A 131,054-nucleotide genomic window follows, 5' to 3' on the forward strand; every position below is an offset into this window, starting at 1 on the left:
CTCTGTGGTCGTTCTGCTGGAGCACAGCCTGCCTGCCCATCAGGATTTGTAGGAAAACCGCAGCCCCCGGCCTCACCACCTCCTAGTGGGACTTGTCCAGAGGACTCAGGGGCTCCCAGACCACCACGGGTCCTGCCTGGGTGAAGGGAGGCCACAAAGGGAAGCCTTTTGAGGATGGAAAACATAGACAGTGACTCAGAAATGCAGCAGATCAGCGTCCCGAGTCGGGAGCCTACGCTATGGCTCTGAGGCCCTCTGGTTAAGGCACCAGGTGTGCCCAGCCAGTGGCTCTGCACCAGCCGTGACCTTGACACTCCCCCACTGGACCACTTGGCCTTGACTGAAGACCTTTTGGCTTGTCATGACTTGGGGAAGGGCGGTGCTTTTAGCATCCCATGGGTGGAGGCTGGGGAGATTGCTAACCATCCTACAGTGTCTCTGCCACCCCCCAGCAGACAATTAGCCCACCCCAAATGTCCATAGGGCCCTGGCTGAGAAACCCAGCCTTAGCCTGGCCTTGAGATGAAATCAAAATGATGGGGCTAAATGCTCTCTTTGAAAGGAGGATGCACCTGTCTGCCCAGCCTGCAGGTGGGAGGCATGCTGGACCCAGCCCTGGCTCCCAGTCTCTGGCACTTAGGAGACCCTCTCTGAATCCCAGTCTCCTAAATTTCTATGCTGCGAAAAGGTACATATCCCCTCGGAGGGGAAATATATGGGAGAAGCAACATCTCGGTATTCACAGCAGTTTTCCTCCCCTGAACTGAGACAGCGCTCTCCTGGACAGCGTTCCTTCATGTTCCTATAATACCACGCAAGAAGGACTGCTCGTCTCACTTTCCAGATAGACGTATTTTCCAGAGAGCTGTTCCTGACAGCTACTTAGGGAGGGAACTGGGTCAGAATCGGTAAGTCCTGAATCCCTTTTTTTTTTATTTTTACAAAATGAAAACAGCTCTTTTTCTCTGATTATTAAAATAATACCTGCACCTTGTTCCCTAAAAAATTCAAACAGCACAAAAAAACATAAGGAGAAGAAAAATAAAAAATTACCCAAATCCTGTTCACCAAGAGAGAAACATACGCAGATACCTTGGTGCTTGTCTTCGCAGCCCTTCCTCCGCGCGTAAGCACACACGTACACTGTGTGCACACAGGGCCTCTCGACCCGAGCGCCTTCAACTGGATTCTGGGCTGGATCACTCCCTGCTGTGGGGGGTCCTGTGCTTTGTGAGATGCTGAGCAGTGTCCCTGGCTTCCACCCACTAGAGGCTATGGCATCTCATCATGACTGAGCTGTGACAACTAAAAATGTCCCCAGACATTGCCCTCTCCCCACGAGGTGGAGGCAAAGCTGCCCCTAGCTGAGAACTATGGAGATAAATGGTATCCTGTATCCATGTTCTATCTGTATCCACCCTAGTGTTTGGAGAGAGAGAAGGGTGAAGCTTATGACTTTTGCGTCCTTTGGTTTTCGGCGTCAGAGTCGGGCATCAACGCCCAGTACTGGAATTTACAAGGTAAGAGCTCTAGGAAGTCAGCTGACTTCTCTGAGCCTCAGTTTCTGGTCCACGGACGGGGACGGTGATGGCACGTCGGTGCCAGGAATGAGCCCAGGGGGCCCATCCGGAGACCAAGCCCACTGGGTCCCGCGTAGGCTCTGTGCTTCCAGCGGCAGGGACCCCAGGGCGGGAAGGAGGCTGGCCTCCTCCCAGGCAGGAGAGGCAGGCTGCAGGGTGCTTCATGCCAGGCACCGAGGCGAGAGCAGCAGTCGGGGGACTGGCGCAGACGGGGGCGGCGTGAGGTTCTGTACGTGGGCTTTGTTTCTTAATTCAGTTCTTTTGGGAAGCAGATCAGCACACGTCTGCTTCAATCTAGTATGCTAGGTTTTTTTCTTTTTGTGTAAACTTTGGTTTCTCTTGAGCTTCAGATATTAAAAAAAAAAAAAAAGACAAATGTAACAGATCAGTGGAGGTTTTAAGCAAATTGGTTTAGTCCATTGCCGGGGGAACTGAGGTGGATGAGTCATAATCCTGGGTGTGTCGGATTTTTACCAAGAAGCGTGTGGTTTCAACACTGGTGAAAAAGAAGAGGCGGGCAGCCTCATGTTGGACAGGGGAGTCTGGCCCCTGGGCCCACTGACCCACTGGGGGCCAAGTCCACACATAGAAGGGACCCTCCCTTCACCTACCCGCTGGGGTCTTGGCTTATGTTTCCTCATCCATCGGATGATGCTCAGAGACAGACCTGATTCTGTCCCACCCCTCCTTAGAGCACCAGCGCACCCCCTCGCTCTCAGGACGATAAGCAAAGTTCTTTCCAGGCCGCACAAGCCCTGAGCTCTGAGCCCTGCCCGCTCCTCCTCGGCGTCGCCCCCAGCTCTCCTGGCCTCCCTTGGGCCCCGCCTGCCCCCGGGGTTCTCTTCTGCAGGCCCTTTGCACCTGCTGTTCCATCCCTCTGCCCGGCCGCGCCTCCCCACCCTCAGCTCTCAGCCCCGCAGCCCCTCCTCAGGGGTGCACCAGCTTGGCTTGGACTTCTGGGATCATCCAGTTCCTGTCTGTCCCCCCGTTCAGCCACCAGCATCGGGGGTGGGGCCCCATCGAGCTCTGTTCACTATGGTACAGCCAGTGTTTCACACCATGTCCGGGATGGGCAATAGACAAATAGTCCATAGACAAATGGTCCATAAAGTTGGAGGGAGGGAAGGAGGGAAGAGGACCCTCCCGTCTTTGAAACAGCGGTTTATTTTTTAACCTTCAACCTCCCACTCACCCAAAGTCAAGTGGTGCGTAGGTATGAGCTCTCTCTGCCCTCTCCCCTCTGCCTCCCATGGGCCCAGGTGAGCATCTCCCATTAGTGGACTGGGGAGCCGAATCCATTAAACCACCTGCGATGGCCTGTGGCCCGTGCCAGGCAGTGCGGGGGAGAAGCCATGACTCAGCGCTTCCCCAGCCCAGGTGACCAAGAGCCCCGCTCCAGCCCTCCCAGGGAGCCGTCCTCGCCAGTAATGGAGAAATTATGTGAGGCGTAATTTATAGTAAAAATCAAATGAACATTAATTCTGGTGAGTCACCCACGCAGAAAGGGCACCCGGCGGCTGTGGACGTGGGCTGCGGCTGAGGACGGCCACACGTTTAATCAAAGTGGGGGAGGGCCTCGCTGCCGTCGTGGTCCCTGAAGTTTGGGGCGGTGGGGTGCGTACTGGCTTTCAGGCCCCCTCTGTGACCGCAGTCACACGTCCACACCAGCTCCCAAGATGGGAGGGCACTTGGCCAATCACCCATCCAGCTCCCTTATGTTACAGAGGAGGACTTAAGACCAGAGGGGGACATCAGACTCAACGGATGTCTGGCCCCCAAAGCGCCCCTCCCCCAAGCTCGCCCATCGCTGCCCACGTCCGTCCGGGGGTGGGGGGAGGCCCTCTGCGCCCCCCTCAGCAGCCAGGATGTGAGCCCCTCGGGGTTCCTGCACCCCGCTCTCCTCCCCTCCTCTCCAACTGCCACCTGTTCCCTGGCCCAGTGTTGTCACCTCCAAGGGGTGACTCCAACAGCCTCCTCCACTACTTGTGTCCCCACTTCCATGCTGGCAAAATGCAAACAGATTGTCACTTGTCTGAAACACTTCTATGGCGCTTCCTTGCCCCCGCAGTGAAGTCCAAGCTGGGGGCAGGAGTTGCGGGTGTTCTGCAGAGTCAAGGCCTTCCCACTCGCTGCCCCTTCCCCCGTGAGCACACTTCCCTTCTACCTAGTCTCCTGGCTACTTCCTTCTCGTTCCATGTACACGCTGCCTCCTCCAAGAAGCCCTCCTTGCTTCTGGCCAAGACCCTGCTATTCACATGGCCAGAGTCTGTCTCAGGCATGAGCTCTGTGCTCCGAGAGGACAGGACTGTGTCCATCTTGTCCTCCCCTGTGTCCCTGGGGCCCACTGCAGGGCCTGGCCTGCAGTAGGTGCCCACAGGTCTTTCCAGACAGTCTGCAGGGAGGGATGGGGAGTGACAGCCCAGGGAGCTGGTGGAGGCGCTGGGGTGCCTCTGCTCTTCCTCTTCTTCCCCCAGCCTCTCCAGGGCTCTTTCTGGAAGGGAGCTGGCCCTCGCTCCCAGCCACTTGCCCTCCACAGATCTCTGATGGCCCCATCCCACCCCACCGGCCCTGGGCCACATCCTTCCTCCCAGCCCTGGGCTTGGACCACAGGCCCAGACATCGCACTTAGATGTGAAGGATCAGGCCACAGATGGGTCCTGTTCACAGGTAGGTGCGAGTGTCTGGAACATGGCTCATCCTCTTTTTTGAGACCACGTCTTCCCCAGATTCCAGGAACATCCTGACTTTTGAGAAAGTGCAGCACATCGGGGAGGGTGGGGGAGACGTCTAGGGGCAGACAGGGCCTCCCTGGGTCTCCTGCCAACGGTGTGCTCTGAGTTTTCTTCGCCTTGTGGAAACCATGGCCAGCAGCCGGGTAGGCTGGGCCCAACAGCGCCTCGGGGCCGGGGGAAGGCTGGCCAGGTACGAGCCGGCCAGGGAGACTCTAGAATGAGAGGTCCCAGCCCGTGAAGGCCAGGCCTTTCCCCTAGGGTGCCCCTAGGGTGTCCTTGGTGTGCACATTGGGAACATGTGGTGGCTTCCAGGGTGTGAAAACCAGCCACCCCTGCCTTATGCCTCAAACTCAGACCAAATGCCCACCCCCTCACCTGCCCAAGCCCATCTTTGGTCCCAAGGCCCCTGGTGCCTCCTGTACACTGACTTCCTCATTCCTGCCCAGACACCCCTCGTCAGGGACTGTTCTTCACCTCTTCTTTCTGGATGTCGGCTATGCACCTACTGGGTGCCAGCGCACTAGGGCTTGGGAGAACCAATGGGCAGGGCAGAGCCCCACCAGGCAGCCTACGTCCTGGCAGAAGAGGAACCCCGAGCCCTGTAAATATGCAAATGTGACGGGGAGACGGGGCATCGGAGGCCGCGAGCAGCGGGGGCCAGCGTTCTCTCTGCTTTGCTGAGCTCCGCCTAGCCAGGCCCGCTGCCTTTGTTTTTGTTTCTCACGGGGCTGGGCCCCAGCTGCTTACATATGCGTACACCTATGTTTTCAATAAACTTATTACTTTGCAAGTTTTAGATTTACAGAGCAGTTTCAGGCAGCAGCTTGTGTGCCCAGCACCCGGTTCTCCCATGGTCACACTGCATGCAATTTGTCACAACTAATGAGCCAACATTGATGCATTATTATATTTCTAATTTTTTATTGACGTATAGTTGATATACAGTGTGTTAGTTTCAGGTGTACAGACAGTGATTCAGTTATACATATGCATATACACATATTTATTCTTTTTCAGATTCTTTTCCCCGTTAGGCTATTACAAGATACTGAACACATTTCTCTGTGCTGTGCAACAGGTCCTTGTTTACCTGTTTGACATGGTGTGTATCTGTCAATACCAGACTCCTGATTTATATCCGCCCCCCTTCCGCTTTGGTAACCGTAAGATTTTTTTCTTTGTCTGTGAGGCTTTTTCTGTTTTTAAGTTCATTGGTCTCATTTTTTCAGATGCCACATGTAGGCATCATATGGTATTTGCCTTTCTCTGTCTCATTTACTTCACTTAGCATGATCATCCTAGGTCCACCCATGCCGCTGCAGGTATAGGGTATTATTTCATTCTATTCTGTGGCTGAGTAATATTTCATTGTATATATGCACCACATCTCATTCTTTTTGTCCTCATATCATATTTATTTTTCTTAACTGAAGTATAGTCAATTTACAATGTTGTGTTAGTTTCTAGTGTACAACATAGTGATTCGCTTGTATATATAAGTACGTGTATATATGTATATATATATTCCTTTTCATATTCTTTTTCGTTATAGGCTATTATAAGGTATTGAATATACTTCCCTGTGCTATACAGTAGGAACTTATTATCTATTTTATATACAGTAGTGTGTATCTGCAAATCTTGAAGTCCCAGTTTATCCCTTCCCACTCCCTTTCCCCCAGGAAACCGTAAGTGTGTTTTCTATGTCTGTGAGTCTGTTTCTGTTTTGTAAATAAGTTCATTTGTCTTTAGATTCCACATATAAGTGATACCATACGGTCTTTTTCTTTCTCTTTCTGGCTGATTTCACTTAGCATGACGATCTCCAGGTCTACCCATGTCTCTTCTTTTAATGGCCGAGTAGTATTCCATTGTATAAAGACACCACAGCTGCTTTATCCAGTCCTCTGTTCGCGGGCATTTAGGTTTTTTCTATGTTTTGACTATTGTGTATAGTGCTGCTGTGAACACTGGGTTGCATGTCTTTTTGAACTACAGTTTCCTCTGGATATATGCCCAGGAGTGGGATTCCTGGATCATATGGTAGCTCTATTTTTAGTTTTTTGAGGAATCTCCAACACTGTTTTCCATGACGGCTGCGCCAAACAGTGTAGGAGGGCTCCCTTTTCTCCATACCCTCTCCAGCATTTATCGTTTGTGGACTTTTTAATGGTGACCCTTCTGACCAGCGTGAAGTGGTGCTTCATTGTCGTTTTGATTTGCATCCCTCTGATAATTAGCGATACTGAGCATTCTTCCCTGTACCTACTGGTGCTATTTGTACGTCTTCATTGGAGAAATGTTTGTTTAGGTCTTCTGCCCATTTTTTGATTGGGTTGTTTGTTTTTTTGTTACTGAGTTGTATGAGATGCTTGTATGTTCTGGAAATTAAGCCCTTGTCAGTTGCTTCGTTTGCAAATATTTACTCCCATTCTGTAAGTTGTCTTTTTGTTTTGTTTATAGTTTCCTTTGCTGTGCAAATGCTTATCAGTGTAATTAGGTCCCATTTGTTTGTTTTTGCTTTTGTTTCTATTGCCTCAGTATCAGGGAATGTTCTGCCTCTGTTCTCTTCTAGAAGGTTTATGGAATCTTGTTTTATATTTAATTCTTTGAGCCGTTTTGAGTTTACTTTTGTGTATATTGTGAAGGAATATACCATGTCTTTATCCAGTGGTCTGTCGATGGACACTCAGGCTGCTTCCACATCTTGGCTGTGAATAGCGCTGCTGTGAACACTGGAGTACATGCATCTTTTCTAACTAGAGTTTTCGTCTTTTCTGGATTTATGCCCAGGAATGGGACTACTTGATCACATATAACTCTATTTTTAGTTTTTTAAGGAACCATACTATTCTCCATGATACCTTATTATTAAGTGAATTCCACCCATTATTCTGGTCTCACTAGTTTTTATCTGATGCCCCTTTTCTGTTGCAGAATCCCATCCTGGACACCATGTGACACTTAGCTGCTCCCTCTCCTTCGTCCCTCTGGGCCTTGACAGTTTCTCACATATTCTGTTTCCCATGACCGTTGTAAGGAATGCTGGTATTTTGTCTGGGTCATGGGTTTGGGGGAAGCCCACAGATATGAAGGCCTTCTCATCACATCTTTTCAGGTCCACACTCATAACATGGCTCCGTCACTGCCGGTGAACCTGGTCCTCTGCTGTGACGTTCACTCTCCCTCTTGTCTACACTGGGCTCTGGAAGCAGGTGGCCACAGGCTGCCCAGACGTCAGGGCTGGGAGTCATGGCCCCCCCATGAATGGGATCTACATGAATTCTTCCAAGTTACCGACACTGGTGTGGTTTCATGGCTATTGTACACACTGGGTTGGGACCCAGCGCTACTTGGCTCATCAGACCATCCCAGTCTGGGGCTCTGGGGCTCTTTCAGTGGCTCCCGTCCTTTGCCCCTGGTTTGTCTTGGGGGCACTTCTTGACTTTCTGTTGCTGCTCCACCCTCCGGACCCCCCCTGCAGCCCCTGTCCCAGCCCAGGAATAAGCTCTTTCACAAGGAGCCTGTTTCCTTTTATTGGAAAATGGTATTAGAAACCAAACTCAGTGTAGGGCGGTGCTTCCTGCTACTGGGCATCGTTGCTTCTCCGCCTTCTTTCCTGGACGGAGCTAGGAAACCTATGCGTGTACGTTAGCCCGTGAAGACACGCTGGCCACGCGGACACGTGGCCTGGTAGATACATTAGTCTGTGTAGATGCACTACCCATGTAGATACACCACCCATGTAGACATGCTGCTCTGGAACCATTTCTTCATCCATCCATCAGTCTCTATATGAAGCAACCTCTTGAGGGCTGGGCACCAGGCCACCCCCAGCCTGCTGAGCATCCGCCGCCCCCATACCTCCTGCCCGTGCCCAGAGTGTCCCATGAATTGTCAAGAAGTTGCTCTGCATTTGTGATAGATGTTTCAATTATTGAAGTGTCTGAATCTTTTTGTTCTGTCCACCCATTTGTCTGTCCGTCCACCCACCCACCCATCCATCCTCCCATCCATCCGTCCATCCTCCCATCCATCCATCCAGCAATCACTTGAATGCCCATTCTGCTCTTCATGCACAAGAAAGACAGGCCCTGCTCCTTGGGGTTCAGTGCAGTAGGAAGATGGGCATTAAGAAAACAAGCACATGGTTCCATGCTGTGATAAATACCATGAAGGAAGAGAGCAAATTGTGACGAGAGAAAGGGCAGTGGGGGCCTGACTTGGTCTGGGGTGGAGGAAGCAGGTGTCAGGGGACCCCCAAAGTATCAACCGTGAGTTAGAAGCAAACTGGGAAGGGCGGATGAGCCCAAATGCACACACACATGCTTCTAGGGTTTGCACAAGTGGAGCAGAGAAAGCTCTACAGGGAATGAACAGAGAGAAAGATGGCCACCTACTCGTTCTACGGATTTATTAGGCACCTACTGTGTGCCCCGCATGGAGACAGAAGCTGGAGAACACAGCACTCTGCACAGCGGGCAGCAAACAAGCATCCAGCACAGGGACCTGGATGAGGGGCCTGTGATGCCTGGTGAGGGCTGGATGTTGAGGGGCTTCCTAAAGGTGGGGAGGGCTGGCCAGGCCAAGTGGGCCACCAGGGTGACGATGAGAAGGCCCCCAGAAGGGGAGGAGCAGGCCCAGGTGCAGGCTGCAGACAGCTGCGGGCCGAAGAGCGGCGGGGGCCTCTGGGCAGCGGCAGACGCTTGAGGCCAAAGTTGAGGTGGGCTGTACTCCAGGCGATGGGAGACACTGTGGCCTGGAGCAGCGGAGCGACAGGCCGAGCTGGGCGGCCTTTCCCTGTCCCACGTCCTGCCCTGACACAGCCTGTGGGCGCAGCGCTTCTCAGAGCCTTCAGGAAAGCCTCCACCCAACCCTCTGAATCAAGCACAACAGGATTGGGGGGGGCCCTCCGGAAGGGTCCTTCATTGTCACTTCCCACAGGGCTGTGCCTAACGCCCCCTCCCAGCCCCACCCCCCACAGAGGCCGAGGGTGGCCCCAGGCCAACATGGATGTCAGGGTGCTGGCACCCCTCTCTGCACCCTAGCATCTTCCAGGACCATAAACCAAAGAGCCTCCCTCCGCCGTCCTTCCCGCCCCATTCAAGCACGCGCCTGCTCTCCCAGCCCAAAGGCAGCGTCGGCCACTGAGGGAGCAGCCTCTGGACATGGGCCGGTGGGGTCTTGGCGCAGGCTCGGGGCACGTGGGGAGGAACTCGGTCCCAGCTCTGCCGCGGCCTCACGCATGAGGTGGGCCTGACATTCCAGCTTCCGAAGGCTTCTCTGAAAGGATGTCGCTGCCCTGACCTGTGTGCAGGTCAGCCCCCCCAGTTCTCGTCGAAGGCTGCAGATCAGAAAGGCGCTGGCAGCTCACCCCTAAGCAAAGCAGAAGGCGAGGCCTCCGTGGTCACAGGCATCACTAGGGCTGTCGCCGGTGCTCTGGCCATGTCCTGCCTCGTGACAGGCCTCCACAACAGAGCCACATGACTGACCCTGGGGAGTCCAGGCTGGCGGGACTGGGGCCCTTCTGCCTTGGCACTGTTGCTGCGGCCTAAAGGAGAGAGAGAACATCAACGAACCAGCCAGAGCTAGGAGAGGAGTCTGGTGCGGCCAGGGTGGGAGGGGTGCCAAGGACTCGGGCGGCTCTGACCCCCAGGGAGACCCCAGGCCCAGGCAGCCAGGCCCGGGGAGGGGGCGCAGGTCCGCGCCCACCTCCACCAAGGCCGCGGCCCTCGCTGGGCTTGTCACTACGCAGCAGCACAAGGTGTTCGCTCTACAGCTGCTCCACTGTTCATTTTTTACTTTTTATTTTTATTTTTCAAACAGATGGTCTGGAGTATCCTGCTTATCAACTGACATGGCCTGGCAGTAAGCTGGTACAGTAAATCCTTTTGTCTCGGGTGGTGATGGGCGGTGGGCGGCCACCATGAATTAATCAGACCATCTTAAAGAAGCCCAGCGGTGAATTGGAGGTAAGCTGTGACCAGGTATTTCTAAGAGGCTCCTTGCTGGGCCTTTATTCAAAGCTGGACGTGACTCAACTCTGACATTTGCAGATAACGCAATATCGAAACCCTTCAGAACGGCTGGGCTCTGGTGAAGGGCTGAACTCAGTCCTTGCCTCCCAAGACTTTGCTCTCAAATCTCTATTTGCTTAGCAAATCTTTCCCTCAGAAAGCAGGTTTAGGCTCCCATCAAGAAGAGGCTGAAGCACTGAGATTTCAAAGCAAGGAGGTGGCATTAATGAGGCTTGATGGCACCACAAAAAGTAGTGCCAGAGCTTCAGAGGGGACGCAGCAGCTGAAGGCTCCAAGGGCACTTGGAAGCAGAAAGGCTTGAGGTAGGGAGAAGGAGAAAAGGGGGAAAGGGTTAACAGGATAAACACCCCCCACACACATACAAGACACCCCAAGGTCACGCTCGGATGGTTCTTCAACCTGGTGTCCCTCTTCCAATGGCCAAGACATCCATCAGTGCAACTCAGATCGGTGGGCAATCTTTAGGCTGTTGTCTATTGTCAATTTAAGAGGAGCAGTCATGGATGTGAAAATGTGGCCCCTCTTCGGATGAAGGAGAGCAGGTTGTTAACGAAATGGGGTGGGTCGGGAGCTCCAAGGCCTTCTTCTGCGATGTGAGACAGGTCACCGGCCCAGAGCTGACTCCCTCAGGTCCCTCAGCCGGGCCAGGGCAGGGCGCAGGAAGCAGGCTTAGAGGGGACTTCTGTGAAGCCTTCCCATTGGCAGAGGAGGGGGCCCGAGCGGCGGCGCCCCCGCAGACCCCGCGGAGCTGGGAGGGGGTGGGGAGCCTCGCCGTGGCCGGGATGACAGGGCTGGTGGGGAGCCGTGCACTGTCTCTGTACCCGCCACACGGACAAGGAGCCCACATGGGTGATGTCACTCACCTGTAACCACGTGGCCAAGTCCAAGAGCAGGTCCAAGAGCTGTCCAGGCGGAGGGCCGTGGGAACCCTCGCCCCAGGGATTCTCCTGAGAAAGGGGCACCACCAGCGTCGTTACAACAGCTGCGCCACCTAGTGGCGAGGGGCTGGGGCACTTTGTGCCATGGCTCGAGCCCCAGGGAATGTCAATCACCCAAAAAAAGAGGCCGGGAGGGGCTCCAGTGGGCACCTGGGGGTGTCCAGGAGACCCCTTCACGGTAGACCCGCAGTGAGCGCCGGGCGCCCACCCAGCCCGCCCGGCTGAGCCCCAGGGCCAGCTGCTTCTGCTGGGGGTTGAGTGGCTGGAGAGGTGGCTCTGGGCAGTGACCTCTCCCAAGGATCACTCTCCTCACTGGCCAAAAACCCCAGAAAACCCAGAACACCCTGTCAAGAGGATGGAGATGAGCGGCCCCTCCAGAAGGGCCAGTGGGAGGGAGGGTACTGCCGAGGTCAGGCCACCACGCACCCAGCGTCTGCCCACAGCTTGCTGTCCCCCCAGTTGGACACCCCACCACAACTGCTGCTTCGCCCTGGGCCTCGCAGGCTTAGGGCCAGAAGGAAGCAGCTCTGAGGACGGGCTGAGCCCCAAAGGGATGAGGAAGGGTCCAGAAGAACTGGGGACCCTCTTCTACACCATCAAGAATAAGGCCTCAGAGGGAAATCCTACCCTAGACAGGCCGCCTCAAGAGGCAGACCCCAGCCACTGCAGCCACGACGGCACGTCAGTCACCTCTGACCCCTGTGATGCACTCATTAGCAGTGCTGCCTACCTCCCAAATCATCTCATCCTCTCCACCCACTGGGATCCAGCCAGGCCTCGCCTGAACCCATTGGGCCCTCCACTGCTCCTTCCTGCCTCCAACAATCTCTCCTCCACTGCAGCAGAGAGACTAGAAGACAGGGTTCAGGCACGGCTCAGACACCGCACCGCTTCTGGCACCCCCTCCCCATCACTCCCTGCAGCCAGGCTGGCCTCCCGCTGTCCGACAGGCCTCAGTAGGCTCTTCCCACGGCAGGCTCCTGACTCAGCCCAAGCACCAGCTTGGACCCCTCCCTGGGGCCCCCACCCCCATCCACAGGCAGCACTCAAAGGCCGTGGTTTGGAAGGTCGGCTCTGGAGCTTGACCCACCACCTGAGTTCAAATCTGGGCTCCACCACTTTCCAGCTGTGTGGCCTTGGGCAAATTGTTTGACCTCTCTGTGCCTCCGTTTCCCTGTGAGGTTACTGTATAGATTGAGTGAATTCATGTATTCACCTAGTATCTGGGATAGGGCAGGTACCACGAGACAGATCATGTAAAGAAGGAGCAAACACATCTGGAAGAGGGCTTCTCTGTGCCAAGATGGAGTCTGGGGCCCATGGGAGAAGACTCAGTTCTTCAAAAGAGGAGGGAGTTCATGCAGGTGGCCCTGAAGGCCCAGCCACGGTCATGGCTCCTTCCCAGGGGCCGGACAAGCAACAGAGAAGTCCGAGCTGCAGAGGATGAGGAGGAGATTCTGCATAGGAACAGGAATTAACTCAAGGGCTGCTTGCTGCCAGTCAAGGGTCTCAAGGGCCCCTAGAGAATCCCCACCACAGACCCGCCTCCCCTCCCCTCTTTGTGCCGAGGGGACACGCCCAGGTCTCGGACCTGCCCTGGCCTCCTTGGAGCCTTCCTAAGCCCCATCCAGGAACGGCTGAGAGGCCCAGAGAGGCAGATGCTGGTGTTACCGCGGTCATGGCCCTAACCCTGCTGCGTTTCTGTTCAGGCCACTGAGCGGCTGCAGGGGGAAAACTGGGCCACCCCGCTGGCCCCGGCCAAGGCCTTGGTGAAGGCTGGCTGCCCCTTCCTGGTCCAGGAGCCCAGGTCTCCCGGACCAATGTCACAGCAAAGTCAAGGAGGCCCGGCCAGCAGCTCAGAGGCTAAGTCCGATGGCCCTCGCTCCCTCTGAGATAAGAATAGCTGCACTTGAGTGCCGGGACAGCTAGTGCCAGGCCCTGCCCGGGGGTGAGGGGCAGGCCAGGTGACAGCGCGGTGGCGGGTCTGCGGCTCGCCAGCAGCGGGCGGCCGCCTCTCGGCTTCCGGGGACTGGCGGGCCCAGACACCTGGAGGTTCCTTCCCATGGGCCAGGAGAAGCCAAATCTCCAAAGCTTTTGCTAAAATCTGCTCACACCTAAACGTTGGCCGCTATCATAAGTCAGAACTAAAAAATAAAATCAAACGCCGCCCGTGTCTGGGTGGGATCAGCCCCAGCACCTTCCAACGCCACACGCAAGGGTGCGTCCACAAGGTGAGTTTTTGTGTTAACCACAGCAGCGGTGCTGAGGGGCCTAACCTCCAGGAGCCTGTCCCTTCCAGGGAGGGGAGGACCCGCCCGGCAGATAAGCGGCCGCCCCAGGGGCACGGGAAGGACAGCGGGGTGCCGAGGCTGGCCGGCAGTTCTGTTCTGCACCAAACCCCAGGGCCTGAGCCACAGGCTGCATCCCCACCCTGTCCCTCTGGGCTGGGAGCTCGGCCCTGCTGACCTCCAACTCCAGACCTGCCCTTGGCGTGGCCCCAGCCCCGGGCACCTGCTCAGAGCCCTCACCTGCCCTCCTGGCCGCCCTCCGCACCTCCAGCTCACTCAGGCGGCCCACCCCCTCCCCGTGCCTCCTCACTGGGCTTCACGCACTGGGCTTCTTCCCAGACGCTAATCCTGCCCAGCGCTCCTGACCATCCTAGCCCTCCAAATCCCCCTGCCCCTCGATCCTGCGCCAACTCAGCTTCTACTCGTCCTGTGACATTTAAAAATATCTGTCCAGCCTTGGCATATAGAACCCAATACCCCCAGCTGTTTAAATACCACTGCCTCGCGCGGCCCGCACATGCCTCCACTTCCAGTAAAAGCGTAAGCTGACCCAGCACACAGGGCCCGCTGAAGCCTCTGCTCCATCCCGCCACTCTGAATTTGGCTCCTTCATCAAGTGTCCTGTCAGCGCAGGCCCCCACCCTGCAAGGTGAAGACAGGCGTGGGCTCAGGGCCTCTGAGCGGCAGGGCAAGGCGCGGGTCGTCTGTGTGCCCGGGACACGGGAGCACATGTCCGGAGCATGGTGTGGTGTCTGCCACAGCTGTCCCTCTGCTCTCCCGTCTCTGACCCCAATGGGCCCCACGGACCTGCTCTTAATATAGCACCGAGAGGCCCGGCAGCTGGCTGCGGCAACATCTTTCCACATGAACGGTGACAACTGACATCACACTGACTTGGGTCCTGGATGTTCCAAATGTGCATTCTCCTAGGAAGACCATAGCTGAGGTCTGCCTGGTCACTACAAACGCATCCACTTTGCTTTGGGAATGGGGGAAATCGCCAATGATCAATGCGGGAGACTTTAAAAGGGGGCCCGAATGATGAATGGTGGCTTGAAGAGACTCCTGGGGCTCACCAAGTAAGGGGCTACTCCCCCAGTGAGGGTCCCCTGGGTCTGTGCGGTGACTAAATGCTTCGTGGGTAAGAGGAAGGGAGAGCAGGGACCATGACTCTGACTTGCTCTCCCCGGGGCGGGGGATGAGGGCAGCTTCAACAGATCCCAAAAAACTCAGAAAAAGTGGGGGTAAAATGATATGATTTTGGGGATTTAGATGCTTCAAAGGACACCCAGAGAAAAGGTGGGGATGACAGAGGGAAACAGTGCAGGGGCTGATGTGCTGGGGCCCTCGGCCTCATCTCACCTCCACGTGCTTGGAAATTTCCCTAACAACAAGTTTAAAAATATACACATGGGAAATAATATTCAGCGGAAATTTGCTGAGGGTCTAGTGTGTGCTAGAACTCTTCTGGGCACTTGTCAGTTTACACAAAAACAAGAGACAAGAGCAGAGCCCGGCGGCCGGCTGTAGTGGCGTGGCCGGAAATCCATCCCCTTTGGCCATGGCACGGCAGGTCCAAGCCCCACACGCCCTGGATTTGTGTTAAATGTCCCATTCCACTGACCCCTGGAGATAGTCTGAACACATACCTTTAAAATGTAGAATTTAAAATTACTACAAGGAGCCCTGTAACTCCCCAGCCAACCCAAGAAAGCACAGAGCCAATAACCTCACCGCCCAGAACACCCCGCTCCCCTCCTGGCCCACCTTCTCCGCCAGAGGTGAAAAAGACACCCCTGGGCTTCATCCTGCGCTCGTCGTGAACCTCAGTGTAGCTGCTCGTGTACATCATGGCTCAGTTCTGCCTGCTTCTGAACTTTCGGAAAAGTGTATCCTACCGCCTGTCTGAATACATACTTTTAGGCACAGGCTCTTTTCTGGAACTTTCTAGCAACCAATCAAGGACAGAGAGCATGATGGAAGAAAAGACCCACTCCCCCAGCGAATCCCTGGAAAAGCCCCGCATGAGGAAAGGCTGCAGCGGGAGCGGGAGGCGCGCCCGCCAGAAGTGAGTGGCCTGGGCTCGGCCTCCGCTGTGGGGGACACGGCCCTGGCTGAGGCCAAGGGCACGGAGGGTGGGCAGGGAGCATCGCTGATAAGCCTGTTTCTTGGCTGCGTCTGCACACAGAAACATGTGAAGTGATGGCAAATGTCATGGTAAAGGCAGATCAAGACAACTACATCTGTTGATTTATTATTAGAAGGCAAATAGCAGGGAAAGAAAATACGCCCCAAGTAATTCAGGCCTGTTGGACACCCTAGGCCGCAGCCGGCTGGAGCCGGAGGCCTTGCGGCCACACCTCAGCTAGGAGTGCCTCGCCAGACACTGCGGTCAGAGTCTGACTGGTCCCCTCCGATGGAAAAGAATCAAAGGGAGGAGGACGGGGCTCTGCACATAAAGGGGAACCTGTCGCAGCATCCCCCGGGGCCCACGCGAGCATCTCCCCCGCGGGTGCCGAGACGGGGCCCCTCACCATCCGCTGCGGAGGAGGGGCAGCTGGACCAGGTCAAGGTGATGCCCAAGGCAATTCCAAGGGGCCGCGCTGTCTGTTTTAAGAGCTACATCTATTTTCTTGTGTATTTAAAACTCCATAGCTGACAGGGGAGGTCCAGCTCGGGGGCAGAGCGCGTGCCTAGCACGCCCAAGGCCCTGGGTTGGATCCCCAGCACCTTCAGTAAATAAAAAATGATAATAAAAATAAATAAATAATCCTAAGCCCCCCCAAAAGCCTCCACAAACATACATAAAAAATACTTAGCTGAGAGCCAAGTGATCCGGGATAATCTTCCTTTAAAACCAAATTCATTTACGTGAAGAAAACAAGTCAATTCAAAGAGAACCATTAAGTGGCTGTGTGCGGGAGCGTGGCAGAACCGTGAGGGCAGCGCAGGAGCACCTCAAGTCTGAACAGATAAGCTCCGTGTTTCTAAGAGCCAGTAACTTTTTTCCCCCTAATTTCTGTACCTTTTGGCTCAGGGAAGTTTTGACTTTATTCTCTGCGTAAAACAGGCCCTTCTGCACCCTAGGCCACCCACCCCCAGCCCGGCCCACGTCCTCCCTGCTCCCTAAGGCCCTGTGTTTCCAGGCGCTTCGAAGGCTCTGCAGGCCCAGGGCCCCCGCAGCTGCTGCTGAAGAACGCCCCCAAACATCGGGGCTGCTGGGCTCAGCTCTCTGGTCAGGAACCCCCGGGGAGGTCTCAGGAAAGCTCCCGCCTTCTCTCCTGACTTGGCTCTTTTCCTGGAGTTTCCGTGATGCTTCAGAAAGAAGCGCAGCGGCGCAAGCGGCCCTCTCCAGGCGGGTGGCTCACCCGCCGTCACAGGTGCCCCACCGGAGACCCTGCCCTCATCACACGGGAGTCCACTCTAAAAGTCCTTGGACATGGGGAGCTACTCTCTTTTAAACATACTAAAAATAATAATTATATTAATGTTAATTGCATTATCTCATTTACTTACATATTTCTAGTGTCATATTACTACTAACAGTATTATTTTTATTATTATGGAAAAGCCAAGGTGCCCAGACAGCCAGTTTGCCAGCAAAGTCCTGGTTTACCTGCCATCCCAGCATCCCCTCCAGTTAGCACTGCCTTCCACACTCACAATGTCCCGGCTGGATGACAAATTCTGCGGTAATTCTCGTCACACATCATGACTACCTCGTCTGCGCCTGCAGAGTAGGGCGGGGAGCAGGGGAGGACAGGGACTGCGATTTCCAAGGCTGGACGGCATTCCTTCAATTGCAGCCATTCCCAACTTAAACCGCCCAGACCTGGGGTTGGAACAACAGGAGGTCTGCCACCCAGCTTCAAAACGGTCAAATGATAAGGGAGCGCCGAGCTCTCGGATGGGCACCTGCAGCAGCAGCTTCAATGGTGCTGTTTCTACAAGAGCTCGGTTACCTTCATGAAGAACCCAAAAAAAGGCTCTTCGGTTCACACTCAGCCTCTTCTCAGATCTTTCAGTGGTTTTCCCACCACCTGTCTTCACGACAGAGCTCTGAAACGCACTTCACTGAAGTTTACCTTCTATTCTTGACCGGTTGGAGACAAGGATGATGAAGCCAAGGTCACGGCCCCACAGACCCAGCCCCCAAGCTCTCTGCTCCCAGCCTGAGGAGGTCTGGGTGCTGGCAGGGCTCCCGCTCTTGGCCAGAGGAACAGGGTGGTGTAGCAGGTGGGGGACACTCACGTACTGCTGATGAAGACAAACTGGTGGCCTTGTATCGAAAGGGCAGCAGAGCCAAAGCCCCTTGTGTACCTGTGACCCATCTGACATCGACCTGTGAGGAACCCCTGCACACAGGTGCACAGAGGCACGTGCCTGGACAGGGGCCAAGCGGGGGAGTGACTGTCAGTGGTCTTCTGTTCACACCACAGGCGACAGGTGGCAATTCAGAGGAGCCCAGCAGAGCACATGTGAACCGGCACAGAAGGGTCTCCAAGATACGCAGCCGAGTGAAAAACCACTAACTACTTGTGTTTTTCAAAGAAACATTTTTCTGTGGAAACTGGCCAGCAGGTGAGGTCGGTAGCCGCGGGGGAGGTGAAGATGCAGACAGGCTGGTGGCGGGTCGTGAAAGCAGACCTCGGCCTTAAGCTCTAGCCAGTGCTTTTAACTTCTGATGTAATGTAGCTACTTCCTTGATTCCACATGTAGTTCTACATTGCATTTTTTAAAGTAATGGCAGGACAAGCTGATGGTGTGTCCTTGGTCTCATGGAGCAGACACCTTGAGAAAGAGGCTTTCTCTTTCTTGTACCTAATTCCCATATTTTGGGGAAGAACTTTAAGTAGTAAATGCTGCTTCTGGAGTCAGCTGGATTTTTGAATAACTGGCAGAAAAAGCGAGTGTCACCAAATTATCTTAGCTTCCCCCTTGCCTGAGCCTGTCCTGGCCACCGGGTGGCTCTGCCAGGCCTGGCTGTGCGGGGCAAGGTATGGTTCTATTTCCAGCTCCCCAGACACTCCTGGCCAGCTTTCGCTCTGCTCTTTCTTTAATAAGGAGCCGCAGAATGTCAGTTCTAAAGTGATCAAGAAAAGAATGTGAAGCTGTGAGCTGCCCATTTGGATGCTGACAAAAAATAGATCTGACATCCAGGAGGTGATATCTGAGCCGTTGGCTCAAGTTCTGTCCCTCCACAAAGATTGTCCACTTGGTGGAATGAAAAAGGCACTGATCTGGGACCACAAAAAATTCAGTCTCAGAGACGGTTTGAGCCACTGACTAGCAAGCCCAACCCCTCCTCTGAGCCTCAGTTTCCTCCTCGTACAGTGAAGGAGCCAAGACTCCATCTCCCAAATCCCTTCCAGCTCTGGGATGACCAATCCACAAGGACGTGGGTTAGAAACTCAACTCGGTGTCCCTCCCTTGGACCTTCCTTACTGCTAGACCTTTTCTGCTTCCCCTGCAGCCCCCCAGTGACCTCTAGACCCATAACCTCTTTCTGCCAGTCGATTCTTCCTCATGCATGGTCCAAAGGCACTTCCACCCCAGCCCTGAGGTGCAGGGCAGGACTCATGGTCACCTCTCATTCTGCTCACCGCATCGGAACTCAAAGTCTCCTGCCCCCCGCCCTCCTCGAGCCCAGTGAAAGGCACTGACTTCATCCAGTCCTGCCTGGCTCTCGCCCACCACCAGCCAAGGCCCCACATCCACGGTGTCACCGGGCCTTGTTAGTCAGTCTCCTCAGTAACACTCAAAGCCACTCTCACCACCACCAGTTTTATGTATTTCTAGAACCAACCACTTCCCTAGACCCAGCCACCACTGTCTCCATTCCCTTCAAATTCCACCCCCCTACCCTGCGGCCAGAGAGAATTTTGAAGTGGACAACTTGATGATGGAACCGAGTGCCCATGAGGACAGGGCTCCCAGTGTCCCAGACACAATACAGGCTACATTTGGTCAAGGCCCTCCGTGGCGGCCCCTCCAGACTCATCTCGCCCGGTTCTGCTGGCCCTCTGCTGCTGGCATCACCCCATTCTGCCACAGGGCCTGTGAACACACTATTCCTGCGCCTGGAACGGTGCCGCTGTCCTCCCCCGCCCCCGGCGCCACAAGCTCATCCTTCAGTTCACAGCTCAAGTGTGCACATATCACTTTCTCAGGAAAGTATTCCCTGACATGCCCCAACCCAGGGCAGCTTCCTTCGCAGTATACTCTGGAAAAAAAAAACCTTTCTTTTCCAATGCTCTTAGCTCAGATTGTAATGAGAACCTCCTTCATGTGATGATTCATTATTTCCAGATTCCCCTACTGAATGCTCTGAGTGGAGAGACACAGTCTGATTTAGCTCATCTTCACATTCCTGGTGCCTGGCACAATGTATGGCCCATAGCAGGGATCAGCACACTTCTCGAGATCTAACCATGGCTTCTAAGACCACCAAGAGACATCAAAAGGCCACTAAGAGATAAAACCCAACTTGACCAGCCTCTCCAACTTTCCGTTAGGTTCTTTCTGCCCACTTGGGCTCCTCCCAATCCTCCCCATCACTCTCCTGCTCCTTGGCCTTTACCACCGTCACCATCAATGACCACCACCACCACCATCACCATCAATGACCACCGCCAACTACCACCACCACCACCACCACCAGCATCAATGGCCACCACCACCACCATCACCATCAATGACCATTGCCAACTACCACCACCACCACCACCAATGGCCACCACCAGCACCACCGTCACCATCAATGACCACCACCACCATCAATGACCACCACCACCATCAATGACCACCGCCAACTACCACCACCACCACCATCAATGGCCACCACCAGCACCACCGTCACCATCAATGACCACCACCACCACCATCACCACCACCATCAATGACCACTGCCAACTACCACCACCACCACCAATGGCCACCACCAGCACCACTGTCACCATCAATGACCACCACCACCACCATCACCATCAATGACCACCGCCAAGTACCACCACCACCACCACCACCATCAATGGCCACCACCAGCACCACCGTCACCATCAATGACCACTACCACCACCATCACCACCACCATCACCATCAATGACCACTGCCAACTACCACCACCGCCACCATCACCACCACCATCAATGACCACCGACATCAGTGGAGCTACCAGTTTAATAGCTCAGTACCAGTTTGTTTGTGTCCAACCATTGCTAGGCACTTCCTGTTCCTTTCCTCATTTGATCACCTCCACAAGCCTGGAAGGCAGTTTTAAGCCCCAGAAGGGCTTTATTTTGCAATTGCAGAGGCAGGAGACCAGACAGGTAATGCCACTGGTTAGCTATGAAGCAGAAGGAAGCAAAGACGCATATCCAGGCCCACTGGGCCCGTAACTGGCTTTTCCCCTCTCATCCCAGCCTTTTCGTGAGTTCCTCTCACAGGATATCATCTTGTTTCCTTTTAAAACCCACCAAAGTACTGTCAGAGAAGAGACAGTAAGAGAAAATCCCTTTGAAGAAAAGAAATGCAGTGCAGGTCCCCACATGCATCCGTCTCACTGAGAAAAGGAGCACAGACTCCCATCCCTCACACTCCAGAGAACACGCGGGCGGCGCATGAGGAACGAGGAGGAAGCCAGAACAGGACAAAAGGAGGAATAAAACACCAGCCTGACTAAGCCATAAGGCCACCTAGAAGAGCGCCAAAGGATAAACAGACAATTATTTTAAAATAAAAGAAGCCCAGAATTACCAACTATCACAAGACTGGGACATCCAAAAGGACACGAGCTAGAAGTTTCCGATTTGGGGATTTCAGACGATGCTAAAGCTTCCAGATGGGTGTGGAGTAACAGCCTGGGCTGCCGAACAGCTTCACACGCGAAGTCAAGCTGTTTAAAAAATTAAATAAAAATCAAATTTTAAGAAACCCTTTTAAAATCCTCTAAAACCTTAAAACAAAAATTCCAAATTACTATCTATTGTCATTGAAAGAGAAATGATGCTGAAATACTAAAAAGCAGGGAGCTTTTACAGCCTCCATATCAAGACAGGTCCCTTCCTGAAATAAATTTAACCTGATGAAAACCCCACGGCATCATCTTTATTTTTCCCATTTCACTGCGAATTGGCATTTGGCAACCACTGACTTAGCTCAGCCCTCTCCCTTGGGCAGGACTTCCACAGCCTCCACTTAGTCCTCCCACAGCCTCCACTGAGTGTCTGCCTGCCCAGGCTACCAGCTGTCTCATAAACCAACCAATTCCAAAGGTGGCAGAATATGATTTAAAAAAAAAACCCACAAAAATCAATACCATTCAGATAAACACATAATAAACAGCCTGAAAATGCAACAAAAAAGGAAGGCCCATCCCCAACTGCAACCAATGTATCAAATACTTGGGAAACATATGATATATATTCACATACCAAACTCCATATATTATATATCTGAATTATATAAAGAAAACTAAATCCTTAATGGGACAAATAGAAACACCAATAAATGGAGAGTGCATGCTTCTTGATCAAGGCTAAACACAGGGGGAAAAAAATTTAAAAAGACAGTATTTCACAACTTAATTTGTAGATTGGATGCAGTTCCACTCTAGGCATCACCAAGGTCATTACAGAACTTGATGAGAATGATTCTTAAATTGTATAGAAAAATAAATGGGCAAAACTATCAGAGAGTTTTGAGATGATATGCAGTTAAGAAGGCTCTGGCGCCAGCAGATCTTAGAACAGAGTATGAAACCATGATCGTTAAAGCTGGAAACCAACCAGAACGCTGAGGAGGACGCCACCACTTAACAGAAAGAGCAGGAATGAACCAGCCATCAGCTGAAACCGCACATGACCCACACTGCGCCACACCAGGCTGAGGACAGACAGATGTTTTTCAAAACCTTCTTGTCTCAGTTGTGAATGGGAAGTTTTACAGGTTTTTCAAACTAATTAAGCAACATCAGAAAATTGCAAAGTGACAAAGATGGCACTTCTTTGACAATCTGAAAAAACCTTTCTAATTCCTGTGTATTTTTCTAGAGTCATCCCCAGTCCTACCACCTCACTCCTGGGCTGCTCAGAGCCCAGAGCACAATTTGGAATTCATCAGTTTCATCTTGTTCTCTAATTGTGAAGGGAGAGTGGGGTGAGGGAGGTGCTGGGAGCGGGCGTGCGAGAATCTTCTGGGCTCCTTGGTCAGGAGCCCCAGCCCCCCTGCCCAGCAGCCAGCAGGCCCCACGCAGATGTCTTGACGGTCTGGCTCCCTAACTCCGTGGCTTGTTCTCGACGGCAGTTACGACCGAGGTCCTCACTTGCCACAAAGCCAATCAGACCACAATGATCTGGAAACACAAGTCTCCTCTCACTCTTCCTCCTTCCCTCGCAGGTAAAGAGCTGGGAGGGAGGTAACAGCTGTTTTAGAAATTTCTAGACCCTCAAAGGGAAAAACTCCCAATTTAAAATGATTTCTAGTAAAAAAAAAAAAAAAACACAAAAAACGGATGGAGGTGAGAGGGTCCTAGAGTCATCACTAGCCAAGAATGAGCTTTCATTTCTGACTTGCGAAGACCTGTCCTTTTATTCTCATAGTTGCATGACAATTTCTTTGTCCTGGGCGGTTCGTGTCTGCCCCTGAGCCCTAGTAGGCTCTGCGTTATCCTGGCCCTGGTGGTGACCTGTTCATCATCTGACCCAACATCTCAGGAACCTCATGCATGAGGAAAGAAGGGAGGAGGCCGCCTCTGGACACAGGAAGCAGAGGTGGCCATGGAACTGCTGACTGTGAGCTGTCTCAGAGCATCCCCCACCCCTGCCTGGCTGACGGGTCCCACAGCCTCGGGGAGGGGTGGGCACAGACCCTCACACCTGTGTGGGCAGGAGGGACCATCCCCGCCTGCCTTCTGGAAAAACAAAGCTGAGTGCAAATAACAAACAAATACCTTAGAATCCTCTAAATGCAAAGCAATGCTACAGTGAATGTGGCTGATTCCCCCAGTTATGAGGATGGACTGATTACGGAGCCCAGAGTCATTTGCCTGAAGATAATTGCCTCAATTCTCCACTTCACTTTGCACACATAGAAATAGTCCCAATCTACCAGAGCCTCAGTGACTAGACACGTAAAATTGGTCTAATCATATCTTGAAGAGCTGGAGCTGAAAGGATTTCTATGAACACGAGTCTGAACCATGACACCAGTCAGACTCTCCCTCCAGGCCCGCTGCTACCCTGCTCCCCCACCAAGTCTGAAGGGGTGAGTCAGCCCCTCAGCAGACAAGATCAAAACAACTTGGAGGCCCTCTGTCAGTGCTGGAGGTGGGAGGACAAGGTGGGACGGCCAGGATTGCTGGCCGAGAGGGAAAGCACGAGCCGGAGGACTGTCCCGAGGGCTGAGTCGTCCTCCGCAATCAGCCGTGTTCTCGCCCATGGCCCAGCGTACAGGAGGGGCTGCTGCGCCTGGCACAGGGCGCATCTGAGACCAGGATCACCTAGGCTGTGGGCAGCTTTGGACACTGACGTCCCCATGGGCCATGGAAAGCAAGAGACAGGCTCAGTGTAAGCTGGGCAGGCTACAGAACCCAGTCCCCATTTCTCCAGGGCAAAGCTAGGCAGATACCAGGGTCCAGACTGTAGACCAGGGACCACATGAAAGCTGAGAGTTGGGGTCAAAGCGAGAAAGGGAGGCATCATGCCCGAGGAGGACCTGTATGCCCACACTCACGCTTTGCCTGAGGGAGGGGCCTTCCAGGTGCTTCCTGTTGGATCGGGAGCCTAGAGATGCTCCTCCCATGACAGAGTAGGTAGGTAGGCAGGCAGGCAGATGTTGGGGTGCTGGGAGAACCTCAACAGAGCACAGAGCCAAGGGAAAGGAAGGGCCGCTCCTGAGAAGACGGCCCCGAGCAGCTCTGTGTGCAGGAACAGGGTCACTTCTGATCCAATCTCCCTTTAGAAATGAAGGGCAAAATGGTGCGTGGTGAGCCCCACAATGGCCTGGACAGAATCCAGCCATGCCAAAAAGATGATTATTTCCCCCTTTTGGTTGCTGCTGGCTCCAGACGGCAGACCCCCCAAATCAGAATCAGGAGCTCATGAGTGTCACCGTCCATACTGGTCAGAGCCAATCGAAACCAGCACAGTCTTAATAACAGTGCTGCGGCGGCCCAGAGCAATGAGCCAAATGTTTTTCTTTGTACCCAAACCTCTTCAGGGGTGGGCGGGAGGGGCGATGCCAATTTCTCAGTGGGGTTGAGCCTTTCTGGCTGATTGTCATAGTCAGAGGTAGGGTACACTTCAAACTCCCTGAATTCATTTTTACCCAAAGGAAAGTTTGAAAAGCTCTCCATCTCCAAAAATAGTCCCATCCAACAATTGTCCAAAAAAATATTTTCAAGAATGATTGTACCCACTTGCCTCGTGGAGCAGAATCTATCTTTTATCTTGTGTCTCATTTCAGAAAATGTGTTGGTGTCTCGGGGACCCAGACAATGGCCTGGCAAACTTTTTGAGAACTCGTGTGACTCATCTCATCTCTGTCTCCTCCCGAGGGACTAGAACAGGGCTTTGCACACAGTAGGCACACGGAAATAGGTGGATTGAAAGCAACCCTCTAATGGGCTATAAACAAATAAAAGAAAATCTCAAAGTCAGACTAGGTAAAAACCCCAAATTGGTAAAGACGTAGTAGAGCTGTCAGTGTTAGCAGATGACATGATGATATATGTAGAAAATCCTAAAGATGCCACCAGGAAACTACAAGAGCTCATCAGTGAATTCAGTAAAGTTGCAGGATACAGAATTAGTACATGGAAATCTGTTGCATTTCTGTACAGAAACAACAAAATATCAGAAAGAATATAAGAAGCATCAGAAATTAAGGAAGCAATTCCATTTACCATCACATCAAAAAGAATAAAATACCTAGGAATAAACCTACCTAAGGAGGCAAAGGACCTGTACTCCGAAAACTGTAAGACACTGATGAAACAAATTGAAGATGACACAGATGGAAAGATACTCTGTGTTCTTGGATTGGAAGAATCAGTATTGCTAAAATGGCCATACTACCCAAGGCAATCTACAGATTCAATGCAATCCCTATCAAACTACCAATGGCATTTTTCACAGAACTGGGACAAAAAAAATTAAAAATTTGTATGGAAACACAAAAGAATAGCCAACACAATTCTGAGAAAGAAGAATGGAGCTGGAGGAATCAGGCTCCCTGACTTCAGACTATACTACAAAGCTACATTAGTCAAAACAGTAAGGTACTGGCATAAAAACAAACATACAGATCAATGGAACAGGAGAGAAAGTCCAGAAATAAACCCGCCCACTTATGATCAGACTAGGTAAAAACCCACCTCTTCCAGAAAAACCACCAGATGAATGCCCTCTGATTGTAACCACTGTCAGGCAGCTTCCATCCCCAGGCTATCTACCTGGGTAAGATTTAGTGTGTGGCACCTTTTGGTAACCCCTGTTTTAATACTGGGGAGCATCTCACATTGATGTGCATGTTGTTGGGTGGAAGCAGGAGTTGGCCACCTCTCAATCCCCTCCATCTTCCCACGATGCCTGGAAGAGAGTCTTGGTTACAGAAGTGAGTCAACACACCATTGCTAGATATCCAATTTCATTTTTAATGTCCAAGACAGCTCAGGGAGGGGAGCAAAGAGGCCCAATATAGTTAATAGACAGATTTGACTAATTCTGTTGCTTCAGCCAGTGAGTTGTGGAGCAAAGAGCTGCGGAGCCCTACCCTGGTTACGAGAACCTCCAGCCACTGGTTCCATCACATACACATATATGCTCATGTCCTGAAACTGCCCCCCAGACATTCCTTTCTGCCACTGGGCCACTTGCACTTTCAAACGCTTCTAAAATAGAAGTAGCATTGGAAGACCATGTCCATCAATAGAGACCCAGCCCCTCTCCCAAGGCCTCCAGATACCTTCACTGTCTCAGAATCTGACTTGAAAAGAACTTGGTGAGCACAGAGTTCCAACTCTAATGGGCTCAGGAGTCCCATGGAAGACATCTCCAATAGGTGGTCATCTGTCCTTTGATTTGACACTGCTTCTGACCAAGAGCCAATCACCTCCTGAAAGCCATTCCATTTCAGAGCCCTAATTGTTAGACTATTCTTCCTTGGGCTGAGCTGAAATCTACCTGTTGTAACTGCCACCCATAGGTTCTAATTTTGCCCTCTCGAGCCACATAAAATACATCTTAATGCCTCTTCCACGGGGCAATCCTTCAAAGGGCTGAAGACAGCAGTCTTCACCATTCATCTAAATAAGAACTTTATTGTGTGACACTCAGACAAACTGGGAGCTGTGCTTTCTTGTCCAACTGGTTTAGGAGCCTCCCTCCAGTGGGGTGCCGCAGGTGCTATACGTCCACACATTATTTACCGCAGACAGAGCCCCTTGTTCCTTCACCCGGTAACAACCCCAGGTTGTCCATCACGCACTTGCTCCTCTTTGAAATTCACTCTGCAGCAAGCACTTTTAAAGTCATGCACGTAATGCATTTTAAAGAGCATTTTCTGCACAGAGCCATTTGCTCGGCCTCGGCACTAAGTGTGAGATGGAACAGTATTTCAGGGCAGTCCTCCGGCTCTTGGAGCCGTGTCGAATGTACACCAGGATGTATTTGTAACTATACATGACTCAGGCTCTAAATGCGGTGCTTTGTTAAATGTTCATTTGCTGATTAAAATGCATCTTGCAAAGCAAGAGCATTACTAATGCAGAACCCAGTCCAAAAATATGTATTATGTAATGCACATTTTTTAATAATGCAAGCAATCTCGGTGTATCTGTATTAGTGGACTGGCTCTGGGCTGCCATCTCCACTACAGGCATAAAGCACTCCTTCTGAAAAACGAAGTACTTTCCTATGTACACTGAAGAATCATAATCTACCTCGCTGCTGACAGCTGGCATTTGTCTCCATTGAAAGGGCATTCACCGGTACCCACATAGTCCTGATTTTTTCCCAGTGTGCCCTAAAAACCATGGGAATGATGTCTTTATGTTCCCTACCCTGTCCATGGGGCTGCGCTGATGGAAAGAAAGAAAGCAAGCAGGTGAGCAGACACTTTAGAAATGTCCCCCCTCGGTTGCAGCTGAGAGATCAGGATTTGGGATATACAGTTCCACACGGCCTTGTCCCATGTTCCAGAATAATGTCCACACAGTGAGTGGAGCCATCCAGGCACTTGTGATAATAAAACCCTGTCAGTTTCTCTGGAAAGTGTTAATAAGGACTTGGGCACAACTAGAATACAGACGTTTGTCCTTTTATGAAGTTTGCCAAATCCATCCCACTTTAAGCCGATTAATGCTATGAACTAACTCCAAAAACACAAGATGCAAGACAGACACAGCCAAGAAGCCAGGTCAGGAACATTAAAGACCATCCACACGCTGAGTAACAGCTGTGGGTGTAGGACGCTTCAGACCCTGGAAGGAGTACCAGGAAGGAAGGCCTGGCGGACCACCTCAGAAGGAAAGGAATTATAAGACGTCACACCTCCTCAAGTTTCCCCCATGTTGACTCAAAGATAAAAACCCCCACCTGTGCAGCCTGTTGATCCTTCCATGGATTCTGGGAAGGTGGTTTTGCTGAGTTATACCACCTGTGGACTTGTCACTGTGGTAAAAGGGACACTCCATGTTTAACCAGCCCAGACACAGTGGTCAGGTTACAGTTGGAACTCAGGAGATGCCAAAGTACTGTCCTTTTCTGAGCAAGGACCACTCCTGGGATCCCCTACAGGAGGACACAGAGCTCATTTGATTTTCTAGGGCTAAAAAAAGACATGTACCTTTGGGGTTCAACAGCATGATCTAGGGATGTCCAGCTGCCCCCTAACCCTAACGCCCTGGTTGTCCCTGTAATTTCCTCCTGTCAAACGCACGCTAGATTACACAATGATGGCGGGATTCTGAGTGGTTTAATACTCTGATTAACAGCGGATTAATCTTAAATATCCTTTCCTTAATGTACAATTTTTTCTTTTCCCCCTCCTCTACCTTTAGCACCTAGAACAGAGTGCTAGGCACTTGATAATTGTTGAATGTACAAACTTTGCTGAAAATCTACTTCTGAAAGGAGATTTGAGCGGTAGCCGGTGAGGTTTCCTTGATAGCTGATCGCCCTGAAGCGCCCCCCAGGGGCAGAGAACTGGTTGTACCTACTGAATATTAGTATGGAAAGACTTCTTTAGCGGTTCCAGCTAATTAAAGCCTTTCAGCACATGTTCTCAGTTAGAGCTCAGGGAGGTCCACCGATGGGTTTAGGGAGGTGGAAACCATCACCCCGTCCGTCTGTGGGGGCCCTTCTTAAGGAAGATGCTTATTCGTCCACAAGGTAATTAGGCGATTGAGGCTGCATTGGCGGGGGGAGCTCTCAAATTACAGTCACTGTAACAGATCTGTCAAAGGTAGTTTCGGGATTAATGATTGCTTGGGGTTACTATCCTCAAACTGTTCAGAGCTTGGAAAATGCCCGGAATTGGATCGTCAGTACTGACGTACAGAACATTCATTCCTCTGGAATATCTGCAATTTCGTGGTTTGCTTTTTAGCTGCTTCGGACTTTCTTCATTTTATCGATAACCTTGGAGAAGGTGGGGAGGGGTACGGACCCCACGGAGAACCCACGCCCAGCTGCGCAACTATTCTAACCTGTGGCTGGCTGGCTTGCTCCTTGGCACCCGCCAGGCCCCCCGCCCCTCGCATCACCCAAATGCTTTCAAACAAGGTTCCCTCCTGCCACCTGCCGGCCCACTAGGGTCTGCGCCTCTGGCTCCGCGCCACCGCGCTGCTCGCGGGGAGACGCCCCCGCCTCCTTACTGCACATGCCCGGCAGAAGTCCGGGCGCGCAACTTTGCAGAACCTCTCCGCCGGTCTCTCCTCGCCTCAGTCTCCTCTTTCCTCTCCCAGGCGAGAGGACCAGCGGAGGCACCTCTCCCGGGTCTTAGACTGCGGAGTCTAAGACTTAGAGAGAGGAGCCGGGAGGAGATAGACTTTTCCTCCCCTTTTCCCATCCCCTCTTTTTGCTCAGAGAGGAATGCAGAGGCGCGGAGCTTTAGAAAGTTGAGTGGTCAGGAAGGTAGGTGCTTCCCTTTTCCTCCTCCCACCGAGGTGGGGCTGGGACCTCTGGACCCAGCTTCTTACCTCGCCGGGAACACCTTTTTCGGCTCCAGCAGCCGATGCATATCGGAGCCGCTCTCTGCAGAGCCAGAGGGTGGGTCGGCTTCGCAGTGTGCGCGTGAGAATGGATCGTAGGTCCCGAGCTCAGCAGTGGCGCCGGGCTCGCCACAATTACAACGATCTGTGCCCACCCATAGGCCGCCGGGCAGCCACCGCACTCCTCTGGCTCTCCTGCTCCATTGCGCTCCTCCGCGCCCTTGCCACCTCCAGCGCCCGAGCCCAGCAGCGTGCGGCTGCCCAGCGCCGGAGCTTTCTTAACGCCCACCACCGCTCCGCCGCCCAGGTGTTCCCCGGGCCCCCTGAATCTGACCACGAGCAAGAGGAGGCCGACCTCGAGCTCTCCCTCCCCGAGTGCCTAGAGTACGAGGAAGAGTTTGACTACGAATCTGAGACCGAGACAGAGTCTGAAATCGAGTCCGAGACCGACTTCGAGACCGAACCTGAGACCGCCCCCGCCACTGAGCCTGAGACCGAGCCCGAGGACGAGCGTGGCCCCGTGGTGCCCAAGCGCCCCACCTTCGCCCAATCCCTCACCGAGCGTCTCAACGCTCTGAGGTTGCGGAGCCCCGACGCCTCCCCCAGTCGCGCACAGCCCAGCACTCAGCAGTCCCAGAGCCCCGGAGAAGGGGAGGAGCCCGAGCCCGAGGACAAGGATCCGAGGGACCCCAAAGAGTCCGAGGAGCCAAAGGAGAAGAAGCAGCAGCGCCGCTGCAAGCCGAAGAAGCCCACCCGCCGCGACCCATCCCCGGAGTCCCCTTCCAAAAGGGGACCTATCCCCATCCGGCGTCACTAATGGAGGACGCGCCCCAGATTCTCCTTGTTTTCCTGGACCCAGGTTGGTTAACCACCGCTTAACTGGGGAGTCTGGGGTCGGTGTGGGAGCGGTGGGAGGAAGGGAGGGAGTAGGAAAGACAGGTTAGGAGGAAAGCGGGGAGACAGCGGGCTCCGCTAGCTAGCCCAAAGAGGCGGGGGCCCAAGATGAGCTGGGGAGAGCTCCCCAAATTCTCCCCAGGGCTCCGGCGGGCACCCCAGTGGCCAAAGGCTCACTGGACAGCGGGACGCTCCCCGCATCCTGCTGGAGACAGCCTGAGGTCTCGGAGCCGGTGCCCAGGATACGCGCCTGAATCCCGGGGCTCCCCAGGTTTCAAGCTGCACACCCCAAAGGCACGGGTAAGTCACTTGCTTTACATGCTTTTTTTCCCTCCTAGAGAAACTAGTCTCTAACTAGTTGCCCTTGGCGGGTGCCAGAAACATGGTTAAGAGGTGTTCGCGCCAACTTTCAGGAAGCGAGAGCCGCCGCGCTGTAACGACACTGTTGCAATGTGCGTAAAGTAACCAGACTGAGACTGAGCAAGAACTCCGGAGACTGCCGGCCTCGGGAAAGCCAAGCGCGCGCGGTGCTTAAGACACTCAGAGCCTGGAGCCCAGGTCCCGTCGCTGCCAACTTGGATCTGCGGGACCTCGGCACCAGTGACCCCGGCGGCTGTGCGCCAGTCCTGGCCGCCACCACACGTCTCCGGGCGCTCGCGGGGCTGGACACCGCGCCAAAGAGCGTGCGCACCTGCCCGCGCGCCCCAGAGCCGACCTTTCCGAGCCGGCCGGCAGTTCCCCACGAGTCACCCATACTTGGAGGGCAGGCAGAGGAGGTACGGGAGTCTCGTGAGGCTACCAAGGTTGGTGGCGCGAACTTGGTCACGTCGGGCATCGCCAACCTCTTGGCGCAGCTGGTCTGGCGGCGGAGCTCGGTGCAGCTTTGCTAGGAGGTCCCGGGCTGTTTGCGCAAAGGCCTGGGGATGTAAGAGAGAGGCTGAGAGGTCAGCGAGGTGATTGCGAGCGGAAAGGTAAAGCAGAACAAGGTACAGGCTGGAGAGGGAGTTGCGCCTATCATCAGGGAACCCTACAACGCGTCTCCAAAGAGCGCGACACCCGCCGAGCCAGAGAAAAGGTGTTGGATCCGACGCAAGTCCTTGGGCTAGCGGTCTAGAGGGGGCAGGGGCCGGCGGCTTCGGCAGCCGAGGGGAGGGGAGGCGGCACGCACCAGCCATTTTCAGCTCAGTTGGAGTTAAGCTTGGAATCTGTAACCTGGAGGTGAAACTGTCCCGGTGCATGAGCACAAATACGGACGCAATCCGGTAACGCATCTTTGGCACGTAGTGTGCCTTTCTTGGCAGTCCTGGGGGGAAAGACTGATTAGCGATATGTATTTACAAAACCGCACCTGATTTGGAAACTGATCTTTTTGGTGCGCGCGCGCGACTCGTTTTTGCGCCGGTTTGAGCTATACTGATGCGAATGATTGGGGGGGGGGGAGTGAAGCATTTGGAGACTTGAAATGAAAAAACGGGTCAGATTCTTAGACTCCTAAGATTGCGGCCGGAAGGAACACAGGGGGTCTTCCTTCCAGGACTCTCCCCTAGGAAAGGAGTCGCGGCGCCCCAGAACTTGGTTATGCCGGGATGTGGCGCTGACTAATGGCTGTTGGGTGCCGGTCTGGTCTTCACTAGTAAATTCGGGGAAGGGAGCTTCCCTGCGCAGCAGGGGAGTGTCCTGAAGCCTGGAGGCTGCAGAGGACTTGAAGAAGGGTCCAGCGTGCCCTGCCTGTGGCTTGAAAGCATGAAACTGCCTAAGTGAAATGGGGGCTCCCCAAAGCTGACATTTCTACTTAGTGTAAAAACAGCGATGCTGTGTTCCCTTCCGTGGCATTAAATGTTTGGTTTTTTTTCCCTTCTGGTAACGTCTCTGCAGCCTGAGTTCACCCAGTAAAATGTCTCTTGTGAATAAGCAAAAGCAGTCAGGGTGTGGTAGGCTTTTTTGGTATGCTTTCCAGTGTGTGGGCTGCCTTCACAAACTGGGGAGCCCGGGGGACCCGCTTTCCCACAGAGCTAGGTTTTTGCATTAAAGAAATTAGCATGTCACCTTGTTGCAGGATGAATAAACAAGTTAAAAAAAAAAAAAAAGTCCTCAGCGCCTAGCCCATACCTCTGCCCCCGAGTCTTGGGCTGTTTTTTAAACAGAAGCCTGTATAGGGAGGGGCTGGCTCTTTTAACTGTAAGCAATAATACCAGGTTAGTTATTGGGGAGGGGGTCCCCATTTAGGAACACACGCTTTGCCATCTTTCAGACATTCCTCCAAAAACGACTTGATTGTGAAAACCTGTTAACCACCCACACCCCCTCCCCGACTCCGCTCCCCTCCCCCACCCTCTCCTTCCATCCTGGCTGCAGGGTGGGTGGAAGAGCTATTGGGAGCATACCAAACACCTGAGGAATATACCAGCCCTCCTAGGAAAGTGCCTGGGACCCTCTCCAAGGAGAGTGGATTTTGCTACTCAGACCCTGCAAAGCCTCTTTCTACCTAAGACAATAGTGTTCAGCTGCCTTTCTTTTCCAGGGGTGTTTCTGGCAAGTTCTCCTAGCATTCCCAACTCACTAGTCTCCCAACTAGCCCTTTGTCTTGCCCTGCCCAACTGGGGTGTTAGCATTTGAATGGGCTTACTTTACCCTTCCAGCTTTGGAAATGGCCTCAAAAAAAAAAAAAAAAAAAAAAAGCAGACCTTGTTATTGACCACTTGGGTGAATTACCATATTTCAGACAGGGAGAGAAAGAGGTGGAGAAGGAGGTGGAGAAGGAGGTGGAGAATGAAGCTAATTAAGTGTGATGCTCCAATATTCAGGACTGTTTACTCTGCTACATTGATCATTTGTTTAATAGAAATCTGCTTTTACTTGGACCATTTTAACTAAACTTGTTGAGTTGGAAAATCATGCAGCATGTTCAAATATTGTGTGTTGTCAACAGTCTGGCTTAGGTTTACTTCTGAAGTTTGGCAAACAAAACTTTTAATCTGTGTTTATCAGAATTCAAGAAATGGGAATTTGAAAGTTTGGAGCTGTTTTAAGATCATGTTTCTTTAACGCACTAGAAACTGCCCCCTCCCTGGAATTGCTTACCGCCCTTTACTCTTAGCCCTCATTTTTAGCAGCTGTGATAGAAGGTTTAATGAGGAAGAAAGCTGCAACTTCAGTGTTGGGAAGAATGAGGTCTTTTTTTGTTTGTTTAATAACCGGTCTGGATTTTACTTAATTTGTCTGTATTATCACTGCTCTTCAAGCAAAGGGAAGCTATTGAGAGGAAACTGAGTAGAAACCATGGTGTTGGGGAAAGTATGTCTCTTAACAGAAAAGTGACCTATCACAAGAAACAAACCACTAGAATCAGATTAAGCTTCCAGGGGCGAGTGAAGTCTCCTCTTAAAATTGCCAGGCAAAGGGGGATAAGAATCTCAAGTTACATCTTTAATCCCCACGCTCCAGAGCGGGGGCGGGAGTCCCTTGTCCTGCTCTGCCAGGTTAACGATGCTGTTTTCTGAGTCCTGATGCCCCAGAGATGGGCAACGGGATCTAAGGAGCTTCCAGCCCTGGTCCTGCCCAGCAGCCTTGGGGCAGACCCAGCACCCTCTGCCTCCGTTAGTTCATGTGAAACAGGAAGAAGATGAAGAGATGGTCCTCCCATCCCTTTCAGCTCCAATGATATGCGGTTGATTAGTTTAAGCAGCCCTGAGTTGCGCAATTTGACTCGCCCAAATGATTTGAATGCTAATGGATCCAGAAAAGTTCTAAAGTTGATAAAATTGAAGCACCAGTTGTGAAGAAATCTGTTTTGTGTTGATCTGATTTGTTGTTCTCAAATCTGGTTTTGAACTGGGGGCAAAAATGGTTTAGAGGCAGGTTAGAAGATACACAGACAAACAGGTAAGTTAGAAATTACAGAATTCCACTGTGTCCTATTACTCGCCTGAGGAAAAACCTGGCCCTCCTTAAGAACAGGTATTTAGTGGTTTTCTTAGGTCTGCAGGTGTTTCCCCACCTGCTCTCCCTGATTTCAGCATCAGAAAACAAGCTTTTAGGGGGTTGGGGGAGGGGCACAGCATGGAGCCAACTTTGCCCAGAGCAGCCTGGAGATGCTGGCCGCTTTGGGAGGGAGATGACTGACTGCCAGCCCCGCTGGTTAACTGACCACAAGCGCTGAATGTGTTACTTAGTAGCACTTTCCAAAGTCCTGATTAGGCTAGACCTGAGGAAATGGCTCAGAGGATGCAGCCAGTTAATAAACTAGTTTTCCCAACCTTTTTTTTTTGGTTTGGTTTTTTCATTCTCATCCCCGCCCAGGAGCTTTTTCAGATTCTTTTTTCTTTAATTGGTCCTCTCCCATGAAATGTTAATGGCACAGATATACAGATGTGCTGTGGTTCTGTTTCTGTACTGCGGGACCTGACACTAGCTAAGATTTTTTTGCACTCCGCTCAAACCAATTTTGCCTCTCCTGCAAATGCATGAGATAAAAGAAAGCAAATGTCTAAAACAAAACAAAAAAACTGGCTTATGTCAAATTAAGTGATTAAACATCCCATTTTTGTTTTATATTTTCCTTTGAGGGGTGCTGCATATTACAAGGCTTTATATTAGGTGAATTTTACTGATGTTTCTCTTTTTTAAATCTCCTGCGGTTTTTGTCCCCCAAAGCCCCTAGTACCAATGCTGGTGCTAGTGCCTCATTAATGCACATGGCAGAGAAGCCAGAGTAAACAGCCTAGTAACTTAGTTCTCCCCAGGCCAAGAGTCTGCAGGCCCTGGCCACTGTCACCTGCTGACAGCACTCAGCCAGTAGAGACCGGACATCTGAGAGGAGCTGGCACCCCCCCCAACTCCCTATTCCAGGGTAGAACTGGGGAGACTGCCTTCCTAGCTTCCTGTGTGGTGCCTTCCTAGCTTCCTGTGTGGACACAGCCAGTTTTCATTCCATGGGTTTATTTTAGGGTGAACACGTTATGAATTAACAGGGGGCACAGCTATCAGAAAGGCAGGGTAAGACTGGGCTCCATGGAGAGAGGGCAGGTGGCAGCTGTGATGTGAGGGGAGATTTGAGGACAAGGGGAAAAGAAGGTTTGGGGGGAGTCACAGGGAAATGGCAAGATGCAGGGAGATGAGGACACCTGAGAAGGGAGAAAAAATTGGGAGGTGGGAATCACAAAGCCTATAAATATCAGGGCTAGAGGTTGAAGAAGTAGAGATTTAGGGAGAAAAAGGTTTAGGGGAGACTCCATGGCAGGCCTTAAATACTTGGTGGCAGCAGGGGCGACGCCAGGTCGGCATTAAGAAGAGCATTTTTCATAGCCGGGGATGGCAGTGGACCGCACTGCTGGGCACCTCAGATTAGTCACCGTTACCGGCGCTTTCCCTCCGAGAGTCTCTTACCGGCCTGGCCCAGCAATTTCAATTTCATAGGTGCAGTAGAGTTGTCATACGCATGCCTCAAATGGAAAGATTTAAAACCTAGGAAATCTTGTTTTCTAGTTCACATCCTTAGTCTTGGACTTTGGTTCAGGAAGAGGCCTTGAATCTCAAATCTGAGGGGCTCAGGGCCCAGGATGCGGCCCCGCCCCCCAGCCCCCTGGCAGACAAATACATTTTTCCTCCCCCCAGGCAAGAGGCGGCTTCTGAGTGCCCTGGCTTACTGGCTTATGTCCTGTCTCAATTAGGCTTCATTAGGAAAATTCTCTCTGGGTAATTGAGGTTGTGTGAGGAGGTGAAATATACCATTCCCCTTAAATTCAAATGACGTTGCCAAGAAGCCCCCAGGGTGCCTGGAATTTCCACCATGAATTACCGACATTTTAAATAGAGCTTCCACTAAAGCCAAATTTATTTTCCAGGATTCCCTCCTGCCATCCCAGCCCCCACTTTTGCCCCCCTCCTAGACCCCTTTCCCGTGGCGCTGTTAATTTTTTCTGCTTGAAATTCTCTGCTGCATCATCAGCCAGCCTGGAGGAGGAATCCACAGTCCCGTGACTGGAGGATGTCTGGACCCACCGTACAAGCGCAGGTGGTCAGGTGCCAGTCTCACGTCTGGCTGCAGCAGAATTGGGCAGCCCTCCCAAGATGAGGGCCACTGAGAATGGCTAGTGAGCTGAACGAAGGGTCTGAATTCATGGTGGGGAACCCTTGGCCTCTGGGGGCTTTTTAATCTGAGCAGATTAAGTCTTTCATAAGTCTGGCTGCTACTGTCTTTAACATCAGCCTTGCATCTGCAACTAACGCACATCCACTGGAGGTATTTTCCGTGCAGTTGGCATTTGCCTGAAACAGCTTGGTCACACAGACCCTTCTGCAGACAGCAGTAGGCTGCTGCTGCCTCCACCGGCCAAGGCTGGCAGAGGAGATACTGGGAGGTAAAGGCATGGGCGCAGCAAGTCTTCACAGAACAGTAATTAATTGAACAGCTTCAAAGTCTCATTGCTACTCAGTAGTGCTCAGAAACCATTTGTCACTGGGAGCTGAAGAAATGTAAGTGTTGCCTGAATTCTCTTTCCTGGGTCCTCACCTTTCTGTTTTTGCCTTTTCCTCACAACTGGTGAAAAGATTTCTCCATCTTCTTATTTGGAAGTAACCGACAACTAATGACATGAGGGGCTGCAGGGAAGGCCCCTGTAAACTGCCTCCCTCCCAGCCCTGGAGAGGGAAAAATCCACCACCCAGGGAAGAGCACTTCCCCCTGGTTTCTGCTCCCTTCTCTCCTGCCCACCTCCCCTCCCTCTCAGGGACCCTCTTCCACTTTGCTTTCTCTTTCTTGGAAACAGGGATGAGCTAAGAAAGCAAGCTGACAGGCAGCTACTTAAAATTTGGATGGGCCTTGTGCCTTTGGCCATGAGTAAAAATCCCCACATGTAAGTACACTGACCCTCCTTGCTGATTATGCTGTGTGCCAGCATGGAGGCATCAACAGAGCCGTGAGACAGAGTTTGGGAGGCCGGGGGGGGGGGGGGGGGGGATGTCATGTCCCTGCAGGTGGCCTTGGTGCCATTCAAAGCATCAGCAGTGAAGGAAATACCTTTCCATGGGGGTTACCTACTTACAGAAAGCCAGCTAGCTGATCACTACCTGTGGCTCCTGGGCCATTGGCCTGGACAGGCTGACCTTAGAAATGCCACGTTTGGTGGGAAGAGTGTAGCTCAGTGGCAGAGCACACGCTTAACATGCACAGGGTCCTGGGTGCAATCCCTGTTACCTCCGTTTAAAAAAAAAAAAAGAAATGCAGTGTATAACTGAAACATGAATAGTGTTTCTCAGTTTAACTGAAACCAGAGCAATGCTTCCCATTCTATTCTTAATGCATCAAGTGTAGAAAATCTGTTCTTTTTAAGTAGCTACATATACAGATTTCAAGGAACTTTAACCTGGATTCCACCAGCCAGTCCCTCCCTCCTCTCTTGGAGGTATCACCTCACTGCAGCCCCTCCCTGGCGCCCACCCCACTGGGACAGGATCCAGACCCTGGCCCACAGGTTCACCGCAGCTCAGCCTTCCCTCTAGCACCCTGCACCCTCTCCTGCCTTCCTCCTGAGCCGTGTGAACCCATTAGCTAATTTTCCTTCCTCCTTCCTGTTCATCCCTATAAAATCTCTCTCTCTTTCCCTGATAGAAATCCATCCAGAGTCGAAAATCTATGCCCAAGATACTCTGCAGTTCTAAAATTCTGATGGCAGATCCTAAAAGCTGTGCCCTGGTGCAGTGAGGTCCAGGCTAGGCTGTCCACCGCCACTGGCCATCTCCATCTGGGTCAAGGCCACATTTTTCTCTTAGTCAACAAGCTCACCAGATAGTCCCACCAATCAGGGTGCCCCCCCCCCCAGTCAACCCACCAGTAACCCAACTCTTACCACACTGGGTCCTTGGATCCTTGGGGCCAGGCTACCCAGCTGCCTTTCGGGTGAGTCAGCTCTTCAAACATCTGGCCACACTTCTGGGGTCTTTCAAGTCCCACTGCTGATCTGAGGTAGAGTTTCAGCTCTGACCCCCAGTCACCCAAGTGATTTGGGGTTTTCAGATTCTGGTAGCCAGTCACTACAGGAAATCAACAAGAGTGGACAAAAGGGGAATGCTGGAGTTAAATGCTGGGATTTTTTTCTCCCTGGCCCTAATCTATCTTTAAATCTTGGTGATTTCTACTCAAGTCTAAGGGTCCTTTCTCAGCCAAAAGCAGTGGTTTCAACTGGGGGCGATTTTGCCTCCCAGAGGACACCTGACAAAATCTAGAGACATTTTTGGCTGCTGCAACTAAGGGGATGCTACTGGCATCTAGTGGGTGGAGGCTAGATGCTGCTTAGCGCCCTTCAGTGCACAGGGCGGCCACAACCAGGAACACCTGGCCCCAGATGTCAACAGTGCAGAGGCCCGGAGCCCACCACCTAGACCAGACATCCTAACCCATTCTGAAATTCCTCCCTCTAGTGCACTCACGCCCTAGCCCCTCTGCTTTCTCCTGTAACGTCCCCCTTTTTCCTCTCCAGTCCTCCAAGTGTTTGAGATTCTATCACCAAATGTTTCTCCCCCTGAAGGTTTTATCTGATCTAGTGATTTCACATCCTAATAAGGATAAATGGCACTTTGAATTTGAGGTATTTACCTTTCTTCTAAACTTCAACCCCATCCTCCTAAATAGGCTGTAAGAGAAATCTCCATCCAGACTGCCCGTCCTTCCTTCCCCTGTGTCACGTCTAAAACCAAACTGGCTCTGCCACATGCCGACTTCTCCCCAGATCTGCCCCAACATCCCTCACCCACGGATGTCGCATCACCCAGGTGCCAAACTCCGGCTCCTCCACCCTCTGTGCCTAGCACAGAAGTTGCTAGAGGGTCCCCTGGGAGCCGTCTGGAGTCCCCTCCCTCAGCCTTCCTGCTTCCTTCATTGTGGGTGGTTCTCCCTCCCTGAAAGGTCATGACTGGCCACAGCCTCCTTAATTCTTTTCATCAGACCATCCTCCACACTGCCTCAACTTTTCCTAAAACTAGGCTCAAATCCTCATTTGCAAGACAAAATAACAACAACAACAATAATAATAATAACAAAGTTCAACATCTGCTCCATTTCCTATCAAAATAGCCTCAGAACTGCTTGCCCTGACATTCCATGGTTTTCTCAGGGAGGTCCTACCCAGGGTTTCCTGCCTTTCTCTCCCAGGGCTCCTCCAGGGCCTGGCAAGGTCCCCATTCTCTTTACCCAGCCACGTGTCAGGTTTCCTACTATTGGATCTTTGTTCATCATAGGCCAACATCTCCCACCCCCACCCCCCTTCTTCTGTTCATAGCCAAGACGTCTATCCCTCCACGGAGGCCCCTCTGAAACTCCATTTTCTCCGAGAAGACTTTCAAGGTCCTCCCAATTGGAGGGTTTTTTTTTTTTTCTTTTCATTTTCATGTTGCCTCTGCTCCCCTAAGCAAGATTGCTCTCTACCCCATCCTTATTCCGTCAATGCGTGTGCTCTCCTGGCAAGCAAACAAGATGCCAGAGAGACTGTTTAACAAAGGTGTCCCACAGGCTCACGAGGAAGCAGAACAGAAACCCTGTACCCATTCCTAGAGAAACAGTGCTTTGGGAAAGAGCCGAAGTGAAGTGGGCTGCGCGCGAGGCCTGGCGAGAGCAAACCGTCCCTTTGGAGCCCCCATCGCGGCCTCCCTGAGGCTCCAAATCCCGACATCTACTGACCTTCCACTTGGCAGGGCTCAGCATCCCCGGGCCCTCAACTCCTTATCCATCTGGGGCAGCTCCTCTGCATCGGGGGCACTCAGCCCCCTCTCTCCTCAGGGTCTTGGCCCTCTACCTCCAGGCCCTGGAAATCCTCCTCGCCTCGCCCCCAGCGGCGGATCCCTGTGTTAGGGGGGGTTTGGCCACCGCCATCAGCGAGAACGAGGGTCGGCCCCTGACAGCCCCGACCCCCCCCCCTTTCAGCCTTTGTGACTTGGGGCGTCAGGAAGAGTGCCCCCACGGCGCCAGCCAGCCTCGTGGCATCCCAGGCCTGGTCGCCATACGCCGCCTACCAACCGCTTTCAACCACCCCAGCAGCACAGCCTCTTAGGGCGTTCCAACGCGGCGCCCCCTATTGGACCTCCCACTCATATCCGTTTTCCGGTCTGACGGCCCCTGCTCATTCGCCAGGCAGCCTTGATTGGCGTGACCCCAGCCCAATGGCTGACCCAGCGCTGGGGTCGGAGGGGATTGAGTTGACTGTGGCGACCCATCTGGACCATTCAGTGGATACCCAAATGGTTGAGCCGTCGCGCGTGGCGATAGTTGTCCAAAGTTTGAACCAAAGTTCAGTATTGGCACTTAGAAGTGTGTAGACCCATACAGCTGAGATTATATGCGTTTAGGGGGGCTCCGAATGTTACCCAGGGTCCGATTTTGTCAGCTTCCCTCTGCGCAGGGTGGCCACAGGGTTGGGGGATGTGGGGACCATGATGCACAGTGGCTATGACCCCCTCTTTCTAAGAGCGATGTGTTAAAATTTAATGAGATTGGAGTGTGCGTGCGTAGTTACCCCGCCTGCGGCTCCTAGACACAGCAAACCAGGCGGTGCGCTCCGCTTGCCGCAGCCCACCCTGTGTAACACTCATCTCGCCACTCCTCCCTGCCCTAAGGCCAGCCGACCACCTGCGTCCTGCCCAGCTGCCTTGCACCTAAAAGTGACTCAGGTCCGTGTCATCCACAGCCGAGACAGATCTGATGCCCGTGTCCAGTGTTTTACGTGAACCACAAACAGCAAAATTTTTCCCAGAGCTCAAATCCCTCCGCAGACCCCAAACCCAGAGCAGTGTGTGTGCACGCACCAAGCCCACCCAGATGTGGACATTACTCTCAGCCGGCTCTGAGCCCACCACGCGCTATGGTGACAGGAGCGCAGCCCGGCCACTGCCGGGTTTATAGTCGGGCTTATTGCCGCCTCAGCGGGCTCAAGCATCGGAAAAGTAAAGCGGCTGCTCTGGGAGACCCATAGCGAGAGGAGAGGGGCTGGAGAGGGGCTGGAGTGGGGTCGAAGAGGAGCTAGAGGAGCTGACCGACTAACCCTGCAGCCGGTACCTGAGGTAGGGAGCCGCGCACCGCGGCCGCAGCTGCATGCACGGCACGGTGTGTATCTTTAGGTTCGGTGCGCACGGGGTTGTTCAGTCTCCGAGACCACCCTAAACCGGCCGTAAATCTCAACTGAAATTCCATTTAGCCCTTTCCCAGAACAGTAGGGCCCCCCGAAAGTCTGGGGCCCGCATTCTGAGGGGTCTCCTGTGCGTCCCGCGCCCCTGGTTCCGTGCCGCGGCAGCTACCGCTTAGCGAGTCTCCGTGGTACATGAGCAAGACCCTCTATTCCCCTGTATATATCGTCGTCCCCTTAAATGAGGGTGAACCCTGCCTGTGTTGTGCTAGGCTACTGTGGAGACCCCGAGTGTGGTGGGGATGGGGGACACTGAAGTGCTTTACAGGAGCCAGCCTTGGCAAAACGGCAAAGAAAACCTGCAGAAGCCGCAGAAAGTACCCCAGTGCGTTTTAAAAACAAATTACGTGCGCACCTCGGCTGCCCCTTTGCCCCTCGCCTCCTATCTGCTCCGCCGGTGGGCTCACGACCACCTGTCGCATTTCCGCGCGCGCCCGCACCCCCTTCTCACGCGCCCAAAGCCTTGCGCTCCAGACTTAGGGCTTGGGATTGGAGGCTGCCCAGGGGTGGGGGCTGCGGCTCTGGTGTTCAGGGGTATTTTGGGGTTATGAAACCCTCCTGCAGTCCCCCCTCCCCCTGAGGAGAGTCATTTGGGTATGGGAGGGAGAGTTTCAGCTCCTGCGTTCAAGCAGCCCAGGGCCCACGTCTTGCGTCACGTGTCCCGCAACGCAGGAGAGCTCTCTCTCTGGCCAGGGGAGAAGAGAGGAGAAAGACTCCAAATCAGTCAGGGAGAGGAGTGGAAGGAGCCAAAACGTCCCTGCGAGGCCTGCGCTCATCAGCCCCCTTACCCAAAGTCCGGGGCTCCCGGCGCCTGGAACCAGCTCCAGGAGCCACCTAGGCACCAGGGCCGGCGTCCCCTGGTGGCAGAAGGAGAGCACTACGAGCGATTTTCGGACCGAATCGGCGCGCTCCTCTGATCCAAGCAGGCGGAGTTGGCCTGGAGCTGAGAGAAAGAGAGGAGGGGACAAGGACAGGCCAAAGTGGGGAGGCCAGGGGCAACCTGAGGGGATAAAAAGTGGCCAGGAAGGAACCAAGACTCAACCAGCAACAATAGATTTGTTTCTGCCACAGTCTGGGGTTTGAGGCCCTGAACCCCCTGACCTCAGGAGGGTTAGAAAGTGGGGTTGGAGAACTTTCTAGCTGATACTTTGATTTTTTTTTTGGAAAATTTTTTTCACCCTAGTTTGGTTGGGTGCTCCGTCTCACGGGGCCCCAAGTTTATTTTAAGAAACCGCCACCGTGTTATGGGCGTGCGCAACTGCCTCGACGGCAATAATATGTCAGGACAACACAATATCCCCCTTGAACTCGGGCAACAGCCCGAGCAACCACCCTTGGAGGCCCCAGGGGCAGCTGCCCCCGGTGCTGGGCCTGGCGCAGCCGAAGAGATGGAGACCGAACCGCCTCACAGCGAGCCCATCACCGTTGAGGTTGAAGGTGAGACCTGTGGAGTCCCAGAGGTCTCCAGGCCCAACTTCCAGGGCCTCTGCCAGGCCGTCGAGGAAGCCGGAGCCCATGGAGGCTACAGCCCACCTCCTGAGGAAACCATGCCCTTCGAGGTCGAGCAGTCCAGCATGGGAGACTACTGGCCTACCCTGGAGCACCCTGGAGACACCACTGGGACCTGTGCAGGCCTTGAGGCCTCCAGCCCAGCCATCGTGGAGCCCAGAGTCTTTGGTGAGGCCAGAGCAAGCCTGGGAAGCTACAGCCCTCCGCCCGAAGAAGCTATGCCCTTTGAGTTTGAGCAGCCTGCCCAGGGAGGCTGCAGCCAAACTCTCTGCAGCCAACCTCTCTCGCAGGTCTCAGACCTTGCTCCAGGAGGTCCAGGTGCGGGGGTCTTCAGTGCTCCTCCCAAGGAGCCCCAAGCCCTCAGACCTGCAAACGCGGGGTTCAGAGGAGGCTGCAGTCCTCCCCCTGAGGAGGCTATGCCATTTGAGTTTGATGGAGCAGCCTTTGGGGACGACAGCCCACCCCCCGGGCTCCCCCGAACTATCCCACAAATCGACGGCGGTGGCGGCAGCCAGATCGCGGCAGTCGGGATCCCGAGTGCGGTCCTCATCGCTCCCGCCACGAACGAGCCCCCCCTCTGGGTCCCAGGCATCAGCGGCAGCCCATCCCGAGAGGCTGTCAGACCTCTTCCACACTTCGCGGGCGACAGCCCCCCGATGGAGATCTCCGGACCCCCGCGCGAGATTGGCAGCGCCCCCGTTGGGGTCGACGACGCTCCCGTCAACATGGACAGCCCCCCAATCGCACTTGACGGCCCGCCCATCGAGATCTCTGGAGCCCCAGTTAAGAGAGAGCAAGCAGAGGGAGAGAGACCCCCAACTGAGGGAGAAGAAGCCGAGATGGAAGGAGGCTCAGCCACAGCTTTGGCGGAAGGAGGCAAAGCCCCCAATTCCGGGGACGGAACCCCTGCCACTGGGGCAGCCCCTGCCTCTCTTGCTGCCGGGGCAGCCTCTAGCGCCCCTGCCTCTCCAGCCGCGGGAGCAGCCCCTGACGCTCCAGCCACTGGCGCAGCCCCTGCCACCCCTGGCAGTCCAGCCGCCGGGGCAGCCACTGCCGCCCCGGCCGCTCCTGCCGCCGGGGCAGCCCCTGCCGCTCCGGCCGCTTCGGCCGCCCGAGCAGCCACAGCCGCTCCGGCTGCTTCTGCCGCCCGGGCCGCCCCTGCTGCCCCTGCCTCAGGAGCCCGACCCAAGATCCGGTTCCTTAGACCCCCCAGCCCCGAGATCCAGGCTGCCGATCCGCCTACTCCGCAGCCTCCTCGCGCATATGCCTGGCGGGGCAGGTCCGACCGCAGCTGCGACCGCGACGACGACGAAATATCAGTCAGCAGCGACAGCGGAGACGAATCCGACGATGGGACCTTCGGATGCCGCCGCTGGTTGCAGTCCAGGCGAAGCCGCCGCCGCCGAAAGCCCCGGCGCAACTTGCTCCGCAACTTCCTTGTCCAGGCCTTCGGAGGCTGCTTCTGCCGATCTGAGAGCCCCCAGTCCAGGGGCTCCACCAGCCCCAAGGTCAAGAAGGTTCCCCTGGCGGAGAAGCGCAGACAGGTCCGCAAGGAAAGCCTGGAGAAGCGCGCCCAGAAGCGCGCAGAGAAGAAACGCAGCAAGCTCATCGACAAGCAACTCCAGAACGAGAAGATGGGCTACATGTGTACGCACCGCCTGCTGCTTCTAGGTAATGCGGCGGACTCTGCCCGTGGAGAGCAGGGCCGCCCGGGGACCCCGGGATGGGGTGGCAGGGCTGCCCGATGGGGCTCGGGGCCTGGTGGCGGGAGGAGGGCGGTCTGGGCAAAGGCGGAAAGAGCCTGCTAGAAAGTTCCAGCGAGGGGCCCTAACTTTGCCCTGGGAGCGGGAGGGTCTGGGGTGGGCTTGGGTGGCGAAGTCTATGCCCTCTAGGGAGAAAAATGGTGCCGGGAAAAGTGGTGCCGTACAACACTGAGGGTCGTTTCCAGCTGGACAAACCAGCGCCAGCGACCGTAAGACGTCCCCGAGTCGTGGGGTGGGGGCCGGCAAGAAAGGCGGGGGCTTCAGGTGAGCCAGGAACTGCTGGGGAGGGGTCTCGGGGTTGCCCAGGCTAGGCTGGCTGGGGCCGTGGTGGGTTGGGGTCACTGGGAAAGGTGCGTCCCCGCCTCGCCTGGCACGGCTGCTTAGACTCAGACAGCTTGTTGTTGGTGTGTGTTGGTGTCCATATTGTGTCCGCCTGTGCATGACATGCTCAAGTGTTCTCCAGTTCCCCCCCTGGCACTCCCCAAATTACCCGCCGACTGTGGACTTGTACTGGGGAATGGGCTGTCTTGTGTTTTGCGCCATTGCGCGGGCAAAAACTTTCCGTGTTCGCACACTCCGGTGGTACCTGTGCGCGGGCGCTCTGCAGCCGGCGGCGCGAAAACTGCGGAGAAGGTAGTGGGAGCCCTCGGGCCACCCGCTGGGTGGGGGGAGGGGGCCGCCTGCGGCCGGCCTCCATAACCTGTTTTCCGTCTGTCTTTCTCTCTTTTTTCTCTTTGCGCTAAGCGTTTCCTCACTTCTCATTCGTTCGCCAAACCCTCCCGCCTTAACGGTTGAAAAACCAGACACTCAGGTATCTGGGGCGTCCGGGGCTGCGCGCATCAATTCGGTATTCCGCACACACTCGGCTCACCCGGTGGGGGGATGGAGGGAGGAGGGAGGAAAAGAAAAACCCCACCTCACGCGCTGTAGGCAAGCCTGGGTCCAAAACCACAAAGGGCTGGTTCCAGGGCGGTGGGCGTGGCTATGTTGAAAAAACATGAAATCATTTTTTTCCTAGGGAAGAGCCAGAGGTAAGCCAATCATTTGCCCTTTTACAGAATACAGTAGGAGGGGCTTGATTTAAAAAGAGAGGGGTTATGCGTTGGGGGTGGAATGCCCATCTTGTGTTTGAAATGCAATGAAAATAAAACTTTTTAAAAAATGCTTCCAGTGTATTTTAAGTCTGTGAACAAAATTTGGGAAAACTGTGAATATCACTTGAGAGACATGTAAATGTTTACATGTGAATTTTTTCAAGCAGCCTTAGCTGGGGGCAAAGAGGCTCAAAGGTAAGATCCTCTCTGCATATGGGCTTGGTTCCAAAAAAATTAAGAAGGTCTTGTATTAATGATCCCATTGGAAGGGTACCTTTGGTGGCCCTGGCCGTCCCCCTCCTCCCTTTACCTATACCCACCTTTCAAGGCCCCTCTCCTCTCCAGGCCCCTCCCACCTCCACCTACAGCAAGACCCTCTCCAATATGTCCTTCCCTGGCCTGCCCCAATTCCCCCCTTCCTCATCTCCCCCTTCTCCAGATTCTCCTTAGCTCAAATCTGGGGCTCGACTCCCCTGCCCCATTTAATCAAAGTGGCAATTAGCAATGGTCTGAATGTGTGGCTAAAGTGACAATTTCCAAAGTGAAACTCCACAATCTTAATTTATTTTATCCTCTAAGACTTTTCAAGGGATTTCAAGATCACACTTTTTAAGGCTATGCTATCTCTGTTTGCTCAATATTTTATATGTGATGGCTTCTATTAATGGCTTTATGGGCATAACTGTATGCTGTTGTGATGTGTGCCTCTCACGATTCAGTTTTAAATGTGATGGCCATTTTATGTATGCCCTCCCAAGGAAATAATGACAGCATCCTTTTCCCAAAAACATACAGAAGGGAGGTAGTTTGACATTTCAGATATCCCAGCTGCATGAAAGGTGTGAGCCTTAAAGGACAATGCACTGTTTTCCTGCAGACAATTGATTTTTGCCATAACAGTCCCATTTTAATATTCTAAGCATAGCCCTGTGATGGGGGAGGAGTCACAATTAGGGGCAGACAGGAGAGCCAAGTGACATTGTGCACTTGACTCCTAACTGGCAGGGTCCCTTACTTGCTGGGGCCTCAGTTGCCTCATTTGTGAAATGAAGCTTTCAAGCAGATGTTCACCAAATTCTCCTTTGCTCCACATTGTGAGTCCTCTATTCTGGGGGTCTGCGGTCGGGGTAGGGCACACAGTCCACTTAAATCAGGACTGGAGACTTATACCATACATTATGCAAACACCAACCCTGCAGTAAACAGTCCATGTCTCGGGCCAAGCCTTAAGAAAACTAGAAGTTTCTCTGGTTTACCCTTGTTTTATATCCAGGCAGAAGATTTCACCTTAATTAAAGGAAATTAGCTGGGGTCACCCTGCCATCATTCTGGCTCTTCCCCCAGGTCAGGCACATTCAGACACAGTGTAGACCTTGGGCCCCGGCAAGCAGGAACCTGAACTCAGCCAGGTTGCCTGCTGTGGCAGTGCAGTTTGTTGGGGCAGGCTACACTCTGACGAGGTTTCCATTTGCAAAAGTGACGAGAGGTTCCCCACTGGGTCAGCATTGCTGATGGGGGCGAGGGAGAGGAGGAAGGGGGAGAGTCAGTTACACTGAAGACGAGACTTTTCACTAGCGTTTTAATCCTAACATCTACAACAAGACACTCATATATTCCTACCCCTGAAAATGCAGAGCAAATGACCATCCTTTGATATAGTTCCTAGTTTGTGACCTGCAGATTCGTCTTTTGCTTTAAAAATGTGTGTGTGTGTGTATATACCCTCTCCGTTTTTATTGCCCGAGCAGCTTAACCACATTATAGGGAATCTTAAAAAGGAAAAAGATAGATACTTAGATAATCAATAACATGACTCAAAGTCTAGAATAGCTAAAAAGTTGAAGCCTTTTTCTTATTCAACACTATCCAAGAACAGACCTATTCCCCTGTTTCTCTTGCCTTTTTGAATAATTTTGGAGGCTTAAACATGTTTTTGGAAACCTAATTTGGGTGAGTCCCTCAATTTTTTTAAGAATTGAAGGGGCTGCTAGATTAGAATTTCTTAGTACCTGCTGCGTGTATTGAAATTGTGCAGGCAAATGCTGTATATAGTAATGGCTCTTCTGCTATGACACTTTATTTATACAGTGAGCCTCAATTATATGATCATTTATTTATGCCACCAGGTGCAACAGTGATGAATCCACCTCAACCTGCTGCGGTGCACCTCCCTCCCATTCTTTTTTTTTTTTTTTTCCAATTCAGCCATTTTTCAGTATTCAGACTGCCTCCACTGAGCCATGGCTGATCAAGCCAAGAATCTCTTCCTTGCCCTTTAAAATCCAATTTCCTATAGATTTTTTTCAAAAAAATGAAAGTTTTTCTATGCAGCTATGCTAATTTTTATAATTTGCCTACATTTTATATATATATACACACCATGGAAAACTGGTATTAAGCAAAAAAAAAAAAGTGGGGTTTGTCACTTTTTTGTATATTCCTCCTACCCCAACTTCCCCCTCCCTTGGCTTGAAAGCATAGCCTCACTACCTTCAGGGTTATTAGTAACCAGTAATAGTAACAATGACATGGAATGACAGCACATTCTTATTGTATTTTCAAAAGCCTTTCATCCAGCCATATTGGTCCTTTGCAACAGCCTTGGGCAATAAAAACTGTGATGGGACCCCATTTCACAGGCAAATAAACCTAAAAGCTCAGGGATTAAATGTCAGGACTTTTGCTCAAAGACTGCGAGGTAAGTGAAGGGAATCAAAAGTTTCTGCTTCAGACAAGACCATGCTTCACCAGCCCTTCAAATGTGGCCATAAGCTATGAAGCATTATTTCCATGGAAAGCATGATCATTGTCACTGTGCTATGTGCTCTTCAAATCCCTCATCAGATGACAGGTGTCCAGCCGTCTTCTGCTTCCTGAATTACAGCCAGACCCAGACAGATCCCTGGCTATAAATGTCCATTGAGTGTGTGTGAAACGGGAGCCTCCCCATTTCTGGGATACCTGTCATTGCAATGGTGATATTTAGTTTCCACATTTGCTTTAACTCATCTGCCAACACTGCAGTCTTAGTCTATTCTTTGGACTTTTTAAAATGCAGGTATTCTTTAAAGTCTTTTTAAAATCCCCCAGTAGTGTTCTTCAGCGGGGTCTAAAAGCTTTTCTCTTTACTCAGGTTTCCACATTAAAAAATAATAAGAATAATTTTAAAATACAGCTGCTTTGATGCAGAGCCCACCTCCCCCTGCATTTTTAGTATTAGCGTGTAATAGGCTGCTTAGAATCTCCTGGCCTGGATCTAATGACCCTATTAAAATAACTCTTGGTCAATATTCTTCATAGTGATTATTTTTTAAAAAGTATCCCTTCCTTTTAGTCAAGGTTAATTCCATCTCAGTGAGAGTCAGTGCATAATCTTAGAAATCACCTTTGACTTTTATGGAGGAATGTTGGTATTAAGCAGAAAACTAAATTTCTTTTTTAGAGAAGGTAACCTAATTAACTAGATTTGAAACCCTCTACACTGGCCATGCGTCTTCTCTTTAGAGTCAATTTCCCCACCTAATAAAACTTACCCCTTGCTCCCAGCAAAATTGTGGCTCTTCAAATCCCTCTGCATTAAGCAACTTCTAGGAAGCACATAAATAACAAAGGAAAATTGTACTGTGCTCCTTGGTTCCTTCAACCTGTGGCAAAGGTAGGGATCTTCCCAACCCACCTTGTGCCTCCTGGGGTTCCTAATGGAAAGTGACATTAACATACCAGATGTCTTTGTTAAAATCAGATTTCCCAGGAAGTGTGGCAATTTGCAGAACAGAAAGGACAGGGCCCATTGATGGGACAGGGTTCCCACCCCCCATTCAAACAACCCAGGAGGGAGGGTATAGCTCAAGTGTGGCAGAGCACGTGCTTAGCATGCACGAGGTCCTGGGTTCAATCCCCAGTACCTCCACTAAAAATAAACAAACCTAATTACCTACCCCCCACCAAAATAAAATAATTAAATAATACAATAATAAATAAAATGTGAAAAAAAAAAAAACAGCCCAGGAGGAAACAAAATATACTGGTCAGTCTCCAGCCCAGGTGCCCCCCCAATAATTTGGACGCTGAGACTCTGGCCCTGCGAACATTAACTTTAACAGATTTCACAGAAGTAGCCAGAGTCTTTGCCCCATCAGATTCCTATTCTGGCTTGCAGTCACCCTGCAAGCTTAAGATCCTCATTTCTTCCGGGAGCGAGAGAAAGAGGGGCAGCTGAAGAATCAGCAAGTCCTAAGTGGCCTCTGTTGAACTGAGGAGGGCTGGTGGGACGCCCCAGACTCCAGCTGGCCCTGGGGGAGGGCCAGGGAGCACCCATCCTGCCTGCCTTTCTGTCTCCACGTTTCAGAGTATTCTCTCTGTACATGTTTTGTAAATAAAGGTCAAGCAGTAGACCGAGGACAACTTGCCAAAGTCATGATGCTGTGGAGTCGCTCTGAGGTGACGGACAAGATCTTTTTTTACTTGTCCTGAGACAGGGTCACCTACCCCCCCTTGCTGATCCCCCATCCCCACTCCCTCCTTCTCTTTGACTAGCTCTTTCCTATAAATCATCTCAAGACTGTGGTTGAGCCCAGGGGACCTGCGCCCAGATTGCTCTGTGCTTATTACACGTGCAAAAAAAAAAAAAAAAAAAAAGATTGTCTCTAGTTTTCCTTCCCGACAGCCAGATGGTGAAACAGGCCAGCCACTGGGAATGGAAGATGAGGAGACCTCCAAGAATGAGGTAGGGAACAACACACAAAAAGCCACGTTTGAGTTTTCGTGATTGTTGCCTGTCACGCGCAGTTCAGACACAGGATGCTCTGCTCTCTGACAAACAGCAAACGTTTGAAGGTGTCCCCCTTGGCAGTCAGGACTCCTGGCACAGTTTTACACAGGTGGCACCTGGGGGCTGTCACAAGGGAAGGATGTTAGGTAACTGAGCTGTAACAGAGCAGTGAAAAGCAAAGGAGTGTGCCTCTCCCGTATTCCTCAGAAGGAAAGTCCCACGTTGCTTTATAGGGTAATTTGTTAAACCTCAGGAGAATTCCTGAGCACTTTGACTCGTGGGGTTCTGCCCACAGAAGTTGAACGTTAGCTTTCACTAAATGCTTCTTAATGATTCAATTTGGGGCGAGGAGAGAGGTGTAACGGTGTAAATTGTTATCCGATCCTGAATTTATTATGAGTCAGTCAGCGATTCCGAAGTTGTCACACATCATTGGTGTGTGGGACAGAGTGAGTGCCTTAAACTTCCTTTTGTGAGTTCATCATGGGAAGCGAAGCCTCTCTCACTCACTTTCTCAGGAGTGCCAGTCAAGCCTTCGCGAGCTCGGTGCCGGCGCCAGGCGCCAGTTCTTAGAAGGAAATGAGAACGTGGGGAACGCAGCTCTTGCTTCTCCCCTTCCTTCAAAGCACCACGCGGCCTCTCTCCTCCCTCCTATTTGAACAGCTTTGCCTTTGCTCAAACTGACTGCTCATTTTTTTCTAGGGAACCTGCCTTCAGGTAAGTTTGCAGCTGTGGGATTTTTGAAAAGAAAGAATCATTTGTTTCATGACCCACAAAGACTAAAATCAGGCATTGCGCTCTAGTCCAGGACCAGAAAGGACTGCTGGCCCAGGCTCTGCCACAGAAAATAGGAAAAAGTGTCCATCCAGCTCCCCCCGACCTCTGGGACCACAAGCCCAGGGCCTCTGTTTCTTTAGCTGTAAAAGTAGCCCAGGGCCTCTGTTTCTTTAGCTGTCCAGAATAGGTGGGGTTACTTAGAAAGCAAGTGGCTGCTGAAATCACTGGGGCCACTTGGACCCACCCTCTTCAGTGGAGGCCACTTTCTCTGTGGTTATATTAGGTAGCTCCCAAGCGTCGCAAGGACCTCAGCAGAAGCCCAGTGGGGTCCTCTGTCGCCAGCCCCTCGAGTTTCTTGGCTTTTGTGGGCTTCTGAAATTGTATCATACAAAGTGTCCATCTTAATTCCCCATAGCCATTCTCTGTGTAGGTCTGTTAGGCCTGCAAGATGCCGAATTAACTGATTAATAAAATCATGTACGTCATTCAGGGGTCCTTCCACCCGCAGCCCCCCACCAATATGAGTTTTTTAAATGCCTGCATCTAGAAGGGCCTGGAGACGGTGGAGGTGAGCTGGTGTTTCAGGTGGCCACTAGATGGTGAGATGGCACAGGCAGAAGAAAAGGTGTCACATCCACAGGAGGAATGAGCTGGGAAGGAGCCAGCCAGGGACGGCCGGGGAGGGTCCCTGTTCACCCCCACCCCCACCCCAGATTTAATAGGCCCCAAAGCTTTCGACAAACCTAGCCTTTTATTTTTAAGCCGTGACTTCTCCCTTTTGGCTCTGTGCTAAGATTTCAGTATTCTCAGGGGGCTCTGTCTAACACAGGGGTCTTCCATAGTGGCTCCACTGACATTTTGTCCTAGGGACCATCCTGTGCACTGAGGGATGTATGCAGCAGCTCTGACCTCTACCCTCCAGATGCCAGCAATACGCATACGCACACGCACACACACCCTGTCCACCCCACCCACCACCACATACACATCCAGTCATTGCCAAGTGTCCCCTGCGGGGTGGGGCAGAAGTCATCCCCAGTTGAGAACTGCTGCCCCGAAATTAGCAACATCAAATTCTGGGAAAGGGTGGGACCATACAGGCCATAACTTGAACACTTTAAAAAGAAAAGTTACCTCTTGCCTTCAGTTACTAAGAACCAGTCAGAAATATTTATTCCCATGTCTGTGATCCCAAAACTTGGGCAGAATTCATTTCCAAAACTCTCAGAAAAGAAGGTGACCTGAGCAGAATAGAAAAGGGAATTATTCCAGGGAAGCAAATACTGAATTGATCGTTGACTCAGATTAACCAAGTCGGTCCCGTAGCTAATCAGTGGGCCAGGAGAAATCAGGGCCTCAGTGGATTTTAACCCTTAAACAATCCCGTCTACCGCTTAGGGGTTCTTTAGGGGGCCTTTGTGGGGAATTCCACCTCTGTCTGGTGTGCAGGAATTAATTCACTCTGCACTGTAGAGACTTCTGGCTAAGATATCAAGGACTAGGACTCAGGTGGCTGCTGATAACACAGCAGCCCCGATGTGGCCGGGGCCCCACTCCACACGTGTCCCACGAAACACAGATGGAGCCTGTGAGTAGTGTGTGCACACCAGCGACAAGGGTGTGGGCCCCGCGAGCTGGGTCACCTTAGTCCCAGGCCCATGGGGAACCAGCCCACTGCATGGCGGTGATGACCCCTAACCTTTAGCAACTGACATTTCAAGACATGGAGTTACGTTGTAGGGGTCGGGGGGGGGGTGGGTGGAAGGCAGGCCTCTGAGTGACGTACTGACAAAGTCAAAGAAGATTGTCCAGAAGGAGTAACCTCAGGGCATTTCCCGATCAAGAGTGTTGCACTTGGTCTTTGATAAGATGGTTGACGATGTCCCACCCCCCGCAGACTCCACAGATGTGTCATAACAGGACTAAATCACTTTATTTTTAAATAGTGGCCTCAACCCCGCAACTTGCACCTAACCAGCCTCTCCCCCAGGGAGCCCTTATGGAGGGAGACTTTGCTGCACCTTTATTATGTCCAGAGCCTGAAACATGTATATTTTACCCCCTTCTGATCTCCCAACCGAGCTTTCAGATGCTACAGACTCATCAGAGATCCAATTTTTTTAAATAGGTTTTTTTTCCTTAGAGAATTTGGAATTTGTGCCCTTTAAGTTAACTGCAAAGTCCAAAAGGAAAAGAAAAAACACTCTACTCTCTACTCCAGACAGCTCTATATATTTAAACTTTCCCTTTTACTATTAAGACTACTTAAGGGTTGGAGTGGAAACTCATAGTGTAATAGATTATATATTGGAAAAGTTAAATTAAAAATATCATTTTTATTGGTTCCAAGTTTAATTAAGCAAAGTGCCCCCTTCCTCAGATCTTCTTATGCAGAAGCCTCAAAATTACCCAAGGCATGTTTTTTGAATGTTGGTTTTGACTTTTTGCCTGGGACCAAGTACAACGTCTTTCCAAGGAAATGCTTCGAAGAGTCCAGGCAGAACCCAAAAACAAGTGCCAGATGTTAGGAGAAAAATTTTTTAAAGGTGGATTGCCAGAAAACGAATAGCTATTTATAATTAAACATTTACATGATTTCATTTCCTCCTCCTTAGCTGCTGAAAGGGATGCATGCTAGATAATTTTTGTCTCACAAACAAATGGCCAGGGCTGGTTTTAGGATGGACACTTGAAGGGAGGGCGCCCCTTTCCAAATGGGAGTGTTTGGACATTTTGCTGATGGGACGTGGTCACTGAGGAGCGCTCCCAGGAAATTGCTTACCGTAGGGCAGCTGGGTGTCTGGGGAGCTTGCGCTGGCTCCCCACCTCACCCTGATTTGGGAGGGGGCGGGCAGAGGAGCCCTAACTTCTCTGGAGGGTTCCAGGATCGTGGAAAGAGAGCACTGGGTAAGCACTAGAGGGGTCTCATTCCTGGGACCTGGGTTGATTCTAGGGCTGTGTTGAAGGATTCCATGAATTTGCCAAGTAACATGCAGAAAAGGCCAAAGTTTGATTCTTAAAAGTATTGACAAGACCCCATGTTGGGATGATTCTGCCAAGGAGTCCTAGGTCCTGCCGGGGCCAGGAGAGGGGCAGCCCAAGAGAAAGCCAGGGGGCCTCTCTGTGTTCAGCTGTATGTATAAAGAGGTAGAGACCCAAGGTGAGGCGCTGGGCAGGGCTTGAGGAAAGGGACTCTAGATGGAGACTTGCACCCCGCTGGCAGGGACAAGTCCAGACCCCTGCAGACACCTTATCGTAAGGCTTGAGTTGACAGGTAGCAAACACTTCTCTTTCCTTTTTCTCTCTGGCCCTAAAACCTTGATTCCCTGGAGATCAGCTTTGACTCCCCACAGTGAGGCAGGCTTAAAACTGGGAGTTAATCTTTCATTCCACCAGGAGGAAGGTGAGTGGCCAGGAGGAAGACACCCGGGTTGCCTTCGATGGAGAAACAGGGTCTGACCCGTTCTCCCCAGTGGTCCACACAGCTCAGAACTGGGGAAGCAGAAATCAGTGTCTTAAGGAATCCCCTCATTTCTTTCTTTCTTCCCTTTTTCTCTCTCTCTTTTTTGAGGTTTTGTTTTGTTTTGTTTAAATAAGATTCTTATCTGGGGGGATGGGATCCTGAGAAAGAAATATCTTTTTTTTTTTTTCCTTAAGAGAAAGAGATGAGAATGCCAATTATTTAAGACTGGGAAGCAGAGACAATAAAATAAAGCAAGGCTGCTCAGGACTGGCTGGCAGATGGCGCTCGGCTTTTACTATTGAGAGCCTGGCTTTTCAAAATTCGCCGAGTGCTGGCGCCTGAGGCAGAGCTCAGCAGCCCCCTCCCCGCATCCTCTTGCTCAGGGACGCTCTCCTCACCCCCACAAGGCCCAGGGGGAGTTTTAAAGGGGTTCCAGTCAGACACTAGGTCTCTGAGGACAAATCTCATCCCTTTTAACTCCTAGTACTCTGTTAGACCTCGGCCAGCATGGGAACGTTCTCACACGGGGACCTCCCAGCCCTCCGCCCGCGTGTGCCCTGGGTCTCCTGGGAACCGGTTCTGAGACCTCGAGCAGATTGCTTCATCTTCTAGGTCCCAGTTTTCCTCCTCTGAAAAATGAGAGGGGTGTCCTTCTCACTTAAAACTTCCTTAAATCTTTTATGAGCAGTTTTAATAGGACAGGTGTGCCGGCACCCCTTTCCCACCGCTGCACGCGCGCGTGCACGCACACACACCCCTCTTTAAAGTGCCCTTTCCACAATGGCAGGTTGTACAGGAAGTTTTAGGCCTGTCTTTTGCCCTCTGCTCTGCATAGTTAATGATTCCTGGGTAACTGTCGTTAGGAGAATCTTTGCAGGAAGCAAAGGAGAGGGGGACATTCTTTCCGACCCCAGTCAAGGGCTAGAAGAGAAATTCAGAGGTGGGCAGAGGTCCCTTTTTCCATCAGGGAAACCCAGGGAGCCCTCCTGGAGGAGGTAGCATTTGAGACAATATGGGAAGATGCAGGGAGGTGAGGGGGTAGAATCTGGGGTGGCTGCTCAGTGCTGTTTTACAGAGACGGTAACTGGCTGAGGGTAAATCCTTATTGTTTTTTCATTCATGAGGGCATCATTGGGTTTCTCAGGGTCTCTAAGATTTGGGGGCTAGTTCTGCTTTTTCTCCTTTACAATTCCTCTCTGCCTCTCAGTGCTACAAACCCGCTGAGCGCTGCGGGGCCCTCTTACTGAGAAGAGTCTCCCCTGTCTGAGGATAAGAGCCCCATCCTCCACGTCAGGCTCAGCCCTGGGCTTGGGGCAACGTCACCTCCCTCTTCTCTAGGTCAGGTTTCCAGTGGAGGGGAAGTTGGATCTGATGGGGCCAAGTTCCTTGGTTCCAGAAAGCATAGGCGCCCTTGCCATCCCTCCGCGCCTCCCTCCCCTCCCTGCAGCAGAGACGGGCTGCGTGAACTTCTCTGGCCAGGGGCTTCTCAAGTCCTGTCATGGGAACTTACTCCTTCCCTATGAAACTTGCCCCCGTACACCCTCCTTGAATACCCTCTCTCCTCTTCCTCTTTTAGACTTGGAAACTCAAAGGGAACTGAGTAAAACTATACTAACTTCAGGCCAAAGCCTCCCCCACCCTTCCTATTAAAAGCCTCTTCTTTAAGTTAACAAACTTTATTCCAACATTCTTAAGCTCATAATCTTCGCGGCCTTCTTTGAAAGCCTTTCTTACCTTTTTCCTCCCCACACCTCCCCACGTGCAGCCCTGAGCCTCGGCTGAAGCCGGTTAGCACAGCTCCCCCTCCCGGGGGCAGGGGCTGCTCTGGGTGTTGGGGTCCCCCAGGGCAGGGGGGCTGCCCCTGTTTATGACACCTTTTCTGGGCCACCAGAGGTCAGCAGAGAGCTCCGAATGGCAGGGAAGCTCACAGGAAGTGGGATCACTTAGAATTTTCTAGATAAAATGTAGGAAGCCTAACGGGGGGGGGGGAACACATGTTTTGGGGGTGTCTCAGGTTGGGGTCTCATCCTATGCTGGGTCCCTGGGAGTTTAGTTTGAACACCAATCCTGCTGTTCTGTGTTTTAGGGGAACAGGGGGCTTCGGTCCGTTCATCTGGTAGTTTTCTTTGCCAGTTTCTCCCCCCTCAGCAACACACACATCTTTTCCTTCCAGGGGACCAGGCCCTCCTAGACTCAGAGTCTCCCATCTGGGGCCAAACTGCCCACTTTCGCTTCCCACAGGACTGGGAACCCGCGCCCCCTACCTTCCCTGGCCCCTTTCCCTTTTTCTTCCAGAAGTTGTTCTCATTGTTCAAGTGACATTATAATATTACAGGAACTACCCCCCACCCCCACCCTTATCCTGCCAGGAGTTTCTATCTCCTTATCTCCTCCTGTTCTTTACCCAGATGTATGGACGTGTCTAAAGAGGGTACTGATCGTGATGTGCAAAACAATTTCAGGTTTAGCGCCCCACCACCGCCCCCAGCACACACTGATTCCCTTAGAGCTTTTCCCACGTTCTCCACTGTGTCCTCTCCCCATTCCTTTACGTGCTCAGTCCTTCCCCTGGGGTGGGAAAAGGGGGACAGGAATCTGAATTCCTTCCTTTCATTTCCCCCCCCCGAAACTTTTGTAAACGAATCTGAAGTTAAGAACAGCTCCCCCAGCCAGCTCTTTATTGTCGAAGGAGAGAGAAAGAAGGTACAAAAGGCGGGAAAGAGAGATACAAATACAGAGATGAAATTAAAAGTTTGAAAGGGAGAGAAAGAAAGAAACAATGCTTTTGCTAAATTTAGCTCTAGACACTAGACGTGGTCCCTGCCCTCTAGGGACTTCTAGTCTGGGAGGGAGAAGGGAGCTTCGGGTTACAAGCGATTAGAGTTGCACCAGGCAGGGGATGGAGAGCAGCCAGCACAGCTGAGGGCAGGGCTGGGCTTGACTGGGCTGGGCTTGACCGGAGGGCTGGGGAGGCAGGCTCAGGAGTCCAGGCCTGCAGGACATCGGCGATCCCCACCCCACCATGCCATGTGGGTCCTAGGAGCTCACTGGGTAGGGCGGGGCCTGGGGGGCTGGTGGTGCAAGTCGGCCCGAGACCCCGGCCTCCCTTCCTCTCTGTCCCCTGAGCTCTAACCACTGTCCTCTCTTAGCCCTTTTTTGCTTCTCAGAGTGTTCCTCTCCTGATCTGAAAATGATTGTTCAGGCTTTGTATTTTTTAAATTAGTAACAAGCCACCTTCTAGCCCAGCCTGACTTTCTGCATGTTTTCCCCAATCCTTAACCCCACTGGGTGGTTTGGTTTGGTTTGAAGAAATGTGGCACATGGTGGACCTTGTGGTCCTTTTAAAAAAAAAAAATCCAATCTTCATGAGATTTTTCGATAATGACTCCAAACAAAGCGAAGCACATCTTCAGGGTGAAAGCACACGCCCTGCACATTGCGCGTACGTCTCAGACGCCGAGGAAATCCTCAGGGGTTTATAGGCTGGTGTCCTCGAGCAGTCGGCTCCGGCCAGGCCCGTGTAGGCATTGTGTGCTTTTTTGTCCTTCCTTCCTCCCTTCCTTCCTTTCTTCCTTCCCCACACTTTTGAAAAACAAGTTTTATTCTCCTGGGCACGTTCATTAGAGAGGGGGGGACAGTTCCATGCAGTCAGGAGGGGGAGGGGGCTTCTGTAGCAGGAGACAAGACTGACTGTTCTGTGCTGCGCCCCAAGTGCACATCACACCCAGATGCAAATCTCTCAGGCTGTTAAAAAACCAAAAAAAACGGTACAACACACAAGAGCAGGCTTCGGCTTCCTGGCATTAGCGGGGAAAATATTCCGTCAGCTGCCTCTGTGTCCTGTGCTTTATTCATTCGCGCAAGTGAAAAAACAAAATCAAAGTCTGGTCCTAATTTGTTGTAGTAGGGCCCCATTTTCCCAAGTTTGGGCCTTGAAAAAAAAAAAAAAGGCATAGCACACAAGGCAGAAGAGGTTTGCTATGATGCAGTTTTGTTCTCAAGGCTTGACTTCCCTCCACCAGGGAAAGTTCCCACTCTTCCCGAACGCCAAGAGTTAGAAATGTGTTACTAATTGATTGGAGCTAAATTTGTATTGCTTTGAGACCTAACAAAAAGGCCGATTAACGGCCCTTGGGGGGACAGACAATTGCTGTCATAGTAGCCAGGAACGGGGACTGGCCACCCCTGTGTTTACAGAATGGGCCTTCTGTGACCTTTAGGAATTGGGGAGAAAGAGGATTGGGGCAGTTCTCTGGGGAAAAACAGGAAAGAAAAGGTTGTTGGGGAGTGTTTAAGTGGGAATTTAGCATAAAATGACACGCCTCATTGAGGAAAATCGTGATTGCAAGTGAAAACAGTTGTCACGAATTAATTTTTCAAATTTCGGACTATTGGCAGATCTGAGGTTTACCTCATTTGTAGACTGCATCCAACTTGGCAAAGAGCATGGACTCCTGCCCCGTTCTCCATGCACATGCACCCATTTTCCCTCCCTGATAAGTTGCTCCCTCATTTGGGGGTTCAACTGGATGCTGAATTGCCCTTGTTCCCTTTTTGCCTTTCCAGTAGCATCTCTCAGCAGGCAGTAGCCGCTTGTGTGTCTGCCCAGCGTCTCAGAAGGATGACATTCTTGCCGGGTTGGTGAGTTTGCCTTCATCTGGGCATTTTCATTTATTCATTCATTCATTCACTCAATCTAGCTGTGTTGAGCACCGAATGTGTGCCCTTCCCTGTGGGGAGGACAAAAGTCTAAGACGTCGTGGCTCCCTTTGTTGGTCATACAATCAAAACAATCCCAGGAAGTTAACAACAGTGGGTGACAGTCTCCACTGGGTGATTAACTGGGGAACAGACATGGCAGCTAAGATGGAAGGATGGTCAAAAAACAGACTTCAGCCAACTTCCATCACTTCCCCAACTTAGTGGAGCAAACTAAATCAGTGCGTCCACAAAATTATTGTTAAGTCTTGATAATGAGCACTGCAGAAAACCCAGAAGGTTCTGCTGGGGTCAAAACAAACAACCGTGTCTAGATATTGGATGGGCACAACCATTCAGATTTCCATGCCAGTTCAGGGCTGCACACGTCTACACCATCGGCAGCAATGCGCCTGAGGCAGGCACCTCGTGGGTCTCAGAGACGGTGCTCCAGGAAGTGAGGTCCAGGGCCTGCTGGTTGTGCAGAGGGGCAGTCTTGCTCTCAGAAGGGACTCCAGAGGCCTGGGCCGGGGTTGGTGAAGAGAGCTGCTGTGGGCCGCCTCCCTCTCCCTTTTCTGATCTGTCTGGAGCCTCACTGTGCCTTCCAGGATCTTCTAGGACCCAGAGTTCTCTCGGGGGGTGGCCCCCGACTCTTCCACCTAGCCTCCGACCTGTGTGTGTGTGGGACTGGTGTTCTGAGGGTGGGATGAGAAAGGGCTGGTAGGTGGCAGCCTGGGGTTCAGATGCACTGGCTTTCATCTCAGCTCCCGTCCCCCATCTTAGCCTCTGGGCCAGCCTCCTCTGTGGTCCCGTCCTCCATCTTGGCGCCGAGCTCCGGGTCTCCCTCCTGTTCCCTAATGCCAGTAGAGGTACTCGATGTTCAAGTAGTATAACCAGTTCCCAGTCACTGTGGAAAGAAAAATGCACTTTAATTCCAGAATTTAATTTCCAACTTTTCCTGTGAAGTAACTTATCTGTTACCCTTGGAAGAGGCATCTTATCTCGGCTTCCTGGAACGGTCAGCACAGGATATGTGATTTTTATAAAGTATGTGTGTGTGTGTCTGCAGGATAGGTAGACGGCGAATTTTTATTTTAGCCAGGGGACAAGGGAAGTGCTTTTGTGAAGATGACAGAAAGAACTCCCAGGTGGCAGGGGCTGGTTCGGTTTCATGAGTAAAATTCAGATTTACGGAATTGCTAGGTTGGGGCTTCTTGTTTGTGACGCTTTAATGCTCGTCACCTGAGAGGCACAGGAAGGAATCAATGTGAGAGAAAACCCGTTTTCAGGACATACACCAAAGCTTGTTTACCAGCTCAGGAAAAAAATCAGTTTGCCAAGTCTCTTTGAAAACGCCCTTTCTTACAAGTGGCTGCCTCTGTAAATGAATTAGTTATGTGCAATTACTTCCCCACCACCAGCCTGATGCTCCTCTCTTGAATCCCAGCCTCTGCTAGGATACCTTGAAAACGATGTCCACCCTAAGAGAAATGATTTGAAAGAGATGGGGCCACCAAGGTGCAGAGAATTACAGTGAGCAGACGATGGTACTGCTGGGACGCAGGCCCTGGCTCCACATCCCCCCTTTAAAACACATCGGAAGCAGGGAAGGCAGATTTTGCATGCTGCCGCATTCGGGGGTGAGCCTATGGCGAATCTGAGGAGGGGGGATTTGGCCCTTACCTCCCTGCAGGTGGCTGTGTTCTGTTCAGTTAATCCCATTAACGGGCAAAGGCTTATGGGCTACCCTTAAGGGACATTTGCATTTTAATAAAGAGCTCTCTGAGGCCACCGAAGCTGAGAGTCAAATTTAATAGTGGAGTCGCATTCTAACTGGAGGCTGCATCGGGGGAAGACAGGGGAGGGGGGCATTTGGGCAGTTGACTCCCCCACCCCAGCTCTGCGTGCCCCCAATGAAGTGAATTCAGTGAATTGGCTTTCTTCTCCCCCACCACCCCCTTGCGCCCCCAGCCCTCCAGGTACCAGCACGGTCCCTTACTGGGTTCCGCTTGTTGGTGGTGGGAGGGAGGGCCCATCCGAGTGGCAGAGTCAGGTTCAGATCGAAGCTTCGGGAGCCTGACTCATTCCGGCTCAGGCCGGTAATAACAAGCCCCGTGTTTTTCTGCAGCATCCAGGGCTCTGACACTGAATAGTCGGGAAATAAAAGATTTGAGGGCTATACAGCTGCTTGGCTTTCTTTAAAAAAGGAAAAAAGGAAAGAAAAGAGAAGTCCGGGTTGGGGGTGGAGGGGGGGTAGAAAGGCTCAAGGGAGCAGGAGGCCAGGCCAAAAATCATGAGCCGCAGAAAGCAGTTTGTTGCTGGGGTGCAGCCCCTGACCAGCCGCCTTGCAGCCCGAGGGAACAGTGGTGCTTCGTGACACTTGGGTTGGTTTCACGCCTGAGCTTGGAGTTACTCCGAGGTGCATTAACAGCTAGCGAGGCAGTCGAGGGAGGCCTGGATTGCTGTTTCCACTTCCCAGACCTGAGCCTCCCCGTCCAGAAACCCGGAAGCCTGCCGGTGAAGCTCCCCGTGAAACTCAAAAGGGGCCCTTCCAAGAGGCATGAGAGTTCGGAAAAGGAAATTCAGCTAATTTTGAAAGCTCCTGACATGTTTCCTTAAAATCTAAGTCATTGAAGGCTGGGATGAATACTATGAATTCCCCACACGGCACATGTTTGGATATATGTCATGATTGCCAGCCACACAGCTCGAAACGACTAGGGGCCCTGGGTTCCTCTTCTTTTCTTTCTTCTCTTTTTAATCTCCCCTCCTTTTTTCCCCCTGTAAACATGAACGCGTTCCCCACGTGAAATGTTGTCTTCAGAAAGTTCTGTGATAGCTCCCAGGATAGGGTGCCCTGTTCACAAAAATGAGAGGAGATGCCCCTGTCTGGTGAGAGCTCTGGGCACCTCGTGGCTGTGACAGGCAGGAGGGTCACCCGGGCTTCGGTGGCACTGGGTGGGGAGGAGGAGGGCATTTAACTCTGCGTGTAAGTTGCAGCTTTATTTCCAACACAAGCACGAAGGCCGCCGAGGGTATTAAATATGCAGCCACGCTTTCCCTCGCAGCGAGGAAGGCGCTTGGATTTTATCTTCCCCCATCCAAACCCATTTGCCTCCCAGCAGCTTCCTCCCGCCGCTGAGAGGAGTCAGCGGGGAGGATCGCCCCCCGCCCCCCAGGGGGCTGCGCTGCGCGCTCGGACAGCGGCCGGAGACGGGGGGCCTGGCACGAGTGGGGCCGGGGGGGCGCGCGTCCTCTCCGCGGGGTAAGATGGCTCCGCGGCACCGCGCCCGCCGCGGCGCGGAGGCCGGCTCCAGGACGCATCCATCCCCTCCGGCCCTCCCAAGGTTAGGATTCTGCCGAGAACTCTCTGCTTACAGCTAAAATTTCCATCACCAAAGGGGCCTGATTCCAGGCAGAGAAAGGACCACTTGAGCAAATGAGAGGCGAGGGAAGCCGAGGGTCATTTCAACGGCAGCAAAAAAATCAGCGGTGCCATTTTCCCTGACAGCACTTTAATTATGATGAAAGAACAAGATGTTTTTTGGTTTTGACAGAAGAGGCTGGTGGGGGTGGGGGTGGGGGTGGGGGAAGGGGCCTCTGAAAGAGACGTTAGCTAGATGAGCCAGAGAGCACAAAGCCGGCTGTCAGCTCTGGGAGATGAGTGCACTGGGGAGGGAGTGAAGCCCCCTACCCACAGCCCTCGGCCCCTGCGCCAGTCTGGCAGGTCACACCCCGCTGTTTGCAGCCCGGGGTGAGCTGGGGAGAGGAAGGGCCCACAGGGCAGAACTTAGCCAGCTGTGGGGTGCTGGCTACTCCCTTCCCTTCTGAAGGGTGAGCTGTGACTTTAACCCCGAGGCAGGGAGTCGAGCTTGCGTTCTGCTCCACGGGCGTCAGCAGCCATGGAGTTTTCAGTGGTTATGCATCTCACTCTTGAAAACGGTGGTGGTTTTGTTGTTTTGTTTGGTTTTTTGTTTGAAGTCAGGTGCAGGGTCCAAATGGTCCTTCAAGGACTTTGGAGCTGCAGAGAAGCTCAGAGAGAGCCCCGCAGGCCGGGGGCCGATGCTCTGAAGGGCAGAGGCTGTGTTGAAGCTGTGGAAGAGAGTTGGAAAGGCAGGTGTTGACTGGCTTCATTCAGCTCAGGCACGAATCAGGGGAAGGGCCCCCTTTCCCTTTCCACCCTCCGGGGCTTGTCAGTCATCCCTGCCCTGACCTTAGACATGGAGCCCAAAGGAAGCCCTCGCCCCAGGGGGTCACTGTGACTCCTGAAGGTGGCCCTAGGTTGTGGGCTCGCAGTGCTTAGAGAAAAATAAAAGTGAATTCTAGACACCCAGCTGATAAGAGCCTTAGCTCTGGGGATCAGGAACATGAGGCAGGGAGCAGCAACATGCATCGAGGTCCGAGGGTTCCTAGGGATGGAGGGAGCGGGTGGGGGGGGGACAGAAAGACACAGAAGGTGCGTTACTTCCCACGTTCGGTGCCCCTTCCGTTTTAGGACCCTCATGACCTGTGAACAGCAGGTGCAGGCCGCTGGAGCGCCTCTAGCACAGAATTACACAGAGCCGGAGGGGTGATCTGATCCTGCTCATCGCGGCCGCTTTCGTGTCCCTGAATTACCCGCTGTCTCTGTTGAAAGTGATGAGGCTGCCTGGCCCCCCCTGCCCCCCTCCCGCATCCTTGCAGTAGTAACACCGGCAGGCATTGCTTCCCCCCAAAGGAGGCTCTCTAGGCAGCAAGTTCTACCGAACAATTCGTGATTTTAGGGCCCCTTGCTCCCCTCACTGAATTGTCATGCTGCTTGGAGACACTTCTGATTTTGATGGTTATTCACCGGCAGCAGATAATGAAACAGCAGGGACTTAGAGCTTGGTGGTAGGTGGATTACGGACATTTCTGAGTCAAACCACCTTATTTCTTGCCCCTACCAGGAGGATTACCAAGCAAAAGGCAGCATGGGCAGGGTCTTATGCGAGGGGGCGGTGGTCTCGGTGTGCTGAGGCGGTGCGACAGGGATGTTCTGAGATGCCTCCTTTCTCTGGAACCACTGCAGTGTCCCCATCTGAGCCAAGCCGAAAGGCACATTCTTCATCTAGAGACACAGTGGTTCTGCCTGCTGCAGAGACCGAGGAACTGTGATCGTGCTGACTTCAATAGACCGGTTGAGGAGGAAACATGAGGGAAGAAAATATGTTTAAGCCTGTTTTCCCTTTTCTGCGTAGAAAACAGTAGTAGAAGCCGGCAGTTGGGTCTGCAAGGAGAAGGATGCATCCTGACTTACAACTATTAGGGTGCTTGAATATTTCAGAAAGATTTTAGTTTGGAGAGGGGAAAAAAAAAAAAACAAGACAAATAAGATATGGAAGCTTGCTGAATCCAGGGGTCAGAGCAGCCCACAGTAGGACACTGTGCCTTTTCAATGTCAGAATAAGGAAAGTGTGCGAGGATTTTGTCCCCTCTCAGAAATCAATAGGCACTTTGAACAGGAAAATATCCCGTTCTTTGAGAAACAGTGAGGTGATCAGTTTATGTCAGGCGGCAGTAATCATAATCCTGTCTGAAGAATTGGTCTCATTTTTCATGTCAGAATGAATATTGGTTGAGATTAGATGGCTTCTTAATTTAGACCATTTACATTTTATAGAGTAGCTAAAAAGGAGGGCTCCAAGCTGCTTTCTGGCAGCAGCAAAGCCAAATAAATAGGAACAATATAACCTTTAAGGAAAAAAAAAATCCATTCTTTCTGCTGTGGCTTCACTCTGGCAAATTCTTAGTCATTTAGCACAACCTGAAAACTCTGCTTTTCCTGCTAGAAAATCATCATGCTTCCTATCATGGTATGGCTTTTTGTCGCCCCCAAATTTCCTCTTCCAGTGACCTTTTTGACATGAGTATTTGTCTTCTTGACACTGAAGAATCCAATCAATATGGTCAAAAGTTCAATCGTGAAAAAGCATCTGGTGGTTTTGTCCACAGCCAGCCAGTTGGCCTGACTATTGGAGAGGATCAGCCTTATCCAGCCACCTACCCTGACATCCCAGCCCAAATGCCTTAGATTAACTTATTTTCAGGAATCAGAGGGAACATACAGACGTAGAAGCCAGGCTCTGAGGGATGGGCTGGGGCGGTTGTGGGGGCATGAATAAGATGTGGACCCTCCTGCTTTCTCTGCAGTAGCTACCTGAAGTCTGCTGCAGAGGAGAGGTGAGGATGCAGTAGCAATCTGGTCCTTACAGGCAGGCACAAAGGAGAACAGCATGGAGGGAAATCTTTACGGCTAGGCTCTGGGCAACATCATTATCAGGGTCAAGATCTGCCTGGCACTTGCGGCCATCTTAGAACGTGGAGGAGGCCGAAGCCACCTGCCCTCATTTTGTCTTAGTTTACAACCAGCTCAGTGCAGCCAGTGAAAAATAAGGATGAGAAGTGTTTTTATAGAAAAAGAAAAAAAAAAGGGTCATGATTCGGTTCCTTGGAAAAGCGCACCTCTTGCCTCCCCCCACCACCCAGCCCGCCCCATCCTTTTATTCCCAGTCACCAAAACTGGGGCCAGATCATCAATCTTTTCTCTTTCTTTTGTGGATAGCTAATTGAGACTCTCTGGGCTGCAGGTTTTCCTGATCTTTCCAGGCACTTAATAGGCAGGCAGGTGGGGGAGGAAGGGGGATGCTCGGAGGGACAGAGGAAGGGGCAATGGCTCCTAGGCGCACCTCCCTTCCGGTTTCACGTCCCTTGCAGTTCCTTTCTGTTTGTAAACAGCTCAGCCCAAAGCCGAGCATTACTATCACCCCCAGATGCTGTTCCTATTGATCTTACTCATTTTCCCTCTGGGGTGCAGGTAGGGCAGAGCCCACATGTGCTCAGAACTCCGAAGCCACCCAGCCTTGAAACTTGATTTTTATGTTACCCTCACAGAACCTTGAAAATGTGTTTTCAGCAATTCTACCACATACCGAGAATTTCAGGGGAAAAAGGGTCAAGAATTGATGACTTACATTATTAGTAGACCTCAGAATTCTCATAATGATAAATCATTGTCACGTTTCTAAAAGGAAAAGAGTGACAGCTGGGTGACTTCACAGACTGATCAGGTATGGGGAGGACAGTTAAGCAAGGATTCAATTACTATAAATTAGAGTGATTTTGTTTGTTTCCCTGGGGTTTTTGTGCTGCTAGTACTTTTTTTTTTTTTTGGTAGATTTGCTGAAATTACTCATATTTTTTCTCTCAAAATCTCTTCAACCTTTGGCATCCATTTTACTTATTTTTAATTTTTTATTGAAGTATAGTCAGTTTACAATGTGTATCAATTTTAAGAATCTGTGTGTGGGTGTGTGTGTGTGTGTGTGTGTGTGTGTGTGTGTGTGTGTGTGTGTGTGTGTGTGTGTGTGAGTTAATTAGGTACATTTATTTATTTTCAGAGGAGATACCGGGGACTGAACCCAGGACCTCATGCATGCTAAGCACGCACTCTACCACCTGAGCTACATACCCTCTCCCTGGCATCCATTTTAGAAGCTGAGTTTTTGTTCTGTTCTTGAGTCTTTTTCTTTTTTTTACAAAGTTCCCCTCTCTGCCTCTGTACCCTCAGTAAATCTAGTGGACATGTTATGCCAGGCTGAGGAAAACGCATTTATTTAACACATTTAAGAATATGCAAGGTAAACGAAATATAAAAGTATCTTATATCTGAGACTGAAATATAAAGTGTCCTTGGGGATCACACAAGTTCGTCCACAGTTTAGTTTTTTCTCTTTTTTTCACATTTTGCATTCAACTAACTTATGGAAACTCATTAAAATGATGTATTTAGACTAATTACTGATTTAATTAATGTAAAACCATTTAAGAAACTCATGTATAAGGCTGAGAGTGACTTTAAATTATCCTGCTGTGGGGCGCCCCCCTGAGGCATGGGTTAGTAATAACATCATGATAGAAGTTAAGGGTCAGGTAGATTTTTCTAGACTTTGGGATGCTTTTGCTTATGAGTAAATGAAGCATCCATTTAACTTGCAGATTAGATGTTTTGGAGTTCCCAAGTAAGTTTTATAGCGACTCCCTTTGAAAGGTTCATTCCTGGTTAGGCTATTTGAAGCACTTCTATGGAGTCTGATGGTGAAAAAAATCCTGGTACTCAGAAGGGAGAGATTTATCTTTTCAGAATAAGGAAGCAAAAAACCTAACACTGCTTTAAGTTGGTTGATACCTTCAACCATCATCTTAGTGAGAAGCATCCTTCTTGGAACCGCCCCCAAAGTGGGAGATTTGGCAACTTCTGGAGGTGGCTCTCTCTCCATCAGCCATCTGGCACCATCTTGCCAGAAAATAGGGACTTGCGGTCTTCGTGGTCAGCTGGATGGACCAAGGAAAGCTTCGTTAGGACCCTTCTTGGCTCCTCCCAGGCTTTCCCTCCCTCTGCAGACGGGGACGTGCTGTAGGCATTTTGCTCAGGCTGGTCTTTGACACTTCAGAGCTGTCCTCTTGCAGCACGCTGGTGTCACACCAGAGCTCCCGAGCCCCACTGGCCTTCCTCCACTGTGGCCGACCCCCTGGAAGTTAACTGTCTTCATGGGTGGCTGCGGAGTTCTTATCCCAGGTCAGATGAAGGGGATCAGTGGAGCTTCTGCCCCATGGCCCCTGCCCGCAAGGTGTTCACGTCTCACATACGTGAAGGGCTAGTTTTCCAATTTTTATTTCTTGGTGTTAGGTCACTGCAACCCAGGGATAAAAATAGGTATAATTAGTATGTTACAGATTAGACTCTGCATTTCTAGCTTTGTGCCACTTCCTCTAGTAATACCAATTTTGGTGACACATTTCCTCGAATCCCAGGCTGGCTTCGATTGCTGAACTCCTCCAAGAGCCGATTATGGGACAGCTCTATTGGCTTTAAAACCTGCAAGGGTCTGGTCCTGATCAGATCTCTCGGCTCCCACTTTTTCCTTCCCCTGCCTTCTGAGGTCAGCCTGATTTCTTGTTTTATGTTCAGGGACCAGAGCCTCCTTTCTCCCCCAAGGCTGGTGTTTTTGTTGACGGCTGAGCACACATGGTGTTCTGTGGCAAAAGGCCCTTCCCTGGCTGGCTCCAGAGTCACCACCAATTAATCAGGGGGAAAAACTTGAGTTAGGCATCACAATTTCAGCCAAGCTGGGCATACATGGAGTACACCTGTCACTTGAGCTGGTGTCCAAAATTCAGCCCTAAGGGTCACAGCTGTGGCATTATTTCAGCATGAGCAATTCAGTATGTAATGTTCCTTAGATAAATAAATCATTCCAAGCTGCTACTGTTCACCTATTAACCCTTAGAGGATTTCATGGCTGGGGCGGGGTGGGGGGGGCGGTCATTCCATAATTTGCTTGCCCAGCAGGGATAGCACACACTTCTCAATTCTTTTAAAAGACATTTTCTCACATAATGGAGAACAGGGGGCTGCAAACACAGCCTCTTTGAGTTCTGCTGCAGCCGCGGCCTTCCAGGGGGAGAAGTTAGACTTTCTTTTCATTTCAGTTATATTTTTACCTGCGCAGTTTTTAGACTGCTTTCTACACATTGGCATTCCGTTTCTGCCCTTTTTTCATGGTGGCCTGCCACCATTGGCAAGTTGTAACTTACCATAGGTTCTGGGAGCGGGGATGTTCATCGTTCATCAGGATCTTCTCATTTTATGTAAATACCCTGCCCCAAAGCAGTGTGCATTCTAAATGTGCCCTCCCAACAGCCGAGCCCTCTCCTACCCCCCGGGGCTTAATAGATGAATTGTCCATCTGCAGTGAATCCACATAGTCCAGATCGCTTGAAGGCTGAGTTGTCTGCCTTCTGAAAGAAATTGGCTATATTTAGTTTTTTAAAGCAAGCCTGCTTTGTGTTCTTTGTAAAGTCAGCGACATTCTTTCAATTTTTTCAGTGTAATTAGCACAAAAGGAACCGTAATCTGAGAAGGTAGTGGGGACGGAGAGACAGGAATGTTCAAGAAAGAGACAAGAATGTTCAAGAAAGCGGGCAGAGGCCGCTTTCCCAGTTCAGGGCGGCGTGCAGAGACCCTGGGATGGGGCTCTGGGCAGAGCTGAGATCTGCAGCTCATAAAAAGTTTCCTTTTCATCTGATCCCCAGGTTGGTTGCAAATGCGCGGTGCTTTGGCTGGATAGTTTTCTCTTCGTAACTTCCAGAGGTTGGTGAATACCTTAGAAAGCCACAGGGCCATCTGGGCTCTGCCGAGTTGAGTGGGCCCCTGACACATGGCGGGGGGGGGGCACTGTGAACCCTGCCAAGTCCTTCATAAACTGCTGAGTGAGGGAGCGGAGGGCACAGCCTCTGGGCTCCCTGGAAAACACTGATTTTGGACCAAACAGAGGCTAAATGGAAATTGGGGTGGGAGTGAGGGGAGCTGGAGCTCATGTGTAACCACGTGCAAAGGAGGAGGCCACCTTCCTCCTCTGGGAGCCCAGTGTGTGCCCCCCCCCCCGAAATAAAAACCCAGGGAAAGAGGTGGAGCAAAACTATAATTATACATTTTTCAATTTCAATTTAAACATGTGTGGGCAAACACAAAAAGATGAAAAGGTACCTACATTTCTAGATAAATTAAACGTGTGACTAATTAGGTCACATTAATTGCTTCATTCTGGGTTTACCAGCAGCAGATGGAAGTGGGCTTAGAGAGGGGGCTTCAGTTGTGAAGGCAAGCGACACCCACAGCCCCGTCATATCTCACTTGTCCCAAACTGAGGCTAGTAACTAACTCCAAGCCTGTTTGGAAACGGTCACCCACATTTAGTGGCTAGGTAAATAAAGTAAAAAACCCCAAGATGCAAAAGTTGTATTTAGCAGTAGTTTCGTTTGTACATATGTATACACAAAGCAGCATTTAATGAAAGGAAATTTATTACCTGATTCATCCAGTGTGTTGAATGCTCTAAACTCTTAATTATATGGGGCTAAATTTGAAAACTTGAATGCAATGGGGGGGAAAACTGAATGTCTTTAAAATCAGAGCAATTAAAGGGCTTTTCTCTATGGAGATCTTATTAGGACTTCGGCGTTCTCTTGATTGCGCCAACTTGATTTTTGTTTTGGTTTTTGCTGTTGTTGCTTGTTTAGGAAGATGTTGGATCAAACTGTCCTTTAAATAAGGCATCTTGTAAATGAAAACGACAGTTTGCTGGCCGGTCCCTATTTTTAACTAGTCCTCCCTGCATTATCCCAGCTCCTGGGGGAGTTTCTATCCTCAAGGCCAAATGAACAGTCCTAAGCAAGTCTTTCCCATTACTTTAGTCCTCATGAAATGTCACCCCCTCCCTTCCAAAGCAAGAGAAGTTAAAGATATTTAAATTTAGGAAAATTAACTTCTCTGCTATAGAGTGGTAACGCTTTTACATCATTTACCCCCAGTTAAGCTTTCCAGTAAGTGGGTCCGCTGGGCTCTGTAGTTGATGTTAGTAAGCCCCTAGTCCAGCTGCTCCACCTAGAGTCTTCTCATGTGTGTCATCTTCTTGAGGGTTAAGTTTTTAAAAGGAACAGAGTAATGTGCATAGTCTCCATTGTTTCCCCCATTTAAGGTAGATGGTGGCTTTGTTCAAAGTCTGGGGCTCCTAGGGATGTGGTGAGAAAGGCACTAATGACCTTGGAACTGGGCATCCAGTGAGACCAGGACCCTCCTCTCTTCCATGAGGTCCACCCATCTGGGTCAAGGAAGAGGCACAAAAGCCTCCTTTTCCCTCACATCGCACACGGTGATTTCAAGTAGATGTTTGATTGGCATCTCAAAGCCACCAGCTCAAGAAACTGGGTCCAAAACACATTGGCTGATGTGCCCCCACAGTCTGTTTGGATTAGAGTATGTTCTGAATTTAAAACAATTTTGAAATTAGTTGATGGAAATTAAATAGGGAAGTGTCATATGGCCATGTAGTTAATTCTTTAACTTCAAGTCTTCTGAAATGAAGTTTTACTAACGAACATCATGTTTAGTTTGGAATGCAAGTTTAGGATTACTTTCTGGTTGACATTACTAACTAGTGAATATAACAAGAAGAAAAGTGCCCTAGGTGGTCACTACCTTAGAGGTTTGAGAACTGTACGGTCCTAAGTAACGGAACGTGCTCACCAGGGATTAACTGGGACTAGGAAAAGGCTGCTGCTGCTGCTTCCTTTTTTTTTTTTTTAACAAAACCTGCCTTCATCATCTGTACAGCACAGACTTCAAGTCACATTCATTTGCAACCACAATTTCAGTAATTCTGGTTAAGTAAAGAGCAAAATGTGCTTTACAGACAGAAAGCACCATTGAAGTGCTACACAATAGTATTAAAACCTTACAGCTAAGGTTTCTGTTTCAGTGGAAACCTATTTATTGTTTCCTACACTATTAAAATAATATTATAATTATGTTTTCTCTGGGCTCTTGGAAAATTATATCTTTTCTGGGATCTTACAATGACCCCATCTAAGAAAAGGCCAAGAACACCCTTGTCCAAAAACCGAATTACATCATTAAGTGCAACAATGTTTTCAAGATTCTAAGCTGTAGCGAGTCCCTTGCTTCTAAAAGCAGATGCGGGCGTTCTTACTCAGAGGAAAATGCAGACGAGCCAAGGAACACATTCACGCAGAAATACGAAGCTTACAAGACCACAAAATTCAAACCCCGACACGTGAATTCATCCCTTGTTGTAAAATAGGGATTGGAAAAAAAATGCAGCAAGCCCATCCCTTTGAGTAGCATGTGACACCGTCTGTTTAACCAAGTTCAAGTTGGATCGTTAGGTGACCTAGTGTTTTAGGTTAGCGGTGTGTTATTATCCTAACTTGCTGGCTTTGGCATGAAGCAAGTCACCTGAACCAGGGACCGTGTCCTCCGTAGGCATTTTACACCCGGGACATTCTGGCCCTTTGCCTCTCTCTGGAGCTTGAAGTTTCCACGACTTCCATCTCTCCCTGAGCCAAATGAGAGGCCCCTCTATTGGAAAACTCTCTGAGTCTGGCCTGTTCCAAGAATTATGCTAATGGATTGCTCTACCTTCCAAGCATAAACCAGGCACTTAAAATGGTAACAACCTATTAAAATAAATTACTAATTCATATGAAAAGGTCATGCATGGTGGCATCCAAACCTGAAAGACTTTTTTTTTTTTTTTTTAATGAAAACTTTTAAGGCCTGGGTAGGTCAAATGCGAGATGGAAAACTGTAGACGATATCAGCTCACCACACCAATTAAGTCAAATCTCATCTTTCACTTTGTGTTGGGTGAACACAGAAAGCCCAACAGACCACAAACGAGTTTGTGTTTCAGAGCTCTGGGTGTCATTTGCTTACCTGTAAATCCTTGATTCCACCTGCTGTCACTTATTTACAAAGTAAATGCTTTATTTGTCCACGAGTGGTTGGTCATAATAAAATATAGGTGAAACCTATGCTTAAAAAAATTTTTTTTTCAAGGATAGCCTGCCAGGCTAGAAGTTGAAATGACTGAAGCCTGACCGTGTTTTATACATTTCTAGGACAATAGTCCTGATTGTGCCTTGCCTGGAATATGTCAGTATATGACATGGGACAGCTTCACTCCTTTCAAAGTTCAGGTGTGCTGTTTATCTAAAAGGGGCGAGATGGTAAGCCAGCTCAGGGATTTCCAAGTAAGGAGAGCCTTCATTATATTCACTGTAGTAATGTGTAGCTACTGGCCTAGGTATCAAGGTTGTGTTGGTTACTACTTACTTTGTTCCTCTTAAATACAATGTATTTGCACTTTGCCACATTAGAAGCAGGAAGGAAGATGCTTTTGAACAAATGGAGTGTTAACAAAAGTGTGGGCCCTGTTCCTCCTGGAGTCTTCCTCAGTTTTTTTACAATGACAATTTATTAATCGAAGTCAAACCAAGAGGTTTTTATTTAATAAAAACAGAAAACTAGGGCCATGTCTTCAACTAGTTTCTAATCTAGTTGGTGAATGACTGAGTCGTGATTTCTTTAAACAGGCAAAGAATCATTGACAGCAAGGCCTTACTGTCCAAGTAGCTAACGAGGACATTCGGGTCTTCAGGGTCAATATTTTTACCGGCTCTCGTTTAGGTGACAGTGGTTCCTTTGAGCTTTTGTCGAAAGACGGTGGTATTTTCATGTGGAAGGAGAGGAGGGCTTATCCAAAGTGTGATTAGGGCCTGGCGTATCTGGATGTGAGGAGGCGCAGGCCAGCACAGCAGCTTTTCAGCAGAGTTCGAGAAAAGTCCAAGGCCCGCAGTGAGGCGAGGTAGCCGGCTGTGAGGGTCTGGCGGGCAGACTTTGCTTCCTGTTGTCAGTTCCAAGTGTTCTCTGGTGATTCTGAGTTGCTCTCTGTTGTCCTTCAGATCCATAAAGAGAGGCGGGGTGGGGGAGTAGGTAGAAGTGTACCTGATGGGACCAAGAAAAATAATAGGTGACAACTTCATCTGTCACACCTTTTGTTACTTTGAGTGGAACCAACTGAGGGAAAGGGAGGATGTCAGTCGTCCTGTTGAACAGGTAACAGTGTCTTTCTATTTTCAAAGAAAACTTAAAAAACTACACGGACAATTTACTCAAGGCCTCTGAAGGAATCAGTCACCCCATGCCCCTAGGTATGTGACTTGTGTTTCCATTTACAGGTAGGCTCTCTTCCTTTCTTTTTATTCTCACAAACATCTGAAGTTTCACTGACTGTTTTGAAGTCAAAGAAAGTTCGAAGTGGGAGAGAGTTCAGGATTACTTTGTGGATTCAGGATGACCAGCAGATGGGTCTGTGACCCACCAAAGGCAGTTGCCATGTCTTAGGTCTATGGGGGGGGGGGGTGCTACTCACACTTACCTGGGAACAAGGTGGGCCACATCGACCAAAATTTTTTTTTGAATGAATGAATGAATGAATGGTACCCAAGCAGATAACCACATGGCTTCAAGCGACTCAACCCAGGTCCCAGGAAAAGTGAGCAGCGGCCGAGTAGCTGAGAACTTAGTGTCACTGCTCCTAACCCAGTGTGCTCTACCTCATCCTCATATGGGACACGGGAGAGCGGAAACACTTCAAAGATTTTAAACAGTTCTCAAATTCATGTTCAATAAACTACTTTTCCCTCTGTTCCAGATTATCAACCCCTCCACCCGCGGCACCTGGGCCCTGCCACGGATACCCGGGACACCCTGGTCCACCACCTCTCCCTCTTGAGAGGACTCCGGGGGCACCGACTCCGCGGCCACGGCCTCCGCGGCCACGGCCGCCACCGCTCAGCCCTCCCGCCGCTGGCGCGCGGCCTGCCGCCGGCTTCGCCGAGCAACGCTAGTTTTGCGCTCGCACGACCCTCTCATCGGGAGATCAGGCGTCGCGATTAATTAGGCTCGCCGTCACCTACCTCCACTGGCACGCGCCGCCGGCAGGGAGGGGTGGGTGGCCGTCCCCGCGTGGCGTGCGCTAACCGGGAAGCTGGAGGTAAGGAGGCGCGCAGCAGGGGTAAGCGCGCCGTCGCACACTTTGCACGCCGCCCAGGGCTACACCACTCACCGAAAATTGGGAGGCAGGTCTGGGAGGCGGGGTCCGGCGCCCACCGTCTTGGGCGCCCCCGTGCCCTGCGCCGCTGTGCCCCCCGCGCCCTGCGACCACCCCCGCGTGGCCCCCACATCGGCCGGCACCCACAGGCTGCGCCGCGGCCCATTTGGACGCGTCCTCGGCGGGCCGATTTTTCGGCTTCCCCTTCGCTTTATAGGGGCCGCCGCGGTGGGTCCGTCCTCTGAAGAGGCTGGGGCGTCATCGGGCTGGTTAGGAGCGCTGCTCTCCGGCGGGGACACTCAGTCGCGTCGGCACCGCGGAGCGGGCTGCGTCAGGTGGCTGGCCCGGCGCGGCGCTCGCTCGCTCGCTGGCTCTCTGGCTCCGGGCTGCGTGCGGCTCCGCGGCTGGAGCGAACCCCTGTCCCGGCGCGGGGCGGCGGCGGGCGGCCGGCAGGCAGGCAGGCAGGCGCTGCCTTGCGTGTGAGTGCACCTCACTCACATGTAAGTCCGGGTGCACCGTGGCCTCCCGCGGAAGTGCGAGTCGCCCGGCGCGGGGCAAGAGCCACGGGGCTGGGACGGGGCAGGGGCGCCCCGGCACTGCCGCCCTGCCCGTGCCTCCCGGGCACCCCCCAATTCTCTCTCTTTTCTCTTCTCCATTGGCGTGCCCAAGAACCTAACCAAGGAGCGCCTGAGGGTAACAGCAAACTCGTGCCATCGCGCCTCTGCACTTTTCTTTTTTGAGTTGTTTGACATTTCTCGGTGCTTTTTGATTTCTCGTTGTTGTTGGGTGCTTTTTGGTTTGTTCTCGCCCCTGTTTCGTTTGCTCATCCTTTTTGGCGCTAACTCTTAGGCAGCCAGCCCAGCAGCCCGAAGCCCGGCAGCCGCGTTCTGCGGCCCCGGGGCAGCTCAGCGGGGATCGCAGCCGACTCCCCCGACACGGGGCGCACGGGGTCCGGCCAGCCCGAGGCCGGGGGCAAACAGGGCGCCCGGGCCAGGCGAGAGCCAGGCACGCCGAGGTGGCCGAGCCACCATGCTGAAGATGGCCATGAAGATCAAAGCCCGAGCACTGGAGAGCGAGAGGAGGACGGCGGCGGCTGCGGCCGAGGTGGCTGCCGAAGCTGCGGCGGTGGCTGCAGCGTTGGCCGAGCAGCTCGCGCTGCGGAAGAAAGGGGACGCCGAGAAGCCCCCGAAGAAGCCGGCGCGAGAGGTGCCAGGCGAGGAGTTCCTTACCGAAAAGCAGCGGAAGAAGATCGAGAAGAAGCTGCTGGAGCAGAGAAGAAAAGAGGAGAAGAAGAAGGAGAAGGAGAGGAAGAAGTTGGAGAAGATGCAGAAGAAGAAGAAGAAGAAGAAGAAGAAGGTGCCCGAAGCCCGGGAGGGGGCCCGAGGCCGGGAGGCCGCCGCCGCTGCCGCCGCCGCCGCCGCCGACGTGGGCGCCGCGGCGGGCGCCGGAGGGGCCGGCGTGGGCGCCGGCGCCGGGGGCACGAATAGGGTCTGGGTCGAGTGGGACACGGACTCGAGCGACGAGGACGACATCTACGGCGTGCCAGGCTACAGGGACATCGTGTGGGGGCCCGTGATACTGAAGGCCGGCGCGCTGAGCGCCCACCTGCCACTCCTGGCCTTCATGGTTTTCTCAGTGCGGAGCCCCTCGTGGGTGCTCGACTTCCTGCTGCAGAAGCGCACGGAGCAGGGCCGAGGCTGCGGCTTCTTCTTCGGGGCGACCTGCTGCTTCCGAATGTTCCTGGGCTGCGCCGCCTTCGCCTACTTGGGCGGCCGAGCCAAGCGCAGAGGCCGCGGGCGCACCGAGGCCTCGGGTGCCTTCGGCTCGGGCCATGGCGCACGGCGCCGGGGGCGCAACGAGCGGCTCATCTAGTCAGACCCCTCGCCCCCTCCCCCGCCACCGCCACCAGACACCACCATCGCTGTGTAGTGTGGATTTTTATTGAGTATTTGTGTGTGTTTGGACACATTTTCCTTTTCGGTTGCTCTGTCCTTTGGTTCGTGCTCGCCTCGCTTTTTCCACACTCCCTGCTCTCTGGCTCTCTCTGTGTCTCACTCTTCTTTTCGAAAATTTTCCTAAGTCCGGGCTTGGGCTCGCGCTCCCTCCCCTTCCGCCCACCCCGGCCCCTCGGCGGCGCCCGCGGGAGGTTGGGGGGGGCTCGGCCTCGGGGGCCGCCGGGCGACGCGGCCCGGGGGGTGGAGCGTTGGCGTCGTGCGAGGGGTCGTCACTGGCTCGGAGACGCCCCCTCTCCCCCCGCGGCCGGCCCCGCTGGGGCCCGAGCCAGGGGGGTGAGGGGGCGTCTCCCAGGCCTGTACCGTCCCGGGCCGGACGCGGGCGGAGGGACCCCCCTTCCCGGGTACCCGGGGGGGGGGGCGCCTCCCTCCGCCAGCTCCCGCCCTCCCCGCCGCCGCGGCCGCTGCCGCGGTTGCTCCTCATCCCTCCTCCTCCTCCTCCTCCTTCCACCCCCCTCGCCGCCGCCGCCTCCTCCTCCCTCCGCCTCCCCCCGCCCGCCGCGAAGGTTTTGGGTCGGGGCCGGGGCCGAGGCAATAAGAGCGGCGGCGGCGGCAGCGGCGGCAGCAGCTCCCGCAGCTCCTGCTCTGGTCCGCCTCGGCCCGCGGCGGCCATCAGACCCCTCAGCTTCGGCTCGAGGGGCCGGGAGCCGCGCGCTCTCCTCGGTCAGAGCGACACCACCCTCCCCGCGCGGCCCGTAGTCCGCCCCGCGCGCTCCTCCCCGAGGAGCCGAGCCCGCGCCCGGCCCGCCCGCCCGGCGCTGCCCCGGCCCTCTCGGCCCTCGTGAGGCCGCCCGCGCCCGGCCCCGCCGCCGCCGCAGCCCGGCCGCGCCCCGCGCCCCGCGCCCCGCCGCCGCCGCCGCCATGGGCTGCCTCGGAAACAGTAAGACCGAGGACCAGCGCAACGAGGAGAAGGCGCAGCGCGAGGCCAACAAAAAGATCGAGAAGCAGCTGCAGAAGGACAAGCAGGTCTACCGGGCCACGCACCGCCTGCTGCTGCTGGGTAAGGGCGGGGCGGGGGGCGCCGGCCCCGGCCCGGCCCGGGGGCCCCTCGGGGCGCCCCGCAGGCCGCGCGCGCCGAGCCCGCCCCCCGCCCCGGGCGCGCGCTCCCGAGCCCGCCGCCCGCTCGCGGGCTCTGTCTCCGGGGGGCGAGGCCGGAAGGGGGACCCCAGGGCGCCATTCGGCCGGGCGGGGGCTCAAAATGGGGCGTGGGGGCCGTGGCGACGCGGGCGCGGGTCCCCCTCCCCTGGCCCGCCGCTCTCTGCTTCTTTCTCGCCCTCCCTCTCGCTCTTTTCTCTCTCTTTTTCCGCGAGGCCTACACGACGCCAGGGGTTTGGGTGCGTGTTGGGGAGGGGGAGGGGGAGTCCCACAGGGCTCGGGAGACTGCGACAAAAAGAGGGTTTCGGGGACAGGAAATGGGGTGGCGGGCAGACGGGGGGGACCCGCCTCCGTGGGGTGTGTGATTTGTTGGGAGAGGACAAGAGAGAAAGAAAGGGGCCTGAAGGGGAAGGGGGTGACGCGGGGGGGCGCCGCGGCGGCGGAGGGGGCCTCGCCTAGGGGAGCTTTGGCGGGGGAAGTGGCCGAGGAGAGTGGGGGGAGCGAGTGACATCAGCCCCTCGAAGGGATCGGAGTGGTAAAGGTGGTGCAGCGAGGGGGAGGGGGCGCGGGCGAGTCGTGGCGCCGGAGTCGGGGGGGGGCGGGGAGGAGGGAGCGCGGCGGCCGCTGGGCGCGACTTGGTGCGTTTCGGGCAGGATACACTGTGTGCGCGCGCGGAGCAGACGTGTCCCGGGCCGGGCCGGGCCGTGGAAGGAAGAGAAGGAGAATCAAATAAAATTAAGACCCCCCCACCCCCCAAAAAATGGAGTTAGTACGCTAAGTGCCCAGTGAAGCCAAATGACACGTCATTTTACAGTATGACCTTTTTTTCCCCTTCCAGATATGTAGGCTTTTTGAAAAGCAAAGAGAATTAATTGTAGCAGCTGCTGCACCCCCCCCCGCAGTTATGTTCTCCCCCCATAAACCATTAACACACACACACACACACACACACACACATTTTCCTGTTAGTCGGCCACATTGAGAGTGCTTTGTGAAAAAAGAAAAAAAAAAGACATTCACAAATCAGAACTGGAAAATGACATTTGTCTGTAAATGGCTTCTTGGTCTGGAAATGGCGTGGGGTTTTTTTTGTTTTGTTTTGTTTTGTTTTGTTTTGTCCTTTTCAAGGTGGGAGGGGGGATTGAGAGCGCGCTAAGGAAAAGACTTTTTTTTCCAGGTGGAAGGAGATGAGAATACATTAATTAGTTGTTTGTCAAGTGACATTTGGTTGTTTGGTTTTGGGTTTTCTCTTTTGATTGCGGTTTCTCCTCTCTGGCAAAAAAAAAAAAAAAAAGGCGTGGGGGGGGTTGTTAACTATAAGGAGATGGCTTTTCCCCCTTTTTTCTTCAAGGTGCTGCTTTGGGGAAAATAAATAAATAAAAGAAACAAAAGAAACCGTTGAAATGACCAGAAGAATAACACAAGCACTAATTAGTATGGAAGTTTTCCACTTCCTTAGTAATTTGGCTATCTGAGTTAATTTGTCAATTTGCTAGGTTAAGACCTGGTTCATGGTCACATTTCAGCAAAACAGTGTCATTATAAGGAATAAAATGTAAAGAGCTGATATTTCTTTGTGGTGTCATCTGGTTTGCTTTTTTTTTTTTTTTTTTTTTTGGATAGGACACATCTTTGTTCTGGGTCCAGATTTATGTAAAGCAGAAAATTAAGTGAAAATAAATCTTTGGTGTTTATGCATTTGCGATTGCAATAATTAAATGGTACATATGTTGAGTCGAAAGCTTCTAAAGGTAGAATCATGCTATGTGAATATTTATATGCATATAATTTGATTTCAAAGTATAAGCCTAGAAAAGCCTAGAATCTACTAGAACACACTCTTGCTAACTGAATACTAATTTAAAGCACATGTGATGCTACTGGTACCTTAAATTTCTAACACCTTTGCAACAGTAATCACAAAGTCTCCACTTAATTTGAGACTGTTACTCTAAACTCATCTTGCATCACCAGGCTAACCTTCCCCAGGTGTCCTAGTCTGTATGACTACATTTTGTCATCATTTATTGATGCTCTGCCGCCCAAACCCAGTGCCACACAAAATTTGCATTTTTAAATTGTGGTTCTCACCAAATAATGCAACCCCCCCCAAAAGAAACATAATGATGCCCAGAATCCTCTTTTTAATTCATCTTAATTTAATGACATAACAGTTCAGTGAACTACAGTACCACAAAAGACCTTGCAGTAATTTTTCAGCTCAATTCTCTCATTTCATAAATGTGGAAACTGAGGCACAGTTATGTGTGTGCCTTCAGAAAAGCTGTCGCCCACTTTAACACTTCTGAAATGAAGATACTGGAGATTCTGATTAATACTGCATATTCTCATGGAATCTCTTAATAGTGCATTTAATATTTTAATTTATGAGTTAGGCTCATTAAGATAGAGTGTTTGCTTTGAAATCAATGTTTCTGTGGAAACTGATTTTAACTTTTTACAGATATTGATTACAGCCTTGTGAAAAGGCAAAAGGAGGAGGAATGCTTTGCTCTCTGGGCACTAAAAATAATTAGTAAAATTATAAGTGAAAAAGAGGACTCAAAAAACCAAACAGGTTTGTGTGGGAGGAGGGCAAAAAATTATTCACTCAGGATTCTTTGTTGGAGAGAGAATCCACTTGCATAAAAAAGAAAATGAGAAACTCGCAATCCTCCTCCTAGCTTGGTAGAACTGTGTTTTTTTTTCCATAAAATATATTTTGTTTTTTTAACACATGAAAGGTGATTTTCTTTTCGTTGGAATCTTTGAAAATTCAGTGGTTTCCAGGAATATCCTTCCTTGTGATTAGTCTTGTCCTTTTATTGCTTCTTACAGTTGCTGCGTGTTAATGTTGTTCTCAAGCACTGTATTTGACATTTAAATGTGTTTTTCAAGAAGATGACAGAAGATTGATAGTCTTCTACCCCCCCCCCCATGGTGGTATCCAGAGTTTCTCTTTAGAAACATAAATTTTGCAGGAAAGAGGGGGAGGGTGGAGAATGGATAAAATGTAATATTGTGAGGTTTAGGGGTTGATTATTTTTAACCCCTAAAAGAAACCTGCAGAGAAAGAAGGTGCATTGAGAAACCGCTTAGGAGGGAGTTGCTGCGTCAGTACGTGATCTGGGGGAGACTGCAGTGCCTGGACATTGTGAATGCTGGGGTATTTTAACCATGCAACATCTGACAAACAATGAATTATGTGGCTTATATACATGAATGTGTACATTCTACCAGTGAACACATTTCAAAGATCCAGTCTCACAGTTTTAACTTCAGTGTTCTTACCCCCTCCATGGCAAAACTGCGTCATTCTTTCTTTGCCCCTTGCCCACTCCACAAAATTTAAAACAACCAAAAGGAAAAAAAAATCACCTAAAGATAGCAAAACCTTTTAATTCTTGTTTGTTGTACTGATGGTGAAATACTTCAGGTAGACACAAAGTTGGATGTTTATTTCATTTTCTCTGCGTCGAAACATCAAGGAAAATTGCAAGTCTGTTATTTTGCTTGTTTTTTGCGTGTTGCTTCTATGGAGAAAACAGTCCTCTCTCTCCCTGCCCAAAGTGTGTAAAATGCCTCCTTCTTAACCTGAGACTTACTTTCATTTTCTAGGTGCTGGAGAATCTGGTAAAAGCACCATTGTGAAGCAAATGAGGATCCTGCATGTTAATGGGTTTAATGGAGAGTAAGTGTCAAATCTGTGCCAAGGGCACAGTCAGAGTAATACATTTTATACTAACCTTTAGGAAGTTTAGGTAGGTTTTGGGGCTGGGCAGCCAATTTCCACGTAATTTTTTCAGCCTACATAATAGGAAAGCCAGGGAAGAGCTCTTCAAGGGTTTTTTCCCTCTCCCTCCCTTTACTCTTGGGTGCAGCAACAAAGATTAATAATAATAATAAAGCATCGGTGTTCTTGTTGGCCCTGTGACAGACAGGTCTGCGGCAGACCTGCTGGCAGACTTGGAGCAGTGGATCGCCGTGGCCCCCACCCTTTGCCTGGCGACCTTGACCGCTGCAGAGTCGGTCCCCCGCAGATTTCAGCGCAGTGCACCAGTGCAGGATGTTTTAAACTATTAGGGAAACACTGTTTCAATAATATTCTCACATAAAACCAAGTTGCAAGAGTCAGCCCTTGTTAATAATTCGTCATCCCCCTACCCTTTGGAATTAACATCATGGGCACATCATTGTTTCCCTTTTTAAAAATCAATCTTGCCTAAAGAAAAGAAAAAGGAGATATTTAAATGATGGAAAGGCTGGAAGTTGGGCACTTCCGGTCAGCTCCCGGGGCAGTTTTGCCTTTGAAAAGTCCTTCCAAGCATCTGGGTATAAGACAACGTAACAATACCGCAGTGGGAATAAAGAAGAAAAGAGCGCAGATGTGAGGATGTGAAAGACAGGGAGGGTCGTATGTGCATGGAAGAACGCAAATGAGGGGGCAGACTCCGATCGCCCGAGACCCCAGGGGGGCTTTTCTGTCGCCCTATGGAAGGGTCCGGTTACCGGCCTGTTTTCCCTGGTGGGAGAGCAGTTAACCTGACTAGATTACAAACACTTGAAGGCAGTAGTTTGCAGGTACTAGCTGGTCAGACATCGTCTTTCCCTTTGTGAAACCTGGGTTCAGTTTGAAAATGTACCCCTCTGTTGAACTCCCCTCTAGTTTCAAAAGGGGAGATGGAGTCAAGGCGGCACAGTTTAATTCAGTATGCACACACACACACAAAAAAAACCCACCAATTAAAAACAATAAAAAACAAGCAGTTAACCGTCACCTACTATGCACTAAGCGCCAGGGAAAAGAAAGGAATTTTATCACCTTTCAGAGGTAAAAGAACTGCGCCGAAGGCAGCTCTTTATGGAAAATTCTAGAATTTCTTATATCAAATAATTGGAGGGGGCCCGGTGGAGAAAAGGATGACACCAGCTTTTTAAGCTTTAAAATTCAGAGGGATGGCTGGTTTACTAATTTTATGAACAGCTCTCCTGATGAGTTACCAATATGCACATACGTGCCGTTAATTAAATGTCACATTCAGTTGTCACAAGCCGATTCTGACATTCTTAATTTCTGACACACCCTTCAATAAAGCCCTGCCACCAGAGTTTGCCATCGGTCAATAAAAACTAAAAGCCTGAAATAGACGTCAAGCTATGATTTTGTGATTTAAAGAAAAATCTTGCAACTTGCCGGGGGCACTTCTTCACAAGGCTACTTAAGCAAAAATAATTTGACCATGTACCCTCTAGATAAATATTTTGATTAAAACTGGACGTGGCTCGCATTTTTAAAAGGATGCAGCAGTCACTGTTTACCTTAGCTGGAGTCCAACAGAAGACAGGACATCCTTGAAATAATTCACTTAAAAGTTTTATTACTCTACAGATTGCCCTAAAATTTTTTAGTTTTTAGAGAAAGGATTCACCCCCTAAAGTGAGCCAGTCAGTAATGCAGACGAGGCATTTAAACCAGAACTTCTCTTTTCTATTTTCTTTCAAAAAGAGGAAGTGACATTCCCAGTTTGCCTGCTTTGTAGAGGAAGCCATAGGTAATCTCCGAGGATGTTAAATTTAGCCCATGAAAGTGACATGCAGGGAAATTCTTCATGTGGGTCTAGAAACCTTATTTTTATCTTGTCCAACTGAGCCTCCTTTTTTCTTTTTCCTTGCTGCGGTATTGAACAGAAGTTCACTCTTCACTAGGAATTCCCTGTGACAGAGGGACATCCATCCACGAAAGGGTGTTTTGTGTGGTGCAGGGTCTTTCCCTCCTTGCTCCGTAAATGTGCGCTTTGTCCGGGCTGGGCTGAGCTATTAAATCTGCCTTAACCATCCGCACTGCTGTGCCGAGTACATTTTCAGAGTAACCTGTAGTATTAATCTGACCTTCAGAAACACCGAGGTCAAATGCAGGTTTTCCTAACGCAATGCTAACTCTCTTCCTTACATTTGGGGGAAAAAAAAAGAGCCATTAACACTGGTTGAGCTATTAAGCTAATCAGTTACAAAACCACGGAGACACATACCTTAAGCCATCCTGCCCCTCCCACATTCAAGGAGGAATTCCTACCAGTCGTGAAGATCCGGTTTTGAGTAGGGGGGTTTGCAGGAGGGGGAGTGGATTTGGTGGTGGTGGGTTTTGCTTTTATTTTTTGCTGCCTCACAGTCCAGACATGCTCTGAATTGATGACAAATTTATGGGGAACAGCTATAAAAAATAAAAACATCTTCTAGGTGGTTTCCCCAAATACAAGAAGGGAGGAGATTAATACTGCACCAGGAAATCATAGGCAAAACCCCATTATCTGTGCCTTTGTGTGTTCAGATACAACATGGTGAAGGTTGAGGTCTGGGACAATCAGGGGCCTTACGCGCTGCTATGTTTTCAAAAGAACTATGATATAAATCATGACTTTAGCTCCCTGATGCATGCACATTTAGTGAAAGCACAAGAAAATAATTATCCGTCCCTTCTGTACCCGACTGGAGTCCCCAGAGGGCTCTGCTAATACTGCAGCAGAGGGGTGGAATTCTTCCCTCCACGGCCCGCAGTCTCGGGAGACATTCCAACTGAGCCAGAAAGGCGACCTAAGAATGAATGGGAGGATGGCGGTCCTTGGTTTAGGAATGTGGCGAGGCTGTGTGGGGTTTTTGTGAAATTGCGGTGCCTTGCAGATTAGGTGAGCTTTCAATCTCTCTTTAAAAGGGGCGGCGAAGAGGACCCGCAGGCTGCAAGGAGCAACAGCGATGGGTAGGCACATTCAAAAACAGAAAAACTTTTTAACATACACACAACACGAAGATCATACTGAGAAACTGAGGACACAGAGACCGGGGAAGGAAACCAAAGTCATTTCAGGGCCATCAGCCATCTTGGTATATACGTTTGCAAACAACACAGAAACAATTTCTTAATGTTTCAGAGCAAGTGAAGTGCAAAACTTTTTTTTTTTTTTTTTTTTTTTTTTTTTGCCATCCTTAAAGTGTAATTAGATCCAGCTGGGGGGAAAGTTATAGATTTCAGCATTTCAGCATCAGGTTAGGATTTCGAGAATTGATGTTTTTTTCCATATGGTTTCTGTCTTCCCCTCCACCACCCCTCCAGCTCTCCCTTTGAATCGGCTACTTGTTTTTAAAACTATCTACTAAATTCCATCCGTCCAGTGGTTGGTCTGCTTTTAAGTATTCAGACCTCTTTGGAAAAAAAAATTTTTTTACCTCTATTAAAATACGTGGTGCCGCACCATCCTAATTTTGGAAAGAAAAAACCCCGGCACCTTGAGGAGGGAGATCATTGTTGAGAATGATCTCGAAAAGCCTCCGATCTTTTAAAAACTGTCATTTATTTTAATCTAAGGCACTTTACATTAGCAAGTGGATAGGAAATTAATGATGGCATCCATGTTTTTTTTTCCATTCACTATCATTTTTTTCCCTTCACTTCCTGCATCTGCACGCCCGTCACACACGCACACACACCTACACACACGCGTGCTAGGTAGCCCACTTGGGCGCTGCTTGCGTATTCAGCATGCGGTGCCGGAGCAGCTATTTCTCCTGAGAACAGGCAGAGCCGACTGACCTAGCCTAGGGCATCTCAAAGAAATAGCTTCTGTGGCCTGGGCTGGGAGGGGCAAAGGATATTGGGGGGTCGGGACAAAGTAACTGACACATGTTTTGTTCATCTGTTTTTTTTAGAATATATTATCCCTAGATGGTGGCTTCAGTTTCTCATCTTCCCGGCCATGTCCTATCACACTTTGCATGCTGGAATTGCCCGTCTTAGGAACTTCTAATAAGAATACTATTCTGTTGTGGGGGGGAGGAGGGAGGGGGCCCTACCACCTAACCTCTAAAGTTAACTGAAAAAAAACAAAAAAACAAAAAAAATCAAAAAACAACAAAAAAAGCAAAAACAAAAAAAAAAGAAATCCCTAATTGACAAAAATGTAGTGGAACAACCATCAAAGGCATCTATGTAACAGTTTACTGTACCAAAAGTTTGAGACACAAGCCCTTATTGAACAACCTACTGTGTGCTAGTGTGCTGTGCTCGACCCCCGTGCTAGACCTACTAACACCTACTAACAGCCTGCTCTTCTATCTGTGACTCTGTTTTACAATTAAACATCAGTATTAACATAAGCGATAAATAAAACTTCTCTGCATGTTTCAGCAATCCCTGTATCTTGCGTCTGTCTTCTGTCTTTCTTCTTTTGTCTGTCTTTTCCCACACAAAAAAGCACGAAGATAAAAAGGCACAGAACTTAGTACTCTGTAGTCCTCCCCTAACACTCAGCCCAATGGGGGTGGGGGGCGTAGCTCTTAAAATTCAAACCCAACATACAGAGCAGCCCTAATCTCTATACGTGGGGGGTGGAGGGTACAATATCCTGAACACTTCCAGCCCCCATTTTTCAATCCATCAGAATTATTAAGTATTTGGAGACGTCTCAGGAATTTTCCCTGGATTTCACCATCAACATCAAATTCATTAAGCGATAGTAAAAATTATGATAAACCTGCCAGCCCCCAGTATAATATCTCCATCTACATAGTAATTGCTTCAATGGAGGAATTTTATGTTTTAGTATTACACGCCCGAATTAGATTTTAGACTTCTATTCTAGCTGTTTTATACTTGATATACTCCTACACCTATTCACGTCCGTAGATGAATACTGAATACGTTCTCAAAATATCCGTATTGAAGACTGGAAGTTTTCCAATTATCATACTACTACTTAGACCAAAATATCAAACTGAATGAAAGAACCTGGTTTCTGGAAATAACTTCTCTTTCTGGGTGTTCATTTGGGTATTAAATACCCGGACGTATCTAATTTTAACTATTGTGGGACCTTAACAGCAAAGGTTAATGGCTCTCGTTACCATGGAAACGGAGCCTGTTTTTAATGAATGGAGTGGATCTGTCCTGTGGGGTTTTAAATTTGAATTTACGAGTGAACATAAGGGGCAAACCACGTCCTTTTAAAATTCCAGCGTCTGAATAACTGATGTAGACTAGGGCAAGGTCCAAACGTCATTCCTAACTTCAGAAACCAGCTTCGATTCTGCACGTAGGAAGCGGAACAGTCGCACAGAGGGGCGGGGCTCGAGCCGTGCAGCCAGAGGGCGGTTGCATTGAGAGTCTGGGGGCGCGAGTCCCACACTCCTGGTTTGCAGCTCACCCACGCCGGGAGCTCTCCTGACCCCCGCAGCACCTAAACGGGTGAGGGGATTCTCGGTGCCGTCTGACGTTCCCCACCCCAAAATACACGCAACTGATGAGAATAGCACCTCCGAACGAGCTCCTGATTCCGCTAGAAAAGGATCCTGGGTCTCAGAGGTCCAGTGAACAGGAGGGTTGACCCGGGAAAAGCGATGAAATGAGACCATTCAGAAAACGAGGGCCCACCCCTCAGTAAATAACTATGCAAATACTAATTTTGAAAGGATTAGATGGAAAGACTAGGTTCTTTAAGAGGGGGTGGAGCTGTAGCAGGCGAGCACGGGACACCCCCCCACGCTGTACCCCAACCTGGAGATGGAGAGCCACCTGCCCTACGTCCCCGCACTGACCGCCCTGCCGGCGGTGCTTGCCGTTAATCCCGCCCCGTGTGTCATCTGCATTCGTGTCCAGTCCTGTTCTACCCCCCAAGGGGTGACGTGTTTAATTTCTACCTCCATTCCACGAGTCTTGGTGAATCAACCGAGGGAATACTTCAAACCTGGGGATCTCGAGAGATCTTTAAAACTCAACAGCGAGGAAAACATAAGCTCTGTCCCCTCTGCCTCTGTCGCTTGGACTCTCCCTGTCTCAGCCTCAGTGTCCTCATCTGTGAGGACAGCACCTTCTGTCACGTCCCGGGCCTAATACACAGTCGTCACGTCCTCCTGTGGGCTCACCGCCCCCCTCCCTCGGAAACCAAGAGGTGACGTCTAGACAATGGATGTGGCGGGATTTATACCCCAAGCAAGAGGCCCTCTCTCAACCCTAAAAACACAAACTCAGGAATCTTCCCTGGCCTGCCCCTGATGAAGGACAGTTTCTGAGAGACACAGAGGTTAAAAAAAAAGTCAGGGGACCCCAGAGCTTAAGGGTGTGGCCTTTACTTATGTAAATCAATCCTCACAGCCATCCTGTATGTCCCAGTCAAACTCAAAGTCAGAAAGCAGCCAAACCTCTAACCCCTGCTTAACACGACGTAGGCCACACCCACCCCACCCCCAGCCACCCTCTCCCTAAGTCCCAGATCATAAAGACTCTGGGGGCAGAATCTTAACTTACTCATGTCCAGGGACCAGCGCATGCTAATGTTAACTAGGAGTGTCAGCCATTGCTGCTGTCTGCAGTGACAGACCCACAGGAACTATTTAAATACCATGAGCAGAGATGAAAAGCCGTCCGATCTGTAGTCAGCACTACCACCTGCACTCATGGGCTCCCTAATACCAAGCCAGGGACTGGGGCGGCCCCAGGGCACACCGTGAACCTCCTTCCCAAGCCCTGACGACCACACACTCCCCCCCCCCCCAACGCAGGTCGCTGACAAGGGCCCCCAGGAACCTTTTAGGAAGTGGTGAGGGCTTCCAGAGAAGGGATGCACATCTGAATAGTAAGTGCACCAGGCCTGACTTCTGGTACAGTAGCCTTGATCATTACCTAGATGCCAATGGTGACCTGCCCCAGTTGGGGGTGTGTCCTCAGGACACAATCTGGGAGGTTATCATTTGAAACCACCCTTATTCAGGAACCTCCAACCTCTGCACAGATCTGAGCCCACAGCTCCTTCAAGAACAGAATACTATTTTAGTTGGAATATCGTGATTGAAGCGACACTGTTAGTCTATATGATGCAATATGATTCTTTTTTTCTTTTCAATCCCACTGTAGTGAGAAGGCCACCAAAGTGCAGGACATCAAAAACAACCTGAAGGAGGCCATTGAAGTACGTGCTTGGTCTTTTGAGTCATTCTTTGAGCCTCCCTTTCCCACAGTGCTGCCCCCTGACTGCTTTACTCCGTCGTTTTCAGACCATCGTGGCCGCCATGAGCAACCTGGTGCCCCCCGTGGAGCTGGCCAACCCGGAGAACCAGTTCAGAGTGGACTACATTCTGAGCGTGATGAACGTGCCTGACTTTGACTTCCCTCCCGTAAGCTAACCCCAAGCCCCCTGCCCTACACAAATAACCCTCAAGGACACCCCCTAGACCTGAGTCGAAGCGACACTTTGCAGCAAAACACATATCCATGATATTGACCATCAAGGAAAAGTTAACCCCATAAGAGTCCTTATCATTTAAACAAGTAATCATCATCATTATCATCATTATTAGGGCTTTGGTCAAGATGGATGAGCCAGATTCTATCACCCCTTGGTAAATCTTGGCTCACCCATCCCCACAAGTAAACATCACAGCTCAGTACTATAATTTTTACTTTATTAGACTGTATGTTTTTACAAGGGAAAAAGTCATGAGTTATGGCAGCCTTAATTATTCTCTCCTACATATCTCACGACAAACAGAGCTGCTAACACGTATGGCACACAAATGCTAACTGTCCAGCTAACTGAGTCTCCTAAGATACCAAGAAAATCAGAAATGAAGTGCCAGCTCTGAGTTTAACAAGTGGAAGACATTCTCACATTAAACGACTTGCCATTTAACCTTTACTAAAGTTTTTCTAAAATCAGCCCTTGCCTTGGGCCAAAAGAAGTCAGAGAAAAGACTTCCACCTAATTCATAACTCAGGGGTTGTCTTCCGCAGGCCCTGGATGGTGTGCAGGGCACTGTTTACAGAGATCTGTCTGCTCCATAAAGAACTATTTTTAGGGAACAGAAAGCCGCCCAGGGCCCAGGCATATATGTTTCGACCCCTTTGTGGAGGAAGAATAGTTCGTGAGAGACGAACGGGAAACAAGACGGGAAAAGGAGAGAGTTTATAAGGCCCAGAAGGAAAAGACTCGTCTACAGCGAAAACAATGCGTTATTGTTGCCCTTTGTCAGGCCTTCGTGGGAATTTGTGTTTGTGTATTTTAAATGGGTTTGGCTGCAAACTTCTGCTAGCAAGGAAGTGGCGTTAATCAGTACAGCTAGGTAGATTTTTTTTTTTAAACAGAAAAAAGTTCAATATTTCTCCTAGGAGGAGAAAAAAAAAGGCAGCCTATTAAAAACTCCCCAGGACAGCGAGCCCTCCTTACTCCTCCTGTTAGCTGAACTTGACGTTCCTGCCTACTCTCCATCCTTCCCTCGCTGAATTCACGTTAGAGGGAAAAACCTCTTTCCTGTAAGGGGAGATTGCCCTGCATAATTAGAAATGCTCTCACATTCAGACGAAATGTGAATCGTGACCTCCTGCAATTTAAAACACACACAGGGCCCATTTGCTCTTTCGATTCTTCCTGCGACAACCATTCCCAAAATGACAGGCACGAACGAGGCCAAGTTTGCCACCAATTCCCAACCATCATGTATTTTGGTAAAATCCACATTTTCCTGGAAGGAAATTTCCCACATCTTCACAAATGGAAATAATCCTGTTTTCATGACATCAAATCGTTTATCGGCCCGCCCTCCTAGTTAGCCTATGGTCTTCCTCTATAAGCAATGGTGCGAAGAAACAAAGTTATTCAATAGTTTACTCTGACCCTGCCCACACTCCCAAAAAGACAGGAGGACAAGTACCCAAAACCATTAATGCACAGCTGGGTTGGGTATTTTGAATACATTTAGCACCTTGAATGCAAGTCCTTTACGATCACTGATTCCTTAATTTGGCTCCAAATTGGGAATCGCCTAGCGTCAGCCCCACAGTGAACTGCGGTCCCACTGGACTTGGTGGAGCTCCGTCTTTAAGCCTCTCTTGGGTTCGCTTTCAGGAATTCTATGAGCATGCCAAGGCGCTGTGGGAGGACGAGGGCGTGCGCGCCTGCTACGAGCGCTCCAACGAGTACCAGCTGATTGACTGCGCCCAGTAGTAAGTAACTTCACCTCAGCATCCGCGCACAGAATAGGCGCACGGAGGAGATAATTCAAAACCTCCACTTCGCTTTTCCAGTTACGTGCAAATGAGTTCCTTTCATAGAAGCCATCCAGTTATCCCCACCTGCAGTTAGAAAGTTCTAGTCTGATTCGTTTTATAAAGCCCTTAATTGCACTTTTTAGTGCAGTGACATTATTTTATATAAACAATTAATGCCTTTTAGAGCAAAATGATAATTACTTGCAGTAAAGTGATGCTCAAAATTAATTAACTTGAAGTAATTAATTGAATTGACCTCTGAGCATTTAGAAAGATAGGGCAGCTCTCACACTTTGGATGATGTAGAAATACTATACTTTATTGCTGTAATTCAAAAACATAACAAAGAGGAGAAGTGAGGACAAAAAGATGCCTCCCCGCCCCTGGTGGCTGATACTTGCTTCGCTGTTTCTGCTGCCAGGTGAGTGACCACAGTAGCTGCTGGAATCCGGCATTTCTAGTTCACCTGGAGTTGGGTATTGTGTCAAACTCCATTTCCTCTCCTCATTTATCATTGACACTGGGCCTTAACTCAAGGGTGCCTCCTCCCATGGGGTCCTTGCTCTGTCCCTTCACAGACTCTTCCAGTGGACGTGATAACACACAGCTGGGAAGCTGCCTTTTAAATAGTTTATGACCTTCCTTATCCTGTGCATAATACAGCAAATATATGATGTGCAGAGCCATAAAAAATTTTAAAGATACCGTTTGTTTGTTGATGCTGCACAAATGTACTAAGTGGTCTCAGTTACGATATTCTGAAGTTGGGCTGTCTTTTATGAGCCCGGGGGTGGGGGTAGGAGGAAAGCAATAGATACTTGTGAGGTCCCAGCCTCACTGATGTAAGTAACTGAAATGCAGGAAACAGTTTTGCTATTGAAAATATTAAGTAACCAGGAACAAGGTACCAGGCTGGCCCACAGAAAGTTGAAATGGCATTACTTAGGAGCCCCATGCCTGGGGAACTGATTGTGAAAACCGCTTGAATAAACAGTGGGGAGGAAGAGGTAGCAGCTCTCAAACAGCAAACAGAAAGCAAGCTCCCTACACTCACGTTATCTGCACATCACAATGCTCCTGTGAGGGTCTGTGAAACCTATCAATTTATCTTTCCCGGGCCCTGCTTTCCCATAGGAAGTGCATTTGATTATTTGCAACTGTCACATACATAGTTATTTCATGGTTTCACATACAAGCAAATTTGTGTATTTTTTCAACGAACAGAAAAACAGTCCATCTTGGCCAGTCCCTGTGACCCCAACCCCCACCCCTTCTTCAACAAAGTCCCTGATTTTCTCAAAAGTTTGAGCTTAAAGCTGGAAGTGCTAATTATAGTAATGCAGAACAAATGGAAATCCTGGAATTGTTTGCCTTTTGTATTTTGGATCCAAGTCAGAAGCACAGGTACCAGATGAGGAGGGTTTAACTGTGGTAGCTTTGAGTGCTCTGGAAAGGGGCAGGGTGGAACAACTTCGTTAATTAACAGTTTTGCTAGCTTTTTTGTTTGTTTAATCTCACACCATTTAAAAGTTTCTTTTTTAAAACAACATTGAATTACTCCTACAACTGTATCTGAAAGTGGCAGCATTTGCACAGTTTATGGAAAGTTTTAAGGAAACTCCAAGAAAAAGAGAACAGAGTTTGAATCTTTTAAAATGTCTTCCCCAGCCAGATGATTAAAACGGCCCTGCCCCTGCAGTGACCAGCCCCTCTCGGGTTTAACTGTCTTTATGGTACAGTTGAGGTGCTGGTACCTTGCCCATTTCTTAAGGTGCCTATTTTCATTTGTGGAGCTGGGCTTTGGCTGGCCCCAGGCCAGATGTCTCTCTCACAAGATTTGGTGCTGATGATCTATTTATAGAACTGTGGTTCTGTTGCCATGGCAACGTGCTGGAGGCCAGGGCGGCTGGGGAGCTATTTCTGGACTGGTGCTGTAATGTAAGACTGATTGGGCAAGTTAGTATATCCTCTAAGCCAGACTAACTCTAAACTGGTAAAAAGGAAGGAGAAAAGAAAAAAAAAAAAAAACTTATAGAATTTCTTTAAATAGACTTTCTCTCTTTGTGATTTTTTTCTTCTGATAGCCCACTTTAAAACAATTCTAAGCCCCCCTTCCCCCCACCAGAAAAGCTGGTTTTAACACTAACTTTCCATATTAATTAAATTAGTCCAATCTTTTCCTAAGTTATTTCCAAAGTTATTTTTCCTAAGGTGGGTCTCGTCCAGCAACACAAGTTACTTTTGCTTGGGGAACAGGGCTGTGGAGAGGGGAGGGGACAACACTGCTTTTCCCTGTAAAGCTCTCTGCGCACCGAGGCCAGCCCTGCAGGCCCCGAGCGCCTGGACTGTGTGCGCTCCCTGCAAGAGTAAGGGCTTGTACCCTGGACGGCCGTGAGGATTTTTAAAAACTCAGTTTCATATCTGGACTGTTGTATTTCATGGACCAAGTAGAACGGAAGGGAATTTTGTGTCTGTTTCCTGTTCAGTGTGGTGAGGGTCAAAAGGGCCCCTTCTTAAAAGTAGAAGGAAGGGATACCCTTTCTGAGCAACTCGACAATCCAGGGAGCAAACTGGCATGAGTGTGTGGTCACCCTGTGTCCTTTTCCTCCCAGCTTCCTGGACAAGATTGACGTCATCAAGCAGGCTGACTATGTGCCCAGCGACCAGGTATGAACACACAGAGGACCTGAGCCCTCTTTCCAAGCTAGTCAAGATTTCCACTCCAGATTGGTGATTATGAACAACAGTTTGGTTGGTTTTGGTGAGATCTGTTGACCAAGGGCTTTGTTTTAGGATCTGCTCCGCTGCCGTGTCCTGACTTCTGGAATCTTTGAGACCAAGTTCCAGGTGGACAAAGTCAACTTCCAGTAAGTAAATGGGTTCCTTTTTTCAAAACAAAATAAAACCAGATCTTGTGACTTCCCACTGGCAGTGAGGGTGACGGACCAGTGTTAGCCCTTGCAGTAACCAGGTGTCCCTTCTCTCCTGCAGCATGTTTGACGTGGGTGGCCAGCGTGACGAACGCCGCAAATGGATCCAATGCTTCAATGGTACAGAAGCCCTGGGTTTCTCTGCACTTCGAGGACATTTTGCTTTTTTAATCGTTAAGGACCATTTTCACTTCTAATATGTATTGCTTTTGCTTTCTTGTGAAGATGTGACTGCCATCATATTCGTGGTTGCCAGCAGCAGCTACAACATGGTCATTCGGGAGGACAACCAGACCAACCGCCTGCAGGAGGCTCTGAACCTCTTCAAGAGCATCTGGAACAACAGGTTTGTGCAGTGACACCCCCCCCCCCCGGTTGCCCCCTACACACATACACACACCCCTCTCATGGCCCTACGTATTTGCACTGTTCATAGAAGAGAATCTTGTGCCAGTCCTTGTGCAACCATCTCAAACCCCTTGCAGGAAGAATGCTTTCTTTTCCTGGGCATTAACCCTGTGTCCCTCTTTGCTAGATGGCTGCGCACCATCTCTGTGATTCTGTTCCTCAACAAGCAAGATCTGCTGGCTGAGAAAGTCCTTGCGGGAAAATCGAAGATTGAGGACTACTTTCCAGAATTTGCTCGCTACACTACTCCTGAGGATGGTACGTATGGCCTTCTGCAGTTGATTGGTGCTCGCTGGTCTTACGGAGTCATGCATATGTTAAAAGTTTCTGTTCTGAATTTCAAAAAACCACCTAAATGAGCAGCTCCGGGAACAGAACCCTCTTCCCCACCACCACACTATAGGAGGTCTGCAGGGGGAGCCAAAAGAAAAAAGCTCATTTTAATGACTTAAGTAACAAAATTTTTATATTCTTTGCAGCGACTCCCGAGCCCGGAGAGGACCCACGCGTGACCCGGGCCAAGTACTTCATTCGTGATGAATTTCTGGTGAGTAGGGACTCTGTCACTCTCTCTCTTTGCCTAGTCTGTTCTCTTATCCTTAGGGGTGTAAATTTACTTAATTCTAAACTGGGGGAGTAAACTATCCAGTTCCTCAGTTAGCCTCTGTGCCCCTTTGGTCGGGTTGTTTTAACATATAAAGGCAAGAACTGGGGGGCAGCCTTTGCTAGATGGGGCCGCCGGCGACAGGGGAAGGCACTGCACACATAGCACTGACTGCCCCCCCTTCCGTTGGCCCCACAGAGAATCAGCACTGCGAGTGGAGATGGGCGCCACTACTGCTACCCTCACTTCACCTGCGCTGTGGACACAGAGAACATCCGCCGTGTGTTCAACGACTGCCGTGACATCATCCAGCGCATGCACCTCCGTCAGTATGAGCTGCTCTAAGAAGGGAACCTCCAAATTTAATTAAAGCCTTAAGCACAATTAATTAAAAGTAAAACGTAATTGTACACGCGGTTGATCACCCACCATAGGGCATGATTAACAGAGCCACCTCTCCTTTCCCCACGGCGATCTTGCGGAACCCCCTGTACCCTTCAGCTTGCTTAGATATTCCAAATTTAGAAAGCTTAAGGCGGCCTACAGAAAAAGAAAAAGAAAAAAAGGCCACAAACGTTCCCTCTCTCTTTAAGTAAATGAAATAACAGCAGCAAACAGAAATAAAGAAATAAATGAAATAAATGAAACAAATGGAATAAATATTGTGTTGTGCAGCATTAAAAAAATCAAAATAAAAAGTAAATGTGAGCAAAAGATGTGACTCCTGAGAATTCTTTGCGGTTTCGAGAAGACACCCATTGTTCAGGTTTTTGACAACATCAGAAGCTGGGAGGCCCCCGTGTTGAGGTAACAAGGCCCCAAGGTTTTAAGCGAGTATGAAAATCTTGCCACTCATGTTTTTTATTGACCTAATCTTTGGGTTTCTGAAAAATTTCCAGACAATACAAAATGTCCACCCTGTCCTGCTCCCGCAACCGTGCCCCATAGAAAAATCACTAAGCCCCATCCACAAATCCTGTGCTTTGATCATTGCTGCCCTAACCAAGATCCGACCAACGCGTGCCCTTACACACTGTCACGCGCTGTGCCTGTTTACCCAGAGTATCCCCAAGGTGTGTGTAGATTTTGGGCTTTCTGTTCATCTTTAAGATGGGGACTCAATTAGGTGGGAGGAATTTAGGAATGTAGTTTCAAATCAGGAAAAGTGGAGTTATTCAAGAAATGGTGCATGATGTGTACACAGATCAAATTATCACATTGTATACTTTAAATATCTTATAATTTTGTCCACGATATCTCAGTAAAGCTGGGGATGGGGGGAGGGGCAGGGAGAAGCTGGTACAAAGCTACCAAATTAAAAAGATGGTGTAGAGATTTGGGGAGAATTTTCAGTGGGTTACCTACCTCATTCCATACCCAAATGAACTCAATATGGGTCAATAACATAGGTTTAAATATAAAATAATACTTCAAAAATGGCCATTTTTACAATTTAAATCTTGGTTCTAGAAGACCTCTCTAAGCATGACCTAAGATCCAAAAAACAGAGGGTGGGGGAGGACTATACAAAAATCAAAATCACATATAAAACAATATGAATGAGGGTGAGGGTGGAGCCTAGGGGAAAATCTGTAACAAAGGGTTAATTTCTCTAATAAGCAAAGAGTTCTTCACAATAAGCAAGGTACGTGAACATGCATTTTTTTTAAAGGTACAAATAATTAACACTGGGGAAACTATGCAACCTCACTCATAATTAAGTAAAATTCAAATAAAACAATCTACCACTGTTGGGGTAAGGGGTGGCCACCCGCACTTTGGGGCCCCACATCAAACTCTAAATCCTTGCTGGATAGTGGCTGGACCTGAGGTCCACTTGGACTCCCTAGTCCTTCACCCCCAGGCTCATCCCGTAAGCTTGTGACCACTAATGGTGTGGCTCCCTGGAGGGGTGGGAGCGATCAGCTTGCCTCTACCGCTGACCACTGCATCCTTTGAAACTGGCCACATGGGACATCAATCAAGTTGATTCTGTAATTGAGGCCAAAAATCTACTTCCTGTTCTATTTCCCAGATTAAATTAATCCCAGCCAATTAATCCTCAAGCATAGACATGAGCAAAACACGCCCCGCAGAGGGCAGAAAAAGTAGCAAATTCTCCATCTCCACAAACCTTCCCGAAGCTTCCTATATAATATCCATTTCGACATAAAAATTGTGCTTACTAGGCACATTTAGTTACAAAACAACACTCAAAAAGCCCCTTCAATTAACATACAGACCCCCCCCCAAACAAATACAAGATCTACATGAGTGCTTGCTATGTAAATACAGCCAAAGGACCAGCCCCCAAATTCCCATAACCCTCGGAAATACTCCCAATGAACAACTAACTAAAATCCGGGCAACGACCACCAGACCACACAAAGGGCTACCGGAAAACAGAGGTTTGACACCAGTCCCAGGATGGCCGCCTGTCCACCCTGCGCGCACGGAAATTCTGGAACCTTCTCTGAGTGATCCACGGAAGGTGGTGGCCGCGTAGCCGTCAAGATTAGACAACAAATTCTCAGCCTACAGACCGTTCACACGTGGGAGAGGACACCCCAGAACAGCCCTCGCGCTCTGCTGCCCCAAGCCGGCAGCCTTTGCGGCGCCGTCTCACAGGAAGGCAGGCGAGGCCACGGCCCCCGGCACCTGCCACGCGCAGCCCGGTCGCGGCCCAGCGCCGCAGGGTCCGCCTCGCCGCCACGCTGCCCGCGGGCCAGCAGGGCCTAGGGGGGCCACTGGAGGCCGCCCGGGGAGGTGGCGGCTCGTGAGCAGGGAAAACGGGCTTCAGACCCCGCGGCCGCGGCCCTGGAAGCCGTAGAGAGACGGTCTCCCGCTGCCCCTTCCGGGATGCGGCCGTCCGGAGGCCGTGACCCACGCCTCCAGGGGGAGGTCCTGCGTGGCTCCGCTGGATTCCGCATCCGGGGGTGGCCAGGGGGCAGTGAGCGGGTGGCGCGGCGGGGTGGGGGGGGGGGTGTCCCGGGGCCTCGGAGAAGCGCACTGGCCGCAGCCCTGCCCTCCCCCACTCAGAGGCTGGCCGTCGGCTCACCTCTGCTCACTCAGATCTGTTTGAGGACCCCTTCTCGTCCACAGGATTCGTCTCTTCTAATAAAATATTTTCATTTCCATTTTCCCTTTGACCCAGTACCAAAGGTAACTTTTAGAGGGCTGTTTTAAAGTCTGAATTCTAGGACTGGGGGACGATATAGCTCAGTGGCAGAGTGCATGCTTAGCATGCATGCGGTCCTGGGTTCAGTCCCCAGTGCCTCCATTAATAGGTAGACAAGCCCGATTACCTCTCCTCCCAAAATAAATAAGTAAATAAATAAAAACTGCCACTTTAAAAATAAAGTTTGAAAAATAATTAAAAAATTAAATTCTAGGATCTTCAGAAATCCAAAAAAATTATGAATTTCATCTAAATATTTGATTACAAAAAAGCCATTCGTTTTTAAATTTTTAGCAGAATTTTACATTTCTATTCAAATGCAAAACAACTTATATTTTTCTGAAGGTAACAATTTGTGCCACACTTTATAAAGGTATATAGGCCAAACATTACAAATAACTATTCTTTCATCTATAGAGATTTAAATACTTAATAATAGTAGTAATAATAAACTGCCAAGCCCCTTGATGAGGCTTACTATGAACAAGGCCTAGAATTGGGCAGAATTTTTACCCGCCTTCACTTTAATTTAAATGTAGGCAAAATTATACCAAAAGAAATGGCCGCTGTGCCCAGCCTTTCTATGTCAAATGGCATTCTCTTACCGTAATGGTTTCTTGGACATTTTTGGTCGTCTTTTTATTCAACAAATCTATAGAGACTACAAATCTATGCCAGCCACTGGGAATTCTGTTCTCATGGGGTATATATTCTATCAGGGAAGACATACCTTTACCAAATGAATAATCAAAAGAATTACAGATGATGACAAGGTCTCTGGGCAGACAAACAGGATGGGAGTGGTTGGGAACGAGAGCTATTTGGGGAGGGATTCCACTTTAAATAGAATGAATAGCCTGGAAGGGCCTCTCGGAGGAGGTGACTTTTCCAATGGGAATGCAAAGGATGAGAAGGAGCTAGTCATTTAAGTACGAGTAGCCAACATCACGATTCTTTATTAATATTGATTATTAAAACATTATAGTTAACTCAGAGCACTTTACCATGTGCCAGGCACTGTCCCAGGCCCTTGTATGTGGATTCTCTCATTTAATCCTTTTGAAACCATAGGAGGATACACCCTATCATGTTACCAGATGTACCCAATCTGTATCCCACTATCCAAACATGAAAAAGGTAAGCTGTATCTAAAACACTTTGAATAATTTATGCAATGCTTTTAACCATGGTTACACTAAAAAGGCCATGCAATAAGCACTTCATCTGAGGAATTGCTATCCAGATTCCTAATTTAGAGTTGGGGAATTTGACATTGCTACAGTAATTTTCCTGTGGTTAAACATTTATACACTGGGAACAGCTAGAGTTTTCTGGATTTGCCTATCTTATTCTTTATTTCAGCTGGGAATGTATTCAGCTGCAAATAACAGAAACTTGACTTGGAGTGGCACAGAGACTTCTGTCTCTCACTTACCAAGAATTCTGGAGGTAGGTGGTTCCTGGTGTTATTTTAACAGCTCAACAATGGCAGGGCCAATGCTGCCACAATTCTCTTGGGTTCTCTTTGGTTGCAAAATGGCATTATGTCTTAGTCCAAGGCACAAAGGAGAAGAAAAGACAGCCCAGCCAACTCTTTCATGAGGAATGTAAATAGATGCTCTTCCATTCTCTCCACCATGGGACATACACATAGACACCTGGATGATTACGTGGCTAGATAAATAGCTAGCGAGCTAGACAGACAGGCAGACAGAAAAGTGTCTGTTCAATAACACTATTATACACACACGGATTTATAATTATTTGTTGCATGGACCTTGATAGAGCATCTAGAGTGATACACCCAGTACCCATAGTTTTTAAGGATTAAGGAAGGTAACAGGGAAAAAGCTTTCAAGTTATGAGACTAATTTGCATAATTCTATGTAAATCAGTTTGAAAGCCTAGACAAAATAGGTAATTGTCCAGGAAAATACTGTTTATCAAAACTGACCCCACCGGAGACAGAAAATCTAAGCAGACCAGTTAACACGGGACAAAAGAAAAAGAGAAAGGAAAAACAGAGCCTAGTTAGAAAGTACCGGAACAAAATGGGTCCAGGCTCTTGGGAGGGAAGTTGGCGAGTGGAAGAACACAGGAGGGAGGCTTCTGGGGCACCAGTGTCTGTTTTTTGATCTAAATGCTGATGAAACAAATGTATTTCATTTGGGAAAATTCATTGAACTGTACATCTATGATTTGTGCAGTTTTCAGTAGGTATATTATATTTAACATTTTTTTAATTAATGAGAAAAAGGAAAAAGGCACAAGACCTAGGTAGTTCTCTAGGGGACTTCTACTAAACCTTTAAAAGTCAAATAATTCCAACATTACTTAAATTATTCCAGCATATAACCAAAGGAGGATTTCAAAATTATTTTTATGAAGTATAACATGATTCTAAAATATGCCAAAGATTACATCTGAAAATAAAATTACAGACCAATGTCTTTTATGAATAGCACTGTGAGAATCTTAAAATATACACAAGCAGAATCCAATATTAGATTTAAAAATACATCATGCCTAAGTGAGATTTATTCTGTGAATTCAGAGTTGGTCCAACATTAGCAAAACAGTAATATTTGCCAAAACTTATTACCCATTTATATTTTTAAAAAATTCAATAAAACACTGATTAATGGATGCTTCCTTAATATGATGAGTCAATGTAGCAAATATTTATGTAATATATTATTTTATTATATATATGTATTTGATATATATAAAATAAATTTTTCTCCAAAACCCAACATTTTAGTTAATGAGAAACATCTAAAACTTTCCCACTAATGTCAGGAATGAGAATCAAAAAACACAAGGATTCCTCACATTGCCATATTATTTATCATTGTGTTGAACGTATAAGCCAATTCCATTAGACAAAAGAAAGCAATCACACATCTGAGAATTGGAAAGAGAGAAGTGTAACTATTATTTACCAAAAATGACATAATTAAATATCATAACTCCCCCCCCAAATTCATAGAAAAGTAATTACCAAAAAATGAGAATTTATAAAGAGTAGGTTTATAAGACCAACATGCAAAAATCAATAGCCTTTCAAAAACTGATTTTCTTTCTGGATGTTCTATAGAACAGCTGACGTGAACAACACAACAGATCACATAGCCACACAGGCATCCAGATACACGTACAACTTTCTGCTGAACAAAAGCATACACGTTATCCTCAAATGCACAAGAACTATTCTCCAGGATAAATGACCTGTTAGGTCACAAAACAAGTCAACAAACTTAAGAAGATCAAAATCACTCCAAATATTTTTCCCAACCAAAATGGGATGAAACGAGACATCAAAACAGTAAGTGAGAAAAGTCACAAATATGTGGGAACTACACAACATGTTCTTGGATAACTATTGAGTCAAAGAGGAAATTAAAAGGGAATTTTAAAAGTATCTTGAGATAAACAAAAATGAAAATACAAGCCAAAACTTATGGGTTGCAGCAAAAGCAGTACTAAGAGGGATGTTTATAATGATAAATACCTACATTTAAAAAAAGGAAAGATGTCAAGTAACAATATGTTACATTTCAAAGAACTAGAAAAAGAAGAACAAACTATGCCTAAAGTTAGCAAAAGGAAGGTAATAATAAAGATTAGAGCAGAAATAAATCATATAGAAAATAGAAGAACAATAGGAGAAAAACTATTGTTGATTTTTTGAAAAATCAAAAAATTTTTATTTTTGAAGTTTTTTTTTGAAAACATAAGCAAAACCAACAAACCCTTAGGTAGACTAAGAAAAAAAAAGAGAAGATTCAAATTTTAAAAATCAGAAATGAAACAGGAGCATTACTACAGTTGCCTCAGAAAAAAATTTAAAACATCAAAGCGTTATTATGAACAATTGTATGCCAACAAATGAGAATAGCTAGATGAAATAGATAAATTCATAGAAACATACAACCTGCCAAAACTAAATCAAGAAGAAACAGAAATCCTGAATGGACTAATAACAAATTAGGAGATTGAATTAGGAACCAAATCCTTCCCAGCAAAGGAAAGCCCAGGATTAGATGGCTGCATGGATGACTTCTACCAGGTAGTCAAAGAATTAATGCTAATTCTTCTTAAATGTTTCCAAAATTATAGAAGAAGGAGAACTTCCAAGCTCATTTTATGAGGCCAGAATTACCCTGATATCAAAGCCAGATGAAGATACCATAAGCAAAGAAAACTATAGACCAATATTCCTGATGAACATAGATATAAGAATCCTCAATAAAATACTAACAAACCAAATGTAACGACACATTAAAAAGATCATATACCATGACCAGTGGGATTTATCCCTAGGATGCAAGGATGTCTCAACATGCACAAATCAATCAATGTGATACACCATATTAATAGAATAAAGGATAAAAATCACATGATTGTCTCAACTGATATAGAAAAATATTTGGCAAAGTTCAACATCCATTCATGATAAAAACTCTCAACAAAATCAGTATGAAAGAAACTTAACACAATAAGGTCATATGTGAAAATCCCATAGCTAACACCATAATCAGTAGGGAAAACTGAAAGCTTTTCCTCTAAGATTCAGTACAAAGGAAGGATGCTCATTCTCACCTCCTTTGTTCAGCACAGTACTGGGTGTTGTAGCCAGAGCAATTAGACAAGAAAAAAAAAAAAAAAATGAAAGGCATCCAGATTGGAGAGGAAGAAGTAAAATTAGCTCTGTTAGCACATGACATGATCATACGTGTAGAAAACCCTCAAGAGTCAACAACAAACAAAAAATGTTAGAACTAATAAATGATTTCAGTCAAGTTGCAGAATAAAAAAGTCAACATATAAAAATGAGTTACAATTATATAAGCAAACAACAGGTTACCCAAAAAGGAAGTTAAGAAAACAATTCCATCACAATAGCAAGAAAAAGAATAAAATACTTAGAAATAAACTTAACCAAAGAGGTGAAAGACTGGCATACTAAAAATTATAAAACACTGATGAAGGAAATTAAAGAAAACACAGGTGAATGGAAAGATATTCTATGTTCATGGATTGGACGACTATTGCCAAAATGTCCATACTGCCCAAAATGATCTATAGATTCAATGCAATCTCTATCAAAATCTCAAAGGCATTCTTTACAGAAATAGAAAAAATTTTTCTAAAATTAATGTGGAAAAACAGAAGATTCCAATAGCCAAAACAATCTTGAACAAGAAGAATAAAGCTGGAGGCATCACACTTCCTTATTTTAAAATATATTACAAAGCTACAGTAATCAAAACAATATGGTACTGGCATAAAAATGGATATAAGGAGCAATGGAGCAGAATAGAGAGCCCAGAAGTAAATCTACACATCTATGATCAATTGACTTTTGACAAGAGTACCAATGAGAAAAGGAGAGTCTCTTGATTAAATGGTATAGGGAAAACAAGATCTCCACATGCAGAAGAAGGAAACTGGACTCATCTGATGCCGTACACAAAAACCAACTCAAAATGGATTAAAGACTTAAATGAAAGACCTGAAGCCATAAAACTAACATAAGAAAATACAGGAAAAATGCTTTTGACATTAATCTGGGTGATAATTTTTTTGGATATGACACTAAAAGCACAGGCAAGAAAAGCAAAAATAGACAAGTGGGATGGCATTAAGTCCAAAAACATCAGCACAGCAACAAACAACCAACTCGAGTGAAAAGGCAACCCCTGAGATGGGAGAATATATGTGCAAACCATGTATCTGATAAGGGGTTAAAATCTAAAATATGCAAGGAACTCACACAACTCAAGAGCAAAAAAAAAAAAAAAAAAAAAAAAATCAAATAACCTGATTTTAAAATAGGCAAAGGATATGAATAGATTTTTCTCAAAAGAAGACATACAAATGGCCAATAGATACATGAAAAGGCACTCAGCATCACTAATTATCAGGCAAATGCAAATTAACTACAATGAGGCACCACCTCACACTTACTAGAATGCCTGTTATCAAAGAAGCAAAATACAAGCATCGGTGAGGATGTGGAGAACAGGGAAGCCTGGCACGTTGTTGGTGGGATGTAAATTGGTACAGCCATTATGGAAAACAGTTCGGAGTTTTCTCCAAAAAAAATTAAAAATAGAATGACCTTATGATCCAGCAATCCTACTTCTGGGTATTTGCCAAAGGAAATGTAATCAGTATCTTGACATCTCTGCTTTCCCATGTTTATTGCTGTATTCATCACAATTGCCAAAGATAGGGAAATCATCTAAATCTGTCTATGGACAAATGGATAATGAAAATACTGTGTATATATACATACATATATAAATACACACACACACACACACACACACACACACACACAATGGAAAATTATTCAGCCTTAAAATCAAAGTAAATTTTGCCATTTATGATAATATGGATGAACCTGGATGACATGCTAAATGAAACAAGCCCAACACAGAAAGACAATACTGTATGATCTCACTTATGTGTGGTATTTAACAGAGTCAAGCTCATAGTAGCAGAGAATAGAATGGTGGTTGGGGCGAGGGCCAGGGGTTGTCCAGGAAGTAAAGTTTCAGTTCATCAAATGAGTGAGTTTGGAGACTGGATGTATAGTAACGTAACTGTAGTTAATACTGTGCTTTATACTTGAAATTTGCTGAGAGTAGATCTTATATGTTCTCATTAAAAAGAAAAAAAGAAAGAAAATGGTAATTATGTGAGGCGATGGTTATCCTGATCGTGGTGATCATTTCGCAATTACACATATATTACACCTGTATTAAAACAGGTCACATACACTTACAGTTGTTTAAGCTGTACAACTTAAAGATACACATGTTTATTGTCAATCACACCTCAGTAAAGATGGGGGAAATCAATTAGCACGTAAAAGGTAAAACAATAAAGTTTTTAAGCAAAAGCACAGTAAACTAGTGGTTGGATAGGGCCCACATGTTGCATTTAGTTTGTGACTCTTAGATTGCATTTAATTTGCAGGTTCCTCTCTCTCTCTTTTTTACACCCTTTAATTGTTGAGGGGACTGGGTTGTTTGTCCCCTAGAGTTTTCCACATTTTAGATTTTGCTGATTGCATCCCCATTGTATAGACCTATTTGGAATTCTTATTTGAACAAACCAACTACTCCTAAAAAGTATGAAATTAGGGAACTTTGAACCATAACTGGATATTTGACAGTATTTTTAAAATAAGTGTTCACTTTTTTATGCATGACAGGGGAAGTAGAGTTATTCTTTAGGGAATTTTAATCTTTAAAGGGTACCCACTGAAACAAAATAATCTGATGTCCCAAAATAATCTTAATGGGGTGGGGGGCAAGGGTAGGAGCCAGAGCAGCTGTGTGCTGGTAACTGCATAACAACAGGCTCCTCCAGCACAGAGGTGGGGGGAGAGGGAAGGCTTGATTTCTAGTATTTGCCAGTTTCCATGATGCAAGTACTCCCATCATGGTTGGTTCCAGACTCCCATGGAGTTGGGAAGAGAATCAGTTCTTGGCAGACAGAGCCAGCTGGCTCCAGGGCGTCACTGATAGAGGCAAAGGCAAAACAATACTGACTGAGTTGGTCCTTGTGGAACCTGGATGATGAGTCCCTGGGGGTTCATTGTTCTATTCTAATTTATTAAAATGAGATGCAATTGACATATAACATTGTATTAGTTTTAGGTGTACAACATCATAATTTGCTATATGTATATATTCCAAAATGACGATCACAGTGGCTTGTGGCGGAGTCCCCATGACAACATTTTTCTGATGGCTCTCAAGATTGTAATGTCTTCGGCTCCTTAAGTCTGATGAACCCTTCCATGGAGTCTCGTTCAGGTAACTCGGTGTTACAATTTTTTCCTTATTTTCAAACCAAAAACTTTTTTAGTACCCATATCACAAATAGATTGGCCACTAAAAACCAGGAGGTTAAAGACATAGAGGCTTCTAAAAAAAAAAAAATAGTAAAAGGTGAAGAAGCAATCAGATGCTGGTAGAGAAAGTTTTAAGGAAAAATCCAAGTTTTCCCGCCTTCTCAAAAAAAGAGAATTATTGTCATCGAAATAGCTAGAATAATTCTTATTTGTCCCTAGGAACAAGAATCCAAGGCAGAAATGAATGCATTTCACAAAAGAGGCCTTTCCTTAATTAGTAACTGGAAATCTAAAAATCAGCAGGTAATACAGGTTAAATTAAAAATGACAGTACATGGTAACGAAGCATTAAACCTTTACCCATAAAATTATAGCTCATTGCACAATCGACAGATTACCCCATATGGAATTCCATAATTGCTTCCATCCCAAACTATAAACATTTCCATTGTCTTCATACAGAGGTTCAGATATAAGAATTTCAGCAATAAATTAAGGTAATAGTAGCTTATCATTTGCCTTAAAGCTTTTATTTTTATTAAGTAGGAAGAGCAGCGCAGACACCATGAAGTCCTCAGAATGTGCCTGGGGTGAGTTCAGCTGATCAAGGCTCCGCCCTAGATGAAACCGTTGTGTGTTGAAAGGAAAAGCTGTCTTCTTTTTCTATATCAGAAAGGACTTGTTTTACACCTACATGCCTCCCATAAAAATTTAACCTGAAAGTCACTTTTTTTTTCCCCCAGTTAGGGGTTTTGAATTCAGACATAGAATTAACGCATCCGATCAAGACAAAGGCTTGTCCAGGTATAATTCAGTGCACCTTCTGAGACTCAGACGTTCACTGTAAGAGTTTAAATTCAGTGAGTTTTGAGAGTCTGATTCTGTCCAGGTCCTCAAAATAAGCGGTTCAGACAGATTTTTCCTTTGCATCACATCGCTAGGTTGGGTTTGTCAAAGCTGGTTCAACCATTTGGTAACATTTAGAAGAATGTTGTCCTGTTGCCCTGGCTTCTGGGTTGGTTTGGTTCTTCCCAAAATGATACTGATACGTTGTCTCCTGACCCTGATGCTTGACATACTTCTTTACAAAGTAAGAGATGAACTGAATCATAGCAAACAGGATCCAGACCATGGCAAGAGGGTTTAGGGAAGGAATGCAAAGGATGAGCATCATGAAATTGGCCAGTTTGACTCTCAGTGGATCAAAAGAGAAGACACCTTCAGCAGGTCCGTGGGGACCGAAAAGGCATTTGAGAGCATTAGGTCCCTTCTTAGTTTTTGTTGTTGTTGTTGTTAAGGCCTTGGCAGACTAGAAATGAAAGGATGCTTTAATGTCCTGGTGTGTGTGAACGGATCCAACGGCCAGAAGTACGCTCAACATTCATGAAGTCAGGAACAACAACACAGTCTACTCGCATCGCTACCATTTAATTTGGCTCCAAAAGTTGCACTTCCAGTCCAATTAGACAAAGTAATGATGACAATAACTGGAATTAAAAACCTGAGGAAGTAGAAGGTAATACTGTCATCATGTGTGGAGGATATGACTGTACAGCTTAGGAAAACCCCAAAAAGATGTACTAAGTGTACTGGAATATCAGCTTAACACACACCGAGCACAGGCACGAGCGTCTTAAGGCTCAGCTACTGTGCAACTGCACCAGCGCAAGCCGGTGCTGACGGGCGGTGGGCGGGCGCTGGGCGCTGTCTAGCACTTGGCCGCTTATGAACTACGCAGCTGCAGCAACAAAATTTCATACCTGCTGAGTGCTTATTCTGGGCTAGGCCTTGTCGAAACAGTGCTCTCGAAAGCTGTAAGAAACTTTAAATCCTCTTTGAGTTATATTATATTATAGATTATTAACAACATATTCTATCATTACGTATGTGTATATAATATAGTTTATATAATTACACATATATGTGAAATATTATATATTAAATTATGCATGATTTATATTATACTATGCTACATTATAAATTTTATTTTATTATAGACTATTAGTAATGGTTATTTTTATAGTACTACATATTTATATTTATATATAACATATCACATGTTATCATTACAATAAAGTGATGTTTCCTATTAAATTACATATGATTTATTACACTATGTATTATATACATTATACTATCATCTAGATTAACATGTATTAGTATATTACTATGTATTTATATATCTTATATATTATAATTAATCTGTATAATGGGATATAATACTACATGTTAATTATACACAATTAAATTAGATTATGCTCCATTACATTGTTTTACATCCCACCATCTGTAGAGGCTGAAGCTGAGGCACAGGGAGATACCACGTGCCTGGCTGTGGGGCAGGTAACCCGGGGACCTGGAACCCCAACCCCACCCTGGTTCCAAAATGCCTGCTCTTAACTGCCATGCTCCCCACCCCCTCTGGAGACGTCTGAGAGCTCCACTGACTTCGGGAAGCTTTGCCTGCTGGGCCCCCTCCCCACCTGGAAAGGAAACAGAAATGGATCTGCCGAGATGAGCGTGTCCATGTGTGTCTGTGTGTGATTTTAAAATTCCAGATGGCCCTATTCCCCCAGCTATAGTGGACTGAAGGAGGAATGGCACGTGGTGACCATGCAGGGTCCCTGCTGGCTGGGCACACAAAGGAGAGGCGATGTCATCAGATTTCTTCCCTGAGGGATGTGAGGACAGAACCATGTTGAAGACGCCAGCTGGTGGTGGGGGCTGGAGAAGAGGCATCACAGGGAACCCAGGTGGGGGCAGCTGGACCACTTGGGAGCTGAACTTGAAACCAAGAGCACATTGGAGGAGCCCGAAAGCTGAGATGAGTGAATGGAGCTGATGGGGAGCTAAGCAAAGGAGCTGTGAGGAGACCACAGAGGACCTCCAAGATAACGGAGACCAAACAGCTTCTGGTTCTTCCTGGCTGCCCAGTTCCAAGTCCTCTGTGATGGCCTCGTCTCCACACTTGGAGCCCCTGCAGCCACCACTCAACTGACCCACCCCTGACACACACACACACACACACACAGTGATCACTTTGAGCAAGTCTCCATTTCTTGCAATAATTAGATCTACCCTAAAAAATCACTCAGTGCAAAAAGTGCAGAATAAACGGACTCAGAGTCTACAGCATATATATTCTAACAGTAACCACTTATGAAGAAAAGACCCCAATCAAACAGCAAGAAAACTCACAAAATACTGAAGAATAAATGCAACGAGGGCAGAGTTTTATTGGCTAAAAACCGTAATTTTACTGAAATACACACAGGGAATTTCGAGTCAATGAAAAATGAAATCACTCCTTATGTTTGGCTGGGACGACGCTGCATTTAAAAATGACAATTCTCTCTAACCTCTAAACTGAATACAACGTCAGAGTGCCCCTCTCTTTTGAAAGTGGCAAAATTAGGTTATCGTTCACCTGGAAAAATAAATCATATAAAAGAGTAGCCAAGGAAATGCTGAGAATGGAGGTGGTTGACGGAAGACTGGCCCTACCAGATATAAAACATATTCTAAATACTGTAAACATAAAATACATAGAGCATGGGAACAAAACAGGGAGTCTGGACACAGGCCCAAGTGTATGGAAATCTAATATGTGATCAAAGTGGCATTTGAATATACTGGTCAGGATTCCTTTGGTTAAATGTAACAGAAATGCAACATGAGATAGCTTCACAAAAGGGGAATCTAATGGAGATTCTTAACGCTCTAGAAAGATTGAGGGTGCATATCTGCATCTTGGATTTATTCTCCCAGAAAGTTTCCTTTTTTCCCCCAGATGGTGACAACCCTATCACCTGGCTCTTCCAACCTCACCATCCAAAGTGGACTGAGAAACAAGCAACGGGCCAAGCAGTGCACCCTCTGGCGTGCTTTTTTTTTTTTTTTTTTAAATTGAAGTATAGCCAGTTACAATGTGTCAATTTCTGGTGTACAGCACAGTGTCCCAGTCATGCAGATACATACATATATTTGTTTTCATATTCTTTTTCATTAAAGGTTGTTACAAGATACTGAACATGGAGTGCTCCCGTTTGTATGGCTGTGCGGGTGTGTGGGCCGGGCTGAGCTTACGCACGCCCAGTCCCTTGCTGGGTGAGACCAAGGCAGGGGAGGAAGAAAGAGAAAGACGCTGACCTGGGAACTCCATCTGTGCCCTTACTTTGGGCCCCTTTTATGTTAGAAGGCGGGAAAACTCATGTCATTCTCTTTATCAAAAATCGGGCCTACCATTGCTCTTAGCATGATGTCCCTAACCCTTAACCTGGTTCTCAAAAGCTTTGAATCATCCGCATTAGGAAAATAGAAAAAGAAAAGGAAATTAAAGTGACCAAGGTGGGAGGGTATAGCTCAAATGGTAGAGTGCTTGCTTAGCATACACAGGGTGCTGGGTTCAATCCCCCCGTACCTCCTATAAAACTAAATAGATAAGTAAACCTAATTACCTCCCCCCCAAAAAATGTTTTTAAAAAGAAATGAAATTGAAAATAGAAAATCAGTAGAGAAAATTATGACGCCAATGCTGGTTCTTCAAAAAGATTCATAAAATTGACAAGGACTTCACTATAGATTCTGTAGACATTAAAATGGGAAGAAGGGAATAGTATTAACTATTTGATAATGATGAAATGGACCAATTCCTTGAAAGATACAATGTACTAAAACTCACGCAAGAAGAAATAGACAATTTGAATGAGCCTAAAATCTATCAAGAAGTTGAATCCACAATTAATAACCTTCCAAAATAGAAAACAACAGCCTGAGATGGGTTCACTAGTAAATTCACTACATCTTCAGGGAAGAAATGATATTGATTCTCTACAGTCTCTTTCAGGGGCTAGAAGCAGAGGGAATTCTTCCTAACTCATTCTGTGAGGCCAGCATTACCCTAATATAAAACCAGACAAAGACATTATGAGAAAACTACAGACCCACATCTCTCATGAACATAGGTGCAAAAATCTTCAATGAATATTAGCACATTAAATCCCAATGATGTATAAGAGCATTATACACCATGACCTAGTGGGATTTATCATAGTCATGCAAGGAAGGCTTGTTCATCATTCAGAAATCATTAATTAGTGTGCTCCATCACATCAACAGTCTAAAAAAGAAAATCATATGATCAGATGCAGAAAAAGCACTTGTGAAAATCAGACACCCATTCATGATAACAACTCTTATTAAGCTGCGGGGGGGGGGGTGCAGGTAGGGGTGGTGGTGGTTAGGGTCCAGCTCAGCGGCAGAGCACGTGCTTAGCATGCCCAAGGTCCTGGGTTCAATCCCCAGTACCTCCATTAGAAAAATAAATAAAATAAAAATAAATAAACCGAATTATGTCCTCCCACCAAAGCAAAACACAACACCTCTTAGTAAGCTAGGAACAGAGGGAGTCTTCCTCAACATCGTAAAGAACATCTGCAAACCCCCACTGCTGACATCATATTTAATGGTGAGAAACTCAAAGATTAGGTACAGGGGCAGGGTGTCTCCTCTCACCCTTGCTTTTCAACATTGCCCTGGAATTTCTAGATAATGCAATAAGACCAGATAAAGAAATAAAAAGGTGTACAGATTGGGAAGGAAGAAATGAAAGTGTCTTTGTTTGCAAACAACATGATCATCTATGGAGGAAATCCAAAAGAACTGACAAAAAAATTCCTAGAGATAATAGGCGAATATAGCAACTTTGCAGGATTCACTTTTAAAATACAAAAGTAAATGGCTTTCTTGTATGCCAGCAATGGACAAATGGAAACTGATTTTTAAAAAAATACCATTTACATTAGCACCCCCAAAATGAAATACTTAGGTATAAATCTAACAAAATACACAAAAAATCTATATGAGGAAACTATGACACTCTGATGATTGAAATTAAAGAACTAAATAAATGGAGAGATAGTCCACATTAAGAAGACTTAATATTGTCAGGTTGTCAGTTTCTCCTAACTTGATCTACAGATTCATTGCAATCCAAATAAAACTTCAGGGATTATTTTGTGGATATCAACATAGTGATTCTAAAATGCATATAAAAGACCTAGAGTAGCCAACACAATATTGAAGGAGAAGAACAAAGCTGGAGGACTGATGCTGCCCAGCTTTAAGACTTACTATAAAGTGACTGACAAGGACTTAATTTCCAGAATATGCAAACAGCTCATTCAACTTAATAACAAGAAACAAACAACCCAATCCCAAAATGGGCAGAAGACTAAACAAGCATTCTGCAATGAAGACATACAGATGGCCAACAGACACATGAAAAAAATGCTCAATATTGCTAATTATCAGAGAAATGCAAATCAAAACTACAATGATGTATCACCTCACACCAGTCAGAATGGCCGTCATTCAAAAGCCCACAAATGATAAATGCTGGAGAGGCTGTGGAGAAAAGGGAATCCTCCTGCACTGTTGGTGGGAATGCAGTTTGGTGCAGCCACTGTGGAAAACAGTATGGAAGTTCCTTAAAAAACTAAAAATAGAGCTACCATATGATCCAGCAATCCCACTCCTAGGCATATATCAGGAGGGAACTCTGATTTGAAAAGATAATCTTTTTGAATTAATTCTTATTTTGTGGTTGGCTTTATTCCTTTGATAACTATGTAAGTTTAAAAAGCTAAAGCTCTAAATATTCTTAGAAACAATGAACAGTACATATATGTAAGTTTTAAAAAATATGTGCAGGATATTGTGTATATGTATTTACATGCAATATATTGTATATGTACAGTCAAATTGTAACAATTCTACCTTATAAAACTGAAAAATAAAAAAAAGAAAAGATACATGCACCCCAATGTTCATAGCAGCACTATTGACAATAGCCAAGATATGGAAGCAACTTAAATGTCCATGGACAGATGACTGGATAAAGAAGTTGTGGTATATTTATACAATAGAATACTACTCAGCCATAAAAAAGAATAAGATAATGCCATTTGCAGCAACATGGATAGACCTGGAGATTGTTATTCTAAGTGAAGTAAATCATGAAGAGAAAGAAAAATACCATATGATATTACTCATATGTGCAATCTAAAAAAATGAGACAAATGAACTTATTTACAAAACAGAAATAGAAACAGACTCACAGACATAGAAAACAAACTTGTGGTTACCAGGGGGAAAAGGGGTGTGGAGGGATAAATGGGAGTTTGAGATTTGCAGATATCAACTGCTATATATAAAACAAATTAACAGCAAGGTCCCACTGTAGAACACATGGAACTCAATTCAATATCTTGTAGTAGCCTGTAATGAAAAAGAATGTGAAAAGGAATATATATATATGAATCACTATGCTGTACACCAGAAATTAATACAACATTGTAAACTGACTATACTTCAATTTTTTTAATTTAGGAAAAAAATTAAGACAGTGACAGATTCAATTAATAAATAAGTAAGTATCCAAAAATAAGATTCCTTAACATAACTGTCAAGTTCCCTAGAGTTTGTAGGTCCCCCTTCATCTCCCCTTTTTCTTTCTCGAAACAGGTTATTTCTCACAGTCTGGATTTGCTGAGTTCCTGAGATGTGGTTTAGCATGCTCCTCGGTCCTCTGTATTTCTTGTGAACTCAGAGTTGACAGAGAGGCTCATGAGATTCAGATTTGATTTTGTTGGCCGGAAGACTTCCTTGGTGATGCTGTGTTAATTTCACTAGGAAAAATACATCTTGTTTTCTCTTTTTATTGAGAGCACCATTGACATTCAATGTCTACATTCATTAATTCATCGGCGGCTGAAATATGGTCAAAAGCTGATAGTAACATTCCTTTTCCACGTATTAGCAGGAATTCATCTTTAAAAAGAAAACTTCCTCTTATCTACTTTTTGGTCACCCAGATATACAGCATGTATAGGACAGGCAAGGTAAGTGCTCGATTCTCTATCTTTATTTCCTAGTTTTCCAAATAATATCTTCATCCTCTAGCATCCTTCAACTGTGACCCATTTGGTTTCTGTTTTTGTCATCATCATTATTCATTCTAACCTACTTAGCATCATGTGAACACTTTTTTCCCAAAGAAATTAAAGACTTTATTCTAAAGGAAAACTTGGGTGATTATTTCCAAGTATCTCACCTATGAGCTCAGGGAAAGAAAAAAAGACCTTTGTGGCATCTTGAGAGCAGAATCCTGCCCTCTTGGATGATGCAGCAAGTGGCTTTCAGGGCCGTGAAATAAAATCTTCTTCCTCTTCTTCCTCCTCTTCTATTTTCTTAACCATTTTAAGTTCAGTGGCATTAAATATATTCATAACATGTGCAACCACCACACATCTCCGTAACTCTTTTTACTTTTAAAATCAAAACTTTATACCCTTTAAACAATAGCTCCCCAGTCCATCTCCCCAGCCTCTGGCATTCACCATTCTATGTCTGACTCCATGATTTTGACTATAAACTCTGGTAACTACAGTTACTATACTAACTCATAAACTATAAGTAACTCATGTAAAGGGAATCCTATAGTACTTGTCTTTTTGTGACAGGCTTATTGCAGTTAGCATAATTTCCTCAAGGCTCATCCATGTTGTACCCTGCGTCAGAATGTCTTTCTTTATGTTTCTGTTGTTGTCGTTTTGGGGTGGGGGGAGGTAATTAGGTTTATTTATTTATCTATTTCTTTTGGGGGAGGTACTGGGAAGTGAACCCAGGTCCTCGTGCACGCTAAGCATGCACTCTACCACTGAGCTATACCCTCCCCCGGAGAACATTCTCTTTTAAAAGGCAGAATAATATTCCATTGTATGTATATATATCACATTGTGCTTAGCCATTCACCCATTGATGGACACTTGGGTTGCTTCTCTGTTTCAGTGATCATGAATAATGCTGCTACAAACACGGGTGTAAAAATATCTCTTCGAGACCCTGGCTTTCAATTCTTTGGGTTTATACCCAGAAATGGAGTTATGAATAATATGTGATTTTATTTTTAATTTTTTGAGGAACTGCTCTACTGTCTTCCACAGTGGCTGTGCCATTTTATAGTTCCATCAACAGTGCACAAGGGTTTCAATTCTCCATTTCCTCACCAATATTTGATATTTTCTGTTTGTTTGGTTTTTATGTAACTATGTAACTATGTAACTGTGTGTGTGTGTGTGTGTGTGTGTGTGTATAGTTGTCATCCTAATGAGTATGAGGTGGCATCCCATTGTAGTTTCTGGCTTTTTTCTTTCTTTTTTTTTTTTTTGGTTCTCACTGTAGTTTTGATTTGCATTTCCAGAATGATCAGTGACTTTGAGCATCTTTTCATGAGCTTATTGGCCATTTTTAGATCTTTTGAGAAATGTCTATTCAAGTCCTTTGTTTTTTAATGAGGTTTTTTGTTGTTGTTGTTGAATTTTAGGAGTTCTTGGCATATTCATCTCTTACTGACTTGCAAATATCTTCTCCTATTTTGTAGATTACTTTTTTACTCTGTTGATATTGTCTTCTGGTGCACAAAATTTTTAAATTTCCAGGAAGTCCCATTTTTCTACATTTATCTTTTGTTGCCTCTGCCTTTGGTTCTTATCCAAGAAATCATTGCCAAATCCAGTGTTGTGAAGCTTTTGCCCTATGTTTTCATCTAAGATTTTTATAGCTTTGGGTCTTACATCTTATATACATTAGGCCTTTGATCCATTTTGAGTTAATTTTTACATGATGTTAGGTAAGGATCCAACTTCATTCTTTTGCATGCGGACATTCAGTTTGGCCAGCACCGTTTGTTAAAAACACTGTCCTTTCCAACCTTTGACTTGTCTTGACACCCTTATCAAAATTCACTTGACCATATATTCATGGGTTATTTTAGGTCTTTCTAGTCTATTCCATTGGTCTATATGTCTATCTGCATGCTAGTAACAACATTAGCAAACACTGTTTTGATTACTGTAGCTTTGTAATAAGTTTTGAAATCAAATAGTATTAAGTCCTCCAGCTTTGTTCTTCTTTTATAGAACTATTTTGGCTGTTCAGGGTTCTTTGAGATTCCATATGAATTTATGGATGGGCTTTTCTATTGCTGTAAAAGTAGAAATTTTTTATTTGATTTTAATAGAGATTCCATTGAGTCTGTAGATTGCTTTGGATAGTATTGACATCTTAACATTATTAAGTCTTCCAACTCATGAAGATGGACTTCATTTCCACTTATTGATGTCTTCTTTACTTTCTTTCAGCAATGTTGTAGCATTTTCATTGTACAAGTCTAACCTTCTTGATTAATTTCTAAATTTTTGATGCTATTATAAATGGAATTGATTTTGTAATTTCCTTTTCAGATTGACCATTGTTAGTATATAGAAATCCAACTGGTTTTTGCACATTGACTTTATGTCCTGCTACTTTGCTGAATTTATTTATTAGTTCTAACAGGGTTTTTTTGTGTGTATAATCTTTAGGGTTTTCTACATATATGATCATATAATCTGGGAACAGAAATAATTAGACTTCTTCCTTTCCAATTTGGATGCCTTTTATTTCTTCTTCTCACCTAATTTCTCTGGCTAAAATTTATAACACCATGTTGAATAGAAGTGGCAAAAGTAGGTACCTTGCTTTGTCCCTGGTTCTAGAGGAAAATCTGTCTTTCACCATTGAATATGATGTTAATGATGGATTTTTCATATTTGGCTTTTATTCTATTGAGGTAGTTACTTTTTATTCCTAGTTTGTTGAGTACTTTTTTATCATAAAACGGTGTTGAGTTTGGTCAAATGCTTTTTCTGCATCAATTGCCATGTGCATGTGGGTTTTTCTCCCCCTTCATATTCCTGTGTGGTATGTTACATCGGTGTCTTATTTGCTTTTTGTTTTTTTGGGGAGGGAGATAATTAGGTTTATTTACTTATTTATTTTTGATGGAGGGACGGGATTGAACGCAGGGCCTCGTACAGGCGAAGCACGCGCTCTGCCTCTTGAGCTGTGCCCTCTCCCTACATCAGCGTCTTTTGTGGTCGTGTCTTTATCTGGCTTTGGCATCAGGGTAATGCTTGCCTCATAGAATGAGCTAGAAAGTGTTCCCTATTCTTCAGTTTTGGGAAAAGGTCTGAGAAGGGTTGGTATTCGTTCTCCTTTTAATATTTGGTAGAATTCACCAGTGAAGCCATCAACTCCGGGGCTTGTCTTTGTTAGATTTGTGATTACTGATTCAGTCTCACTACTAGTCATAAATCTATGCAGATTTTCTATTTCTTTATGGTTTAGTCTTGATGGGTTTGGTATTTTTAGGAATTTGTCCATTTCATTTAGGTTATCCAACTTGCCGGCATGCTAGTTTTTATAGTAATTTCTTACCATCTTTTTATTTCTGTAGTACTGGTAGTGGTGTTCCCCACTTTCATTTCTGGTTTTAGCAATTTGAGTCTTTTTTTTCTTAATCCATGTAGCTAAATGTTTGTCAACTTTGATTTTTTTCAAATAACCAACATTTGGTTTCATTCATTTCCTCTATTGTTTTTCTCTTCTTTAGTTTATCTCTGCTCTAATCTTTATTCTTTCTTTCCTCTGCTAGCTTTTAGTTTAGTTTGGTCTTTTTTTAGTTCCTTGAGTTGTAAATTTAGGTTGTTAATTTGAAATATTCTTGTTTTTTAGTGTGTTTATAGCTATAAATTTCCCCATTAGTACTTATATTGAGGTAGTTATTTTTTTCACTGCATCCTATAACTTCTGGTTTGTGGTATTTTTGTTTTCATTCATCACTAAGTATTTTCATTTTCTTTGTGATTTTCTCCTGGATCCATTGCTTAAAAATATTTGCACAAATGTATGAATTTTCCAGTTTTCCTTCTGTTGGTGACGTCTAATTTTGTCCTGTTGTGGTTGGCAAAGATACTTTGTATAATATCTGTCTTTTGAAATCTACTGAGATTTAACTTGTGGCCTAATATATGGTCTATCTTGGAAAATGCCCTATGTGTCCTTGAGAAGAATATGTATGCTGTTGTTGGGTGGAGTGTTGTATAGATCTGTTAATTTCATCTGCTCTAATATGTAAACTTTTTAAGAAAGCATCTGATAGTAAATATTTTAAGTTCTGTGGTTGAGGGGCAAACTCAATGTAGATCTTATATAACAAGAGAGGAAACAAACTTCACAAAATTTTAATTGATGAAATTCAAAATATAATAAGTATAATTTTTGTTACAAAGGTCTACTAATGAGAAGAATGGAATACTTTTAGGGGGATCACATTTGCCTCATTGATGATCAAAGTTACTGCCCCCTAAAGTCAAAATCAAATGCAGATACTCATCTATAAATGCTGATCTGTGGCAAGACTTTGTTTTCCTCTTTGGAAATGCCTCTCCCTACAGACAGATACGGCCAAAACCGCTATCAGTCCCAGGCAAGTGATTTTAATTGAGCAGTCATCACATACATATAGAATTCTTCAACAGTCTTCTCTTGATACTTTCTTGTAGCATGTCATTCCATTACAGATTAATCACTTCCAATTCAAGGTTGTGTGGAAGCTGCTCAGTCGCAGAGTTAAATGGATTTTTAAGTATGTCGATATCCTTTGAGCTTACATCAAAGTCTAAAAAACACCACTTGAACTATAGTTTGAACTCAAACTAAATGTACTGTGTATTTTGGGGGAAATGGAGATCTTAACTCTTTTTTCAACTGTGAAGCACAAGAAGTATATAAAGCAATTTGACATTACTTATGATTCAAAACAGTATCAGTTAGTAAAGTTGAAATGACTTTACCATAATGTAAGTTTTACATATAAGCACCATATTGACTTAATTTTTTTTTTTTTTTTTTTGGTGAGAGAGAGGTAATTAGGTTTATTTATTTCAATGGAGTTACTGAGGAATTGAACCCAGGACCTTGTGCATCCCACTGAGCTATACCATCCCCACCTATATTGACTTTTAATATTGGTTTGAATCCATTAAAAATTTTTTTCAGTCCACAGCAAAATTTCCAAAGCCATTCAGTATTTTATAATAGTGGTTGAAGGTGGTTCTTCTTGTTCAGAAAAGTTTCAGTCTTGGTCCAGAGCTCAAAATATCTTGATAAAACTCTGTCCCCACTGACAGACCTTCAAATTTCTGCTTTAGCACAATGAAAATATCCCTCTTATATTTCTGACAAAATTTCATAGAACTGATGTTTACATCCACAAAAGCCAATAAAGTTCACTATAAACACTAGTGGTTCAAAAATACATAATAGACTCAGATATTTTCCTCAAAGTCCTTGCTGATAAATATTACAGTGAATTACTACAGGTTTAAACACCTTACATTTTCACAAGCTTTGCGTGTTTGTCCAGCCCAGCTAATTGCTGCTCCACACGTATTTTTCTCCAGTTTTATTAAGAAATGGATGACATACAAACTGTACAAGTTTAGGCATGCACGTGATGGTTTGATTTACATATATTGTCAAATGATTACCACAATAATTCAGCTAACAGCTGCTTCTCATACAGATGCAATAAAAAGGAAAAAGAAAGGGAAAAGGGAAAGAATTCTCCTTGTGATGAGAACTCTTAGGATTTACTCTTAACAATTTCCCTATGTATTGTGCATCAGTATTCGCCCAGTCGTGCTGTATGTTACACCCCTGGTACATTACACCCCTGGTACTTGCTTATCTTACAGCTGGAAGCTTCTACCATGTAATGCACACATTTTAACATCTTCACTTTTAAACATCTTATTTCATTCTGCTTCTGATTGTACTGAATTCCTGTTTTCCCAACATCTTTAAAAATATCTCACTAGTAGCAGTTCAACGCAGACCATTCATAGGGGCTAATACTTTAGTCACTTCTAACTTAGCGTTGTCTCCTCAAAAACACCAACTGATTAGCAACATCGGCCCTGTGAAGTTGTTGTTCCCAGTGTCCTGAATTCCTTAAGCTACTATTAGCAATACAAGGCTAATATTCTTTTTAAAAATATTTATTTATTTATTTACATTGTTTTTGGGGGTGAGGAGATGTAATTAGGTTTATTTTTATTTATTTATTTTTAATGGAGGCACTGGGGATTGAACCCAGGACCTCATGCATGCTAAGCACACGCTCTACCACTGAGCTATACCCTCCTCCCAAGGTCTTATACACGTTCGTTTTTTTTTTTTTTTTCCTGGACACATTTATTCAGCTGTTGTAATCAAACACCATTTAATTAACTTACCATTGATAAATGGCTTTCTTTCTTGGGTAACAAATGAGCCACTTGCCAACTTATTTTAGTAGCAGATTCTTTTTCATTTTTTATTTGTGAAGAAATTCTGTCATAATAAAATATCATTTAAAATGTTCTCATTTCTCGGGCCACACTTCCACATGATTTGGGGAGATTCTGCTGAACGCTGAGTCCGGCCCTGTTGACATGTCCTGCAGTCTTTAAGCACAGCTTTCCTGTCATCACACAATAAACACAACATCTTGCCGTGTAATTTGATCACAGAATCCACACTGCATTATGCCTTTACATGCATGACATCCACGGTCTGTTTTTGTCTTTTCTTGTTTTGACAGAAAGGAAATGCACTGGTAGCTTTTTTTTTTTTTTAAGTCACAGTATGGTAGTATGTGTGCTGCTCAAAACGCCATTGAACTCTGTAACTGTGTATAACTGCCATTTGCATTGTTTCCAGCAGCGGGGTGAAACCAGGAGAGCACCGCGTACAGTCCCTGCCACAGTTACTCACCTTTGCTTCAGCAGCAGGAAAACATCCACGGGAAATATGTAAACAAATGAGTGTGGCTGTGAACCAACATGAGTTTACGGACATGGAAACTTGAATTTCAAAGAATTTTCATGTGCTACAAAAGTCTTCTTTTATTGTTTGCAACCATTTAAAAGTGTAAAAACTGAGGGGAGGGTATAGCTCAGTGGTAGAGTGCATGCCCAGCATGCATACGGTCCTGGGTCCAATCCCCAGTATCGCCATTAAAAATAAATAAACAAATAACTATAGTTCAATAAAAAGAATGCAAGCTAGGTAATTAAAAATATAAAGACAACTTAGCTCATGGGTCACACAGAAATAGGAAGCAGGTCAGATTTTGTGCACAGGACACAGCTACCAAGCTCTGCTGTCATGCCAACAAATGTAATTTTTATTTTTTAAAGTTCTAATGAATTATTTGTATAGGTAAAGCTTCAACATGACCTAATGAGGAAGAACTTAGAGAAGGGCAGAGAGTATGAAATCTCCCTCCTACCTTGGCCACCTGCTCCTGATTTCCCTCCCCAGCAGCAACGAGTGTTGCTAGTTTCTCATATAATGTCCCGGGGCTATTCTGTCCAGTCACAAGCAGTTACATATATGTGTTTACATAAAAGGTAACTCACATACCCCATTTCCCACCCTCTAACATGGCTATAAACAAAGATGGACAGTCACAAGTGTTGGCAAGGATGTGGAGAAACTGAAACCCTCCAACATTGCTCGTGGGAAGGTAAAATGGTGCAGGTGCTTTGAAAGACAGACGGGCAGTTTCTCTAAAAGTTAAACACAGTTACTACACCGCCAGCAATTCTACTCCTAGATGCATAAGCCTAAGAGAAATAAAAACACAGTCACACAAAAATGTACACCCAATTGTTCGTAGCAGCATTATTCATAATAGCCCCAAAGTAGGAACAACTCAAATATCCACTGACAGGTGAGTGGATAAACAAAATGTGGTATATCCATATAATGGAATATTATTGCATCATGAAAGGAATAAAGTTACAATGTCACTTATATGTGGAATCTTAAAAAAAAAAAAAGGAAAGATACAAATTTTATTTACAAACCAGAAATAGACTCACAAACATAGAAAACAAACTGGTTAGCAGTGGGTAAAGCAGTGGGTAGGGATGGATTAGGAATTTGGGATTAATCGATACACACTACTATATATAAAATAGGTAAATAACAAGGACCTACTGCCTAGCACAGGGAACTGTATATATTCAATTCCTTGTAATGAGCTGTAATATAAAAGAATCTGAAAAATACATATATGTATCTATAACTGAGTTGCTTTACTGAACACCTGAAACTAACATTGTAAACTGACTACACCTCAATAAAGAATGAGAATCTTAAAAATAAGAAATGAATTACTGATACATGCCACAACGTGGCTGAACCTTGACGCTACGAAGCCAAGGGAAAGAAGCCTGTCACCAGAGGCCACCTATTACATGAGTCCATTTATACAGAAAGTTCATAATAGGCAAATACACAGAGACAGAAAATTCGTGGTTGTCAGGGACTGGAAGGGGGAGGAAGGGCAGTGACTGTTAACGGGAGCCGGGTTTCTTCTTGGGGAGATGACAATGTTCTGGAACGAAGTAGTGGGGATGGTGTACAACCTGGTGACTCTACTAAACACCACTGTACACTTTAAAAAGGTGAATTATATAACGTGAGAATCATGTCTCCATAAAATAAGGTAACATATCATGCACACACCTTGCCTTTTTCCCTTAACATTACCCAGAGGCCAATTTAAAGGGGTTGAGGAACACAGAACAGTGAAAAAGAGTGGTTGCTTCTGCTGGCGCCAGCAAACTTAACCAGTAGCCCAAATCTCAAAATGCTTGCCTCAAGGAAGGGATCGAATCTCAGAGCCTTTCTACCACGATGTTCAAAGACCTCTGACCTGGTTCTGAGTAGGCCTAAGAAAACCACACCAAACCATTGAAAACCGAATCATCTGAGACTGACCTGACGGCTGGCAGAATTCACACAGTCGAGTTCAGGGTCTACAGTACGTTTCACTGAAGGTTACAGCCGTGGTTGAGAGAGCAAGCCTGACTAGCAGGAAATGGAAACATCCAGGAAGAGCCTGGGAGGCCCCCAGGCCCCGTCATCCTGAAACACTCTTCTCACTGGGTCTCTCCCCACCTTCCAGGAAAGGCCGCCATTTCTCTCGCTCCTCCTACCTCAAACGTTTGCTTGGCTGCGGACCAGCATCCAAACCCAGTGTGGCCTGGCGGTGAAGTGCAGAACCAGGATGGGAGAAATAATTCCGCTGTGAAAGAAGAGCAGGAATTTGCTGATGTGCTTGGGCAGACACCTTGGGTGCATCTGTGAGAACGAACCTGGGGTGCTCGGGCATGGAAGGCGGGCTTTGCCTTTCCATTGGAATGCAGTTATGGATTTGGGTGCAGTCCTCCAGGAGGCGGACACCTGCTTTAGCAGTTTGCTGGGTTTTGTTTTGTTTAATAAGCTCTGTTCAGAGGATTTTTTTTTTTTTTTTGGTCTTTTCTTTCGAGGGGGGGTAGTTATGTTTGTTTATTTTTTTAATGGAGGAGCCCAGGACGCTGTGCGTGCTAAGCGTGTACTCTGCCACTGAGCTCTACACCCCCTCCCCAAAGCCCTTTACCGTTTTGGCTAATGCTCTGAACGCTGCTCTGTGCAAAGTGACATGGGAAGGCCAGTAACACTTTGGCATAAAGTAGAGGAAAGAATTCCAAGACTTCAGGAGACAGGAATGCTGAATTGGGACCATCCTCTCCTTCCCACTCACCTAGGGCCACCCCCAACCCATGTCTCCCATGAGGCCTAGAAAGACGACATTTACCTTTGCCCCGAGGAATGGTTTGGTGAGGAAGAAGCCAGTCATTTAAAAAGGGGTTTTAGTTCTCCTAGACAGGGAATGCCGCTGCTGGGGGCTGCAACTGGCCTCCCGGATCAATTGAAGTGGGGACGGGAGGAGCCAAGCATGGCTGGTCCAGGTGAGCACTGTTACCTGCCAGAAGCTACGTGGACCTGGTTATCATAACAGGCAACAGGGCAGCATGTTTATTTAACTCCACAAAATGGTGTGGTGCCCAGATCTTAGCTGTGGTTAATTAATTATAGGGTTCTCCGGCATTAAAGTGACAGATGACTCTTTTTTTTCCCCATAAAGTCAGTCCAGGTCTAATGAGAACAGGCACAACTTAAGAAAGTCACCAAAGTCAAGACACAAGAGCACCGCGGCCTTTTATGTGAGTCTCAGTGCAGGGCCACTCCGCTGATGGGGCGTCTCCAGGCCAGACTCACGTCGATGTCAGGTGGCCTTGAGACCTAGAGAAGCCTCAGGGCAAATTACCGGTCTTCTTCCTCACATTCCCCAGAGAGAAGTGCGCCCCAGGAGAATGGACACACCCAAATCTTTGGTCTACTCGGTACTCACTCCGAGTTAGTGCTAATTCCCGGGATCCCGTGAACCCCGATCGTCTCCGTCGTTGGGCATTTGGAGCGAGGATGAGGAGGAACCAGAGATAAAAGGAGTCAAGCTCAGGCGCACCTACGGCAGGCTCCTCCCAAGGCTGGCTCCTGTTCAAGTGCAAACAGCTGGGATGGCTCGCCTCCATGTGAGGCAGAGCCCCTGACTGGCTTACCCGAGGCGCGGAGTAGGCGGGGCCAAGAGGAAGACACTGGAACTTCTCTCCAAAACAGCAACCAAAAGCAATATTGCCTCTCGAAGAAAAATACAGATTCTTATAACCATCAAAATATTCGGAAGGGGTGTGCTCGCTGGTTCCTATGACATCCTCACCAAATGCACAGTCCGGCCCCTGCCCAAGATGTCACTGAATTAACACAAACTTAGTCAGGTGGCTTCTCCTGGCTGGACAGATCCAACACAGTGTCTGGAGACTGGTGTGCACTTTAATTTAGCAGGGGCAGCAGATGTTTTCTTCATTCCTTTACCATCCTTCCTCAAAGCCCTCTCTCATCCCGGGACTTACGTGGGTCCCACAGAACAATTTGCACAACACTAGCTGGTCAGTGACACTGACAGCATCAAGCTTGGTAGACCAGGAAGGTGAGGAGTAATACCCGCCCCGAGGATTTCTTTTTCATGGCTTTTCTGCACCAAGAGATCCTTGGAGGGGTAGACATGTGTTCGTCCATTATCCAGCACGTTGGTTCCCGCAGCCGGAGGAGTGCTATTCAGCCCTAAGCAAAAGCATGTGTATCTCACCCAGAGACTCTGGGCGTGCAGCTGTGTTTTAACTGGTTGTGTCTTTGCGTTATCTTCTTCTGGAAAATAAGTGAGATTTTAGGGTTATTTAGCAGATGCACAGGGAGGATTTTTTAAACCTTACGCACGTGGGGATTATGAGCACGTGTCTGTGCACACACCCCTGTGTGCACGCACACGTGAAAGCCAAGGAGTGGACGGCAGCCAGCATTTACGGGCTTGCCCTGGCCAGCACCGCAGTGCCCTGAGGGAGCAGTTATCCTCAAGTCTAGTCATATGATGCCGAACGGGATGCCAGTCGGAGGGCCTTGCTCTCGTGGCCACAGAACGGGGCAAATGACTCAGGCCGATCTTAATTCGTTATTGGCAGGAACATTTTAAGTGGCAAGACACAGAAAACCCAGAGAACATGGCTTTTGAATGAAGAAAACCGAAGTGGCATTGATCGGATAGTCCACACAACAAGAGCAGAGCACGCATTTTTCCAAGTACACGTGGAGCATTCCCCAAGCTACAGCCTGCTGTGGGAAATAAAGCCAAGCTCAATGCACTGAAGGGAACTGGGATCACACAAAGTGTATTTTCTGCCCACAAAGGAATCAAGCTAGAAATCAAGAACAAAGGGAATCCGAAATAGCCTCGAATATCTGGAAACTAAACAACACACTTCTAAATAACCCCTGGGTCAGGGAAGAGTCTCAGGGGCAGTTAAAAATATTTGGAATTACATAAGAATGAACACACAACTAATCAAAAGTTGTAGGCTGAAGGTAAAGCAGTGCCCAGAGAAAAAAAATCATAGCATTAAATACTTATGTTAGGAAAGAGGAAAGTTATCAAACCAGTGATCTGCAGAAACCAATGAAACTGAAAAACTGAAAAATTATAGAGAAAACCAAACCTCAGATTAATAAAATTTATAAATCTCTTGCCTTATTATGGAAAAAGAAGAGAAGACATAGATTACAAATATTAACAAGAATGAAAGATTTTACACTGTGGATCTTAGATATTAAAAGGATATGGGAATATTTTAAACATACCTATAAATTTGACAACTTAGATGCAATGGACAAATTCCCTAAAAGATACAAACTTCCTAAGCACACTAAAGGGGAGATAAATGATATTCCTATTATCTTATAAACAGATATTCTCATATATAATATCATAGTTTAAAATCTTCCCCCAAAGCCCCAAATCAAACCAGACCAAAAATCCAGTCCTAGAGGGCTTCAGTGGTGAATTCCACCAAACATTTAAGGAAGAAATAATACAAATTCTCACAAAATCTTCCAGAAAATGTAAGAGAAGAATTTGCTTTCCAATTCATTTTTGAGGCCATTACCCAATATCAAAACCTGAAATAAATATCAAAAGACGAAGTAACTGTCAGACCACTATCCATCATGAACATAAAGACAAAAATTGTCAACAAAATATTAGAAAATTGAGTCCAGCAATAAGAAAAATAAAAAAGAATAGAAATATCATGAAAACGTGGAATAGATTATCCTGGGGATGCAAAACTCGTTCAGTTTTAAGAATCAATTAATGTTACACCTGTAGCTTATATAATAGTGGCATTTTAATGAAAAATAAACTATCAATTAATGTAATTTAATAAAGCAAAGAAGAAAACCCAAATGAGCATCTCAGTGATGCAAGCAAAAAAAAAAGAAAAAGAAACAAGAAAATTGAAAGCATTTGACAGAATCCAACATTAATTTATGATAAAAACTTCCCATAAGGTAGGAATAGAATGAACTTCCTCCCCTGAATCAAAGGCAATTATAAAAAACCAACAACTAACATGTTTAACTGGGAAAGACTGAAAGCTTTCTCCTAAAATCAAGAACAATGCAAGGATGTTGACTGTTACCACTTCTATTTCGCACCACCCTGGACGCCCTGGCCAATGGAATAAAGAACAAGAAAGAACATTATAGAGATTGGTAATTAAACAGATAAAGCTCTTGAGTCACAGCTGACGTGATTGTCTAGGTAGAAGATACAAACGATCCTACTGTTAAAAAGCTTCTAGAACCAATAAATGCATTCAGCAAGGTCCCAGTGTACCAGCTCAAGTCAATCAATTACATTTCAACTCACCAACAAGAAACAATTACAAAGCGGAAAATTTTAAAGTACCACATACAAGGGCACGAAAAATCGTGAAATATGTAGGCTAGAATCTAACAAAATACGCTCGAGATCTGCACACTGAAAAATACCAAACGTTGATGAAAGAAAGGAAACAAGGTCTAAGTAAGTGGAGAGAGATTTTCGTGGACAAGAGTTAGGAGACCCAATAGTATTCAGGTGTAAATTCCACCAAAATTGCCTATGAAATCAGTCAAATCCCAATCAAAATCCTAGAAAGATTTTTGTACAAATATACAAGCTGATTCCAAAAATGTATATGTCAAAGTAAATGAACGCTCAGTGCCAAAACAATTTTTAAAAGAAAAAAATGAGCCTCCCCGTTTCTGGCCTGGCATATAAGGAGCTCAGAAGTCACCACTCCTTCCTAACAAGTGAAAAACCGAACAAACTGAAACATGAGCACATCTCAGATCCATCAGGGAAACGGGGCCCAGGGCAGACCGCAGTCCCCCGTCTCCCGCCCCCACATAGAGACACACGGCGGAAGGAATCACAGCCTACTGGCGCAGGGACCGCCAAGTCACCGCACCGCGGAGGTGAAGTCCGGGCCGGACAACCTGAACTTTTGATTTGAGGAATTGCTGGAGGCTCCGTGTGGACAAGTGTGAGAGTTAAAAACTTCAGGAGGACCCAGTGATAGGAGAACCTCCATGCTTTTCTGGTTTTTGCCTCCAGGAACTTTACCTGGCCCTCACAGTGACTAGCAACGTTCCCTCCTGCTTCCTGGGAGGGAGAGAGGCCAGGAGCCAGGTTTAAACACCCCAGAGATTCTGTTCTTAATAAGTCATGCCCCTAGGAGAAACTGCTCTACCAGAGCCAGCCTAGCAGCGTTTGGTCCGGCATCATCTACTTGCCGCAAGGGAAATGCCCAACTCCAGCCCCCTCTCGCCATCCCAACCCACCTGAGGCAGGAATTAAAAATAAGCAGCAGTTTCCAGTCCATGGGCCCAGGCTCCCCCGAAGGCTGAGGCCAGACCTACGACTAAGGAGCCCTTACTTTACCCCCACATCTTACCTCAGCATTGCTAAAGAAACTGCGTAAGTCCTTTTTACCTGATACGTCACCTCCGTCTTTCAACACAATTTTGAAGGCATGGTAAAGGCAAAAAATGCCATGTAAGGAGACAGAGCAGACATCAGAATCAGATTCGGAGATGGCAGGGGAGACTGCATGCACGAACACAAGGATAATGTAAGCAGAGAGATGAAAATTCTGAGAAAGAATAAAAGAGAAGTGCTTGAGATTTGGGGAAAAAACCCCACTATAGCAGAAAGGAAGAATGCTTTTGATGGAATCATCAGTGCACTGGACACAGCTGAGGAAATAATCTCTGCGCTTGGAGATATGACGATACAAACTTCCAAAACTGAAAAGCAAAGAGATAAAAAAAAAAAAATCAGAATACCCAAGAACTGTGAGACAGCTATGGAAGGTGAGACATAATCCTTAATGGGAGAGCCAGAAGGAGAAGAAAGAAAGGAACAGAAGAAATGTTTGAAAAAATGATGACAATAATTTCCCCAAATTAACATGAGACACCAAAGCCCATGTCCAGAAAGCTCAGAGAACACCAAACAGGATAAATGCCAAACAAACAAAAAAACAATAGCAACAAAACCCCAGGCATACTATAGTGAAACTTAAGAAAATCAAAAAGGAAGAAAAAAAATTGAAAAAAGGCAGAGGAATGAAACCACCTCATCTGCAGAGGAGCAAAGGTAAGAATTTTATCCACCTTCTTCTCAGAAACCATGCAAGCAAGAAGAGAGTGGAATCAAATACTTAAAGGGCTCAGAGGAAGAAACCTACCAACCTAGAATTCTCTGAGAAGTTATCCTTCAAAAATGAAGGAGAAACGAAGACTTTCTCAGAAAAACAAAAATTAAGGGTACTTGTTACTAGTAGACCTGCCTTGCAAGAAATGTTCAAAGTTCTTTAGAGAGAAGGAATATAATGTAGGTCAGAAACTTGGACATACTTATAGAATCAAAATCCCAGGAATTCACTTTGTAGATAATGACAAACTGACTCCAAAGTTCATGAGAGGAAAGACCCAGTAGAGCCAACTGATTATTGAAGGAGGTCAGTAAGTTGAGGACTGACATTACCCCACTTCAAGAAAACTTACTATAAAGCCATACTGATCATGGTAGCATGATATGGGCAAGAGAATGACAAATGAAGCAATGGGAAAGAACAAACAGCCCAGAAATAGATCCATATAAACATGTGAACTGATTTTTGACAAAGGATCAAAGGCAATATAATGGAGAAAAGATAGTGTTTTTAACAACTGGTGCTGAGACAACTGGACACCTGAGTGCAAAAAAAAAAAAAAAAATTAACCTAGACACAAACTTTACACCCTTCACAACAATTAACTCAGAATGGATCATAGACCTCAATGTGAAACACAAAACCATAAAACTTCTAGAAGACAGCATAAGAGAAAATTCAGATCACCTGGAGTTTGGTGATGACTTTTTAGATAAAACATTAGAGGCACAATTTATGAAACAACTAATTGATTATCTGGACTTCATTAAAATTAAACATTTCTGCTGTACAGTAGACAGTGTCAAGAGAATAAAAAGACAAGCCACAGACTGAAAGAAAACATCTGCAAAAAAACACATCTGATAAAGATTGTTATCCAAAATGTACAAACAACTCTTAAAACTCAATAGTAAGTCAACAAAACAAAAGCCCAGTTAAAAATTGGGCCAATGGCTTTAGTAAAGCCACCTCAGTAACGAAAATACAGAGGTGGCAAATAAGCATATGAAAAGATGCTCAACATCATATGTTGTCAGAGAAATGTAAGCTCAGGCAGCAATGAGATAACACTACACACTTGTTAGGATGGCTCCCCAACACTGACAACATCAAATGTTGGTGGGATTGTGGAGCGACAGGAACTATCATCAGCTGCTGGTGGGAGTGTTAACTGATACAGCCACTTTGGAAGACGTTACAGTGGTTTCTCACTAAACTAAATATACTCTTACCGTACAACTCAGCAACCAAATTTCTTGTTATTTACTCAAAGGAGCTGAAAACTTATGTCCACACAAAAACCCATACACAGATGTGTATAGTAGCTTTATCAACACTTGCCAACATTTGGAAGCAACCAAGATGTCCTTCAGTAGATAAATGGATAAATAATCTGAGGTACATTCACACAATTGAATATACTCAGTGCTAAAAATAAATGAGCTATCCAGCCACAAAAAAAAAAACAAAACACGGAGGAGACTTAAGTGGGCATTACTAAGTGTAAGAAGCCAGTGTGAAAAGGCTACATATTGTATAATTCCAAGTATATGACATGCTGGAAAAAGGCAAAACCGTGGAGACAGTAAAAAGAGCA

General features: G+C 47.7%; 2 protein-coding genes and 2 long non-coding RNA genes across 13 annotated transcripts; 2 read left to right on the forward strand and 2 right to left on the reverse strand.

Moving 5' to 3' along the window:
* Nucleotides 1-8,711: 8,711 nt before the first annotated feature.
* Nucleotides 8,712-42,732, reverse strand: LOC105071804 (uncharacterized). The gene is made up of 4 exons (XR_835558.3): nt 40,354-42,732; nt 38,528-38,711; nt 11,214-11,297; nt 8,712-9,863 (listed from the first exon to the last, which is right to left on the reverse strand). It is a non-coding gene; the product is annotated as an uncharacterized LOC105071804 (long non-coding RNA).
* Nucleotides 29,744-82,180, forward strand: GNAS (GNAS complex locus). Of its 2 annotated transcripts, none has more exons than XM_074347510.1 (2): nt 29,744-30,645; nt 31,019-32,533. In XM_074347510.1, exon 1 carries the CDS (start codon nt 29,875-29,877, stop codon nt 30,601-30,603), a length of 729 nt encoding a protein of 242 aa, XP_074203611.1. In that variant the 5' UTR covers nt 29,744-29,874; the 3' UTR covers nt 30,604-30,645; nt 31,019-32,533. The 2 variants fall into 2 exon arrangements, with proteins under 2 accessions (XP_074203611.1, XP_045375216.1); XM_045519260.2 differs by lacking the exon at nt 31,019-32,533 and adding an exon at nt 82,146-82,180 and having other exon boundaries at nt 29,760-30,645.
* Nucleotides 43,081-96,213, forward strand: LOC105071802 (guanine nucleotide-binding protein G(s) subunit alpha). 9 transcript variants are annotated; one of them, XM_045519256.2, is made up of 13 exons: nt 43,081-45,031; nt 82,146-82,218; nt 85,237-85,281; nt 89,428-89,482; nt 89,568-89,687; nt 91,415-91,512; nt 94,170-94,224; nt 94,351-94,424; nt 94,549-94,607; nt 94,713-94,833; nt 95,023-95,153; nt 95,375-95,442; nt 95,698-96,213. In XM_045519256.2, the coding sequence occupies exons 1-13, from the start codon at nt 43,096-43,098 to the stop codon at nt 95,842-95,844; spliced, it is 2,982 nt and encodes a 993-aa protein (XP_045375212.2). In that variant the 5' UTR covers nt 43,081-43,095; the 3' UTR covers nt 95,845-96,213. The 9 variants fall into 9 exon arrangements, with proteins under 9 accessions (XP_045375212.2, XP_074203602.1, XP_074203603.1 ...); XM_074347501.1 differs by having other exon boundaries at nt 85,237-85,280; nt 89,424-89,482; XM_074347508.1 differs by lacking the exon at nt 43,081-45,031 and adding an exon at nt 75,860-75,920 and having other exon boundaries at nt 85,237-85,280; nt 89,424-89,482.
* Nucleotides 73,795-75,654, reverse strand: LOC141574071 (uncharacterized). Its single transcript, XR_012500685.1, has 2 exons — nt 75,287-75,654; nt 73,795-74,312 (listed from the first exon to the last, which is right to left on the reverse strand). It is a non-coding gene; the product is annotated as an uncharacterized LOC141574071 (long non-coding RNA).
* Nucleotides 96,214-131,054: the final 34,841 nt, after the last annotated feature.

This window comes from Camelus bactrianus, chromosome 19, assembly GCF_048773025.1.
Source record: "Camelus bactrianus isolate YW-2024 breed Bactrian camel chromosome 19, ASM4877302v1, whole genome shotgun sequence".
Taxonomy (NCBI): Eukaryota; Metazoa; Chordata; class Mammalia; order Artiodactyla; family Camelidae; genus Camelus; species Camelus bactrianus.

What these genes read in the sequence shown, in the direction of transcription:
- GNAS (XM_074347510.1), top strand. Translation starts at nt 29,875, where the DNA reads ATGGATCGTAGGTCCCGAGCTCAGCAGTGGCGCCGGGCTCGCCACAAT.
- LOC105071802 (XM_074347501.1), top strand. Translation starts at nt 43,096, where the DNA reads ATGGGCGTGCGCAACTGCCTCGACGGCAATAATATGTCAGGACAACAC. An exon ending in GTTAATGGGTTTAATGGAGA is followed by an intron (nt 82,219 to 85,236) that starts GTAAGTGTCAAA and finishes TCTCTTTAAAAG; the next exon opens with GGGCGGCGAAGAGGACCCGC. An exon ending in CTACACTACTCCTGAGGATG is followed by an intron (nt 95,154 to 95,374) that starts GTACGTATGGCC and finishes TATTCTTTGCAG; the next exon opens with CGACTCCCGAGCCCGGAGAG.